This window comes from Lagopus leucura, unplaced genomic scaffold, assembly GCF_019238085.1.
Source record: "Lagopus leucura isolate 7727_CA_CO unplaced genomic scaffold, USGS_WTPT01 Super-Scaffold_741, whole genome shotgun sequence".
Classification (NCBI taxonomy): Eukaryota; Metazoa; Chordata; class Aves; order Galliformes; family Phasianidae; genus Lagopus; species Lagopus leucura.
In genome coordinates, this window is record NW_024962256.1 from 8273040 (window position 1) to 8395539 (window position 122500).

At 43.0% G+C, this 122500-nt stretch overlaps 8 protein-coding genes across 11 annotated transcripts in view; 6 read left to right on the plus strand and 2 right to left on the minus strand.

Annotated features, from left to right (window-relative positions):
• LOC122175697 (deleted in malignant brain tumors 1 protein-like) overlaps positions 1 to 7364 on the plus strand; it is an 11460-nt gene extending 4096 nt beyond the window's left edge. The window contains exons 3-14 of the mRNA XM_042863562.1: positions 25 to 220; positions 420 to 455; positions 913 to 1002; positions 1283 to 1594; positions 2229 to 2540; positions 2672 to 2701; positions 3644 to 3794; positions 4065 to 4276; positions 4535 to 4707; positions 5167 to 5555; positions 6122 to 6393; positions 7086 to 7364. Coding sequence (XP_042719496.1) covers positions 25 to 220; positions 420 to 455; positions 913 to 1002; positions 1283 to 1594; positions 2229 to 2540; positions 2672 to 2701; positions 3644 to 3794; positions 4065 to 4276; positions 4535 to 4707; positions 5167 to 5555; positions 6122 to 6393; positions 7086 to 7249 — 2337 coding nt within the window. The 3' untranslated portion in view covers positions 7250 to 7364. The remainder of the gene's footprint in view (positions 1 to 24; positions 221 to 419; positions 456 to 912; positions 1003 to 1282; positions 1595 to 2228; positions 2541 to 2671; positions 2702 to 3643; positions 3795 to 4064; positions 4277 to 4534; positions 4708 to 5166; positions 5556 to 6121; positions 6394 to 7085) is intronic.
• A 5261-nt stretch (positions 7365 to 12625) lies between these two features.
• Positions 12626 to 44176, plus strand: LOC122175698 (deleted in malignant brain tumors 1 protein-like). The gene is given in 30 exon segments (XM_042863563.1): positions 12626 to 12707; positions 13514 to 13825; positions 14860 to 15175; positions 17358 to 17758; positions 18686 to 18709; positions 19484 to 19795; positions 20003 to 20020; positions 20888 to 21199; positions 28473 to 28571; positions 28919 to 29236; positions 29967 to 29996; positions 30384 to 30482; positions 30910 to 30987; positions 31541 to 31600; positions 32121 to 32219; positions 32468 to 32542; positions 32862 to 32939; positions 36233 to 36560; positions 37418 to 37438; positions 37440 to 37759; positions 38209 to 38241; positions 38673 to 38705; positions 38851 to 38886; positions 39019 to 39060; positions 39545 to 39577; positions 39830 to 39904; positions 40567 to 40596; positions 40988 to 41163; positions 42048 to 42433; positions 43417 to 44176. Coding segments are annotated over 30 exon segments (4467 nt in total). The 3' UTR covers positions 43658 to 44176.
• Positions 44177 to 46669: 2493 nt separating this feature from the next.
• On the plus strand, positions 46670 to 54108 carry LOC122175699 (CUB and zona pellucida-like domain-containing protein 1). The gene is made up of 10 exons (XM_042863565.1): positions 46670 to 46751; positions 48176 to 48308; positions 48530 to 48611; positions 48649 to 48781; positions 49572 to 49722; positions 50278 to 50480; positions 51352 to 51524; positions 52143 to 52528; positions 52873 to 53141; positions 53942 to 54108. Exons 1-10 carry the CDS (start codon positions 46670 to 46672, stop codon positions 54106 to 54108), a joined length of 1779 nt encoding a protein of 592 aa, XP_042719499.1.
• Positions 54109 to 55723: 1615 nt separating this feature from the next.
• On the minus strand, positions 55724 to 59957 carry CUNH10orf88 (chromosome unknown C10orf88 homolog). Its single transcript, XM_042863566.1, has 7 exons — positions 59821 to 59957; positions 59506 to 59703; positions 58683 to 58755; positions 58128 to 58140; positions 57934 to 58040; positions 56883 to 57349; positions 55724 to 56268 (listed from the first exon to the last, which is right to left on the minus strand). Exons 1-7 carry the CDS (start codon positions 59955 to 59957, stop codon positions 56040 to 56042), a joined length of 1224 nt encoding a protein of 407 aa, XP_042719500.1. The 3' UTR covers positions 55724 to 56039.
• Positions 59958 to 61247: 1290 nt separating this feature from the next.
• On the plus strand, positions 61248 to 76615 carry LOC122175786 (disintegrin and metalloproteinase domain-containing protein 9-like). Of its 4 annotated transcripts, none has more exons than XM_042863731.1 (22): positions 61248 to 61432; positions 63757 to 63869; positions 65005 to 65081; positions 65676 to 65754; positions 66759 to 66835; positions 67540 to 67762; positions 68250 to 68315; positions 68397 to 68468; positions 69047 to 69219; positions 69611 to 69695; positions 69943 to 70064; positions 70512 to 70683; positions 71527 to 71616; positions 72168 to 72363; positions 72488 to 72593; positions 72808 to 72982; positions 73404 to 73484; positions 74016 to 74121; positions 75047 to 75179; positions 75763 to 75826; positions 76081 to 76133; positions 76237 to 76615. In XM_042863731.1, the coding sequence occupies exons 1-22, from the start codon at positions 61363 to 61365 to the stop codon at positions 76316 to 76318; spliced, it is 2415 nt and encodes an 804-aa protein (XP_042719665.1). In that variant the 5' UTR covers positions 61248 to 61362; the 3' UTR covers positions 76319 to 76615. The 4 variants fall into 4 exon arrangements, with proteins under 4 accessions (XP_042719665.1, XP_042719666.1, XP_042719667.1 ...); XM_042863732.1 differs by having other exon boundaries at positions 63772 to 63869; XM_042863733.1 differs by lacking the exons at positions 61248 to 61432; positions 63757 to 63869 and having other exon boundaries at positions 65009 to 65240.
• A 439-nt stretch (positions 76616 to 77054) lies between these two features.
• Positions 77055 to 83942, plus strand: PSTK (phosphoseryl-tRNA kinase). The gene is given in 8 exon segments (XM_042863718.1): positions 77055 to 77264; positions 77365 to 77620; positions 77889 to 77993; positions 77996 to 78287; positions 78692 to 78767; positions 79234 to 79327; positions 79553 to 79717; positions 79823 to 83942. Coding segments are annotated over 8 exon segments (1422 nt in total). The 3' UTR covers positions 80047 to 83942.
• Positions 80540 to 94422, minus strand: IKZF5 (IKAROS family zinc finger 5). The gene is made up of 5 exons (XM_042863717.1): positions 94382 to 94422; positions 92578 to 92646; positions 88108 to 88271; positions 87636 to 87818; positions 80540 to 85113 (listed from the first exon to the last, which is right to left on the minus strand). Exons 3-5 carry the CDS (start codon positions 88238 to 88240, stop codon positions 84164 to 84166), a joined length of 1266 nt encoding a protein of 421 aa, XP_042719651.1. The 5' UTR covers positions 88241 to 88271; positions 92578 to 92646; positions 94382 to 94422; the 3' UTR covers positions 80540 to 84163.
• A 74-nt stretch (positions 94423 to 94496) lies between these two features.
• On the plus strand, positions 94497 to 110729 carry ACADSB (acyl-CoA dehydrogenase short/branched chain). Its single transcript, XM_042863753.1, has 11 exons — positions 94497 to 94548; positions 96810 to 96972; positions 97882 to 97982; positions 98909 to 99115; positions 99560 to 99730; positions 101894 to 102019; positions 102401 to 102493; positions 104198 to 104287; positions 106294 to 106431; positions 106991 to 107090; positions 107598 to 110729. Exons 1-11 carry the CDS (start codon positions 94507 to 94509, stop codon positions 107666 to 107668), a joined length of 1302 nt encoding a protein of 433 aa, XP_042719687.1. The 5' UTR covers positions 94497 to 94506; the 3' UTR covers positions 107669 to 110729.
• Positions 110730 to 122500: the final 11771 nt, after the last annotated feature.

Consider the following 122500-nt stretch of genomic DNA (forward strand, 5'->3'; position numbering starts at 1 on the left):
CTCTGGGACCTCGCTGATGCCCAGGTTGTGTGCAGGCAGCTGGGATGTGGCCAGGCCATTGCAGCTCCGGGCAGTGCTTACTTTGGCCAAGGCTCAGGCAGCATCCTGCTGGACGACGTGCGGTGCCAGGGAAATGAGCTGGCCTTGCAGCACTGCAGTCACATTGGATGGGGGAGACACAACTGCCGCCACCATGAGGATGCTGGTGTTGTCTGTTCAGGTACTGCAACATTTTACTATTCCAAAGTGTTTTCGATAAATGGCCCCAATTTATGCGTTCAATTGATCTGAGTGTAGTGTTATTCAGTCATCCTTTCTCCATGACAGCAATATGACTTACCATGATATCTCTACTGCTGTATGGATGCAGTCTTTAGAGCTGTACCAAGTGACATGTTTTTCTTACCTGGCTCCTGTAGGTCCACTGAACACGACGGACTGGCCCCATTCAGTGGGTGAGTCATGCCTCCCTGGCCCTGCAGCACACTCTGCCCCAAGCAGCAAACAGCTGCTCCCACAAAGGAGCTGAGCTACTGCAGGAGAGTGGTGGTGATGGGGACAAGCCCTGCAGCTGCCCACAGTCCCACAGTCCCACAGTCCCACAGCTCCGGGACAGGAAGCTGTAGGGGAGAGCTCCAGCCTCAGCTGGCTCAAAATTTCCTGGGCCTTAGGGCAGGTGCTACAGCTGTGCCCTTCCCTGCCATCACCATCTCTAAATACCACTTTCAATTTAATGATGATTTCAAACAGGCTGTTACCCACCCCCATTCTCTCCATTATCTTCTGTCAAGGTGGAATGTAACAAAGGGTAATTAGACCCGATCCCATTCCTGAGGGGTCTGTAGCCTACATGAGACATGCCCATCATACAGACAATCCTGATGTGAGTGATTTTGTTCTCTCTGTTTGCAGGACTGAGTGCCACCATACCGGTCACCTCCGCAGTGGAGACAAGTGCCCCAGGTCCAGAGACGAGCTCCCCACTGGAGAACAGCGCAGCAGGTAACTGCCCAGCATCACTCACCAAGCACCTTCATGCCCTCAATCCAATTTCCTAAACTCAATTGCATTGGAGGATATCTCCCAGCCATGGGAAGAAAGAAAATATGGTCTCTTCTTCCACCATCATCTGTGTCCACACCAATGGCTAATACTAGGCCAGACAGGCACCCACGGGGAATGGTGGTATCCTGGGGCAGGAGGATGGGATAAGCAGCTTCTACAGGCCCTTCCCAGCTAACTCATCCAACTGTGTTTGTGCTCAACTCCCTCTCTCCCATAGGAACCGGTCTCCACCTGGTCAATGGGCAGCACAGATGTGAGGGCCGCGTAGAGCTGTATTATGAAGGCCGGCTGGGGACGGTTTGTGATGACTTCTGGGACCTCGCTGATGCCCAGGTTGTGTGCAGGCAGCTGGGATGTGGCCAGGCCATTGCAGCTCCGGGCAGTGCTTACTTTGGCCAAGGCTCAGGCAGCATCCTGCTGGACGACGTGTGGTGCCAGGGAAATGAGCTGGCCTTGCAGCACTGCAGTCACATTGGATGGGGGAGACACAACTGCCGCCACCATGAGGATGCTGGTGTTGTCTGTTCAGGTACTGCAACATTTTACTATTCCAAAGTGTTTTCTATAAATTGCACCCATTTTATGCATTTATAAATTAACTTCTGTCAAGACGGAATATTATGGAATAATAATTTGTCCTGATTTCATTCCTGACAGACTCTGTCTGTACCCTACATTGGGCATTTCCATCATTCCACCCATCCTCCTGTGGCTGATATTATCTTCTGTATTTGTAGCAGTGACTGCCACCACAGAGACAAGTTCCCCTGTTCCAGAAATATTGTTGAGAGAGACGAGCTTTCCTGTGGAATACAGCACTGCAGGTAAGTGTACCCATTGTCACCCACTGTGCTTCTTTGTGTCCCTGATGTCTCTTCCCATACCAGTTAGCAATGGAGATGATCTTCCTGCCCTGGACCTCTCATGTCATAGAATCACAGAATGGGGGCCAGGATCTATTGGGCAAGGAAACTGCTGGCAGCTGGGGACACTGCAGAAGAGGGTCATGGAGTGTGTGCCCCTTCAGTGGATAAATTTTTCCATAAGTATTTTGTGGAAATGCTCTGCATGATGAGCGTGCCGTGGAATGGGAGCTCCTTGGAGATGGGTTCTGCTGGGGAATTCTGACATACCCTGACTGTGTTCAATGTTCCACACCCCAGGCACCCGTGTGCGGCTGGCCAACGGCCGACATGCCTGCGAGGGCCGCGTGGAGATGCAGGACGGGCAGCGCTGGGGCACAGTGTGTGACGATTTTTGGAGCCTGAGGGACGCGCAGGTGGTGTGCCGTCAGCTGGGCTGTGGGCCTGCCATCGCCGCCCCGGGCAGCGCTCACTTTGGTGCTGGCACAGGCCGCATCCTGCTGGACAATGTGCAGTGTCGTGGGGATGAGACCTCCCTGCTGCGCTGCCGGCATGGCGGCTGGGCTGTGCACAACTGTGCGCACATGGAGGATGCCGGTGTCATCTGTGCAGGTAGGTGGGTGATGGGGATCCAGCTCCATGAGCACCTCGTTGTGCTCCATCCCTTCCGTCCAACGCCCCATCCTGGTGCTCCTTCATCTGAGCATCACAGCTCACCCGTGGCTCCTATTCTTCCCCCACAGCTGCTGTGAGCACCCCAGCACCAGATGCAGGTAAGACTCTCCCGTGGCTCTCATCTTTTGCATTTTGTTGAGCTCTTTGGTTGGACCAAACCATGGACTGGTATTGCCAAGGTGTTCACGTTGTTTTGTTCAGAGCTAACAAACCAAAGTGCACTGACATCAAGGCATGCCAACACCGCACGCACACTGCTACTCTACTGACATTAGTTGTGTGTGTAGTACCCTTTATTTAGTGTGATGATTTTTATGCAGTGCTCACATAGTATTTTTCAAATTGATACGGTTTTACTTGAAATGTTCACCATTTGCATTCACAGCTGCAGGCAGTTTATCAGTCAAGTGTTGCACATTGGGTCCTGTTTGGCTGTACAGCTGCCATAGCCTTCATCCTGCTCTTTCTGCAGTGAGAAGCAGAATTCAGAACTTGAGCATTCACAGAAAACAAAATGGAGAATTGCCTTTTGCATGTTGCATGCTGTAAGAATTAAGTTCAGAGCTTATGCCCACCTTCCTATAAGGAAGCTGTATGGCTTATCTGTGTGTTTTATGTAAGAACACATTCATGCTGGCATTTTGTAGCCACCCTCATGGGCAAAGCAAGAGATAATTCATTTAAGGCCTTGCCCAGCTGCTTGGAGTGCTTATTACCGTGTGAGGGGATGCTGTCTGTTCAGGAAGGTGTTTCCACGTTGATTCTCATGGCCCCTCCCAGAACCAGACCTTGACTGCAGGAAGAAGAGATCAGAGCAGCCTGAAGATGGTGATCTGACACCACAGATGTGACAACGAACCAGCAATGTGAAAGTAAACCTGCAGCAAAACCAAATATTTGTTTAGATTTGGAACATACTGAATATGACCTGAAGCCAGCAGGAGAGCTGCTTTTCAGCAGCTGTAGATTAGTTACGTAAAGCAAAAGTTCCGTTCTGTAAAGGTTACTGCGAGTAAATTCTCTTTCACTTCTTTTTGCAGCACCTTACTTTTGTGGTGGCTTAATTTCAAATTCCTCTGGGATGCTGCAGAGCCCAAACCACCCTGGAAATTATCCAAACAACGCTGACTGTGTGTGGGAAATACAAGTACAGAATAATTTCCGTGTTATGCTCACATTTAGAGATATTGAGTAAGTAAATCATTGATTCCCCAGGCAGATAACAAAGCCAAAACTTACTTGAAGAGTTTGAAAGTATATTTGAGACATTTTCCCAACTTGAAGAGTGTCTTCCAGCATTTGGAAGACTTGAACAGATTGGATCAGTGAGGTGTTTTCTGCTTGCAACTACATGCACAATGAATAAAATCTCTGCCCCAAAAACTTCAAGTGCTGAAGGCTTTCATCAGGTCAGCCTGAGCTTCTGGAACACTCTGACAGGTGCTGATGCTTGTTTCTCAGGATGCAGAGCAGCAGGTGCCAGTATGACTACATTGAAGTCTATGATGGGCCCCCACACTCTTCTCCTCTTCTTGGGAGAATTTGTGCCGGTTCCTTTCGCACGTACACGTCATCTTCAAACCTGATGAGCGTTCGCTTTCACAGCGATTCAAGATACACATCTAGAGGGTTTCAAGCCCACTACTCCTCCATTCCAGCAGATCACAACATCGGTAAGTTCTTGTTCAGAATAGAAACCGCTGCTCAATAGACAGGCCTGTAATAGATTCTTAAAATAAAACATGTCGTTTCGTAAAATAAACATGTGCATGTATTTAAAGATGTAAGGGAAAGGAAGTGATGTGTGCAAAATATTCTGGGTTCTACTGTGAGCTGCTTTAAGTAAAAATCAGCATTTGATTCAGTTGCGCCCTTTGATCATTAACCAGTTGCCTAATTCACAAATGTATCTTACCTTCTTCTTCCACCAGCCCTTACGTGCTTGCCAGACTACATGCACGCAGTGGTTAGCAGGGACTATCTCCAATCCCAGGGCTACAATGCAGAGGGGGTCACCCTGAATGACACTGGCTGTGAACCGATGCTCACATCACGCGAGGTTGTGTTCAACATTCCCTACAACAGTTGTGGGACGACAAGAGAGGTAAGCTTACAGCCCTGCACCTATCTGCAGGGCACACTGAAATGAGTCCTGAAAGGACCGCTGTGGTCCTCGGTGCTAAGAAGTGCAATGCAACCTGTAGGTTTAATTGCTTCAGCATTCCTTGCTTCATGGAATCTTCATGCTTAATAGAAATGACTTTTCAGGGAGGAAAATCATCGTTGTAACTGCCGTGCAGATTTGGGGTCATTGTGCATTTCATGGTCAGTGTACAGAAGTGCAACAAGTTGGCTCTGCTGTGAATTCAGAAGTTTTTCACCACTTATTTCTGCTTAATTAAATACCAGCAAGTTTATTTACATCTCAGCAGAAATAACCAACACCAAGCTTAGTTCAAAGAGCTTAAGATGAAACTACCCTTTTAATTGCATATTACTTTATCGAAGCTTAGAATACAGGATGTGTAAGAAATTCAATTCCTCTTTTTAAATTACATTACAGGAAAGCAATGATACAATCAACTATTCCAACGTGATCAAAGTTATCTCTTCTGGGCACATAATAAAGAGGAAAAAGGATCTTCTGTTACACATCAGTTGCAAAATGCTACAAAACACATGGATGCAAGTGATGTATGTTGCTGACGATACTGTGGATGTGAATGAAAATCAGTTTGGAAGATATGCTGTAAACATTACGTTTTATGATTCCTCATCATTCTTGCGGCCAGTGCGTGACTCTCCGTACTACATTGACCTGAACCAAAATTTGTACCTTCAAGCTTACCTTCACAGCTCTGACCCAAATCTGATGATGTTTGTGGACACATGTGTGGCATCACCCGATCCTCATGATTTTAACACTCTGGCCTACGATATAATCAAGGATGGGTAAGAGCTTTTGCAAGTCTTTAGATGTGTAGTAGTAATGTCCTTCCTGCATTTATTTTAAAAAAAGTGAGAACTGGTTTGGGTCTTCTTATCAATGGACTGTTAAAAGAGTTCTCTGATTTTTTTTTTAAATTATTTTTACAACCTAGGCCTAAGAAATGAAACTTAAACCTTACTAATATTTTGTTTGGCTGGCTTTGTCCTTGTCCTTATATGCAAAACTCAGTGAGCAGTGGGATGGATGGATGAGATGGTGAAAACTGGGAGCAGAAATCTATCGTCATAGGCATTCATATTTTAGTAAATCCAGCAGAACCACGTCAAGTGTCAGGCCCATTCGTTGTGCCTCACATAGAGCTGACATTGAGCAAGCAGCCCATTCTCCCCTCTTCACCACTTGGCATACTTCCCTCTCTATCTTCTTCACAGGACTTGGGTATACTTAGACACAGTCTAAAAGTTGCATTATTTTTGTTCTCAGCACCTGGCTGCCTTTTAATTTGCCGTATTTTTGAAGGAATCCACGTGTAAATCCACAAGGACTAATTCTCTTTATTTCTTTCTAGATGCATCAGAGATTCTTCCTATGCCTCGTACTACTCCCCCTACAGCCACTTTGCTCGCTTCAAGTTCAATGCCTTTGAGTTCATCCACCGCCACGCGTCGGTCTACCTGCAGTGCGAGCTGGCGGTGTGCCGGCTGGGCGACTACTCCTCCCGCTGCTACCAGGGCTGCCTGAGCCGCTCCAAGAGAGAGGCAAGTCCTGCCCACGAGAAAGTAGACGTCATTGTCGGACCGCTGAAGCTTCGAGAAGGAGATGCTCAGAGCAGGAATACTGGTAAAGTCGAATAAATTTATCTCGTTCTTATTTTAAGCCTACTTAGTTGCTCAAGTGAAAAAGCCATAGCTCTATTTGTTTCTGACATCTGTCCTTGAAATCTGCTTGTGTTAACTTCACTGTAAACAGGAAGGGATTATTTGGCTCGATTGTCATAGAATCATAGAATCATAGAATCACAGAATTGTAGAATCATAGAATGGGTTAGGTTGGAAAGGACATTGAAGATCATAAAGTTTCAATATCTCTGTGCAGGTAGAGTTGCCAGATATTAGGTCAAGAACATAGAACCCTGTCTTCAACATCCTTCTTCTTTCAACATCTTGCAAACTATTTTCATCTGCATGCATGAAAAATGATAGCTGCTTTGGCTGTCCCAAAACAGTAACCCAAGGTAGTGCCATAATTCCATTGGACTAATTAGCTCCAATCTGATGGTGTAAACTGACTGCCAGCTCTGCTTCCTGAGAATCACGTTCCCAGATCTATTCAGAAATGTTTAATTCCTTCAGTTGTCTTCTGCTCATGAAGCTTGCTTAGTTGTCGTCCTTGCTACCAAAACTCCTGTTCAAAGGGCAATGAAATTAGAACTCTTCTGGCTGTGATCTAGAAAGCATGCCTTTTAGCACAGCAGCTCTTTGTGCCCTGCTCCTTGACACCACAACACCAAACGCTCCTCTCTTCCCTCACAGGACTGGATGTTTCCGTGCCTCCTCCCAACACGGTTCCCACTGCGGGTAATGTGCTCGGGCCTCTCACTGCTGCTGTTGCTGTCCTGGCCATCGTTGTCTTCGTTCTTGCCGGCTTTCTTCTGAGGCCTGCAATGAAGAAACCACTTTTACAGAGGATAATGTGAAACAAAGGCCAATTACGAGACAATCTCATACTGTGAGCCACCAAAATGCTTCACTGACAGCAATCCCATACGTGTCATTTGTAAGAAGCCAAGATGGAGTGAATCCTAGCCTGCTGCAAGCTCCAAAATAACTTTGCAATCTTAACTCCTCTTAATTGATTTAAGAATAATTTCAACAATCATTGCACAATTTGCTCGGTGCAGTCATTTTATCATTTTTCTCCTCTTTAATTACCTCCTCACATTCTCCCGAGAACGTTCATCAGATACCTTAAAATAATGTCAGCTGGAGAAAAAATATGAATGAGGCAATAACAAATATTTCAAGGTTTATTGAAAGAGAGGAAGACTTAGTTCTGGGAGAAGAAATATGCCGTTTGGTGTTGTAGCTGTACCCTGTTCTAATTGTTGGAAGCATTGTTTTTAACACTGAAAATTTCACTGAAACAATAATAGATCTGTGCTTATTTATAAAATGCAGAGATTTTTAAGCTGAAATCTGTTGCACAAGGAGCGTCACCTAAAATCAAAGGAAGGAATGTTTACAAAGGAATAATTCACTCTTTTGGTTTCAAATTAATATCCATGCGATTAAAATACAAATGAATAATTTGTTGTGTTGAGGACTGTGGTCTGTTGGATAAAAAACTTGACAAGAACATGGAAGTTTACAGATAATTTCTGCCCTTAGGAAGCCAGAGAATAGGCTGGTGATGTCTGATGCAGAAATACCCTCTTTTGGTTTTCCAATACTTTCTCCTTCCTGAGTATCACACACAAACACTACATCATCCACGTTGTTCTGGGGCCTTGAGGGGAATTATCAGCCCTCATCCCAATGTTCCCTCCAAAGCAGATGGCTGATCTAGTCTTTGAGTATTACCCTCATCGTCACCACCCCAAAGTCTTCCTGACAGATTTTGCCCAAATCTTCCAAAACTCCATTTGGCCTAGGCAATCTCTCCTCTTGCTAAACAAGGCTCACACTTCAAACTGACATCACTGTGGAAAAGCTTTTCAAAATGCTTCCTCTCAATTTTCACTCTTGCTGTTCAAGCCCGTTTAGTTCTTGACCTCTCTTTCTTGGCCATGAGAATAAATTCTCTCACCTTTCTCTTTAAGTGCATTATGCTGATGCTTTTCCATTCCATTTTCTGTTCTCTGCATCAAAGAAATCCAAATTAAAAAACACTGAGCTGTTAAAGGTGTTGGCAACCTTTGAACTGCACAATCTGATCTAAAATCTTGTCAAATCGATTGGAAGCCTTCCCTCTGACTCAGTGGCTTTTGCATACAGCCTAAACCAAGCAAAACTGTAAATCTCATTCAAGAGATCGAACTTCAATCAGAGGTCTTTTAAGGTCTCACCAAAATGTCATTTCAACATCAAAAGAAATCTCACTCCTGTTTTCCAGAAGAAATAACCTTGTTCATTTTTTTAACACTTTTGGATGCCAATCAAACTACAAAAATATTTAACTTCTTTTTTTCCCCACAACTGTTTACTTTGTTTTTTGAGGAGTGTGACATCTCTGGACTTACCCAGCCCTTCTGAGTGTGTAGCACACATTCGTAAATCAGACTGAAACACGCTGAAACAGCCAAATCCTACATAAGCATTTACCACTGGTGCATGAAAACATGAAAAGAAAGGTTTGGGACTTTTGCCTTTTATGTCTTAGTTGAAAATACAAGGAATTAAAACCAAAATGCAAACTAAAACTGTTCATTTGACCTCTTTGGGGGTGTTGGTTGTCTGCTTTGTGTGGGTCAGTGCTACCACAGTCCAGCGCTGCCTTTGTTCAGATGAGCTCCCTGGAGATGGCAGTTTGCTCCTCCTTCAGAGAAGACCAACCAACCATCATTTGGCAGCCTTTTGCTCTGAATAACTGTCTGACTTTGGTATTTTTATTTTTTCCTTGTCTCTGTCACTCAATGGCATGTACTCAATCATGCAGTCTGTTCTCATTCACTCAACCAACAACCTCAGCACCATGTAAACATTTTTGCAGCACTGTGCTGAAATATGAGTGTCAACATCTGCAGTGTGATCTGAGCTGGGAGAAGGTAACGAATTACACCACGTAGGTACATCTCATGTCACTAGAAGTGCATGTAGACCTGATAAGCACATAACAACTCCCAAAGTGGTATTTCGTGGTATTTCATGGAGAGAGGATGGAGCCATAGCAATCTGGGTTCCTGCCAGTGTAATTTTCCCAGTGCAATCATGGAACCTATGTGACCAGTCGTGGGGTTAAAGCAAAGCCCAGGAACAAAACTCATTTGCTTGTTTGTATGCTAAATTTCCCGTACTTTGCTCTCCTGTTTATCTTTCTATTCTAATTTTGGAGTATGGAGAAGATAATACGACTCTGCAGGCCTTCTTCCCAGGAACGTATTATGAAAATATTTATAAAAGGGTATAAATAAATGCTGTTTTGTTTCTGGATCCCACAGCTAACAAACAGATCCATTTTCCAGTTGTTAGTAACAAATCCCCAAGTTCTGTAGATTGAGACTTAGGAGAGCTAGTTTGCTTTTGCAGGATATGGGTGAGAACCACAGTTTTCTTGTTTTTATTACTCTCTCCCCATGCCTCTCCACACAAGCCCACAGATACTATTGACACCAGCCTGAAATAAGCAATTAACCTTTATTTCGTGGTTCCAATCAGGTATTCTTTTAACACCCCAGATGGAACACTTACACTAAATTCCAATTAAATAACTAAATGAATACACTGCAGCAATCATTTCCACTTGACTGACTGTTTGAAACAACTCTAGCAGACGCCAACAGAGCTTTTTTAAGCAGGGTTATACTAGAATTTGCCCTGAGCTGGAGATCAGGCAGACAGCCACTGCTGCTGGGCTTCTCAGTCGCACACCACACTTCAAAAACTCAGAGAAAACAGTAAACGTGTTTCTTTAGACTCCCACTGCTACCCTTTCTGTGGTGAGTTCAGAATAAGAATTGCAGCCTTTTGCTGGTAAGCATCTCTGAATCCAAACAGGAATTTTTGCACAATTTCTGTCAAATATCTTCTGTTACAGGGATAGCCAGTTTTCCTGATTTATTCATTCTTTATTTCAATAAAAACTTGCTTTTACTTTGATTTATTTGGGCAGTTTATATCCAGCTGAAAAGAAACCCAGGCGGTACTGAAATTCTCACAGCAGTTTGTGTATTTTGGGAGACTTTCTATTTCAGGCTCAAGAACTATGACATGAAAAACATATTTTTACAAAATCATGCTAAACTGAGGAAGCCCAGTGAGGGCACTGGGAGTGACATCTGTTTTTCATTTTTTGGAATAACACTTGGATCGCTTCTTTTGCCTTGAACCATTTTGTACCCATCCAAACAGCTTTTTCCTTGTTCTTTTTCAAAGGAGTGAATTAGTCACAAGCTGTAAAGTAGGAATGAATTGCATTACCACTGTTCTGAAGAAGACAAGTTTGAACGGCTGTTGCCTTCTCTCTCTTGTTTATTCTTTCATTTTTCAGAAATTGTATCTTTGGAGAGAGTGCTTCTCCATTCCTTCTCTTTCTTTATGAGGGCTGGGTTGTAGAATCATAGAATACCCCAAGTAGAAAGGGATCCACAGTGAGCATTCAGCCCAACCCCTGGCTCCACACAGGACCACCCAAACCCTATATCTGACAGTGGTGTCTCAGTACTTTCTGGGCTCCAGCAGCTCGGGGCCATGCCCTGGGCAGTTGTTCCATGCCCACCGCCCTCTGGGGCAAAGCCTTTCCCCAACCCCCATCTTACACAGCAAAATTTAAACTCAATTACTTGGTCGCAATAGCCACAAGTTGTCACTTGTCCCATAAGAACCTTTCTGTTTACAAACCACAAATTCAGGGGGACAACTTTCCTAGTTAGCTCCCTCAGTATCTGTACCAAGAACTTATCATCAAGGAATTTTAGGAATCTCCTGGAAGCTCCATTACCACAGCTGTGTGGTAATTCCTGTTAACATCTGGCAAGTTGAGGTCACCAGCAAGGACAAGGGTGGCTGATCCAGAGGTATCCCTTTGCTCCTCAAAGAACAGTTCTTTGGTGCTGCCACCATGGCAGGGTGGCTACAGCAGACTCCCCCAGTGACGTCCTCTGGCTGTGTTGTCCTCAGATGTACTCACGCAAACTTGCCAAGTGTAAGGCAGTTTTATGTAGACGTGTAACTAATCAGAGCAGATAAAATATATATTTTTTAAGCAGCTGCAGTCAGATGAGTGCTGCCTGGTAGCCTCAGAGGCTGCACATAAGCCCATGTATCAGGTTGGGGTCTCTATATCAGTCCCTATATTTTCAGAAGATGTCCCATATGACTTTTTCCTTTCTTGCCTTTACCCTGTTCTCCATTCTTGAAAGCACTGCAGATAACTTTCTAATACCTGTCGAGATCTTGTTATTCCATATCTCCCCTGTCACTTCTGCTTGTTGCTTGCCACAGGCTCAGACATCTGACTGTGAAGCCCCAGATGCAGGAGGACAGCCAAACCTGCTGCTCCCCTTTCTCTTCGAGCTCCTGGGCAGCCTAGAAAGCGTGTTTTTGGAAGCTGCCCCAGCGTGTGTCAGGTAAACACTCGCTGTGAGCCGTGCCAGTGTGGAACAAGCCGCCTTTGTTTCGTAAGAGTTTGTTGGATGTCTGTAAGGAACGTGATGTGGAGGAAGACAAGTGCTCTTCTCTTTGCCAGGCCTGAAGTGTTTAATCCAGGAAACACATGAAGTGCTTCCCAAAGGCTGGGTAGGACGGAGGCTAGAGCAAAATGAAAATTAATAGCCAAAATGCCCATTAACTACTAAAATACAGTCTGAAGGGATGACTGACTGCATTTTAAAAGAAACCCTATTTTTTCCAGCAGATAATGCAGTTCACTGCTGTAGTAATGCAGACTGTAGGAGCATGGAGGGCACAGTCTCCATTGGTGCTCTGAGCAGAGCCACAGAGCTGTGGACATCTGGTGTAGATGTGAGAGGATGGGAACACAGCAGCCACCTGTCTCCACTTTGGGACAAGGGAAAAATGGAGACGTGAAGAAAATCTGCCAGCACTTTTTGCTTGGTTTCACTGATTTTCTCCCTGGCTGCACGAAGCTGGTTCCTCTTGAGCCATTGGGTCTGTGAAGGGGAGTGTTCAGCCAATATGTGCAGAGAAGGGATTGAAATGATAAGGTGATCGAAAAATCAAGCTACTATAAACAAAGTCCTGCCAAAAAAAATCAAGAGAATGTTTTTAAAAGTTAGAAGTATCCCTGTTGTATGAAAGCACTGATTTACTCTAATAAAATCAGGCTGGTCAAGCTGCAGAACACACCCCTTTAAATCTTCATGCTTATAAATTCTGAACCAGGTTTTATCAGCACGATGGGGATCCCAGACAAAATGGGTTGCACTCTGGCCATCGTGTGCATGCTACTTCTGCTTGGAGGGCATCTCCAGGGGTCAGGTACTGTGCCTAATGCTGTTCTACCCTACCTCCCTCTCTTGTGTTTTTCTTTAAAATCAATATTGCACATTTCGTAGCTTGTAGCAAAGCCCATTCTAACTGGTAGATCTCTTGAGAGTAGGACTGAAGGTCGGGTGATGCCATTCAAATATCTTGGGTGTGTATTTAATGCAATGTAAAAAGCATATACTGTGTTGTATTTTAATTACTGTTGGAAAAAATGCATAGAACAAATAATTATTCTTTTGCATTCCACTGGAAGGGCTTAAACAAAGTACAGTGCATTGAAAGAGGACACGAGCAAGCAGGTAGGAGCTTTGGTAAGCGCATGGTGCACACAGGTGGCAGTTTTGACACAGCCTGGGTCAAAATTATTGCTTTGGACACACGAGGGTTGACAGATCTGTTCCTTACAGTGAGGTGAAAAGTGAAATACTGTAGGCAGTGGCTTTCTGCTATTATATTCTGAGTATTGGCTTCCGTATTTAATTCACTGGTGGCCAGGAGAAACGCAATATGCTATGCTGGAGTCCTCACCAGATGATGATGTCTTTGTGTCAGTATAACTCTAATTGAATGTGACTGCCACAGGGACACTCGGATGCCTCATCCTTGGGTGATGCTTTAAAATCAGGTCTGTGATCTCAGGAACTCGAGACTGGTGAGCAGAAGAGAATGGAGCACACTTTCCTTGAGGACATGCTCCTTGGAAAGCTGCTGTAGAGCATTTCCTCTGGTTGCCTCATGGTCCCATAGAGATGGCAGCCACTCTAACAGTTGACCTAATTTCTTTCTGTCTTCCAAAGAACTGAGCCTGAGGCTAGTGGACGGGCAGAACAGATGCCAGGGCCGCGTTGAAATATTTTACAACGGAGCTTGGGGAACAGTTTGCGATGACTCCTGGGACATGGACGATGCCAACGTGGTCTGTGCTCAGCTCGGATGTGGCCAGGCCACTGGTGCCGTGGGGGCAGCCCAGTTTGGTGAGGGCACAGGAGACATCCTGCTGGATGAAGTGCAGTGCCGAGGGAATGAGGCTCTGCTCTGGCAGTGCTCCCATGATGGATGGCTCATCACCAACTGCCTTCATCAGGAAGATGCCGGTGTCATCTGTGCAGGTAACTGGAGATTTATTGGCATCAGTGATCAATAACAGTTACAAGTATAAGCCAGAATGAGGTCTGGGTGCTCAACAAATGGCAGCTGAACTACCAAACCATCACCAAGCTATACAGAACATCCCCAAACTATTCCTCTTCCTCATTTCAGCAAATACTTCTTAAGAGAGCACTCCAACCTACCCATTACCTTCCACGTTCAAAATCTTCACATAATTAGCTCAGGTAGACAGTTATGTTTCCTTCTTTCTGTAGAGTATTATGCCTTTCTGAGACTTGTCCATCTGGCCATTTCCATTGCTTCCTAACTAAAGGATGAATTCAGCAGATTATTCCTAAGAGCATTGAGAAAATAAGCAACGATTTCCACATGCAGTGTGAAATTGGGTCTTTCATGAGACATATTGCTTGATGTAAAAATACATGGCACCGTACATTTTAAAGCATAGATTGGCTTATATATACAAAATCCTAATGTGCTGAGAGTTGGTTTTGTGCTGTCTTTTATAGCCAAGTAAACAAAGAGGGATCTTTTCTGCTCACTTTGTTGAGTGCAAGTTTGTTAAAAAAGTGATCTTTCTCACTCTGCTTTTTATTTTATTTCAGGTTCTTTGATGTCTGAAATTCCTGGTAATTTTCATCTCATATATCTTCATCTTGTTTACTGACTAAGTCATTTTACCTAGTGTAGTCATTCAGTATATACAGTTTGTGAAGAAGAGTATTTGCCAATACCTTTGTCACGGTATGATTTTGATGCATTCCTATTGAACATTTCTGAATATGCATCCCCACAAGTTTTTAACCATATCATGTATTAACCACAACCTCTTGTGTTAGGAATATGCTGTATCTCCAAGTTTTCAGTGTGTTTGTATCAGTTAAATTCCACAATTCTTCATTACAAAAAAAAAAAAGTTGATAAATATTTTTGGCCAATCATCTGCCATCTTTGGGTAGGACTTACTGTTGTCTCAAACGTGTAACAACCTACTTAAAATCTAAATAACTCTCTCACTTTTGGCCTTCCAAAGACGTGTCCCTGAGGCTGGTGAATGGGAGGAACCGATGCGAGGGCCGTGTCGAAGTCCATTACCAGGGCAACTGGGGCACAGTCTGCGACGACTCCTGGGACCTGCAGGATGCCCAGGTGGTGTGCAGCCAGCTGGGCTGTGGCAGGGCTGTTTCTGCCCTAGGAAATGCCAATTTCAGCCAAGGCTCGGGAGAGATCCTCCTTGACGACGTGCAGTGCAGAGGGAACGAGGCCTACCTGTGGGAATGCCCCAGCAGAGGGTGGTCAGTTCATAACTGCGCGCACGTGGAAGATGCTGGTGTTGTTTGCTCAGGTGTGTTTTATGTATTTATGCAATGCTCCGTGCCGTGGCCAGTCACAGCATGAGGGACAGCCCTGTCCTGGCACCATGCTCCTCGCCAAGACTGCTTCCCAAAAAAACAGGCAGAACCTTCATGTTTGAAGCAATTTTTTTTCACCTGTAGCATTGGTTCTGTTTAATACTTGCTGTTCCTTACTCTTCAGCAGTGTATACTAGTGATTTCTACAGAAATTAACTACAAAAAATCTGTAATTAAATTGAAAAATTGTGCACTCCATAGATACGTCAGTCTAGGTTAGGTTTTTCAGTGAAAACGGGATAACAGCCCAAGAGAGCTACCAGGTGGAGTACAACCATTTGCCAACTGCTTCTGTCCATCTGCCGGTATGTCCTGCTCCTTCTGGGACCTGGATGTTCCTTCACTGTTGGGTAATGTGTAAACAGAAGGTCAGCAAGCAGAGCCATCCCATGGAAAAGCGCCAGAGCAGGCGCAGAGGACAGGTCCAGCCTGGTGCTGGTGGCACCTGGCACAGCTTGTCCCTGCAGACTTGAACACAAAGGTGTCATTGTGTTGGAGGTGGAACAAACAGTGGTCCTCATTGTCACAGTGAGTAATAGCCTGCTTGGACACTCATCAGCTGAACTCTGTGGCAATCTGTGCCCATTCTGTGCTAGCTCATAGTAATACTGCAGCACAGACTGCACTAAAATGCATGCTAGAAACAGGCCTACAGAATATTAGTACTACTAATATTCCAGAACAGATCTAGCTTCTGTTGTAGGCCTGTGTAACAGTCCCCACACAAAGAGAATTGTTCTGTATAGGACTGATTCAGCACTATTCTCAGCATAATGTCCAACGTGACACTTCATCTGTAGAATGAGATGCTACCACAGTGACTGAAAACTCCACCTAAAAATGAGCTATGTTTTTTTTCTCATTTGCAGCTTCCACAGGATCTGAAGTGACAGGTAAGTGTCTTAAATGCCTGTCATTCTCTTTAATGTCCACATGTTTTAGAACTGGATTTGTACAGCTAAAAACAATGATAGATTTTAATTGAAAAGCCAGGACTTTGCTCTCTGCCTGTTGAAAGGGACCTCCCTTTAAAATAACAGACCCCTTTAGCCATGTAACAAACAGGTGCTCAGCTTTCTTCTTCTGTTAGTGTTAAGCACAGAATAAAGTCAAGAACTCACCTCATTTATATCCATCAAAATGTTAAGTCTGGACAAACGAGGCTTGGCTTTGTTATATACAGAGTTACATGAAAGTCCACACCTAAAGTTTGTTCAGATCATCAGTACTGTGGATCCTGTGTTGCAGAGCTTGAGTTATTCAGGAACGTCTCTATCTTCAGGCTTAGTGGCTTAAGGAGCATGGCCCTGTCCCAGGGACTCTGAAAAACAGGAGTTTCTAGGTAGGTTGGAAATGCACATGCACACCTAACTAGTGAAATGAGCATGGCATGGAAATCTGTCTACCTATAGTGTATCACCTTAATTCCCCTTTAGCAAAAAATATCTTCAACGTTACATGTCAGCTAAGGTTATGGAGCGCAGCTTGCAAGCAGAGAGCCAGCTGTGTCAACCACAGCTTTGCAAGAAAGGATCTGGGCTTCCTGGTGGACGAGAAGTTGACTATGAGCCAGCACTGTGCCCTTTGAGTGCTGCCAGCAGGTCAAGGGAGGCAATTCTTATCCTGTACTAGCACTGGTGAGACACACCTGTAGCCTCAGGTCCAGTACAAGAGTGCAGCTTCCCTGTACAAGAGAGGTAGGGGCATCCTGGAGCATAGAATTATAGAATCATAGGATCATTAAGGTTGGAAAAGGCTGCTAAGATCATCTAGTTCAACTGTAAGCAAGCCCAGCAAAGGGTCATTAAGGGTCAGGGGGTAGGAGAATGAGGTGTGCAAGGAGTTGCTGAGGGAATAGGGTTTGCTCAGTCTTGAGATTATGAAGGGGAGATTTTGTTGCTATCTACAATAACCTGAGATTATAGAGAAGATGGTGCACAGCAATAGATGCTTGTCAGAATTGGAGAAATCCCACCTTGATAAAAAAGAATTATTTCTTTTCCATGACATGATCAAACACTACAACAGAGAACAAGAGAAGCAGTGGGGTCTCCATCCTTGGAGATACTCCACACTCTCCTAAACAGGACCCAGAATAGCCTGCCCTGGGCTAAACCAGGCATGTCTGGAAGTCCCTTCTGACCCACACGAGTCTCTGATTTTGTCTAACAACGAAGGTTCAGCAAAACTCTCTTTTTTCTTTCAAAGACATGTCAGTGAGGTTGGTGAATGGATGGAACCAGTGTGAAGGGCGTGTTGAAATCCTTTACAAAGGAGCCTGGGGGACCATTTGTGATGATTCCTGGGATATAAATGATGCAGACGTTGTCTGTAACCAGCAGGCTTGTGGACATGCTGTATCATCTTCAGGAAATGTCATCTTTTCTCACAGCCCGAGATATATTGTCATGGATGATGTGCAGTGCAGAGGGAATGAGAACTACCTGTGGGAATGTTCTCACAGGGGGTGGTGTAGAGAGGAGTGTGACAGCCGGCGCGATGCCAGCGTCGTTTGCTCAGGTACACACTGATCTATTTGCTTTACTGCGAAGAGAAATACGTGGTTTAATCTCACATTTTGTCAGATTGAAAATCGCTCCCCTGATCTTGAAGATTTTTCTCAGCAGAGTTGCGGTTCTGTTGCTGGAAAGATAACTCCCCTTCTTTTCTTACGTGATCAAAATTTGCTCTTGCAAACTTCCATCCAGATAAGCTTCGAAAACTTTTAGAGCATTTTAATCAGTGTCAGTTGTAAAGCATCCACAGCTTTTGTACTGCCATCACACCATTTTAATCACCTGTAATCCATATTAACCAGTTTGATCTGCTTGCTACCAGACTAGCAAGAAGCACCAGAAAATAATCCCGAGGCACATTCTGCCCTTAAAGAACCAACCAGCTTTCACAGAGGAGACTTCTCACAAGCTTAAGGTCCTAATCCCACACGCCTTTCTTTGACAAAGCTTCTATTGAGTGCTGCAGTCTATTTATTTGAGTGAGATAATCAGGGCCAAATCCAAAGGTGTAGAGTCATGACTCTTGCAATCCAGGCGCAGGAAACAAGGAGAAGGAACCAGGGCTTTGCTAGGTTCTCCTGAAGAAAGATATGCTAAGATTTTTGGCAGTTTTAGCTCCTTACCTAAATTTAACCTTGGAAACTTTCTGCTTCTGTTAGATGGCATAAGAAGCTCCAAAGTTCTATCCTAATCTCCATAGATTCTCAAGTTGCTGGCAAGGAAAGTCATGTTACAATTTCATGTCTCACCATTTTTGTTATCTTCAGAAGCAGATTATTTAACCAGTCATTGAACACTTTCTGAAATAAAAACAGACATTGTAAAGAAAGTTGAAGCACTAAAAGCTCTTAAAAGAAGCTCTTAAAAACTAATTACTTTTGGAAAAATTGATGACTGAAATGTGCATTTTATCTGTTTCTTCCCATCACAGCTTCTACAGGAACTGAAATACCTGGTAATTTCAATTTCATACTTACACAATATTTTCTATCCAGAGTTTTCTAAAGCATAAGCAATAAAATGACTACAAATCATGTTCTGACTTGGACTTTTGGAGCGTGAAAAATTGGACTAGGGTGCTTTAAGTCCATGGTTATCTAAAAGAAAAGCTATTGGATTAATCAGTATTTTAAACATTCCATCAGTTGGATGGAGCCACATCCACGCACCCACGCACACAAAAAGACCATTTTATTCCATGCTTTGATAAAACTCAGAACCCCTTAAGTGATATTAAAACACAAGGAGAAGAGACAACACAGTTATTAGGAAGCCATGGCCCCGTTGTGATGCTTTGGCTTGGTTAACCTCATCTCTTGGTCAACTCTGTTTCTGTGGGAAAACTTTGATTCTGTTCTACTAATTGTAATATACTGTCATTAATAAATTGATTGATAAATGCCCACTAGTGTTTATCTAATGCAGGTTATTTCTTTCGTTGCTATTAATCCCATCACAGGAATTGAACTGTTTAGGCAACTGTGAACACTGCCAAGCCCTAGCAGCAAGACTTGGTTCCAAGGGTGAACCAGGAAACAGCACATGATTGCAAAGACCCGAGGACAGCTGGCACTTATCAGTGCTGTCCTCGCCTTCCCTGGGGGTGAAAGGCCATGACAGAATACAATAGCCATAGGAACATGTTGAATCAGCTCCAGAACTAATCTAGGATTTTAACTTTGCAGTTCAGGAGCCTTCAGATTCTTATCTCCTCTCTTCTTTTTCACAGAGGTGTCCATGAGGCTGATAAATGGCAGAAACAGATGTGAAGGGCGCGTGGAAATCTACTATAAGGGAAGCTGGGGGACTGTATGTGATGATTTCTGGGACATAAATGATGCACAGGTCGTCTGCAGGCAGCTGGGATGTGGAAATGCTCTCTCTGCACTGGGAAAAGCACATTTCAATCCAGGGACAGGGGATATTTTCCTGGATGATGTGCAGTGCCATGGAAATGAATCCTACCTGTGGGAATGCTCTCACAGAGGATGGGCCACACATAACTGTGGGCACAGAGAAGATGCCAGTGTGCGTTGCTCAGGTACAAGTGGTTCTATTTATTTAAGTAAAACTCTGCATTGTGTAAATTGAGAATCTAATCATCAGCCTGCTGCAAGGGAAATAGCAATAAAGACAGTAGAGCTGTAATTAGAAGGATGGTGAGGCAGAAATCAAGCAATGAGCTGCCTCTGTTTCCCTCCATGTATCTTCTGGTCTGGGGTGCTCGGAAGATGCTCCTGGTGGTCAGTCAGTGACACTGGTGTGAGTGCAGAGAGAAGGAATGCTGTGTTCTATGCAGGATACCAGAGGAGGAAATACTTGGTGGCTTGGTTGACACTTCACACTTTGGGCTTCACAGACGTGGCACTCTCACAAGAATTTAATTTTAGAAGCCGTTCCTAAAGAATTAAATGTTACTCTATCTTTCCAACACAAGTTAAATGTTATCTTGATTAAGGTAATTAAAGATAGTACATAAAAAGTAACTTAGTTTTAGAACAAATCAGATAATATAAGAGACTCCCACCAGGAAAAGCAAAGTTTTGTTTAGTATTTGTTCTGCTGCTGTTAATGATTATTTCTTCTGAAATACAACTGAAGCTGCTGAAATTAAGTTTTTCATATTTATTCCCAAACCACAGCTTCCAAGGGAGCCAGAACACCTGGTAAGTCTTACCATTTCTTTTACTGATCATTCTAAAAATTGGGTACCTATTGTTAAACACAGTTTGCTTTTGTTTGGTGCAAAGCCTTGGGGAAAAAGATAACATTTGAGGAGGATGGCCAAGTTCCACACTGCAGCATTTCAGAGAATGGCTTGGATTGGAAGAGATCTCAAGGATCATGAATCTCCAACCCCCCTGCTACAGGCAGGGCCACAAACCTCCATATCTAATACTAGATCAGGCTGCCCAGGGCCCCATCCAACCTGGTCTTGGATACATTTCAAAAGATGTAGATGATTACGGAGAGCTCAAATGTTGGAAAGACACTTTGAAGAGGAATGTAAAGTGTGTATTTCATAACTTGTTACTGACTGAAAATCAACAAATCACACAGCAAGGAGGGAAAACCTTGGACTCACTTCTTCAGACATTCATCGTGACGTTTATTTCTGCTCTGTCTTTGGTAGAAGTAGCTCTGCGCCTGGAGAATGGCGGCAATCGATGCGAGGGACGTGTGGAAATGTTTTACAAAGGACAGTGGGGAACAGTGTGTGACGATTGGTGGGATATTGAAGATGCTCGGGTTGTCTGCAGACAGCTGGGCTGTGGGCAGCCCATCTCAGCACCAGGAGAGGCCCAGTTCGGGGAAGGCTCTGGGGTTATTTTCCTGGATGACGTGCAGTGCAGAGGGAACGAAGCTCACGTATGGGAATGCTCCCACAGCGGTTGGTCAAGACATAACTGTGGCCACAGTGAAGATGCCAGTGTTGTCTGCTCAGGTATGCTCTGCTTTGTTTTCTTCAAGAATCTCCCTTGATATAGATTTTGAAGTACAGCTGGAAATCATTAGGAGTCGAGCCCATGATAAAAACTATTCTTTCTCCGCTGCTGTGGACTATTAAAGACCTAACAAATATGAATCTCATTCCCATTTCCCAGCTCATTTGATCGCTTTTCTCTCTGCTTGTTCTTACAGGGCCTGCAGCATAAGCAGAGGAAATAAAGATGTGAATTACCTTTAAGGCTGGTAAACTGCTGAGGCATTTGCAAGAAATCTCAGCAGGCATTTTCATTGATCTGCAATCTCTATGAAAACCAGATTTCTCAATGAGGAATTATGAGCACACCTTCTTTCCAATCACTTTGATCTGTTATGAACTCAACATCTCAGTGATTTTGTCTGTTACCTATCTGATATTCCCATGGATGAGTACTTGTGACTCGTGTTTTTGAACTTTAGTTCATGTAGCAGAAATTAGAGCAAAGCTCGTCAAAAAAGTAGTGCCTGTGTTATCCTCCACTCCGTGCCTCTCAATCCTGAATTTGGAGAGAGAAAAATAGTTCAGTTCCCACCCATAACAGGCTGCTGGCTGCAGTCATAGAACCAGAACAATCTCAAATTGAATGCTCCTACACTTATACACTTTTTACATTTGCTAATGGTGCTGTTCATGTGGGACTTTAGAAAATATATTTGTATAATCCATCTTTGTCCTTGTGCTTTAATCCTCTCTCAGGCTTGTAAACATTCAGATATTCAAACCAACTGAAACTGAATCTGATTAAAAACTGATCCAGTAAAAACGTTTTCACAAATGGAGTCAGCATTTGGACTTAGGATAGTCAGAATTATTTCTCTTACATATATAAAGCAAACAAATTATGTGATTCTAAGCTATCACAAATAAGCAATAAACTCTTTCACTGCATGACGTTGCTTACAGCGCATCCTTCTTTTTTCCATGCCAAGACTCTGATTGCATTATTTGTCCAAAATGTCACAGTTAAACAGGATATCTGCTTTTCCACACAGTGTTTATGGAAAAGAGAGCCATCCCTTGCCAACCTCTCACCCAGCACAGCTCCTTGGGGCATGTGGGGCAGAAGGTGGCATTCCCAGATGTCCCACTCAAGCATTTATTGCAGATCCCTTAATAGGTCCTATGCCTATTTTAACTTTGTTAGGTTAGCTTTACATGTGCAAGCTTGCACTGTGGAAAAAAATAAAAAAGCAATCAGTTTACAAACAAAAACAATCTGTATAGCTGCTTTATGTGTGATTTTTCCTTTCCCGTCCCAGTCACTCATGCAGGAAGGAAAACTTTCCTAATTAATCAATGCCGTTAGCCTGATTGTTATTTTTTTTCCCCTATTTATTAATTAATCTTTTTTATTTTGTTAATTTCTTGTTTCGTTATCTTTAATTAGCAACTAATAAAGCAAAGTTAGAATCATAGAATCACCAAGGCTGGAAAAGACCTCCAAGATCCTCCAAAGGGGTGTTTCACCTCCATAGCTGATTCTCTATGTGATTCCTAACGATGGCACTTGCTGAAATGGAAGGGATTTTCTTTGAAGCTGAGAAAGATGTTGAGAAAACTGCCAGGAGAGTGTCTGGGAGAACTTTATATTATTATTAATAAAGTTTACCATGTAAACATCAAAAGAAGGAAAAACAGCAGGAATGTGGCACATGTCAAGATAAGTAACCCACGTTGACAAGGAGTGCTAGCCAATTAAATTATCTGGGTAACAGGATTAAATGACTTGTAGTTCTGCATGCAGAGCCAAGACCATTGGTACCCATTTACATTGGCACAGCCTCCATCTCTGACAAAGGTCTTCTCTCACAGGATTCACAAGCGTTGATAGGGGGCTTCCAGAGGCCAGATGGTAACAACTTTCTTTCAACACAACGCCTCTGGGAACTGGTAGCAGTACCCAGCACTCAGTACTCAGTTTTGTTTACAAAAGAGGGCTTCCCATGTAAAAGTTCCACTTTGCCTTATGAAGAAATTTGACATAAGTGTGGAGAACTTACTTGAAGGTTGTATTGTCAAGGATGTGATTTATTTCAACCTGGCCTTGCCATTTTCTCTAGACATTGTTAGTGCACAAAATGCACTTCAGTACTTGCTGGAGTTGAATTTAGCAGAATGGTTGGCAGAAAGGAAATGTGAAAAATGAAAGAATTGAAAATCTTTCCTTACATCTTTCCACAGAGTAATATGCAGCAAGACACAGCCAAGTTCTGGACACTTATCTGCTAAGTGCTTTCACCCTCAGCTAGGAGCAGCACCAACCCACAGGCTTACACAGCAGCCACATCCTTGGGCTGACTGAAGTCAAGGACCAGTACATGGCAATTGCTATGGCAGCATTCAAGTGGCAACACTGTGTGGCATTTCAGTAAATTCTGCCTGTTTCACTGCTGTTAATTTGTGAGTAATCTGCAATGACCTAAAAAATGTATTGACATGACCCAAAACAAAAGTAGACCCATGCATCATGCTGCGGGTTCACACATCAGGGTTTTCTTTATCAGGGAAGAAGATAATGCAATTAAATACTTGTACAAGAAACACATGGCTAGGAGAAACACAGACAGCGCTCGTTAATCTGTCACAGGCACCTCAATTAAATTCCTTGCAAATATTAGTTATGAGAGCTATGACGTGTTGTGGTTTACAACACCACTGAGATATAACGAATAAGGAGCTGAAAGGGAAGATGAAGCGGGTGCTGCCTCAGGAGGGCCAGATTCTCCAAAACTTTGTCAGACAAGGAATACAAACAACCAACCTGCAGTCTGTAGCTGTCTCATGCATCATTTATTTTGCCCTGTGCTTATTTGTTACGGTATTTGCTACTGTTAAGGCCTCCAGGGACCCTACAGAAGATCTGTGCCGTTAGGTCACATTGTCCCATAACACATTCACTCCTTAAGGACAGTGCCTCGCTGCCCTCCAGCGGTAGCAGCCTCACAGCCGTAGCTCTGCATTTTCTGGTTGCTCGTAGCCCCTCAAGCTCCATCTTTATGGAGTGTATAACACTACGGGTTTCCATGAGAATTGGATGTAGTTTGAAAAAGCTGGAAAAAGCTTTGCAGGGAGGAGTAGGTGCAGCAAAGCTCCAGCACTCTGCGAGGAGAGCTTAACACCCACCCTCCAGCGTAAAGCTCTTTCACTATGGACAAATACTCTTTGTTTTCGGAGTGAATTTTGATAGATTCCTTTAAGAAGATTTCCTGGGAAACGGCACTGCGACTCCAAGACCACAAAGGTCAGCCCTACTGTCATCACTGCTGCTTCCTGCCATGCAGGATTAGTTTGCTTGCTTAGCTTTGGACTGAAGACTCACCACCTCCTCTTTAACGGTGCCTTCGATGTCCGTGACAAGAGCTGCAGTGTTTAACGTGGAGGTTGGTCACTCTTTCTCACCAAACACTGCGGATTAGCTGTACAAATCTGCTGCCTTTGTTCACATCTATACTCACCACCACGACTCCTCAGATAGGGTACAAAACAGCCTGCAGTAGGACCCAGTTTTACCAGGCAAGAATGGGGATGTGGAGCCCTCGGCCCTAAGCATGTCTGCTGGGACCAATGTCTTCTTTGCAATCTGTTTTGTGAAGGAGATTGAGGAATGCTGAAAAAGAGAACCATGAGGTTCCTTCTATTTGTTTCCAAAATTATTTTCATTCAAAAGCGAGACGTGTTTGTATAAAATAGCTTAATTGCTGTTAGGAAAGAAAACTGTTATGTACTATACCAGACCCAGCTTACGGCTGTTTGGATAGAAAAATTGATAAGGATCTACTATAAACCCATTTAGTCACTTCAGGAAATGGCAGCAGTGTTCAAGTAATCCACACACACGGAACCGGGAGTTTAAACATTTGACATGACTGGTTTTGCTCAAGAAGGTATTAGGATGTCAGAACATGGATGTTTGGATAGCTACAGTATGTAATAGCGCGTTGAGAAAATAAGAAAAGATCTCATGGAACAAATGAATTTATGTTCATTTTGGTATCTGCTAAGAACCTTTAGTTTTGTTTAGTTTAGTCTCTTTAGCTGAGAGCCAGCTTCTCCCTGCTAGTGCCTATTGAGGCAGAGCTAGAGGCATCCTTTGGCCACAGTGTGTTGTCACCATCACCTCGTGCCAGGGAGAAATCTGTGTCTGAAGGGGTCGTGGTGGATTCATGGCTTTGTGAGATGCAAATCTTCTCCAGTTGTACGTCATGGCCCTTCCAGGTGGGATTTTTTCATGCAAAGCACCTTATCTAAAAAGATAGCTTGAAAGCTAATGGCAAACAATAACCTCCAGCACAATTTGTGGTATTTTTCCTCTTCACGATGATTTTTTTTCATGCTTTCTCAGTCCTTAAGTTTGGATTTCCACTAGCATTATCGTATCTTCTGCCTCTCCTCCTCTGATCTGCTATCTGTTACCAGCAGAATAAAAACTTGTTACTAGTTTCTCCCCTTCAGCTGACAATTGCTCTGTGCCTCAATTCTTTTGTGCAGTATCTCACAGATCCAAAAGCATGCCTCATATTTTGCAACACACAAAGGCTCCACTTCCATAGTTATGAAGGATGTACCACACAGGACTGTCAGATAGCATGTGTATTTGTCCTCTGAAGAGGAAAATTTCAGGCTAGTTTGTTCAGGAACAAACCAGCTGTGAAACTGGTAGATGGAGAATGGGGAGTAAGTTGTCAGTAGACTCTACTGGTCTTCCCAGTAGTCTTCCCATGCAGTGCATGGCAGCTGGTCATGCCACTCTGACTTTACATACAGATTCTTTGAGTTTTAGCTTAATTTAACCTTCTGGCCCTATCCTACTCCATTTCTTTGGCTGTTGTAGTTCAGCACTTGCCCTGCTAATTTATCCCCAAGAGAGTTTTTCCCACCCAATTATACCTTGGTTGATAACTCGTTTAGCTGTTTCGTTGCTCTGTAGGCTGCAAGTGAGAAAAGGACTGACTGCAGATGAGGGGAATGATGGAGGGATCTACTTTCAGGTTAAACAGGAGCCAGAGAGATATGAAAAAAGTGTAGAAATTCTTTTTTGTAGGAATAATGTCTAGAGAGCAGAGATAATTTGCTTGAGACTTTTCTGAAAATTTTTGGATGCTAATCTTCTGACACAAATCTCACCACTGTCTGTTTGGGCACAGCTGTATGTTGGAAACACAATTATGCATTGGAAACTGTCTTAACTGGTGGTACGAAAAACCTTACCAAACAGCCTAATCTCCAAACGTAAATCTTTGCTTCCTGGAAAAAAAAAGAAAAACCAACCCACACCAACGCACAGCTATTGAAGTGCCAGGGGAGTGTTTGGGAAGATGTTGGTAGGCAGCCCGGAACAGTGGTGTGATCGGGATCTGCTCATCCGGATGTGTGGATATACCCTGTAAAATGAAAATACTTGGTAAATCATTTCTTTGGCATGCATCTGGAATTTCAGGAAGAGAGATCAAATTGCAAAGCACACACCTTTGGTGGAGAACAGAACTCATTTAGTATAAATTCTCAATCCTCACAGATTGAGAGCAGATAACCACAATGAAAATGGACCTTCATGTGAGTCTCACTTGGATGCTTCTGCTAAGTACTTCTCTCCTATGTGAACCAGGTACAGTGAGTACATTTTTTCATGCTTATATGGAAATGTTACGGACAGAATTCATTACTAATATAGCCTGGCCTGCTGGAAAGTAGTGGCAGAGTCTTCTAACGTATTGCTGGCAAGCTTTGTTTGATGGAATTGTTGGTTTAATTTGTCTTCTTATTCAAATATTAGCCTTGTAACTCAAATATTCAGATCAAATTCACAGGTTAGATTTTAAAGCTGAGGAATATTTTCGTTGCTTCTCTTCTGTGAGGGGAATAGCTTGAAGAAGTCATTTTCTTTCTTCCTTCTAACATTCTTCTTCTAATTCTCTTATTTTGAATTTAAATTCTTCTACACGATACATTTAAAAATGTAGAAAAAGACATTAAAAGAATAAAAAAGCAGCTTGACTGACATGGGTGGAAATCTACTTTGCAGAGACTCGGGACTGCAGAAGTGCCATTGTCCTTCAGTCTTCAGAAAAGTCAGCCCAAACCTTCCTTATAATCTCACTGGTTTGAATGACGTGATCTTTATCCATGGGCACCATGAGCAAAGGCTCATCAGCCAGAAGGAGAAATAATTTCATAGAACATAGATTCAAGGGTTGGCTATATTGAATTATTTATAAAGCAAGAGCGAAGGCAAGTCAGACATAATAGGATGCAGCTGCCTTTCAAGAAGGTGGTAAAATCCCAGCACTGTAATCTCTTGTCAATAAGTTTGCTTTTGTCTTCAGTTTGACCTGGATTAATTTAGAATGGAAAAGTCTCTTTGGCTTTTGCCTTGTAAACTCCCAAATTTAGGATCACTGATCTATTTCCAGGAGCAAAAGTGTCTGATGAGCAAATGCTAGCTTGGGAAAAAAGAAAAAAACAGTCTCTAAAAGAAATTTCTCCTAAATTTCCTGATTGAATCAGGCATGGATCTTCAGAGCTTGCTAATTTTGAAAGAGCCTTCTTGCTTCTTTATGGGTATAAAGACAGAAAGATCACTGCTTGCTCTTTGCAATTTCTCTGCATAGAGGAAGCAAAGGATTGCCTATGAGTTTACAGAGATCTATCATTCCCTAAACTTGACAGAACTAGACTGGAAGAGCTGCTCTACAGATATGTAATGCCACAGTTTGGTTTAGTCAGTCCTTTAAGCAAGTATATATTACATTCCATGCTGCAGAATTAGGCGAAGTCTGGGCTCCCCAGGAAGACCTGAGCAGGCACTTGCAAAGAGAACAGTTGAGGCTGACATGTTGGGCTGTTGGCCAAAACAACCACCACACTCTGCACAAACAAATGATCCACAGCCTCCTCTGCTTTTGTGGTAATAACACGGCAAAGATAAGTAACTTCTCTACTGCCCCAGCAAGTTCTGGCAGAGCTCAGCTCCCAGAAGCCCGAGTCTCCATCCATTGAAGGATGTACATGAGGGCTCTTGTGCTGCTATGAAATAAGGTCCTCTACAATCATCTTCCGCTGAATTATGAGAGAAGAAGCACGTCCTTCCAGGCAAAGGGAGGATGGTTTTCACTTTGAAAATATGTCACATACCAGTAAATACTCTATCAAACTCTGTGTCAGCACAGGAAACCATAAAACTTATCTAGAACTGTGTTACATCAATGCTAATGTATCTATTAATTCTATACAGCAAATGGCTTCTGGTGGCAGTCAACAGAAGACAGTGAAGGTTCAGCCTCACCATGGGCCAAATTCTCAAAATGGCTTAAGAAGACATTTAAACCCAAAGGTAAGAGGGTGAGACGTAGACCTGAGAGTGAGCCTTCTGGGCATCCCTGTTAGGGTTAATGGACCCCCCCTGCGTGAGCTGGTTATCTCACCATGGCCCTTTAATGATAGAACAGGTCCTTGTGCAGCAGAGCCAAGTGAACTGGGCTGAATCAACAGCACTGATTTGGGCTCCACTGCTTTGCGCACTGCAGGCATTTCCCAGTCAGCCCCAGCAAGTGGAGACACAGAAGCACCACACAGCCCACCCCTGAGCAGATGGGGATGCAGCCTTAGATGTTAGAAGTTTAGATATCCTGGAATAAGCAAACTGATATGCTTACTTGCTCATTTTTGCTTTGGTTTTAGAAGAGACACCACAATTGCGACTGGCATCTGGTGGGGACAGATGTGCTGGAAGGGTTGAAGTTTACCACAACAGCGAGTGGGGGACAGTCTGTGATGATTTCTTTGATATGAACAGTGCCAGCGTTGCGTGCAGACAACTCAAATGTGGCCAAGTTGTTTCTGTCCTGGGCTGGGCTTACTTTGGCCCTGGAGAAGGAAGCATCCTTCTGGATGATGTGAAGTGTGCAGGAACCGAATCTCACATTTGGGACTGCTCACATGCCGGCTGGAACAAAAGTGACTGTGGACACAATGAGGATGTCAGTGTCGTCTGCTCAGGTAAAAAAAAATGAATTGTGCTGTTAAAAATTGATTTGGATTTTATCCTTGACCATAATAGCGAGAAACATCAGAGTAGGATTTGGAAATCAGATGGGAGCTGAGCTATGTGCATGCAGATGCTCCTTGTGCTTGGGCTGAACCAAGTGAGCAAGGAACACAAGGATGTCATGTGCAACATATCAAAATTGGCAGCAGTGGGCACTGAGTGTGAATATGGGGAGAAGTCATTTGAGACCATAGAATGGTTTGAGTCGGAAGGGACCTTTAAGATCACCTCGTTTCAACCCCCTGCCATAGACAGGGACACCTCTCACTAGCCCAGGTTGCTCACAGCCCCATCCAGCCTGGCCTTGAATGCTTCCAGGGAAGGGAACATCCACAGCCTCACTGGGCAACATTTTCCAATACCTCACCACCCTCACCGTAAAGAATTTCCTCCTAACATCCAATCTAAATCTACCCTCTTCCAATTTAAAACCATTTCCCCTCATCCTGTTGCTGATTCCAGACTTCCCAAGATAAGCCAGGCAACAAGTTCAGAGCAGACAGAAGCGCATCCAGCAGGTCTGAAATGTGTTGAATTGAGTCTGAATTGAAAATAAATATCAACACTTCTATCTTAGATGTCACTCAAAGCAATGATCACATAGCCTGAAGCCACCTATTTTGAAGCAATTTGATTAATGCCAAAGCTAATGGCAATTTTTGCTTTGTTCTGTGTTCACAGATGCAGAACAGTCCACGATTGCACCAACAGGTAAGGCAGGGTCTTTGCAATCTAAGTCCATTAGCACCTCACAGTATGCCTAAATGCTCAGAAACTGATTTTTAACTTGAAAATCATGCAATTACTGCTCTTTTCCAGACAGTATCATAGAAGAATGTGTGTTCCCAATTTTCCTCATTAATTCATTATTCTAATGACCTGGATGTTTGGATTATTTGTAGGAACTTTGATTGCCTTTCACTAACTAATAATTAGAGAAAGCATGTGGCAAGTCTCTACATTCCAGCTGTAGGCTTTAGACTCTTGGTTATTTCACCACTGCCACACAAAACCTGACACATACATTATTTTATCAGTGCCTCAGTTCTGATGACCATTCTTATAGTTCTCCAATAATGTATTTCCACTAACTTTCAGTATCCACAGAGAGGACCCAAACTACAATTTCATCAACCACGTTGGTCACAGACCGCTTTGTAACACCTACTACACAACTGGCGACTTCTACAGATAAAGGCAAGAGAAAAACCCAACCTGTAAATCTACAAAAAATAAATAAAATCCAGTAGTGTGCAATTTGGTTACAGCAGGCAGTAATACTTGGAATTCAGTCAAAGTGTTTCAGCACCTGTGTTTTTAACTCTGTGTGTGATCAGCCTTGGTTAGCCAATGGCCAACACCATCTTCATTTGTGGCCACTGCGTCTTTAGCAATGACTGCTGCATCTCCAGCAGTAGAAGAAGGCAGTCAGAAGTAACACCCAGATCTACTGCCATTAAATGTTAAATCCAGGTGAACGCCTCCTGTCAGTAAGAACAGAGGGCTGTGCATTCACTCACTTCCCTGAAAACCCATACCCACATGCTTGCATCAAGATTCACTCCTAACTGCTGCCATTCTCTCCTCCATTCTCTTTGTTCCCCCGACTTGCTTGTGACCCCAGAGCCATCTTCCACATCCACTGTTGTCACAGAGGGAAGTGCCACATCAGCTACTGAAATCCCAGGCACAACTTATGAAGGTAAGAGCAGCTGTTTTGCAAGCTGTTTTGCAATGCTGTTACTTGGGGGTCTAATACTGTTAACTGGGGGTTTGAGGCTGGATTAAGAAGATGTGACTGTGTGAATCTATGGAATATTCACAGCAGACAACAAGAAATTGAGCATTTGTGTGAAGGAACAAGGCCCTCTGTGACATCTTCATTTAAAAAAGGCTGTTGGGATGTATCAGCAATACATCCATTTAATGATGGATGTCCCTGAGCCTGCAGCTGTAGCATTACACGTGAAATTTTGTGTAGTAGTCCAGATCATTGTGTCAAGTGTCCAGATCATTGTGATTGGTGTGTCCAAGATTCATGACTGCTCCAGGACAATTAAAGAACAGTCAGGCATGTGAGATCATCTCCCTCATTTTGACCCCTGCCTCTCCAGTAATTTAGCAGACTAATTACACAGCTGTTTATCAAGCCTGAGATCTAAACTGAGTCTCTAATTCCTCAAAACACATCTGCTTTTAATTGCTGTTGGCAGACATTTAATTTCCCATCCTGAGAGCTTCTTCTGTTTGCTCAGGTTCCACCTCCACTACAGAGGAAGATGGGACATCAGAAATCCCCACCTTGTCATGGAAAGGTAAAAGGCATCTGCACAATGCAGCATGTTAGAAAACTGCTGTGTTTATCTATGTGACTGTAAGTTTTGTCTGGGGGAGGGGGATCAATGGACATGCTAAAAAAATCAGGTAAAGCCACCATCTCTCAGTGTAACCAACACAAATGAAATAAACTGAATTTGCTTGGTGCCAACCTGCTGGCTTTTTGGGAGCGTGGGCAGGCTGCCAGCAGCACCGTGTTGGGAAGTTACCTACCAACCACTGTTGTTGCCAAATGACAACATTCACTGCTAGTTTTGCTTCTCACGTTCCTTTTGCTTTTCTCGTTACTGAGAGAGAGGACTGAAACTTTCCTGATGCTTGTAATGCAAAGACACGAAGACTCATTTCTGAGCACTGAGAGTGGATAAAGGATGGCAGGGAATACATGGATTCTCTTTTCCACTAAGCTTGAAGCCAATTCAATGCATCAAGAACTGGGTTCAGCCATACTGCCTTATTGAATGCTGTCATGTTTTCTTATTTCTTGCTTCTTGTTAGACTCTGAAAGCTCAACAGAACCAACATCAACCATCCCACTTGCAGAAGGGAGTGTGACTGTGACCTCAACTCCAGAAATCCCTTCCACAGCTCCTAAAGGTAAAAAGAGGTTCTGTGTGATAAAATATAAGAACAGTATTTAAGCTTTTGATTAAATTAGATTATATAAACTAAATCATATCACCAAATATCAGCTCAAGTGTCTGTGACTGATTCATGCTTCACTCCAGTAATGCATCTCCTCAGCTCATTAGCAGTCCTTTTGACACCCCTGTATTTCTCCTTCGCATCCAGTTCAGGTGATTCTGTCTAATAACCTGTTTCCTCTCCCTTGACCCTCCCTGCAGCTTCCTCCTCTGCCCCCAGCACTGCAGCCACGCAGCCAACAGCTGTTCCAGAGATCCTGACCACCTCTGGGGAAGGTGAGGCACTCCTCTGCTGCAGGTACTCCCAAACACAACAAGGATCACATCCCTCACTGCCCCAACAGTGGCCACTGCGTCTTTAGCAATGACTGCTGCATCTCCAGCAGTAGAAGAAGGCAGGCAGATTTAACACCCAGATCTACTGCCATGAAATGTTAAATCAAGGTGAACGCCTCCTATCAGTAAGAACAGAGGGCTGTGCATTCACTCACTTCCCTGAAAGCCTATACCCACATGCTTGCATCAAGATTCACTCCTAACTGCTGCCATTCTCTCCTCCATTCTCTTTGTTCCCCCAACTTGCTTGTGACCCCAGAGCCATCTTCTACATCCACTGTTGTCACAGAGGGAAGTGCCACATCAGCTACTGAAATCCCAGGCACAACTTATGAAGGTAAGAGCAGCTGTTTTGCAAGCAATCTCTAAGACTAATGCTGTTACTTGGGGGTTTGAGGCTGGATTAAGATTGTAGAATATTCACAGCAGACAACAAGAAATTGAGCATTTGTGTGAAGGAACAAGGCCCTCTGTGACATCTTCATTCAAAAAAGGCTGTTGGGATGTATCAGCAACACATCCATTTAATGATGGATGTCCCCAGTCTTGTAGTTATGAAAGCATTCTGATGAGCTATTACTGTATATTTTTGTTTTAACCAAAGTAATCAGCTTTGGTTCCTATTCACATTTGAACACTGTTTTTCACTGTTCCTGTTTTCCTCCCCCAAAGATTCAACCAGAGATTTAGTCACAGAAATGGTTTAATGAGTCTATGAAATAATTACTTAAGTTTTGTAAATCTCAGAAGCATAGTTTCACCAGACAGGGCCATTTTGCATCAGCCAGGACAACTCATGGCCATCCAACCAGGATGCCATCTTTTTTTAGAGTCATCTTCAGGCTATTGAAAGTCTTCCCACAGCTCTTTACACCATTCCTCAGAGCTCGTGATTTTCAAGCCCATTGTGTTTCTTGAATCATCCATCCCAGCTCTCCTCATTATCTCTGCCTTTATTAAATATACATCATTGACCAAGCAGCTGAGGCCTCTTTAGTGCTGAGAAGAACAAGCAGCTCCTATGTACCACTGAGAGCAGGACTGAGCTTGGTCTGGCTCACTGCAGTGCCAATGTTACTGGCTTCCAGTTTTTCCACGGTCCTTCTGTGCCAGCTGAAAGGATGATTTAGCCTTTGTGCCTTGCTTTTCTCTTTCCAATGAGCATCCCATCGCACCTGTCAGTGTAGAAGTTCAACTTGCTGATTTTTGGCATTCATTCTGTTCATTCTGAATTCTCATTTTGTCCTCCAGAGAGCGCACAGGTCCAGCATTTCCTTCTGTCACTCTACCTATGTTCCAAAGTGTCGGAGTTAATGGCTGAGGATTTCATTACAGTACAGTAGTGGTGGCTGGTTATCTAACACCCGTGCCATCTGTTAGGTCAAGATGCTGCAGAATGTGGTAAACAATTACTAAGGCAACTGGTATTTCTTCTCTTTGTAACCTTTTCCAAACCTACTTGTCTTCAACAGCTTTATCGATGTTGTCAGAAGTTCAGAGCTGTGCCTCCATGCCCACGGCAGCAGTTGTAGGAAAGGTGGTACAAATTTGCTTACAGCTCCACCCATTAACCTGATTTTGAGCAGTATGTTCATATTTGAGCTCTAGGATCCACCCACCCTAGTTTCTTTAGATGTCTTGCAAATTAACAGACAAATGTTCAGCACAGATTTAAGTCAGTGTTTCTCTACCTTTTTACTGCCAGCCATCTCAATTTCAAAAGGACATAAATGAAAACTTTCCTACTTTAAAGGGTATTTAACAGAGCTTCGACCAGATTTTGCTGCCTGCCTTACTTATTCTGACTGGGATCTATTCCAACTGAATGAAAAGAAGTGGGCACTTCTCAGCACGCACCAGTGAAACTGAGAAATCCTTTGGGATTTACTTTTATTTTCTTGGCTTTCAGAAGTTTGAATGTGAATTTCTTCTTAAATGACAGCTCTATTGAGCACTGTGCAGGCTTATGGAACCTAATATGCAGTGTATTTGTGCTTTCCTAATACTGCCCTCACAACCGTGCAACTAAGTGCTTGTAACTATTAAGTGCTGTGCTTATGCCTATTCACCCATGTATTTGAGCCAACAATTTTATCTTATTTAGGCATACTGTGTGTAACAAGGGAAGCTGGTCAATGGTTAAAATGTTTAAAAAAAAAAAAAAAAAAAGGCTCCTTTATAGCTGTAATTATAGCAACTCGTTACTTTTACTGTGACAACTGTATGAAAACTGTTCTTTGGCTACAAAAGGCTAAGGAGAACTAATTGATTACTAATTGTTTTGAGTATTTTTTTTACACATAGCCATGTGCAAAGCACTGACTTCGAAGAAAAGTAAATATCAACAGTGGAGGTTGCCTCTCTCTCAATACTGGTATCTTTAATATCAGCTGAATCATGACACATTTATTCCTGCCTGTAATCTAACTCAGTATTTGGATCTGGATGCTTAATTTTTAATCTCCCTCCTTTCTCCCTTTCTCCTCCCTTTCTCCCACCTAGATACAGATAACTAATGAAATCTAGTTCTTAAACTTTTTATGTAACACCCTTCATTATTGCTGATGACTACTCAGCACCTGTTTAATACGTTATCTTTTGACTCAATTATTTTTCTCTCTCTGATATCGTGTTTGGAGCTCTCTCAGAAATTCAGGCCTTGATCTTGGGAAGTGAGCCAAGCACGCCGCTCCTGACATTTCTTTACAGCCAACTTTTGCAGAAGGAAATGATAAGCACGGTACTCAGATGGAAGGAGCTTTGATCATGGTCAGCAAAAAGGAATTAAGGGCAAAGAGAGTCCTTTGGAACATGGTACTCATTCTGAATGGATGTACATTAGTTGGTTACAAATGACTGCCAGGTGACAGCAAAATGTCCTGAAATGAAAACCTTGTAATCACAGACCTACCAAGGAGTAAGACAGGTGTGTATACTTGGTACAGTTTATGATGGCAACAAACTCAGAAGAACTCAATTATGTTGTCGGCAGAGTCTCTGATTTCTTTCTCTGAAAGAAAAATACACTCCAGACCCATAAAACTAATTTGGAACTTCAGATCTCTAAAAGCCTTTCCCTCTGAAAGTGAGATAAATGTGTGGATTATTCCATAAGTACCCAGCTCTCAGAAATGAGCCTGATCTGTAGAAATAGCTCTGCTACTATTCTGGGGAAATGATGCTGTGCCAACCATCTGTTATGCCAGAGTGAAAAGAAGACCAATCAGGTATTATTTAAAGAAGAAAAAAAACCATATTCCTTAGATTGCAGGTGTCCCAGGGAAAGGTTGGTTCTGGGTGCTCGTGTTCATCCTTTAGACAACGCTACCATATAGATGAGAAAGATGGTAAAGAAATGGTAAGAACCCTGTAAGGATGAGGGTTGTTTTCCCTGCATCAGTGCCTCATGGAAGAGGACTATGTCTGTGCCCGTTGGGTGCTGCATGATCAACCATTGGAAAGATGGCTTCAAGACTTCATAATATCAATCCTAAAACAGCACGTAAATTCAGAGGAGGATGCTTTCTCATATCCAACCACACCACAGGCTACCGGTCCCCGTCATCCCAATGATGCAGACAGTCTCTAGCACTGCCTTGGGTCACTGACTGTGGTGTTCTTTCTCCCCAGCAGATGCTCCAGCCCTGTCCCTGCGCCTTGCAGATGGTGACAGCAGGTGCTCAGGCCGTGTGGAGCTCTTTTACAACGGCAGCTGGGGAACAGTCTGCGATGATGCTTGGGATATGGGAGCTGCTGAGGTGGTGTGCCGGCAGCTGGGCTGTGGGGAGCCTATGTTGGCAGTGCCTGAAGCACAGTTCGGCCAGGGCTCTGGGAACATCCTCCTGGATGAGGTGCAGTGCAGAGGGGATGAGGACAGCCTGTGGGACTGCTCTCACCAAGGGATAGGTGTGCATAACTGTCAGCCAAAGGAAGACGCCGGCGTCATTTGCGCAGGTAGGTGAGCACATTTCAGTCCTGATTTCTCATCAGTTGTGAACTATGACCAGTTGTAATTAAAACGTCCTCTTCTTGTGTTTAACAGTAACTTCCTTGAGAATTCTTGCAAATCAGTTCCCAGTTTTCCAGCAATTTTGTGTTCTGAATGGAACACGGGAATGTAGGAAGGTGACACTTGGAAGAAGCAAAGGGAATAAATAGGAAGAAAAGATAGAGAATTTACTTCAAAATCACTCCAAAAGAACCGTTTGCCAACATGCACTGTTCATTTCCTGGCAAGAGGATGGCCATATGTCTGCTGGACTTTCCAAGAGAGATACTAAGGCACTGCCTATTTAACACTGCTGGAGCAGTCAGCCTTGGCAGTCCTACCCCACCTCCCTCTGGCAGAGCTGGAGCCCAGGTTGTGCAAATGTCTGAATTCTGGCCGTACTCAGACAAAGCAGAAAAGAGGCAGTTTCAAATATGTTTCTCTTGCTATCTCGAGCTCACCTTCCCCTCGCCCTGCAGTGCCAGAGATCTGCTGAACCCAAAATGACTGAGGTGAAATGGCTGAAATGGGCCTTCTCCTCTTTGAGTCCATGCTCCCAGAGATTAATGGGTTATGTCACTACTGCTTTTCTTTACCTGACATAGGAACTGAAGAATGTCATTAACCATCCGCTGTAGCAAGACCACAAGTTCACTTTTCTGTTTCCTTTTCCAGAGCCTGTTACTCCCCCAGTCCCAACTGAGCCTGTCCCAGCTGGTGAGTTCTCCATAGGCAGGTCTTGCAAAGTTTTCACATCTGATATTTTACATAGCAACTTGGTTTTTCCTCTTTGGTAAACACATCTGCCCATTGCTGGGACTGCTGAGCAATCACGTGTTTCCTTCTGTTTTTCCAAGAGCTGTCTCTGAGGCTGGTGAATGGAGACAACAAGTGCTCAGGGCGCCTGGAAGTTTTCTACAACGGCAGCTGGGGAACCATCTGCGATGATGACTGGGACATAAACAGTGCCAGGGTTGTGTGCAGGGAGCTGAGCTGCGGAGATGCCGTCTCAGCCAAAAAAAGTGCCTTTTTTGGGGAAGGCACGGGAGATATCCTCATGGATGATGTGAAATGCACAGGGGATGAGTCCTTCCTGGAGCAGTGCTCTCACAGGGAGCTGGGAACGCATGACTGTTTGCACAAGGAAGATGCTGGTGTTGTCTGCACAGGTACTCCTCTTCTACATTTTATTTAGTGTGAATGAGCCACACCTGCCTGGAGGCTTTAGCAAATGACAGAGCAAAATGCTTTCTTCCTGACTGACCTCAAGCTGCACCTAGGTTATTTTATTTAAAAGCAGTGCTGGTTGGCATATCATCCAGGATCTTGTTCACCTCAGCATACAGTGCAGAGGTGGTGCTGCTCTGCTGCCAGCAGCAATTCCTATTGCAATCTGGGTGAAGAGCTGGGATGGAATTGCTGTTCTCCCCACCACCTGCATCAACATCCCCTGCTGATAGACATCCTCAGTAGGGTGGCATTGGCTGCTCCAGGGCACCAGATAACATCTCCTAGGTCATGGTCTAGGGGATACCAGGCTGTGCTTCTGTTTATCTCTCTTTATAACCAATGATCTGGCTTTCATTTTTTTGATGGTGTTTATTTTCTCTGCCCACAGGGCCTGTGGATCTTACCACTCCTGGAACAACAGGTATGGAGCACTTCACCACTCAGTCACCTCAGATGTAGTCAAATATTATTTCTCCCATCATGGAGTGCTGATTCCCCTTGATTTCAGTAGTGCTATCTACGTTCTGGGAAGTGACAGCCCTGAACATATTGTTAGCTCCAAAAAATCACAGCGCTCACATGAATAGGCATGCATTAGGGTCATGATTAGTGGGCATGGTGTACGGGACTGTTGACTTATGGCCTGAGCCACTGATTGGGCACCTGGGGAAAGGATCTGGTCAGCCCTGGGAGCACAGGTGAAGGCAATTGCTACAATGGAACTGAAATGAGGGTCTGATTATATTGGTCTTAATTGCAGTTTAATGTCAGTTTGGCTTTGGTTGGATAGGTTTTGCTTTGCTCACATGATAATTTAAAGACTGCTAATGCTTGGCTCTTTCTTTCTTGCAGCCCCAACTGAATCCACCACAGCTGAAACTTCAGGTACTTATTTCTGCTCGCAGACCTTATGGATTTGCTCAGGATGCAGAAGCATCCCTAGGGGCTGTGCACACTCACTGTGGGTACATCCTGCCTGTCCTGCCCTGGGCAGCTCCTGATCCACACTTGTGCTCTCTCCCATGTCCAGCAACCCCTGCAGGCAGCACCACGTCTGAAGCACCAGGTATGCATCACTTTACACTTACTGCATTTGGTGTGGTGCTTAAGCTTGGCACAAAACCACTAATTTCCTCAACATCAGCAGTCCTTGCTTTGCTGTGGACAATAATTTGTTTCATTATTTTGCTTCTCACAGTAACCACCTCTCCCACTCCTGGACCAGCAGCCACTACCAGCTGTAAGTGATGCTCAGCGTTACACCCTCAGATCTCTGCCCAAGCTGTGACCAGGTGCTGGCTGGCTCCCAGTGCATGTAATCTCATGGATGCAGCCATTCATTCCCAGAGGTGATCCCAGTAACCTCTCTCTTGGCTCCCACACCTAGCCAGGGAGGAATGTGGGCTGGTGCTGGTACAGGACCAGTATAACCTGGGGTTAGCACTGGACCACGTGGCTCCTAGGGCAACCCCACATCACAGACAGTACTGGGATCTCTGTATCCCCCAGCATCCAAGCCATGGCACAGCTCTGGAGTTGGGGATGCTCCCTCATTACAGCAGATCCCAGCAGCACCAGCATAGGGCTGAGCATGGCTTCATCTCCTGGGGCTGTGCAGTCAGTGTGTGAGTGTGAGCCTGGGGCTCTCCTGCCCTGCACATGCATTACACCTGTCCTGCTCTGGGAAGCCTCTAACTTTTGTGTTCTCTCTCATGTCCCACCAGCTCCTGCAGGCAGCACCATGTCTGAAGCACCAGGTATGTGTTGCTTGACACTTACTGCAATTGGAGTCATGTTTAAGCTTAGCACAAAACTGCTGATTCCCTCAAGGAAAAAAAAAAACCTGATGCTCATGAACAGAGCTCAGAGCCCAGGGAAGTTCCCCAGGCAAGAAAGGCCACTAGGAATCCTTGGCCTAATTTGTGTGGGGTACACATTCATAATATGAGGGATGAACGTATTTAAGATTCAGACAATGTTTACTTCCATATTTTCTCTTCTCACAATAGGAGCCTCAACAACTCCATTGGTCTCCTCAACTCTACCAGTCTCTTCAACTCCTCAAAGCACAGAAATCAGCACTTGTAAGTAATGCAGTGTTATTCTGGTTTAAGCACTTGGTCAGCCCTCAGTGTTGTGATCCGATGACATGTTGACACAGCTCCCCATTTTACTCTGTTCTGGGAGTCAGCACCTTCCCAAGTTGAGGTCACTGTGAATTTCTGATATTTCCAATGGTATTTGGTTTGAACCTTAAAGTTCCCTGCAACAGGATTTAACTTTCTGAAAAAGCTTGAAGTTCAAGTTCTGCTCATACACTGCAAATATCACACCTCAAATTCTTGAAGGCAGAATAATGTCTTCTTTTAAAGTCTGGCCCTATTAGCTACACATTGACACTCCAGCCACACCAGAAAAACATCCATACTTGTGCTGGCAACATACAGGGATCTGACCTTGCAGCGCATGCATTTGAGCATGGAGTCATCTGACTACACAAAGGAATAAGCAGAATTAAGTCTTGTCCCCTTAGTGCTAGCCATATGCCATCATTCCAGTCTATACACTTCTCTTATCACTTTTGACAATTCCATTCCTCAGATCAGTTGATTCTACCTTTTCTAGTCAGACTGCATTCATTTGATTATCATTGTGTAAGCTGATCACACACAAGCACATATTTTTATCATTCACTCTCACTTACTCTGTTGTTTTTTTGTTTTGCTTTTTTTGTTCCCATTAAAAGCTTCTCCAAAGCCAGTACCTACAAGTCAAGGTAAGTTCTTTTCCTTTCTTCTTCTTTTTGATTACATTTCTTCCTAAGCCCCTCCTGTGCTGGGTAAGATGTGTGTTGGAGGAGGCTGGAAGTATACGGCAGAGGATGTCTGCTCAGCACCAGTGTAGCACTGAGGGACAGGCTGGCCTATGTCTGCTACATTTATGGGCATAGCACATCTGAAACATCTGCCAGCAGATTGCCAGGCTGTCAGCCAGGTGTGCCAGCGCACTCCAGAGGGACCTCATCACCAAAGAAACAGCTCAGGGGTTATTGCAGCCAGCTGTTATTGCCAGCAAAGCCCGCATTTGCATTCGTAATGGTATTTAACACATGCTGCATTATGCTGTGCAGTAAAACATGTTTTATTAACAAACTTCCTCTCCTCCAGCAACCCTTGCTTGTCTGCCTACTTACATGCGGGCAATCATCAGGAGATCCTACATCAACTCCCGAGGGTACCTTGCAAGTGACATCCACCTGAGGGACCCCAGGTGCAAGCCTGTGATCAGCAGCTACCATGTCATGTTCCGCATACCATACGATGGCTGTGGCACACAGAGGCTGGTGAGAACCTCAGGCTGTGAAACTATTGTGTGCCAAGACAGAGTCCAAGTTATTTGTGAGAGAAGCTCTCGAGCATTTCTAATGCTTGTTATGTGAGGATGCAGCCACACGACCTGGAGGAGTTGAGGTGGAGCACAAATATCAACAGTGTTATGTTAACAAAGCATTGAACACTATAATAAGACTACAACAAAATTATGCTTCTTGAAGTTCTTGATTCTAAGCTATACAGATTATTAGGAACCTTCCTCGTCTTTTTTTCCCCTTCCCTTTTGTAACGCTTGCTCTTCAGGTCACCTTGTTCTCACATGTAGCTGTGCACAAAGACTCTGCTAGTGGGTTTGGAAGAGGTTATATAAAGCAAACCCACACTTTGGTGAATACAACGTGCAGCACAAGTTAACTAGCTGGGTGTTTGCATGCTCACCACACCACTGAGACTCCCAGAGGGTCTTTGCTGGCAAGGTACCGTTCAGGAGAAGGTTCTTTTCCCATGGCTCCTTGGAGCATGTTTGTTGTGCTCAGCTGCCATTCCCTGCTGGCTCCTTGTTGTTTTCCATGTTGTGGTTTTCTTTTTTTTCCTCTAGGATTTTATACCTCTGTTTATACCTGTTTTCCCTCTCGAGTCCATGAGCTACTAATGATCTCAAATGAGCCATCCATCCAGCTGACCCATGTTAGCCCTTATCTCACCTGGCACTGTGCTGCACACCTTCTCACAGCCCTGCAGCTCTGAGGCCAGGCAGCAAGGCCATGGTGTTGGGTAGCAAGGCCATGGTGGCCTTGGCTATGCTTCTCCTCTGCCTGTGCCCCCAGTTCCAGTAGCATTTAGAAAATGTTTTCAGCATTCCTCTGCAACTCTTAACCTACTAATGTTTCAACAGATATCACGTGGAGCCATCACTTACTCCAACACAGTGGAAGGATCCATTTCTAGCAACTCCTACAGCAGAAATAGAAATCCTCTGCTAAACTTTGCCTGCAAAATATACGACGATGCTGGTGCCCAAACAATACCCAGCGTCATACGGCCCGCGTACCAGGAAACTCCATCTAGGCAATTTGTCGTCAAGTTTGCCTTTTATGACTCGCCATCCTTCTCCAATGTAGTGAAGGAAGCACCATACTATGTAATGCCGAGCCGGGATTTGTTTGTTCGTGCTACCCTGTACAGCACACAGCCAAACGTGATGCTGTTTGCAGACACCTGCGTGGTCTCTCCAAATCCCCATGACTTTGTGACTGTGGCATCTGATATCATACGAAACGGGTAAGGAAAATATCTCAGCAGCCATTTCAAAGCTATTCCTTGTGTGTGGTTGAGGCAATATGGGAAATAATAAATAGACACGCCAAAAAGCCATGGTTCTGTAACATATTAATATGTAACGTATCAGGACAAACAGGAATGGTTTTAAACTGAGATGGGTGGTTTAGGTTGGATATTAGGAGGAAGTTTTTTACCCAGAGGGTGGTGAGGCACTGGAACAGGTTGCCCAAGGAGGCTGTGGATGCCCCATCCCTGCAGGCATTCAAGGCCAGGCTGGATGTGGCTCTGGGCAGCCTGGGCTGCTGGTTGGTGACCCTGCACATAGAAAGGGTTGGAACTACATAATTTTTGAGATCCTTTTCAACCCAGGTCATTCTATGATTCTATGAAACATTTGAGTTATCCATTAGTAAGAAGCAGCTGGATGTTACATGAACTAGCTAACACCACAAGCACATCTTTTTAAGCTGTCGCAGTATGCTTAATTCACCATTGAATTCACCATTGCATTCTGCTAGGGGAGAGAAATCAGTACAAATCTTCAGAAGGCATTTCACACATTTTATTAGGGGAAAAAAAAAAAAAGCAAGAATGAACTAATTGACACTCATTTAAGTGTCTTTGTTTGATTTGGGATATGGGTTTGTTTCTGTGCAGTTTTTACAAAGCCAAAGGCTGAAGTGAAGATAACAGGGCTGCACAATAGCCCTTTCTCATATACTTGGAATTCCAACAGATGCTTTACTTTCATATATTTACATATATGTGTGGCAGTTATGTATGTTTCATTACATATACCATCCTACCCATATAATTTCTGTATTACTGCATCTGTGTTCAGGAGTTCAGGACTATAAGTTGTGATGAATCTCACAGATAAATAGAAAGAAAATTGCTGGTAAATAACGAAACAAATGACACAAAAACCACGTCACAGTTTCTGTGTGATAACTATTATCCTTTTCCCTTCTATCTTACCTCAGGTGTGTCAGAGACCCAACCTATAGGAGCTACTTTTCACCAGACAGCAGGATTGTCCAGTTCCGATTCAGAGCCCCCAGTTTTATCAGCAGATACTCATCCGTTTACCTACAGTGCAAGATGGCAGTGTGCAACAGATACGATTATTCCTCCCGCTGCTACCAGGGCTGCATAGCCAGAGGCAAAAGAAGCACAGGAGATGGCAGTGGAAATGTCATTATCGTTGTCTCCAGACTACAGTAGCCCCAATAACACTTCTTCTAATTCTAATATCACGCTGATCACTTATAAATGTGATCAGTAGGTTGCACACCTGCTCGTATTTTAATCTTAACTGTATTGTGTTCCTTAATTTCAAACTTTTGGATCTATATTCCAGATCTGTAAAAGCCTAAACTTCAGTAAAAACTCAGTGATAAACTGTAATGGATCAGCTTTTTGTTCTTCCCCACCAAGACTGTTTCCCTCTCTTGTACTGCATAACTCAAATACTTAGTATTCAAGAATAACTAACCTGCCTTGTAAAGCAGTGGTGTTGCTTTACAAGCTCAAGAAGAATAGGAACCCCTTGTAACCAATAACGTCTGAGCAATTATTTTAAATAGGAGCTCAACAGTTTTTGAAGAAATATTGTCCATGCCCAGAGCTGTAATCTCTCCAATACCTATGACCTATTCCCATTTTCCATGTCAGTTTTTATTGCTGGAGATTAGACCTGAAAAAAAAATATATATTTTCTTCATGATATACGTATTTGTTTCATCCCTTTACTTTCAATATCTGTTCCAACTGTATTACTTTGAGCCAGGAATGTGTTTAACTCAATATGTTAAATTGCCCTATTGGAATGACATAGTGAAAACAGGGAGAAGAGTAACTTTCAGTTTATAATAGAGAAAAGTGTCTTGAAAGTCACCACAGAACTCTACAGGAAAGAGATTTATTAAACTTTGGTAACGTGGTGAGCTTTGTTGGGATGAAAAAAGCATCTTGAAGGCCAGTACTCAGTTTCCATGCAGTGAATATCTGCAAATTGCTCAAACTCATAATGAGATGCTCTGTGTGATGCTTAGATCTGATCTGACCAGGTCTCTGTTGAGGTGGCTCTGCCCAGGGCTGCTCCACTTAATGCCAATCCTAAACCAGAGGGACTGTAATGCCTGGTAAGAAAATGGCTGAGATTTCAGTCCTGAGCTGGAGTATTTCCTAATTGCACTTCATTCACATAGAACTCCACTGTGCTGGTAACCCTGCTGTTCTGCTTCTCACAGGTAATGATTTAAAGTGCTTGAAGTCACATTTTCTCTGCTATTGCACTCCCAGCCACAGGCAGTGAGGAAAAGTGCCTTTAAATAACAGATCCACTGCAGCTGAATTCTTGTTCCTGTTTTCCAAAATGCACACTAATTTGTTCTAAGGATCAGCTGTTTTAAAATACCTTCCATACAGTCATCCTGTTCCCATTTTAGAGGACTTTCCTGAAGACCTCCCAGCCATTTTCTTTGGAGATGGAAGAGGGAACTCACAGCAGGTCATTAATATTTCAGCTCTGCCTGATCCGTGAGCACATTGCACCATCTGAACGTGGGCTTAACGTGCAGAATTTGTAAAAGTTTGAGAACTCAGACTTGGCACCAGGCTCGGGGCTCCAGATCCTTTAGAGCAAAATTAGGACAGGATTTCCCCATACGTAAAAACTCCCAAGAATTTGCCTACCAGCCTGTAGGTACCAGCACATAACAGCCACAGAGGGTTTTATTCCTAGTGCTGCTGGATGCAGCACTGACCAGGGCTGAGTTTTGTACACCAGTTCATGTTTTAAATGCACATAAAGTGGGTGTTAGCAGCTGAAAATTGCTTGCAAATATGTGTGTGGGTTCAAGAAATGAAAGGCTATAAAGGATAAATGTTAATTCGGTGTTTCTGGAATCAAAAGGTTCAAATATGAAATGTATTCCATACCTCTTGTATATGGGATGATGGTGGTGATGGGTTGATGATTGCATACATGATCTTAGTGGTCTTTTCCAACTTTAATGATTCTGTGATTCCATTCCACATTTAAAGTCAGTACAAATATCTTGTCCTGAGGAAGAGAGCTACATTCAGAATCCTTAAAGACAGTTAAAAATCACGGGGAGGACTGTTTTAAGGAAGGTTATGCTCTGAGACTAGAATGGAAGCGTAATTGCAGATGCAGTATTTCAATATTTGCATACAAAAGAAAGGAATTTTGTTTTATTCGAAAAAGAAATGGTTATAAATGAGAAGCACCTGGATGTGTTTCAAAGAGGTCTGCTCTGCAGTTTGCCTTTGCTAGGGAACATGAAAGAACATCTGTTTGCACAGCTGAACCTCTTCACATTGGAAAGATTCCCCCAGCAAGGCTCCCAATCTGCCCTGCTGGGCATATGCCAAACAAAAAGGCCGTCTGTGGCACTGTCAGCATCACAGCCTGTGGAAGCTTTAAACTCTGCAATTTGCTGCTGCAGTAGGAAATGCTCCACTTTAAAGAGCTTCAATTCTTCAGGAAAGACAAACCGCACAAGAGCCGTGGAGATGGACATGAGAGACGGTCAGTGGGCATGGGTTGGGCTTGAGGATCTTAGAGGGCTTTTCTAACCTTAATGAACCTATGATTCTAATTGGGGCTCTTGGAGCTTTTACACTGAAACCAAGTTTTACTCACAAAGCGTCTGCAGTGCAATTAATTCTGTTCAGTTAAATCCATGGCTGGCATTAACCTGGCCTTGTCCAGCCACCAATGCTTCAGCAACAGGAAATTACTACTCAGAACAACTCTGTTATGATATTTTACAAGCTGAGGAATCTCCAGTAAGGACACGCTGATTTGCCCAGGGCAGCCTACAGGGATATGTGCCAAAAGGAAGGTGGGAACAACGGAGCTATCTCTGATCAAAGGCTGGACGTGGCTGTCTGTCCCACTCAGCACATTGCTGTCCATGTCAGACTAACGTCAGCACACCTGAACAGATGCTCAACGAACCAACAGAAGAACATGTTTTGAAACCACGCGGAGCAGATGAAAGCACAGTTAAACAACTTCTACGCAGCACATGTGAGGAAGAAAAAAGGGCACATCTGTTGACTTTCCCATTTGTATCAGTTAAAAAGAAAAAGCAACGGAGATATTAAGATAGAGCTCTGGGATACCACACCGTACGAGATGATTAGGAAATAGCAGGAGGTATAAAAGGCAGAAAACCCTCGGCTGCTAACCCAGCTGCCATCAAAATGCGGGTGCTCAGACAGCTCCTCCTGCTGCCCCTCTTAGCTGCTCTGCCTTTTGCTGAAGACAACTCGATGGAATTCATGGGTATGGAACGTAACATTCTTTATTGTGGAATTTAATTATCTCTTGAATTATTTATTAGGCAACTGAAGAAAAAAATGTCAAATGTACATCCCAGTGCATCTTATTTTAGCATACTGCTGCGAAATATTGGCACACTCAGATGTTAGTAACTCCTAAAGACTGTAGTAACAACAGCAACAACAAAAAATGGCAAGAGTAGTTATGTCAAATTTTTAACTGAAGAACTCAATTTTGAAGAGATTTTGCTCCGGAATGGAAACATGCTTTTATAAATTGATATTGTATTGAACTAATGGCTGAAGTGACTTGGAAAGCATTGCTTTTTGAAACAGTTTTGGGCATTGTGGTGGCTGTGGGATGAAGTATTGGTACCAAGTCAGGCAAAGCAGACCTTGTAATGCTCTTACAGCTCAGAGGTTTCCTATGTGACACAAACGTTTGACCCTAAACCTTTCTTTCCCCTCTGGAGTTCAGCAGTAATTCCAACCTCTTCATCTGGGACCGTAGACGCTGTATAGGAAATGCTTCCTGCTGCTTTAAGCTGTCCTGACCAGAAGAGGAATTGCTCTTAGTGTTTGATAGTTACCAAAGACATTTTTTCTCAGAGTTTTAAGCTGTTTTGACGTTTAATTTTAAAATTCACATCAATCCACAGCAAAAATCCACATGCAAAAGCTGGGTTTTTTGCTTCGAAATCACAGCTTAGTGGTGCTTTTTTTTTTCAGGCCACTGAATTTTTATAGAGGAAGAGAACACCTCACCATGAATACAGACCTATGGCTCCTCTTTTCTGTCCTACATTGCTTTAAGGTGTTTATTTATTTCTTTCTTGTCCAGAAGTTTCTCTAAACCTTTGCTCACCTTCATTGCCACTTTTTGAAGCTTCTCCTCTTTAGCTGCCTCCTTTTGGAGATGGAGGACCAGAACTGTGAGCAGCACCAATCATACACACGGTCCTTCAGAAGCTCACATCTGAAGAGCTCTTTTGATTCCCTGGGTGTGGGTCCCCAGGTGCTTTCATGTAAAGGCTGAAACCCAGAACTAGATCCAAAGATCCTCAGGAGAAGAGCATAGGGGGAAGACAGGGCTTGAGGTGCTTGTAACCACCAACCTTGCCAATGAGAGCTGCCAAGGTGTCCCGTGTCATCTGGAATTCCCAGTTTTGCCTTTGGCTTCACCTGCATGTGTTTCCCTAGCTCCATTTTCTCTGCTATTCGTGAAAGTGAGGAGAAAAAAAATATTTTCTCATACTCTTTTCCTATTTGATTCTTCAAGTTTCATTGGCTACTACAGTAGAAACGAAAAATCAAAATGGTACAATGCTTTGCTTGCCTGCTCTGCGTGGACTGTCCCAGAGTTTGCACAGTGCAGGATGAGACCTTGTTGCAAGGCTGAGCTGGTTGCTGTCCTCTGTTCCCCAACAGATCTTCAATGCGGTGCTTCGCTCTCAGACATAAAGCAAGCATTAAAGATTGACCTCAATTCAAATGCAAACTGTGTCTGGCACATTCAGAGGAGTGATAATCAAACAATTAGGCTCATCTTCTCGTATTTCAAGTAAGTATCTCCTCCAGCTGTTCCGGTAGCATTTCGTTCCATCAAAACAGAGCACAGAAAAATATTGAAATGTATCAGGCTGAATATCTTAATTTCATCTCAAGACATTGTAACCTCCAAATATTTATCTGTATTTGCTTCAGTAAAATGCTTACTGAGTTTGTATACCCCAAGGAACCTGCATATTTATCTGTTCTGTTTGTGTTTGTTTTTTTAAATAGATTCAATCCTTCCTCAAGCTGTGAAACAGAAAATATTGAAGTCTATGATGGTGCCTCACCTAATTCACCTCTTCTTGGACAAGAAATGGAGGAGATGGATGTAAGTTGTAAGAGGAGTTGTATGTAACAACACTGACGCCGTCCCAGTGTTCCAGTCATCTTCAAACAGTCTGACTTTTCTCATTACAACAAACTCTGTGGATTTCACACGAAACTTCTTTGTCTTCTATTACTTCTTCTCACCAGAAACAGGTAAGCCGGAACTTAATGCAGTCATTAAACACCATTTAAGCTGTACCACTGAAGGAAAGCTTATAAGGCAAAGTTTCATCCAGTAAGTTCTCTGCATTTGTTCAATATATTCTTATTCTGAAGGAAAAATAATAATAACCAGCCCTAGCTCTCGATCAGTTCCTTTGTTCCTGTTGATCTGAGTGGCATGGTACCCAACACCTGAAAGCTTCAACTGGAGAGAGAACTTGTCACATCCTTGCTTACACTGCTCCAGTGTTTAATTAACTCTGCTACTGGAAAAACACACCCTATGTTTACAGCCTGTGTTTTCTTTTTGAGTTTTCCGCTGTCTTGATTTTATTCTGCCTTTGCCTATCAGTCAAACATGAAGACCTTGCACTTCCATGCAGACCATGACCAAGATTTCTCTAACCAAGTCACTCAGGGTTTCTTTTGGTTGGTGCAGTCTTCTCAGTATTCATTTTTCAAAGCACTAACTTACCCCCAAAGTGAATTCAATTCAGTTGTCCACAGTACCAAAGTCAACTCATCTACAGCCGTTTCAGTTTCCTTTACACGGCGCTTTGATGCACATGTGCTAACAGGCTCCATTTTATAATGAATTATGAGATGCCACCTGACCTGAAATTCCCTCAAATTTATAGAAATGTTATCTTTAGTGCCTTTATTCGTTTCTACAGGAATGGAATCCTAGAAAAGCAACCCTGCTGTACCTTTAGAATTTATTTTTTATGGCTCATTACACATACACCATTGTGTTAACCACTGTGTCTGCTCTTCCTTTCAGCAGTTGAAAACTGTGGGGGAAACTTGACTGGTCCCAGTGGGACATTTACCAGCCCCAACTACCCAGCAGCTTACCCTGAGTTTACCTATTGTGTCTGGCACATACAGACTACAGAAAACTCGAAGATAAGCTTAGAATTTCAGGATTTGTTGTGAGTAGATACTTACTACACGCTTACTATGCACCGTTACTCTTCTTTCATTGTGTTCAGAAGCATTACTTCAAATACAGCAAGCAAAAGTATTTGTAAGCTTATCTATAATATGTAAGATATTATCGTGTGTATAATATGTAATATCTATAATATTATCTAAGACATGTAAGAATATCTATACACCTTGAAAACAAATGTGATTTGCTGACTTTTATGTTCAGGTAATCGCAACACGTTCCAAATCCCTATGTGCTACCCCTTAGCTGTTGCAGAGTCAGGCAGCAAGACAGGCAAGCAAGAAGAGGTGACTCTCCATAAGCTATTGTGGTTGATCTGAATTTAAATTCAACAGTTTTAAGTCTTTTGCTACATAAAGGTCATGTTTTAAAACAGCATTTGTGGGTCATCCTGGCCCTCACTGCTTTTTATCAAGGTTGATCCCCTGTGTCAGTGGGATGGCAGCATCGATTGACATAATGCGTGGAGAAAAGCCTCAAGACTGAGGGAGTTTTCAGACTTCCCAGTACAATAATTATGTTTTTCTGTTTATAGCCTGGAACTAGATCAGCACTGCCAGTTTGATTTTCTGGCAGTCTACGACGGCCTCACCACTAACACTGGCCTAATTGGAAAAGTATGCGGTGTTTCTCGGCCCACGTTTGAATCTTCTTCAAATGTCATGACAGTCGTGCTGTCTACAGACTATGCCAACTCCTACAGAGGGTTTTCTGCTCGATATACCAGCATTCTGCCAAGTCTCCCAGAGCCTGACAGTAAGTGTATTTGCTATGAGTGAGAATTTGCTTCTCATTTTCACATACGAATCTTCCCCTCCATGATAAAAGTCAAAAAGATCTGACAGTTGATCCTGAGGATTTCAGCCTTTATTGTGGCAGTCATTAACTCTTTTAAAGTACAAAAAACCCACATTAGTTTCTCCGATAGACTATAAGTTATTCCCTGATCTATCTTCAAAACAAAGCATTTTGTTCAGTCCTTCTGGTCCTCCTTCTGGACATCTCCACAAAAAACATGATTTTTCTCCTTCTCTGGGACACAATAGGAAATGTTGCCCTTCCAGAGATCTAAAGATAAGCTTTTTTTGACTCACTATATGTTTTTGTTTCCCAAGATATTCAGGAAATGGTCCACACCAGTTGATAAAATGGGGGTTGAATGTTGCAATTTCCTTTACCCCGAGCTGGGAAATTTTCCTTATTGGTTCCTTATCGGTTGTTTGCATACCCATGTTCTCATTAACCAAGGTAGAAAGGGCAGCCTCTAAAACTTTGATGTCTGCCAGAAATCTGTTTCCTCTCCCCCATTCTGCAGTAGCACTTTGCTTCCTTTTCCCTTTTATAAATGCTGCAATTCATTGTGTTACTGTGCTTAAAATTAAATTTTCAGCATGAGTTTTACATGATTTCACTTGCCTAGCAAATTCTGGGAGCCAAGCATGAAATTCTAAGTGACCTCAGATGTGCGTAAGCCATTTCAGGGTCAGGTTCTGACAAATTGAGAACCATGCAACGGATTCAAGGGCAGGCCTTGAGCTGGACCAGGTGAGAAATAACTGCAGCACGCTTTGTGGTAATCTATTTTTTTTAATTTCTCTCTCAATGGCAGCATCCCTTACATGCTCTTCAGACAGAATGACAATTGTTCTGAGCAAGGCTTACCTGGACTCCCTTGGCTATAATGAAACTCACCTACAGCTCAATGACCCATCCTGCAGGCCGGTTACAACAGACCAAGTGATCTTTTCCTTTCCTTTAAGCAGCTGTGAAACAACTAAGGAGGTAAAGAGGGGGAAAAAAGGATGTGTACAAGCCAACACTAGCTTGGGAATGACAGGGACTCATCAGAACAGTTTATGGATAGGATGAGAATGAATTAACAGCAGATTTACTTTCACATTGCTCACCCAATTACACATTTCCCGTCTTGAAGATGAAAGATATTTTTCTCTGGTAGCACCTAACGATCAACGAGGCTTTCAAAGGAAACCCAGGGTAATCCAAACAAATTAATTCCCAACATTTTTGTATTATATTTCATTCCTGCACAATGCAGTTATTCAGAAGCAACACAGTGTTTGGTATGTGGCTCCATTCTCTGCAAGTGATACAAGTCATGAGGAAAAAGAAAAGCCCTGTGACAGCAAGATTCCTAAGAGCTAGTTAACAGCATTGCTTAGACAAGAGTGACTGAACTGTAGCTTTGTTATTTTCCTCAACTCATGGCACAAATGCATGGCACAAATAGGAGTGAGAAGGCTGAATGTGGTTGTTTTGATTGCAACATACCTCCTATTGCAAAGGTATCTTGAGCCTCTGATAAGTGCGGCTGGGACACTTCAACACATTTGCACCTCTCCAGTCATGAAAATTGAGCATTTCATATGATTTCTTCTACAGGAGGAAGATCAGAGCATCACTTACACCAACATCATAACTCTTTCTGAAAGTGGCAACATCATCACCCGCAAAAAGACCGTCCAGATCGTTGCAAAATGCATAATGGAAAAGAATTCAACCCTAGAAGTCATTTATGTAACAGAAAACAATGTAATCCAGAACACAACCTCTGTGGGAATATACAACGTTAGCATGTCATTCTATGATTCTGATTCATTCTCCAGCCCTGTACTTGAGTCCCCCTATTATGTAGACTTGAACCAAACTCTTTTTGTTCAAGTCAGCCTTCATTCCACTGACCCAGACCTTTTGGTGTTCATTGATACCTGCACAGCATCTCCACAGTCTGATTTTGGATCAATAACATATGACTTGATTAGAAGTGGGTAAGACCTTAAATTACTTTGATTGTCTCCTAGTACATGAGAAAATACAAACTGTATGTCAGCTGTAGTCCTTTTACCTTTGTCTCTTCTCCAACTGTTTTTAGCAGGCTGTGGTTGGAAGCTAAATTTGATAGAAAGTTAAAGGCAGTACATAAATGGAACCAGGAAAAACATGTGCCCCATTGCACTGGGAGGTGGGGGGGAAGCACATCGTTGTATGCCCACATACTGGGGAAAAAAAAATAATAGCCCTAGTGAAATGCTCTGGGTTAGAGCTAATAGTAGCTGGCAAGAGTGACTACTGGATGTGGTCCACTTTAACAGCTCTCTGAATTCTGTTGCAGCTGTAACAAAGATGACACTGTGGTAACATATCCACCCCTGGAGCACTATGGAAGATTCAGCTTTAATGCCTTCAGGTTCCTGAGGAGAGCTCCATCAGTTTATCTCCAGTGTGATGTTTTAATTTGTGACAGCAACAGCGTGAACTCTCGCTGTACCGAAGGCTGTGTCTCCAGGCGCAAGAGGGATACTTCTTCATTCACTTGGAAAACCAAGGCTGTAGTAGGTCCTATCCGCCTGAAACGAGACCGCAGGGCTGCTGAGCATCTAGGTAAGAAGGGCACGTGAATTAAGAACTAAGCTCTTCCTTTATGTAAATCCATTACCTTTCTTCCACAAGTGAGGTGAGTTGCAGCAGTTGAGATCTAGCATGGTATCAGAGCAATGGGATCAACGACTTTGCCTTTTGTGTGAATGTAGAAGCACTTTTCAAACTGCAAGCCCAATGGGCTTTTGCATTCAAGTCTTTAAAGCCAAAAAATAAGCACTTCTAGTTACAAAAGTAGCATGAGCAGGACTTTACTATGTATTTGTAAAGAGTTAGGAAATGAGATTTCAGACTTTCAAATTTTGTGTTTTTTTTTTAATGAAGTAAACCTTAAGGAATTCAGCTTATTTCTCCAAGTCACAAACTCACTTTAAAAAACAAATGCATCCCCAGGCGTGATCAGGCTTTGTTATAACCTTTGTATCTTGTCATAGAACTAACTTTGAGAAATCTCCTTCCACTCACTTTCACTTGATTGTTTATTAGTGCTACAGAAATGCTATGCCAGATGATGAACATAAGAGACAGTGCTAGAGTAAATATCTTCTCACTGTATGCATGGCCTACTGGGACAAAAAATGGAACGAATGGCAATGGAGCAAAAAAATCCTCAGCACAATGCTTTAAAATGAGAGCTACAAAACTTTAAGACAGCTGAGATTTCCTGCCCCAATCCAACAACCTTCAGCACCAGTGCAGGTCAACATCTCAAAAAAATACCTGAGAAAATGCTTACGGAGTGTTGTTGGGCACCACATCGTTTCAATGCTTTAAACACTCCACTTTATTTTCTCTCTGTACAGAATCCCTCACTAGGACAGATGCTGAAGAAGCCCCAAACCTACAAGACAGCTTCTACACTCTTTCATTTGTGGTTTTGATTTCAAACGTTATCACTGTGGTAGCTGTGGCACTAAAATGTCACAATAAATGCCTATCGAGATACAGCTACCAAAAAATCCAAAGTTGATATTAACTGCTCTACAACGTTGTGAATTGGTAACAAATTTCTATTCAGATTTATCACTCAAAGAGGGGAGAATGGGAAAAATGAAGCAAATTAACAGTCCTGCAATGCAACAATGCTTGGAAACACGCTTCAATCTTTTTAATTATTTGAAAAAAGAATACAGATGAAAAACAGACTCCTCAACCTAGGGCTGCATCTTAAATCAGCATCATCATCTTTCTTAAATCAGCATCATCATCTTTCTTAAATCAGCATCATCATCTAAATCAGCATCATCATCTTAAATGAGTTGGAAGAATGCTACTGCCTATTCTAGGGGGTTCAGAAAACATTTCAAAAACTAACTTTAGATGTAATGTTACTCATCTAAAGTAGGAGATGATTTAGGTCCTTATTAAAAAAGGAAAAAAAAAACACCCTGTTTTCAAGTCATTTTGAAACTGTACTTAGCATGAGTTAAACAGAGGGACAACCATGAGATAGCTGTTCTGCACAAACTATCCCATCTCTGCAATTGGCTTTTGTAGGTTGCTGATAGTTTTCAAGAGACATCAGTTTTCTTCTACGTGTCTACTATGTGCCCCTTGTCAACACTTGCTGCCCCCAGTTTTTGCTCAAAGCATCTAAGACACTGAATATAACAATATCTGTCCAAGGTAGGAAGTCCATATACAATCAAAGTTAAATGGTGCACCCCAGATTTTGAAGAGCAATAAGCAGAGTGAAGTACAAAGATTGACCTTTCAATAAAGATGGACTTTGTAATATTTCTACCTCTTTGAATGACAACAGATCAGATCCCAACAAGTTACAGTAAATACAAAGCAATAAGGCTACTTATAGTGGAAATGCTAAGTCATGGCCTGAAGCAGTGATGGAGCACCTGGTGGAAGGCAGGGCCAACCCAGGGCAGCTCAGGTGCATGCAATGCAGCTCAGTGACCAGAAGGGCTGGAGCCAGGATCCACCCTTTCCCAGACCTCATTTAAGGGCTGGCTGTAGAAGTGAGGGCATCTTCTGCCAGAGATCCCTGCCTAAATGAGGCCTTCTAAAGGTAAGCAGCTTTTTTTTTTTTTCCTTCATTTCTGCATCCATGGCTGCTGAATTTGGGCTCATTTTCATTTGCTGTAGACAAAGACTTTGCCATGCTGCTATTATCATCCTATTACAGCATTAGACTACTTCTTTAAGTGCCAAAATGTAGCAGATCCTACCCCAGCACATCCTACCTGGCAAGGAGATCCCTTGGAAAGGACCTGCATGGATCGTTCCTGCAGGGATCAATATCTTTAGGAAGAAAAGAGAGCAAAACAGTCTTGTTTTAGGGATCATTTGTGGAACCTACACTCCTAATGTGAGTGCCTGCAGAGCCAGCAAGGCTTTCAAAGGGCCCAGGCTGCAACTCCTCCCTCTCTGTGCCTGATTCTTATACAGCTTAAATTAAGCAGTGCAGGTGCTACCCTTCCTTTTACAAATGGAGAAATAAACAGCTTTATCAGGAGTCCCATTAAAATAAACCAAAACCACAAAGAAACCATGTCCCATTCTAGTGGGAACATGCTACATGTCATAAAGCAAGCCAGAAGCAAAGGGAATTAATTACACATACATAAAGATATGCTGTAACTCAGTTTATTTAGTGTACTTCATTTTTTTTCAACACTGGGAAGCCATGTTTTACATGGCTTTCAGCAAAGCTCCTTAAATAAATAAGCCACAAAAGGCATACAAAATTCTTTTTTTAGGAAAACCACTCATTCTTACGATCTTTCATAAAACTAACAACTGTGTACAACAGTGGAGAATTACAGTAACAAAATGCAAGTCATCAACACTGAGGTTCTCTGCAGTTATAACTCCATAAATATGAAGCTTTGTAAAGTGTAACTGCCCTTAAAAATACTTGCACTGGAGTTCCATATCTACGTATGTTTATCTCTCCCCATTAGAGAATCCCTCATTAGAGTCATAGTGTGCTTGTGAAATTTTGTTTTGCTTTGAGTTCTGAAGCAAGTCCATTAAGAGAACCATTCTATCATCTATGTGCGCCTGCAGAGCCTGGATTTGGCGATCGATGTAGTCTGTCAGTTTTTTCTCCATCAGATCCATGCTTTTGGAGATGATCTTCTCCAGATAGGAGCAAATAGGCTGCTGTTCTACTCTGTGAAAAGAGCAAGATAACAGTCAGTATAACCTTGTTTCTTGATGACAAGGAGCATGACAGTGATATGGATGCTGGAGTGTAAAATCTCATTTCTTAAGACAATGAAGGTTTGATGGGATTTTTACCATAAGCAAAAACCTTGTCTGTCACACTTTATGTGTGCAAATTTTATAATAAACAGAGGATGTAAATTCACCTTCTATTTTTTTTTTTTTTTTTGAAGACTCAATTATGCATTAGAAGACCTAGTTATAAATAAGGAAATCCATATAGCTCAACAGTATACACAAGAGCTCAAGTTTTGCCCACATGACAGGCTTTATTCTCTCCTAGCAAAGCATTTCCAGAGTTACACACACAGTACACAGTTCTTTATTTTTACGTGGTATTCTTTAAAAATACAGTACTGTCCCAGGACCTGGAGATATCCAGGCTTTATTAGAACCCTGCTTCTTAGGCAACACTCCTGCAGCTCAGTTTCTCCTGTTGTTCTTCGGGTATCTATCAAACTAGCTGCACTGTTGGTACAAACAGAATAAAATGCTCGTGTTCTCATTTAAACTTGCTAATACACACAAGCTGCTAGCTAAGCAAGCACAAAGTTAACTTACCCAACAGTTTGAATGCCTTCTTCTTTAGTGGCCACATTTTTATCAAGATGCTTCTCACCATCTTTTAGCCGAAGATGATTAACTTGACTACATAAGTTCTGAAGAAAAGGAAGAAGCATCTGTGGAGCAGCTACATTCTGGATTCTGTCTGTTTGCTCCTGCATAAGCAAAGATCCCATAGCTTTAAAATCATTTCTGAGGTCAACTGTACTCTGCTGTGTATTAAGTTCTGTAGAGTTAGAAGTATCCCTTCCTTCAGGAAGCTGTGCTTTCAGATCAGGATTTATGTTTTCACATCCTGTCTCACTTGTCGCAGGATTTCTGACAGACGAAGATTCACTGACTGACTGATGCAGTGATGTCTGAATGGCTGCACTGTGAAATCCATCCACTGGATGCTCGCTTCCAAAGTCTGAGCTCTTCCCAAATATCCAGCTAAGTTTGTCTCCAAGAGGTAAACTGTTCTGCTGGTAAGAAAAAAGATGCGTTTAAATATTAAGTACTTAAACATACTGAAAGTGATACTGGAACAGCACCCGTGCTATATATTTAATTCCAAGTGATTACAGCATTCTACTAGGGTGGTATAATGACTTTATAAGTAGTTGTGAATTATATTCATAGGGAAAAGCATAGAAAAACTTTCCTTGCATGTGCTATGTGTTCATTACTTCATGACATGCTTTTAATAACAATTAAGACAAACTAATCCATCTACTTACACCCCAAAGACAACAAGAAACGTGTCCATCACCTAAGAAATCACAAGAAGTGACAAGTGACATGGACAAAAGGACAACAGGGCAACAGTGAAGCTGAAAATGACGACAGTGATACAACATGCTTAACTCTGATCTTCACGTGACTCCTTGAGCACATGCTCTTAATCCATTACATGCATTTCAGGCTAGCAACAGATAAGCCAGGAAGGCTAGGTTAAAAACAACCAAAACTTTTTCCACCTAATCAGTTTAGAACATGCTTAACTGTCACAGAAGGCCAAGTCACAGAACAGCATTATTGATGTTTATGGAGCAGCACAGTCACTTACTTTCTGCTGATACCGGACCATGTCCATGAGTTGCTGAGCACCTGGAGACAACTTAGATCCCATAGATTCCATTATAGTTTGCACTCTGTCTAGATCTATGCTTGATCCTAGTGAAGGAAAATCAGTTGCTAGTTTTGCTGAAACTGTATTCAGTTGTACAATTATTTTACTGATGAGTACCCTTTGTTTCTCACCAATGGAGAGCAGCTAATGCAAGAAGGAAAAAAGGTATTTTGGTTAGGAAGAAAAAAAAAAAACCACAATTCAACATTTTCTTTGTATGAATATGTTGGGAAGTTGATTTCTTTCTGGTTGTTACTCTTAGAAGAATTCTGACTGAACAGAAGGTGCTTGCAGGATTGAAAAATCAATCAATACTCTTCTCAGTACTTAAATTCAGCAATAGCTGTATAGATTTTCCTAAGCTTATTTATCTGCATCACAGGGCTCCTATTACCAATGTACATATCTACAGTGGGGCTCATAGTTCTGACTATATAGTAACTGCAGATTGCCTATAATGTGTTTGATGTATGAAGGCTTTTCTCTATGAGGTTGCAACTTCATGAAAAGAAAATTGCGAAAGAAAACTACAAGAACTATTAAGATATACAACAACCAAATGATCTTAATTGGTTATGTGATTATGGTACAGAAATAACAGTAATCTGAGGAAGGATGATGCAATTTAGTCAATGAAATGATTAAAAAGACAATGAGAAGTTGTAGGTTTCCACCAAGCTCCCTACCTTAATCCTACAAGAGGTCGCTGGGCATTCCAATTTCAGATACTTTTCATATAAAGTCACAGTTTCAGTTTCACTGCAAAACGAAAGGAGAAATCTGTGACACCCAACCTATTTCCAAGGGAGTTTTAACTTGATATTCCATGTGTGGGCACACTACAGGTCAGTGCAGCTCTGGGGGTAGGATGTATCACTCACACCGCCCCTGAGGCTCTCAGTTGGATGTTTTCATTTAGCTAATTAAGCAGATGTGCCACACAACAGTTTAATGGGCACCTCAGTACAGAAAGGACATGGAGGTGCTGGAGCAGGTCCAAAGTTGGGCAACAAGGCTGGTGAAGGGCTTGGAGAATATGGCCTATGAAGTGAGATTGGGGGGACGGGCTGTTCACTCTGGGGAAAAGGAGGCTGAGGGGAGACCTTATTGTTGTCTTCCAACATCTGAAAGGTGCTTACAGCAGAGCGGGGTTGGTCTCTTCTCACTGGTGACAGGACAAGGGGTAATGGCCTCAAGCTGCGCCAGGGTTATTTGAGGTTGGATATCAGGAAAAACTTCTTTACAGGAAGGGTTGTTAAGCACTGGAATAGGCTGCACAGGGAGGTGGTTGAGTCACCATCCCTGGATGTGTTTAAAAACCGTTTGGATGTGGTGCTCAGTGATTTAGCAGACGGTTGTTAGGGTGGTACGGTTAAGTTGTGGTAGCGCTCGATGATCTCTAAGGTCTCTTCCAGCCCGAGTGACTCCGTGGTTCTACGACCAGCCCGCTCCCGGCTCAGGTTCCCGATGGACAGCCCGCAGCGCGCCGCTCCCCAGCCGCTCACTCACCCCGGTGGCTGCAGGATTCCGGCGCTCACCCCCCGCCCGGTTCCGCAGTACTCCTCGCCCACGTACACCTCCATGTGCCGGGCCTCGCTCACCACGCCGACTGCCGCCACCCGCTCGGCGCCCGCCCGGCACTCCAGCTGCAGCACGCACGCCGCGTCCCCGCCGCCCGCCCGCCGCTCCAGCGCCACGGTCTCGCCGCTGAGGAGGGAAGCGCCACAGCCGCGTTACCCCGCCACGCCGGCTCCCCACCCCGGCCCTCTGCCGCCCCTCGCGAGGAGCTGACGGGAGGCCCCCCTTCCCTTCCTCCTCCCTCACCTCGCCTCATCGTGGCTCGCCCCGCGCCGCAGGCACAGCGCCCGGTCCAGGCCGCCCGGTGGCGCGCAGGACCACGAGCAGCCCACGGTCACGCCGGGCGGGGCAGGCGCAGGGCAGGGCGCGCCGCCGCTCGCCATCACCGCGCGCGGAGTCTGCCGGCCTCAGAGCGGCTGCGCGGGGCGGGGTTGCGCGCATGCGCGGGGCGGCGCTGAGGGCTCCTCAGTGCTGCGGGAGTTAAGAGTCATGAAATCGCTCAAGTTGGAGACCTTAAAGGTCATCCAGTGCAACGGTACCACCCTAATTCCAACGACCCTCCGCTAAATCACGTCCCTGAGCACCACATCCAAACGGTTTTTAAACACATCCAGGGATGGTGACTCAACCACCCCCCTGCGCAGCCCATTCCAGTGCTTAACAACCCTTCCTGTGAAGTTTTTCCTGATACCCAATCTAAAATAACCACAGCAGAGCAGCGCTTGGAGCGATGCAGGCCCTGTATTCCAGGCGGCGTGCTAATAGTAGGAAGGAGAGCATAAATAAAAGATCGGGTTCATTTAATTTGCAGTAGGATCCTGGCTTCTGGAGTCAGGGAGCGTTTCTCTTTCCGCTGTGCTGTGGATGAGAGCCCAGGGAGCTCAGATATCGAGTTCTTGGTGCTTTGGCTGAGGGAATTAGGTCTGTTAATTAGGGAGATTTGCACAGGCTTTATCCAGGACAATATGACAGCGATGACATCTCTGATTTTTGTTTAGTTTTTGCACTTGAGCCTTTATTTTGTGTGACTGACCAGCGCTGGCTTCGCTCTGCTTTAATTCAAAATGAATTAAAATTAATTGCTCAATATAAATGTTTCAGTGTGAAAGCCTTGTTGTGTCAGTCTCCTGTTTGGGTTCCTAAAGGTGCTCAGCGCTTCCAAATTGCACTGCCTTCATCTTTGGGAGCGTTCACTGTCTGCTCTTGGTGACGATGCTGTCGCTCCGTGCCTTGGGAGATGATTCTGATCCTGGAAGAGTGATGGAGTCCTCAACATTACAGACTTTTGGTGAGGAGAATTATCCTGTGTTCCATACAGCTGTAGGATTTCCATCTGTTGATAAGCACTGCATTTTTCATATTAGTAGAGATAAAATAAAGGAAAACAACAAGCTGAAATTCCAGAGAGTACATTTTGCTCAGCTAGCAGCGACCAGTACAAATATCTCAAATATCAGATCCGTTGCTAGCAAGACTGGATGTTTTGAATCTCATATAACCTCACTGTGGTAACACTCAAAGTCCTTCAGAAGAAACCAGCTTGGTCCTGGCATGATGTGGCTGTCTGCCTCCAATCAGCATTTCAGAGAGCTGCTTTTTGTTTGCCTTAAGCTGCCTAACCAGTTTTCTTGCAAGCCTAATGGATGAACTTTTACTTCCCGTTTCCTTAGCAGAGATGAAGTATCAGAGCTTTTTCTGTTGTTTACCTCCAGAGCAGACGGTGCTCGTTCTTCTCCTTCCGTGCAGAGCGGCTGAGAGCCAGGTACCGTGTCTGCAGGAAATCTAGTCATGCTAAGGCACGGCCTGTTTCTCCTCACTTTTGGACTGTCTTTAACTGGAAACTCTTGTTGGATGAAAGGTAAGCTTTTCATTTCTGTTACGTATTCGGAAAGTTTACCCAGGAATTCTTGTACTCTCCAATTCCAACCAGAAACGTGCAGACCTTTCAAACCAAGGCATGACTGTCCTTAGGCATTAGGCTGTTAGCAGATCTCCTATCCAAGAAGCTCTGGCTTAGGGAAAATCCTGCAATTTGAAGCTTCTTATAGCTTAGTTCTTTGTGGTTTTTTTCCCCCATGACATAGTAGGTGTTTAAAAACATCTCCTTCCCCACATGACACCAGTTGTGATAACTGGCAGCTGGTGTCACTGATGGACAGTAAAAAGTGGAGAAAAAGATTTGAAATGGAATTGAAGAATTGAAATTCCAGCAATGTTTTGTTTGATGTCCACATTAACTTCTTTACATTGATGATTAGGATTCCGATTTTAGAAGTAGACGTAATGCCTGAAATATTTCTTAGAAAGTTGTATGTTTATGACCAATTTTACAGGTGCTTTCATGCTTTTCTTATAGAGTCATTATAGAATTATTTGAGTTGTAAGGGACCTTTTGGTGACTCTGGGGTCATCTGGCCCAACTTCCCTGCAGTGAATGGGGACACCCACAGCTCCATTGGATGCTCAGAGCCCCCTCCAGCCTGACCTTGGGGGTCTGCAGGGATGGAGCGCCACCACCCCTCTTGGCAACCTCTGCCAGTGCCTCACCGCCATCATTGTAAAAAAGCTTCCTTTCAGATGTCAACATTTGAATTGTGAGAACCGTACTTCTGCCCTTATCTCTACATGCACTTACAAAACAGAACAGATTTTATGATTTAGTTAACAAAGTTATTATTTCAGATAAAAAGACAAAAGTAAAGAGGGAGCGCCAATATTATCTACAAGCCTGTTTTGCTATTAGCAGCTTCCACATTTTGATGGTAATGGCAGTATTTAATGTTAATGATAGTCTACCTGCACCTAGTTTTCAAAACTCCTGATGTTATCTAATAGGTAGAGATCATCATTACACTGAGGAGTCCTTCTCCTTGCTTTGAATTGGTGATTCATGATTGCCATGTGGCTTCTTTGCAATTAGTTTCCTTTCACAGAAACCGGAGAGGCTGGGGTTAACTTTGTCCTACTACGAATGAGCAGGAATCTCTTTGTTTCCTCACAGGGAACAATTTAAGAAGTAGGTTGTTAAAGCTCACGTTATTGTTGACTCTGTAACCTGTATAAAAGCAACGGTTGTGTCTTTGTTGACCAAAAGAAACACTAAAACCACTTTAATGAACAGGCAGAAAAAAAGGGGAGGAGAAGTTCTCCCAATTTTCCAAAAGGTCACTGGAGATGGTTTTTGCCTGTAACTGAAACTGGACGCTCAACTGACTCCTTAGCTTTAGCTTCCTGAGTTGGGATGGTGTTCTGAAGACAACTCATAGTGTGTAAAACCTTTCACCAAAAAATACAGGAGAAACGTGAGCGTAACTGAGCAAGTATCCATCAGCCACTCCTAGAGAGCACTGCTGCCAGCAGACACATCAGCACATTGCACATCCAGCAAGGTGATTTCACAAAACCTGAAGGAACTGAATGGTATTTGAGATGTCAAAATCTCACGCACGGTTAATTTTAACTGGCCAGCTGCCTTAAAACTTCCTAGAAGAGGGCAGATGGGTGGACAGAGAGGATAGATACTGACTTTTTCTGCAGTACTTCAGGTTGAAAGCATCCGTCATGGGAAAAGAAAGTGTTTCAAAAAGGACAGACAAAGTTAATAGGTAAGGGTTAGAATATGGGAGATTTAGCTAATTTGGTAGCTTTTTTTATGTCCTCTGGAAGACTGCAGCTGAAACCAGATTTTACCTCCTTTTGCATCAGTCTGACCATTCCTGAGCTATTTATTCAAGGCATGCTCTGAATACAGGAGCTTTTTGTTTTGGTCAGATTTTTAGATTTTCTTTTACTCGGGATTTGTGTGATGTTACAGCTGTGGGATTTTATTTTTTTTTCATACAATCATTTGTTTTCATAATGACTATATGAAAGAATGACCAAAACTTGAGTTACCATTTCAGTCTGTAATGTAAGTAACCAAGATACAGTTAGTTTATACACCCAGGAACGCAGAATACTTTGGCCATGAATGAAAACATTGATTTCTTTGACTTTCTCAGCATAACCCCAGAACTCAGGCAGAGATGGAACAAACCAAACGCAGCACAGGCAGTTTTGGTTTGGGTTCCATGCTGGTGAAACTCCTTTTCTCCATTTATTGTCTGCTCAGAATTATTTTTCAGCTATCATCTCTGTCCTGATGCCAACACCAGACATCACTTACCCTTTCTGATTCCTTAGGAATTTCATTTTTAGGTGCATATTCTGAAGAGGCATCCAGACTTTCTGCATTCGAAATCATTATTCCTCAAAGGTTGACAGGCAGAGATAAACATCACCCATTTCTTCATGAGGTTTGTTGTTACTTTTGTTTCTAACATTGCTGGTCTCGATGAGGTCCCTTCCAACCCCTACAATTCATGCATGCATACATACTTTATGTTTATGTTGATATAGATTAGATTCTTAAGTTTTCTTGAGTAGTTTTGAGTGAATTTGTTCCCAAAGAGATCTAGGACTGCACTAGTCCTGCCTTATGAGACAGAAGTAGGAAGGAGAATGGGGAATATTTCATTCTCCTCCAAGTCAGATTAGACACTGAACTTGAGCTAATGTCCATGCTGTGTATATTCTGTTGTACTCGGTACACAGTCTTTGAGAAAACATGAGATTTCAATCATGTAGCACCTGAAGGGCAGATGCTCCCTTGGTACAAGTGGTCCCATACAATCCTACAGGTAAATGAATGAGTTAGAGAGATCTGAACCTTAGTTCTTCCGCTCCGAGGTCATTTACCTTTACACCAGATACGGAGTTCAATTATTGAAATAACTGATAATGAAATGGTTAGTCATCCCTGTGCAAACTGATTACCTAAGGAAGTGTTTGCATGTTGTTCAGCTGGCTGATGGTGATTTACATAAGGAGTGTCACAAAACTTGACGTGATAGTTCAGCAGAGTGCATACATGGGCTGTGCCTTCCTTGGAAACTACCTCTGGCCACCTTCGTCTGGTCTGTGCCTATATCCTCTCCACTACATCCTCAGGAGCATCTGAGGATGCTGAGGTTCCTGAGACTGTAAAGCTATACAATGGACGCCTATTTTTAGCTTAATTAACACTTATTTTTTAGTTATTAATACCACAAATGGTAATTATTGACCTTTTTGTAGACAGCGTATCTTCATTCCTTCTGCAGATCTCTAAAGGCAGACATAATCTTCTGTGTAGTTTGTATGATTTTTCATTATGTCTTCTGTATGATTATTTATAGCCTAGCAGAATTTAAACTTTCCATAGGAAAGAATGTAGAGTGTGGTGCTGAATCTTTTAAGTGCAGAAAGTGCAAGGGGGAGGAAATGTGTGTTTTGTGAATCAAGTGAATACGTCACACATACGTGGTAGTTGGAGCTCTGTTATCAAAGAGAGCATGGAACTGGCACACCCAGGTAAAAATTGACTGAATGATATTTCTCTTCTGTTTTCAGGAGCATTCAGATGACAATCTTTCTTACTCCATTAAAACCAGAAATGGAACATACCTCCTAACACTGAAGAAAAATAAGTATGTTACAGAGTGCTCTAGGATATCATTCCATGTTTGAATGTGGTTGCATGCAGCCAAGTATTGTTACACAGAAGAAATCACTTTGAGGGCAGACTGCCATAATCACAAAATATGTTCTATAGTGTCTCTGTTATGGTGCTGCCTCACAAGCACAAGGTAATATTTTTCTGTGCACAACTTGATTTCAATGAATTTATTATTAGCACCACACAGCAGTAGATTTCAGAAAATCCTGGAAAAGTAGAATTCATATCCATTTTTGGCAGGGAGGGTTGTTAGTAATGTTGGAGTTAAGATAAATTTGTCTGTTGTTCTTCGTTGTTTCTGAGTCAGTAACAGTCCAGGCCTCCAGGCCCTGATATAACATAGTCTGCTCAGGTCCTACTTTGTGGATATTTTAGTTAAACTACTTCAAAACAACACATTTTCCAAATAGCTCAGCTCATTCTGGAGGTATCTCTTTCATGTCTATGCAGTTTAGTAATAATATAAGAGGAGTATGCTGCTAACAATGTAGTACTTACTAGGATTTTTGTTTTATTTCTTGCTTTATAGACCCTTAAAAGAGCAGTAGTTTGTTTTTGTTTGCAGAGACCTTGTTAGCAAAGACTTTATGCTATATACCTATGGGAAAAATGGGAAACTGGAGGCAACACAATCAAAAAACAAGGTATTGTACATCTTAAATTTCCCCTTTCGGGTAAGAGCTTCCTCAAAGCAGAGAACCCAAGCTTTTTGAACTGAAGGCCTTATTAACAATTCGATAGAACTGAGAGCAGCAGCCAGGATATAGGTGCATCTGTATGCATTTCAAAAGCAAAAGTGAATGTGTGTGACCATTCATTCTGAGTGTCTTTGTGTCTGTACAGCAGAACAATAAAAACTGTTTACATTTTTGGCAGTGGAAAGGGAAATGCAGGCATGCCAATGAAGGGCACCCATAGGAAAAAGAACTATATGCTGGGAGAGAGATTTTGTCAAGGTTTTCTACTTATAGCATTAATGTTTATGTGATATAGAACAGAAGGTTTCATGTTTTATGAGGGAGCAGTCGTGTCCTCATACTTTTTCTGATGATACAGCATCACTATTTTGTAAGGTGAGAAAGGAGGCACAGGAAATTATGCCAAGATTGAATTTGAGCTACCCAACTAGGTCACCTTTGCATAGTACACTGCTAAATGTACAATGTACATTTATGTACATTGAAATGTACATTGAAATGAAATGTACAATGGCAGCATCAAAGCTCTGTAGTTTTGAGCAAACCTTCAGAATGCTTTTATGTTTAATTTTGGCCTTTACCTGCATGCTGGCTCAGTGAGACTGCTTTGTGCATGCAGAGCTTCTTGGATCAGCCTTGGAGAGGATTCTATGTGAGAACAAGATAAGCAATAGAGACACAAAGATCTCATGAAAAGATGGTGACAGGTTAAATAAAAAAGCTCTTTATTTTCTAGAACCAGGGGACCAGATTCTGTAGAAGTTACTACTCATGTCAAGTAATATTTTACTCCCAAGAAATTTGGGATTGTTTTAGAATATGGAACACTTTCAATTTGCAAAAGTCAGCTATAACATCCTGCAAATAATAAGGCTGGTTACCAAATACGTTTGAATTTGAACACAGCAACCTTATTTTGCCATTAATTATGGGGTCTTGTTGCATTTCAGACACACTGTTATTACCATGGTGCTGTTGAAGGAATGGCTGACTCAGTGCTTGCTCTTAGCACGTGCGATGGCCTGAGGTATGACCTCTTGCTTTTTGCTTGGAGATAATTAACTGTACAGCACCACCAGTAAAAACAAAACAAAAGCCTTAATATCCATCTTACTCACGGAAAGAAGCACCATCCTGTCTTGCAAAGATTTTTTACGTTTCACATCTTGATGGAGCTGAAACTCTATACAGGTTTTATTCTTTGTCTCCACTACTATTTATCACTTATCTGAAATTCCTTCGGGGAGAAAGACAACACAAGGGAGAGCGTGATCTAAATACATGTAGAACACAGGCATGAGCAAAGGCCTGTAATCCTAGATACAAGTGCACAGAATATCCTGTCCATGGAAGGGACCCACAGGGATCACTGAGTCCAACTCCTGGCTCCATGCAGAGCAATCTAAGAGCTCAACTATATATCTAAGAGTGCTGTTTGTTGCCAGGGAAGCCTGTTCCAGTGCTTGACCATCCACAACAGTTATGCTTTCCCAGTAATTGATTCAAGGAGCATATATTTCCATAAGATCAATATCTTCAATGAGTACTGTTTTTTCTTTTGAGATCCTGTTGGGCTTCTGAATTCACTCCCTATACTGAGATAATTTGAGATAATAATTTATGTTAAGATAGTGGCAAGAATAATTATGCTTTGAAGTGTTTATCTACTGTTCACTGCCCTAGTCATAATCACGAGAGAGAAATAATTCTTCATTCTTTTATGCTCATTAGAGGAATTATCTACATGGCTGGCAAATGGTATGGAATGGAGCCACTCCACACATCCAGAACGTTTGAACACAGGTTTTACCAGTTAGAAGACATGCAGCATATTCCTTTCCATTGTGGTGTGCTGAATGACAGCCTTCATCATGAGATGCAGATGTTTGTGAAGCAGTCTGTGAAATATGCATTTTCACTAAACAGTACCTCTAGTAGGGAAGAGCTTTTGAGGGTAAATACATTCCTGTTTCTCTCCCGAGGGCTACAGTCCAAACTATTTCCTCAGTCTGTCCCAGTAGCAAAGGGTCTGCAGAGCCTTGCTTTGGCATGGTATCACTGCAGGTGGGTTTGGCTGAGCACCTCCTGTTGCTCACGTTTTCGTGGACCCCAAACTGTTGGGACTTCTGATAAATTCTGAAAGAGAAGAATAGCACAATGGGAATCTAACATAACTTGAAGCAGTCCTTTAGCAGAGCTCAGCCCATGGGTGTATGGAAGGCATGAAGCTGCCATTCAGCTCATGCATCTCAAGGTCTGACCAAAAGTAAAGTGCTAACATACTGATACTGGCGTGGAAATCTAAAGCTAACTTACATTTGAGGCCAGTTTAAAAATGCAAATTTCTTTGTAAGTACATTAAATGAAAAAGATGAGAAGGATGAGTTAAAAACCTTGAATCCACTAGGCAGCATTAACTTACTGTGCTTTCTAATTTGCAGAAGAAGCGAGCTGTCCTGCCACAGAAAAGCTATGTGGAATTATTTGTGGTTGTGGATAATCACAGGGTAATGACTCTGTAGAATGCTAAATGCCTTATGTTAAAATATTAACACTTTTCACTGACGTTTGCATGTGGCATCTTACAGTTTTTGCAGAAGAACTCTGATCCTGCTGCAGTGCAAAAGGAAACCGTTGAGCTGATTAATTATGTTGATGGGGTAGGTCTGTTCAGTTACCTATGTTCAGTAGCTTTTATATGTCTTAGTTTTCAAAAGAGAAAATAATTCAGTAAATCTGTGCAGCTGTGTCCTGAGAGTGTATTTGGAAGTTATGTGGCAATTTGTGATATTAAGGCATGCTGCGTATCTGTGCACAGAACTTGTAGAGGTGCAGACCACAAACCTGAGGTCTGCAGCACTTTTTATGTTTCCAGGAAGAGTATTTGACTTGTTTGCAATTGTTTTTTCCCTAAGCAAACTGTCAGCATTGTGAATAATTCCATAAGGAATGCAATGACATGCTCACAGTTTCTCCTCAACGCAGTTAGCTAAGAAAATGAATGAACATTATCTTTCCAATGTCACCTGAAAGATCTCTTTAAGCATATTCATGAGGTAGATTGCCTTCAGTCATGTATTTCTTAATATTAAACTAGATTGTAACTATTCAAAGAAACTAAACTTACGTCTCAGTCACTGTTTGGCTTCATGTTAATGAAGCAGTAACGAAGAAATCCTTCATAACTCACTTGAACCTGACTGATGGATAGTCATCACCTTTTTTTCCCCCTTTCCAGATGTACAGTGCATTGAATATCCAGATTGTTTTGGTTGGATTAGAGATCTGGACAGATAAAAACCAAATCTCTGTAATGGAGGGTTCAGCTGGAGATGTACTGAGTAGATTTGTTTCTTGGAGACAGAAAGATCTTCTTAAGCGATCCAGAAATGATGTCAGCCATCTCATAATGTAAGTTTTTATTTAGTGGCAGAACTGGCCACGCTGCCAGAGTTGCTAATATATGTGGGTTTTGTTTCACATCTGAATGAAAACATAACTGGAAAACAATTCCCTCAACTTCCAAACAGCTTTAACCTGGCAAAAAAGAAATCAAGAGAATGTAATGAATGTAGTTTGATCTTAGAGGCACTGATACAGCAGGCTTTGGTGACTGATCATTATTTCCAACCAGTGTTATCCCAGTATTATTAGTTGAGACCATGGTATCGTGCAACTTTCTTCTTGTCTTCAAGAAGACCAAATTATGCTTTGCAGTATTTGTTTCATCAGCGCCTTTTAGAAGCAACCTTAAACGTTCAGCTCCTCTTTCAACACCGCCTTCAAATTGCTTCTGTCACAGAGGGAGAGACTCTTACAGCGGATCCATCGGAATGGCTTTTGTGGGTACTGTCTGCTCACAGGTGCAGGGAGGGTCGATCAGCACTGTGAGTACATTCCATGGCTGACTGTGTTACTGTCACACTATGATCCTGTTAGAAGGAACAGAAAGGGCAGCAGAATTTAGCCCTGCCTGAAAATAAACAGTGGCAAACTGCCATTTCTTGCTGGTTTTGCTTTGCAACACAATTTTGTGTTTTTGTGGCCTCTAAGAAACCTGTGGCTTGAATAAGTGGGCAGGTAGAAACGTAGTACTTTACTTTCATAATTTTTAACACTGATTCTCTTTATTAGTTGAATCATAACAATGTGTTACGTCATGCTACAGTAGTTGCACATGAACTGGGACATAACCTTGGAATGAAACATGATGATAACAGGTGTCCTGCATCCTACATTATGTACAGCACAGATAAGTAAGATTTCCATTTAATTTAATGACTGTTATGTATCTGCACTGCCTATGTCTTGTAAACTGAGAAGATTCCACGAGCACCAAGGAACTTTTGTGAATGAGAAGTCGTTTGAAGATTTTGATCATGGAGTGAATGTTTGGGCTTGATTTCATTTGCATTTGTTTGAATCGTTGCCTATTTTCTGACCTGGTCAGAAGATATTGCAATCAGGCATTTTTGGACTCAGCACAAATGAGGGATTTTGGAAGCCTATTTTCTATAAGAATGTATAATCTGATGGGTCTTTTTTGCTTCTGAAAAAAGGAAAATCTCGTTTTATTTCTAAAAGTAATACAAAACAAAGCAAAAAGAGAATATTTCAAGATCTCTAACATCTGGAAAAGTGACAGTATTTTACTGAATTGTCTTTTTGCAAGGAAAATCTAATGAAAACATTGTGCTTTCCAGGGGATCCAGGAATTTCAGTTCCTGCAGTGCTGATGATTTTGAGAACCTTGTTCTAAATGGAGGAGGAAACTGCCTCAGAAATCCACCCAAAACAAGTAATGTTTACAAAGAGCCTGTCTGTGGTAACAACGTGATTGATAGCAATGAAGAATGTGACTGTGGAAAGCCACAGGTAATGGAATTCAGCTGTGTACTTGTGTGTTACACTTGCACACCTGATTTGTGTTAACATCTGGGGAGCCTTTCTTTCAGTTCACATTTTTGCAAGCTGTATAAAGGTAAATGTTAGAAAAAGCCTAAAATGATACAATCAGTTTTGGTAGGAACTCAGTTAAGGGCTACTGGACTTGACAGAGCTTTGAGTCATTGCCTAACAGAGAAGTGCATTTCAGTGCACAGCATGTGAAAATGCCATTGGTTTTTGTGCTGGTTTTAGCAAGGTAAGAGATTTATGCAACAGAAAAGTGATCACTAGTTTGTGTAGCACTTACATGTTTCCTAACTGTAGCCCTCAAAATTAGCCCAAAGCACAATTACTTTGGTCATATTCACACTGTGAAAGTGTCTTTCTAAGAATGGGGCATATTGGGTCATTCTTTGGTGTCTCCAGAAAGACACCAATAAATAAAAAGGCTGCCAGTAACCCCATTGCATAGGTCTTCTTCTAAGCCAAGAAAAGATATCAGCATTTCCCTACATCAAACTGCCAGTGTAGTGGGAAAATGAGACAGGGTGGGATAAGTAGTGTTATTTTAAAAACAAACTGGCCTGCCCAAAGTGGAAACCCATCTTATATTCCTATGGCATAGCCCATCAAAATAGGTGTTTTTCTGATGACTTGTAAAAAAAACCACAGCCAGACTATGTTGCTTTCTGTGAGAGGCTACCAGTCTCAGCATATGCAAGACAGGCAGTGTATGCAATGCTTGGTTTGTCCATGCACTTGGCTTGACCAGCTACATTCCTAGCTACACAAGGTAGAAAGATGGTGTTCCCTTCTTTCTGACTTTCTCAGGAATGCACCAACCCTTGCTGCAATGCTGCCACCTGCAAACTTACGTCTGGATCGCAGTGTGCACAGGGACTGTGCTGCAAAAACTGCAAGGTAGGCTTTGTTTGATTAAGCTGAACTGATATTCATTACTAGGCTGGCTTTCTTAGGAGGTGTTGGAAAAGAATCCCATAGAATCTCTTGACATAGTTCTACATCAAACTACATTCACCAGCAGAGAGCATGGAGGTAGAGAATTTGTCTCTTGATGAGTTCTGAAGCTTAGAAATGGAATCTCATCTCTGTGTCATCCCTCACAGGAGGAAGAAGTAATCAGGGGATTCAGCAATAGTCATCTCCATTATGCAACTCCAGGCATCTGCACAGTCCCTGATTGTTGGCTACTTTTTAATTTGTGCTTGTGTGTGCATTTGTACGACCTACCCAACTCTTCTGCAAACTCAGCTCAAAAGCTTTGTAGCTGTGCCCTATGAACCTGAGGGAAGTTTGGGACTTTTTCTTAGATGTTAATCAAAAAAAAAACCCACCCTATTTTATTTTCTTTGAAACCTTCTTTAAAAACAGATTCTCAGCTGTCATTGTTTCATGTTTGAAGTCGTGCCGTTACGAAATAAAAGTGAGGCAGCATTCTTCTCCTGTTCCAGTTTAAAGCAGCAGGAACAGAATGCAGATCAAAAATGGATTTCTGTGATCTCCCTGAATACTGCAATGGAAGCTATGCCTACTGTCCAGATGATGTTTACATCATGAATGGTTACCCATGCAACAACATGGAAGCATATTGCTACTACGGAGTGTGTCAGAGCTTTGATTCGCAGTGTGAAGCTATATATGGAAAAGGTAAGTTTATAATTTAATGTAAAAAGACTTGTAGGCTTCTAGAGACGTTTCATTGCTTGCTTTTTCTTTCTCATGTTTTTAAGACAGCATGATGGCTTGCTAAGAATCTCTGTTTTTCATACAGGGGCACGAAAAGCACCTGATCTGTGCTTTGAAAAAGCCAATATTAAAGGAGATAGATTTGGAAACTGTGGAATGACAGGTGGAGTGTACAAGAAGTGTTCTGTTCAGTAAGTCAGTACTAAACAAAAGCCACCCCTAAGATCTCCAGTGTAAAATACACATTCCGTTATGTACTTGTAGAGCACAGAGGTTTAAGACAAGAGTATTTGTTTAAAATGCAGCCTACATTTGACTGGCTGGTGTATTTGCATTTATATTGGGGGTTTTTGTGTGTTTTTTTTGCTGTTCATCTTCTCTCCAAGTGCCATTTGTTCACTACAGGCACAGTCTGTGTGGCAAGCTCCAGTGCACTTCTGTTAGCCTTCAGAATCTTCCTGCTTGGAGTGTTGTCAATAATGCCTCTGGGGTTTTATGCTGGTCCTCTGATTTTGACTTAGGATCAGATATCCCTGATCCTGCTCAAGTTCATGATGGAACAGCATGTGGAGAAAAGAAGGTAAGACAAATGTCAGCATATGTACACAATATATTGCACCAGCTGGAAAGCTCTTAACTTTCAAAAGCATTCAATGGTTCACTTATGTATCTACCATAATGTCATTAGAAATCTGCTTGTTCAGATATATGCACACAATTAATTAGCTCTTAAAAACAACCTGTGGTGCTACAAATCAGTGAGCAATCTTATCAGTTACTCAAACTGCTTCCATCAAGCTGCATCCATAGATTTAAGAAAATGTGAGATAAATACAGCTATAAGGCTGTTAAGGACTCAGTGTTCTGTATGCCAAGGCAAAGGGCTGATAAGCAAAAGCTGTAGACTTGAAAATGTATATTATTATATAGTATATGTATAAAATGGATCGGATTTGGGGGGAATGTTGCGTTTAAAAGCCATTTCTTAAATACTTTCCCAGGCCTGTGTAGCTTTTGAGTGTGTGGATGCAAGTCATCTGGGCTACAGCTGCGATGTAAAGCAGAAGTGTAATGGCAATGGGGTGAGTAGATGGTGTTTTCATGCTCTACATCTTGAAGATAGCTGCAGAATGCCTCTGTAAAAGCAACAGCCTGACAGATGGCTTTGCTTTATTCTGCTCTGTACTGAAAGTTTTAATCCATAATTCACGTTAGCAGTACACTGTAAACACCTTAGCACTAACATTGCAAGACACTTCTAAACATTTCTTCTAATTTTCCCTCGGGACTATTTGAATATTTCTGAGTTGTCAAACTGTAAGAGGAGAGTATTCCTCTGAGGAGGACAGGCTGGTGATTCAGGATGCAGATATTTCTCTGTGAAGAATGAAAATGGAGTCGGACAGTTTCAGAACTGAAGTTCTTCCACTCAGTGTTCTGGAACGTTGTGGAAGCAGTGAGCTTATGCTTCCTATGCTTCTGTGCAATACTATGCAATATTTCTTGTTCCCACCTGCAGTTCTTAATGTGTAACTTAAGATATACATCAGAGGTTGAAAGTGGCTGCTTCCAAAAAGCCTTTCCTTGACTAAACCCCTTTGCATTGGCTGCAGGTGTGTAACAACAATGGCAACTGCCACTGCAATTCTGGATGGGCGCCTCCGTTCTGTAACCAGTCAGGCTACGGTGGCAGCACTGACAGTGGTCCAGCTCACATGGGTATGATTCTGAAACTGCTTTCTTACTGCCATTACTGCCATTACATTACCATTTAATTAATCTACTCATACAGGGTGGTTTTCTGTCTCTTTTCTAAGGCTTTTTTTCTTTTTTCTCTACTGCTCATTTGTGACTGCCTTGGAGATTGAACAGCATCTGATTTGTGATGTCTGCAGACCTACACAAGTTGGTCCGAGGGAGAAGCTCCATTTTAGTTTTATCTGAGATAAAAAACAATACACTCATTACTTAGAATTACTTGTACATTTTAAAACAGTTAGATGTTCTCAAATATTTAATTCCTAATTATCTTGAACCTGATAAAACACATATCAGCACTGGAACAGGCTGCCCAGGGAGGTGGTGGAGTCTCCTTCTCTGGAGATGTTCAAGACCTGCCTGGATGCCTACCTGTGTGACCTGCTGTAGGGAACCTGCTTTGGCAGGGGGTTGGACACGATGATCCCTGGAGGTCCCTTCCAACCCCTACAATTCTGTGATTCTGTGATTCTGTGATATAGTAAGGCTACAGCTTGAGTATGAAACCAGCAGCCTTTACATATGGAAAAGGTGTCACTGCAATGAGAGGGATGAAGGAGGTTCGTGCTGCACCATCACTGCTCAGCTGAGAGCCATGAAATTATGCAAAGGGAAGAAGGAGTGAATTTTTCTGACATTTACACTGAGAGACCAGGGAAAGCCTTTTACACCTGTGACTAAAAGGAGAATGTTGTATATCATACAGCACAGGCTGAGTAAGGACAATTTGTGATTATGGAAATGCAAATCCTAATTATTAGTTTTGCTTGATAGCAATTTAAAGATGGCAATTCTTACCTCAGAAAGGTATTTTTAACTGTAAAATGCTTTCATATGAGGTGAAACAAGACAGCTGTCTTACACGATTGCTGTTATTTTTCTCCAGGTTCATCACTTCAGGACGGCCTGCTTATTTTTTTCTTCGTTGTGCTGCCAGTACTGATTGTGACTGTAATAGCAGTAATTAAGCGTGGCGCAATAAAGAGGAAGTTTTGCAGGAAAAGTAGAAGACATCACAGGTATGATCCTTATTACAAATGCATTTCAATGGTTGTGAAGGTGCTCTAAATCAATTTAGCAATCTAGTTAGACGCTCTATGTAAAAAATACTACATAGCCCCCCAAAGAGAAAGACTGTCCTGGTATTGGTAAACGTGAGTACTTTCATACAGATGCTCTGATCGTGAGTTCTCAAGCATTTTTTTTTTCTTAAAATGCACTGCACCGTTCTCATTGGTACTTGTAATTGTGTTCATGGGCACAGGGGCATGGAGCATGGGTGGTGAGGCACTGGAACAGGTTGCCCAAGGAGGCTGTGGATGCCCTATCCCTGCAGGCATTCAAGGCCAGGCTGGATGTGGCTCTGGGCAGCATGGCCTGGTGGTTGGCGACCTGCACACAGCAGGGGGTTGGAAGCAGATGATCTTTGAGGTCTTTTTCAACCCAGGCCATTCCATGATGATGAACATGGAAATTATTTGCCACATCCAGGAAGGAGTGAAGTCAGAAACATGAGATCTGTAACTGGGTCCCTTTGTAAGCATTCATCCCTTCATGCTGTCAATCCAGATGGGGATTTTCCTGATGGTGTTTTCCTTTCAGGGATAACAATGCACAGCAACCAAAGCAAAGCAACAGACCAACCCATACCACAAGAAATGATCAGGTAAGGCAGATGCATAGCTGTATTACTTCGTGCTGAGTAATCCCAGTCATACAGTGCCTTCACCTAAGGCCCTTTGATGATGAGGCCCTGATTACGTTGTGGTTTTATTGATACACGAAAGCCATCTAACAGAGGGTGTTGGACAGGACAAAACACCCTGTCTGAAAGTTGCATAGCATTAGTTCTGTTGAGAATAGTGAGCTACGATTTGAAATGTGTTGCGCTAACCTGATTATCTGTGCCATCTCTCCTAGCCCACCACAGCAAGCCCTGATATTTTCACCATATCGCATTTTCCCGGTCCGAGGTTTGTATGACTTAAACGTTTGCTACAGGGGGCAAAATTCCTGCTCAGAAGTACGGTTTGTCTCGGTGCCGAAGCACTTCTCAAAGCTGTTCCCCCCCTCCAGGCAGGCAGGACAAACGCGGTTTCCCGCGGTTCCTTCAGGACCTCATCGCCCTGCTGTCCCATCACCCCGACCCGCTGTGTGAGCAACTTCCTGGGCCACAACTGCTGCCAGGAACTGATAAGGAGAAGCACGAGGGCTGGCATCTCGCAGCCCTCCACGTGTGCATCCTTCCAGCAGCACGTACCGCTGGGAAAGACTCGGTGCCGAGAGACCCTGAGCACAGCCTTTGTATCACTGCCTTACTGTATTATTGCCTAAGAGCTGCTGGCTGCGTTTGTGCCTCTTCTACCTCACCCTTCTTTTTGTTTTTATTTCTTTCACGGAAATCCTGAAGTCCAGCTGTGGTTGCTTTAAACCTATGGCAGAACGGGGCTTCTCAGCGCGCAGCCTCAGCTGCAGGGGAGGAGAAGCGGATGGGGGTCATTTAACAGCCGTCCAGTTCCGTCCTGCGCGGGCAGCCCGCAGCTCCTTCGGGCCCCTTCGCCCCCTCCTGTAGGCGGAAACCCGCGGGGCAAAGCGCGTCCTGCAAGCAACGAGCTCCCTCGGGAGTCCTCAGATGGCAGAATCGCACTAATGCGATGACTTAACGTACATCACCGGCACGATCTTGATTTCATGGCCTTGGAACGCAGCCCGCTGCCGTCGGGCGCCCGGCAGCTGCCGCACCGTTCGTCACCCTCCACGTACTTCCCGAACCGCCGCTGCCTCGAGGACCGCCGCTCCGCCAGGGGGCGCTCTCGCCGCACGCCCGCTCTTCCATTGCGCCTGCGCAGGGCCGCCCCCTCGGGGAAGCGGCGTCTGAGCGCAGTGCGGCGGCGATGGAGCGGGCGGACGTCGGGCGCGTGGTGCTGTGCGTGCTGTGCGTGCTGTGCGGGCTGCCGGCCTCCGGCAAGTCTACGCTGGCCCGCGCTCTGCACCGCCAACTGCCGCTCCGCCAGGGCTGGGACTGCGCGCTGCTCGTCTACGACGACCTCATCCCGGAGGAGGCCCGGGGGCGGGGCGAGCCTCCGGACGGGGAGCCCCCATTGGTCAGTGCCGCTCTCCTTCCCGCCTTCCCATTGGCCGCGTCGCTCGGCCGCCGTTGCCGGGCGGCGAGGCGCAAACCCCGCTCGTCGCTCCGCCCCGCAGGACTCCGCCTGGAAGCGGCGGCGGCGGGAAGTGCTGCGGCTCCTGGAGCGCTTCCTGCGGGCGCTGCGCTCCGGCTCCCCCCCGCCCGGCCCCGCCCCGCCCGCCTGGGGCCGCTTCCTGAGCTGCTGCGCCGAGCAGGGGCCGCTCCCGGGGCGGGACGGAGGCGGTGCCGGGGTCCGCCCGCTGTGCGTCGTCCTGGATGACAACTTCTACTACCGCAGCATGCGATACGAGGTGTTCCAGCTGGCTCGCGAGTGTAATTCGTGCTCCGCTCCTCCTGCCGGGCGTGGGTCGAGCGGGGCGTCCTGCTTCGTGTCGGCCGGTGGCAGCGGGGTGGCGCTGGGGGGATGGCAGGAGGGTTGGACCTTCCCGGCAGGGCAGCCTTTGCCGCCCGTCTACACGTGTACCGGTTCAGCGCACGGGCTCTCGTTGGTCTCAGAGCTGACGGTGGCTGCGTTGAAAAAACACTGTTTTGTAGCCGAGAGTTTGCTCTGTCAGTGTTGTGCCCTTTGTACCTGTTGTAGTTTCCGTGGGAATAAACAGGAGGCGCTACTTTTGGAGCGAGCAGCATAGGAGCTGCTGGGTCTCACGCTGCCGTTCTCGGTGTGTCGCCCTCAGAACTGGGCTCCTTCATCCAGAGGATCAGCACTCGTGCACGGCCTCGTCCAGACAACTGTCCATTGCATCCCTGCAGATTGCCTGGGCTTCTGCCAGCTCTTCCTGGAATGCCCCCTGGAGCTGTGCCTGCAGAGGAACCGCCTGCGGGGCAGCCCGGTGCCCGAGGGGACGATCTGTCGTATGGCACAGAGAATGGAGCTGCCAGAGCCTGAGAAGAACCCCTGGGAGCAGAACAGCCTCATCCTGAGCTGCTCTGCGTGCACCCTGGAGGAGCAGTGTGATGCCAGGCTGATGGAGGCTTTCCAGTGAGTTCTGTTTGCACATACGGGCAGTTGAAGCTTGTCATCGTTTCATATCATTAAGCTCTTTATTGTGAGAGTGGTGAGGTGCTGGAACCGCCACCTGTGGATGCCCCATCCCTGGAGGTGCTCAAGGCCAGGTTGGATGGGGCCCTGGGCAGCCTGGTCTGGGATTAAATGTGGAGGTTGGTGGCCCTGCATGTGACAGAGGGTTGGAGCTTGATGATCCTTGAGGTCCCATCTAAAGCCATTCTATGATCTGACTTCTCTGTAACTATTATCTCACTGACTGTCTCATAAATTTAACTGGAAATGGGGGTTTTCTGTCATGAGCTATCATGACAAAATGAAAGATACATTTCTGTTGAGACTGTTGGATTAATGCATTTCTCTATTCTTTGTTTCCTTAGCGTGCAGATAATTAATTTGCTGGGCGCTGCGTTGCAAAATCCCGTGAAGCAAAACAAGGAAGACACTGAGCAGAAGGTAGAGTGCTGTGTTTTAAAATCCATAGCTCTTTCAGATGATAGGGAATTAATTTCTTCTGGAATTGTGCTCACAACACCGCAGTGACAAAAATTCAAAGAGTTCTATTGCAGTTCTGGGTGGCAAAAGCATGCACACGGAGGCTGAGCCTATTTGAAACAGGTACTTTTGTCACCTTATTAAACGAAGCCAACAGACAACCTGCTGCAATTAGCAGCAGTAAAGAATGCCTTTTGGAGCTGATCACAGTGAAGGAGATAATGCTCGCTTCTTCATGTCGTGTGTACGTGTCTGGCAGTCGCCCTCTGTCTCAGAAGAGAAGGAGCAGACGTGCGCTGCGCTGGGCACTGAGGTGGTGCTCACATTTCTCCCCGCTGGAGAATGAGTACTTCAAAGGCTGATCATAATGTGAACGAATTCTCATTTGTTTGCATGTTTCTCCCTGTCTGTTGGTCCTTTTGGATAGGAAGCAGATCGAGCGATCTGTGCAGCCAGTGCTGTCCATCAAGCTGATCAGACGTGCAGACGAATCATCTCTCAAACTATGAAGGAGGCAAAAGGTACGTGAGGCACAGCTGAGGTGGAGCACAGCCAAGGTGTTAGCTGGCACCGTAAGGTTAACCTGTGGAATCCCTCAGGATTAATTGGATTCCCAACCCTGCAGCTGTGACCAAGGCAATATCCTTCAGAAGCCTTGCCAGAATTATTGAACAACACGAGCCAAAGTTATGGTAAATGTTAGTTTCTAAAATGAGTATAAAATGACAACTTGAATTGTCTTTAAGATAAGAACATGCTCCCAAGTGAGATGAAAAGCCTGGCAGAAGAACTCAACAAACTCAAGGCAGAATTTTTGGAAGATCTGCGGCATGGAAGTCATGTGGGAAATGAATCTGGCCAACAAAATCCCACTACTGACCCTGGTACCAGTGTGCTTTCTTCATTCCAACTTGAGGCAACCAATATAGTTAATAAATACATTTTAAAGTAATAATACAGAGAATGTTGGGTTGCTTTGAAGAGTAGAGAGTGTTAAAAACGTAATGCTGCTTTAGCAGTACTGCTGAAAACACCTGAGAGTGACAGCTTCCTTCTCAGGGCTCAGCCACCTCTAATTCCTGCTCCTGGTTTATGGAACAGGGATGGTGTAGAGCACAGCAGCCTGGGAGGAATGCCTGGAAGTCATCAAGTTCCACTTCTCTCTTGCAGTGGGACCAACATCGGGCTGGCCTGGCTTTCCCAGAACCTCATGCAGCTGAGGTTTCAAAGAGCACCTTGAATGGCAGCCTGCTCAGCTCTGTTCCCAACAGGTAGCTGAGCATTTCCACAGCTCTTTTGTGCCTGACAGGGTGTAAAAGCAGTGAGATGGCATTTAGCATGTTGAGTGATAGGTTGACAATAAATGAACTGCAGCATCCAAAGTCAGGATACAGACAGTTATGCTCCATTCAACTGGCAGTCCAATTTTTAGGTCAGGCTCTCGGCCTCTCTACAGCAACACCGTAAAGGAAAAGATTTGAAACACCTTAAATTGAGATTCAGAGCTGCAGGCACACATGAATGCAGGTTGGAATAACTTGGATGTCCAAAGGAGCTTAAAAGTTGGTGCTGCCTTCAAAGCTGTTACAAGACATTCATTTCCATGCATAGGGACATCCAGCTTAGGGTGACCAAAGCCTTGATCTCACCTTCCACACCTTACCTAAAGCACACCTAGGCATGAGCAGTTCACCAGCTGATCCACATGCAATTGAAAGATGAATCACGTAGGCTTAATTAGAAAGTATTATTTTATTCTTACCTTACAAAAGCAAAGCTCCACAACATGAACTACACTAGATATAGTTATTTCAGAATTAACCCTGTCTTCTGAGAACATCCACTACACAGTAAAATTTAGTTTACAGTTCTAATGGATTTCATTTTTGCATACAAAATATGCTCTTTACATTGAAATACGTATTATTAACAAAGCAGGTACTTAGAAGCACATACACAAAGATTGCTCAATGAAAAATGCTTCAGCAGGGTATATATTTTCCTGCACCAAAACATCCATTTGCTGTAGATTCTCAAAGAAGTTGAAAACTAACAGAAAACTTGCCAGTGAAAACTTCTAAATTACATTCCCATCGTCCAAAGAAACAAAAAGCAAAGAAGCAAACCCCAAAAACATCCTGGAACAGAAATACAACGGATCATTTTGCTAGGAAACAGTGGCACGCACCTTTATGTTAAAATGCCAATTAAAGTTTGATGTCAAAATTAACTTTATCTAAACGTTGTATCTGTGACAAACCAACTATTGCTACTCTCTGTTGGCTGTTTTACAGTTGGCTTAAGCGTTAACTGAGATGATCTACCAAGATCTTCACGCTCGCTGGAATACCTCTCAAAGCACTGAGTCTGTATGAAGAGTGCTGTAAATAATGCATGCTCAGATCATCAACAAACGTGTAAAATAATCTATCACAATACAAACAAACCAAACAAAACCATTAACTTAATGTTTTGCAACTACAGAAGTTACCAGAGTCAAGGTATGGGGGAAAAAATAGATCAGCTTGTTCCCAAACTTCCCTGTAATACGAGGTCAGATGCTCATTACCACCTTGCAGTACAAAGGTTTGTTTTCATAAAGAAAAGCCAGTGCAGCCCATGGAGAAGCCAATGTGGAAAGGCTCACTAGCCAAGATCTTGATCCCGTGGTTCCATAAGGGAATCCCTCGCTGGCTGAACAAGTGAGGCCTGCTTGTGCATGGCAACTGTCAGGATCATCATCCATCTTCCAGAATTAGTTCTGGTCTTTAAATTATAGTAAACAATATGTACAACAAAACCAACAGGAAAACACGCCTTCCAAAGCTACTCAGTAGTCAGAAGGAGCTAGTTATAGTCAGGGAACTGTTTGGCACAACAGAACACAGCATTACATAGGGCCCCTTTCAGTGAGGTCACACAGACTCCCTCTTGCTACCAGCTGCTTCTCATAGCAACCTTACTGCTCTGCCTGCAGTTACATGCAGGGCAATTATGGTTCAGAAGTCACTGCACTTGATAGGAAGTCCATACTGCTTATAGGCACTGCTGAAGAAACAATATAAAGACAGAACACAACCACAGCAATCCCTCTGGTGTCAAAGACTGGAGCCACAAACCAAACTCAGCTGTTGTAACCTAGTAACTCACAGCTGGAGGGTATTCCTTACAGCAGTGCAATCCTGGAAGTCTCCTTGCAGCAGCCAGAGCCTAGCAATTAAAGCCTGCACCGTGTACCAAAAGGTAAGAAAAAGATTAGTAATTGTAATGGTCTTTAATATTTGTGGTTCTAATAGTGTGTAATTTAGCCACCTCTGTGTGTCACCTCGGTACTGTTCTGTGACTGGCAAGGCCACATCACACAGCCTGTACAGGAGCAATGCCTTCCACGTGGATTCCAGTTCAGTCAACTTCACCATAGCCTTCAAAATACACAAGGACACACAGGTGGGTGGCTCCAGGTCCTCTGCACGCAGTTCATGCAAAGAGCTGCTGTTTTGCTTCTGAAACTTTATAAAGTGAGAAAGGGATATCAGAGGATTATAAAGAGTGCCATATGAAAAATGGAAATGATATTCTCAGTTATACCAACTCACTAAAATGCATTTGAAACCAAGCCTGAAACCAAAACAGTGGATGAATTGGGTAAGTGTATTCAGTTCCTAGATTTCCAATTCGTTCAAGTGAAAATCACCTCTGGTGCCAAAATTGTCAGGTTCTTTTTCCCTGCGTATTCTTCTTAAACAGAAGTCCTTGTAAGCTTTAGCTCCCATGGCAATACAGATCTGAATAACCAAACAGTCACTGTTCAGATTGCAGACACTGATTTCCAGAACACAAAATCTTCCTACTTTTGACAAAACATTTTCTGCCATATTTTGCTGACAGGAAAGAGGGAATACATATAAAAGAAGCTTTAATTTGTCTCCAGTAAGACAAACTAAGATAAAAGTGCACATCTAAGTATGGTAAAAGTAATGGTTCTTCAATTTCTGAAGCATTACAAATTCCTGTGTAACATATCAAGAGCTTTTATTAGTTCTACTAGGATGTTTCATATAAGTTCCTATTAAAGTGCCTGTCCATTAGTCTAGGTGCTTCTAAAGTAACATGTAAAGGATTAAATAAACATGTGCAATGGACTTCATGTACATCTTTGTGTACGTATGCTATTCATCACAATGAATTAAATGTAGCCAGCCAGTGCTTCGTGGCCTGCCTACTACATGAATACTTAAAAAACCCAACAAAACAAACCCGACCCCACCACAAACACACCCTCAGCTCTTCTCTGTACTTCCAGCACAACAAATGTTGGGGATGGATGCCAGACAAACTGGCTTCCAAGTTAGCCAAAGCTTACAATAACATGATTACACAGCTTTCAAACAGAAAGGCAACCTACCAGCTGTCGCCCGGCCCAAGATAAAACTGAGTATCAGATTCAGCTCATAAACCTCTCCTTTCCATTAGAACTTCCATCAGCCAGACAGAAGTCTAGTTGTGCAAATTTTAAAGATGTGTACAAATTGATTTAAGGCAGTTAACACTGATCTGTGCTAGTACTACAAGAATTGCCTCCTTTTAACATGGATACAATTTTGCTAAGTGTACTTTGCAGTTTCAAATAAGGTGTCAAGTTTATTCCTTCTTTTTATAGGCAGTGAATGATTGGCTCTTAACTTTATTTTCCTACCAGAGTTTCACTCACAATCATCTTTCATCTTCTAGTTTCACGGTGAATCTTAACAATAATAGTTAAATTAGTGTTTTGAGTTTGGGTTACAGTAAGCAAAAACATCATAATCTCATCAGATTAAAGTGAGCTTTAAAGTCAAATTCAATTTGTATGTGAAAGTTGCTTCTGTCTGTGTTTTAACCTTGATAGTAGCTGTTTTTAAGGATAAGTCTCCAAAGCAACCACATCTGTCTGTGCAGTAACCTTTCATAGTTTATGCCTAACATATTTTATCCTATCTAACAAATCTGATGACTGTATTCTACGTGTCAGGACACTCTGTTTCTGCATCTGTAATATTTATGGGGATTTTAAGAGCAAGCGACTGAAATTTTGCAACCAAAACATCTTAATAAATTCCAATTGTTATAATACTTTCAGTGGGTTGATTTCTCTTTTTTCTTTTCTTTTTTCCCCTCCTTTTAAAGGCTACATATAAAACAACCACCACACCTTATACAAAATTTCCCTGGCAAGTTTCATGACAACACAGAAATAAATTTGCCTTCTTTGTCCAATAGTTCAATGCAAACTTTCCTTATGGGAATGTGCAAGCTTTCCTTCAGGAAGTATGAAAAATATATTGCAATATGTTAAAAAACTAAAAGAAAGCACGTTCTCAATGTTGGCTATGTTGACCTCTCGCAAAATGGCAAGCAAAGTCATACTTGTTTTTACACTTGCACCCACATATGTTGCACTGAAAAGGATTCTCAAACCCATGACATCCCATGTGAATGGTGTAAAGGATATTGTCCGCAAAATACATGTCACAGTGCTGGCAGTGATGCAGAAGCTGGGGGTCCTGAACAGGAAGGGTGGGAGCTGGAGTGCTTGGCTGGCTGTTACTTATGCTGGGAGTACTGGTGTGGGCGCTGCGGTCGCTGCTCGGCCCCGCCACCGGGCTGTAGTTCCTTTGGTTGTGTGCAGGCCGAGGATCCGGGCTGGTTGGAGATGAACTCTGAGCAATGCTTGCTGACACAGAAGAAACTACAGCGGGCGTAGCAGGCTGCTGCATCATGAAAGGCTTTTCGTCTTGGCAGGTAACAACATCAGGAGAGCATCCTCTCTCATTTTGGTTTTCGGGTGGCAAGCTGGACAACTGTCCAGCTAACGTAGAGAGCTGGTTTAAAGGATTATCAACCATGAGGTCTTGTGGATCTCTTGGCAACCCACCGGTCTGGGATGACTTAGTCATGTTCTCATAAGCTTCAGTCTGGATATTTGGGATTTCATGAGTGAAATCATTCAGGTAGTCTGGTTTGTGAACCACCATAGAAGGTGGGCTCAAATTAATTAACGCTCTTCTGCTGTACCCCAAGTTGCTGGTCTTCTTCTGCAGAACCCCCCACATTTTCTTGCTACTCAGGGAAGACCTCGTACCCTTGATAGGCACCATTTTATGTTTACGCCTCCGGTGGTGAGATAAGTTGCTTCTGTCACTGCAGCGGAAGGAACACAACTCACATTTGTATGGTTTCTCACCAGTATGGGATCGCATGTGAGCTTCCAGATGACGTTCGTAAGCGGACGCAAAGGGACACAAATGGCATCTGTGTGGCTTCTCACCTGGAAAATTAAAAAAGATACTGTGGCATCTCACAGGAAAAGTCTTTTCATGGAAATAGCTGTGTGCTGCTCACCAAAGGGCTCAAATTCAGCTTCAGAGTTGTTGCTAGTCTTGAGATTAGCTGGATGTTTGGTGGAATAGCGGAGTAAAGTTACACATGTCTGCCTCTCCTAAGTGAGTGAGCATCAGAAACAACGTGAGCACAACTAGCACAGCCAATAGCCTGAGAATTGCAGCAATGATGCCAAGAACCAAATGCAGTGATGTCCGTGCGGTGCTCTCATTAGATCCAAAATCTACCTCCTCTCTAAAGCATGCAACCAGTTGGCTGCAGTAATGTCTCACTGCTCTTTTAACATCGAGGAAAGGCATTCTTTTGACATCTTCTGCACAATTCTCACTTTTAAACATCTTGGAATTATTATCCAAGTAACTCATGCACACATACATGTACTCGAGAACTGAATTTTCAAGAAGAATTCTGTGGCTAAAGAGTTACTGAAGAAAACTAAATCCAGCAAACCACCAGACAACTGCTGTCTCAGACATGGTAGTCAGGTACTGTCCTTTCTGACAGCTTGAACTTCATTCTTCTACTAGATGACATTTCCCACTAACGCTTCTGTAGTTGTGTTTTCAAACACAACTCTCTGAAAGCTTTCAAACAACTCCATGTGTTACCTGTGTAACATCGTACTGGGGTTCTCAATCCTCCTTTCCCAGATTGATATCTTAGGAGTTTTTGCATTCTATGTGTGGATGGTTAGAAATGCCTTTGGTGTGATTTGATGCATGTCCAGGTGCTGACATGCCACATTCCTTACCTTCCACATGCTTACCTTCCTACCTAGAATGATATGCCAATTTCTAAACTGCTTTTGAGCAACTTCTGTTGCAAAATGTTTTGCAAACTGCAAAACAGAAGAGTGTGATCCTTCTCTTCAGCCTTTAAGTTCTTTTGAAGCATTCTCTATCGCTGTGAGAACAGGCCAACAGAACTGCTTTGTGGCTTTCAAAATCCATTATCTACAACAACAACAAAAACCAGATGTCTGAATGCAGTCAGGGCTACTGATAATGTGCAAGCACTGCACAGGACACACAAGGTGTCACATGACTAATGGTCACACAGCCCTTCCCATGGCAAAGTTAATGCAGTTCTTATTTCAGTCTAAACTGGTGACACAGAAAAAGATCTGTGTGTCGTGTTGCAAACCCTTAAACACAGCACAGCCAGTAAACCACTGACAGCACTGCTATTAAGACCCAGTATGAATTTTATGCAGAGTAAATTGCACTTAATAATAGTCGTATGGTCATGCCTGTGCCATAATTGCTTTGGTAGATACTTGCTGCACTTGCACATTATCCAGGACACATCATCTGTTTGCTTACATCTCTCTGAGCTACAGGTCAGCTCCCAGATCCCTATTGCAATGCTGGCTCACTCTGAGCTTTCATAGTCATGCAATCCATGTCTTAGCCCTTTGCCACGCTTCCTCCCCATGCTTCTGAGCACAATAAAACAGAGGCCTTGGATCAATTTGCCTTTAAGTAGGACAGTTTCCTTGATCAAACGAGTCATGCATTTACTCTCCAGTTCTGGCAACATTTGCAAATGCACTGAGAACAGTCACCTGTCACATAAAGCTCTGCTCTTCCAGCATTTCCCAAAACTTGAAGACAGAGCAAAGATTTTATTTGAAACAAAGAAGGCATATGAAGAACTGATGGTTCTATGTGTTGTGGGCAACTTACCATCCTGAAGTTCAGGTCTGGGGTGATGCTGACAATATTACATGCTACAGCCATGAGAAACAAGTCTGAATGTTAGCCAAGGCACAAACCCTAAGTGTCACACTTCTCCCCAGAGAGGACCTTCCTGTTTGCAGATGGTACACAGTCCTCAGAAGGCTTGGTTTTGAATAATTACCAGTGGGTCAGAAGTTTTGATGACGTTTTCTCAGCACTTCAGCTTTCAAATGGAATTCATCTTGTTTTTGTATACTACAGCTATACTGAAAAGGTCATGATCTATAGCAGATATTGTTTTGCTAGCTCAAGCCACCAAATGACTTCTGTTCCATAAAGCAGCAGCAGGATAAGGCATTTGGAGAACACAAAAGGGCTGTTAGGATCTAAGAGTATAGGAGAACATAGACAACTTTCTATAGTAAGGGAAGGAATACTGACACTGTACTGTTACCCACGTTCTCACACTTGAAGAAGTAAAGCTTCATTTTTGCTTTGTGGTACAAGAAGGATTTACAACATTTGATATTAAGTAACAATACATTGTTCCAGCCATTCTCTTTGAGGCTCCCCATGCACACAAAGCCAAAGACATCTCAGGAATCAGCAAACAAACAATACCAACAACAACAACAAAAAAGCAGGTTATCTGCCGAGTAACTCAAAGAAATATCACACTGCTTGAAGATGACAGCTGCTCATATGCAAAACGTAACACTGAGTGCACACCACAGTGCCTCACTGTGAAGTACTGTAGAATATTTCATACCTGTATGAATTCTGATATGCTCTATCAGCCTTGCTGTGCCTTTGCTGGCATAGTTGCAGTAGCGACACTTCAATTTTCCATCAAATGTCCTTTCAAATCCATCCACTAACATTCCTGAGTTTTCATCCAGTGAAACTTCAACAGAAGGATGATCCAGCCCATTCTGATCACCTTCAGTCCCAGCTGTGAAGAATGCAACAGGCATTTCAATAGACAATCTCTGAGATAACAGCTGTTGTGCTGTGAGATACGCCAAGTATCTCTGCTTCCGTACGCCCTTGCTCATTAAACACACAGAACTATCAGAACAAACCCTAATAAAGATAAGGGTACACATACATCCTCTGTGATGTAAAAACTACTACTAGAGGTGCTTCCACATAATGGGAGTAGAGTGCATAATTATCCAGAATGTAGACTGTGCAGTCATTTCCCAGGATCCAAAATGCTGATAGGACTGAAGTTAGCTTACCTCCCTGAAGAGTCTCTGCTTCCTTGTCTCCACTAACAGATCCAGAAATCATATTCACATGGTGAGTCTGCTGTGTAAGGTATTCCTGAAAATCTTTTACAAAGTCCAAAGGTTCTGGCTTCTTTTCACCCATATTCCCTCTTTAAGTTTACAACCCCTTGTGCCTAGAAGGAAAAATATGTTCAAATCACAAGTTCCACTGCATTTAAAAGCATTCATAAAACCAAGCTTTTTATAGGGAGGGACTATTTTTATCGTGTATCATGTCTAAATACATGAACTGACACCATAATTTCAGGATCTTAATAATCAAGATCATTAAGTATTAGTATGAAAATCATCTGCAGAAACAGGAAAATAAGGACTACATAAGAGCAGGTGAAATGACATAATCAAAATCATCAAGAGACTGCAGGTCCCAGCTCGGCGACACAAGCAACTCCCATCACAACCTACCTCAGTTTAATCATTATTAACCATCTTGATGAGGGGATTGAGTGCACCATCAGTAAGTTTGCAGACTGCACCAAGTTGGGAGGGAGTGCTGATCTGCCTGAGGGGAGAAAGGCACTACAGAGGGACCTGGATAGACTGGATCGATGGGCCAAGGTTAACTGTGTGAGTTTCAATAGGGCCAAGTGTTGGGGCCTGCATTTTGGTGCAACAACCTGGGAAACAATACAGGCTTGGGGGGGAGTGGCTGGAGAGCTGCCTGACAGAAAGGGACCTTGGTGTGCTGATGGACAGCACTGAGTATGAGCCCAGGCGGCCGAGAAGGCCAATGGCATCCTGGCTTGGATCAGAAATGCTGTGGTGAGCAGGACTAGGGAAGTAATCAGCACTGGTGAGGCCTCACCTCGAGTGCTGTGTTCATTTTTGGGCACCTCAGTACAGAAAGGACATGGAGGTGCTGGAGCAGGTCCAAAGTTGGGCAACAAGGCTGGTGAAGGGCTTGGAGAATATGGCCTATGGGGAGAGACAGGAGGGACTGGGGCTGTTCAGTCTGGGGAAAAGGAGGCTGAGGGGAGACCTTACGGCTGTCTTCCAATATCTGAAAGGTGCCTACAGTGAGAGTGGGGTTGGTCTCTTCTCACTGGTGACAGGACGAGGGGAAATGGCCTCAAGTTGCACCAGGGTAAGTTTAGGTTGGATATCAGGAAAAGCTTCTTTACAGAAAGGGTTGTTAAGCACTGGAATGGGCTGCACAGGGAGGTGGTTGAGTCACCATCCCTGGATGTGTTTAAAAACCGTTTGGATGTGGTGCTCAGTGATTTAGCAGAGGGTTGCTAGAGTTAGGGTGGTGTGGTTAGGTTGTAGTTGGACTGGATGATCTTTAAGATCTTTTCCAACCTGAGCAATTCTATGATTCTATGGGGTGGTTTATTCAGCACCTGGCCTAATGGCTGCTGATGGGTATCACCTGTCTCGAAGGGGGAAACGATCCTTGCCCAGGAGCTAGCAGGGCTTGTAGAGAGGGCTTTAAATATGAAGAGGGAATGCATGGGATTGGGGGTTCAGCTGAAGTGCATCTACACCAGTGCATGCAGCACAGGCAACAAACAGGAGCTGGAAGCCATTGTACAGCAGGCAAGTTATGAGTGAATTGCTGTTACAGAAATGTGGTGGGATTGCTCATGTGGCTGGAGTACTGGAATGAATGGCTACAAGCCCTTCAGAAAGGAAATGCAAGGAAGGAGGTGTGATGGCATGGCTCTCTATGTTAGAGAGTGTTTTGATGTTACTGGGCTTGTGTCGGGGCAGGCATCCTGGTGGGGGTCTTTTAAAGATCACCTAACCAGGATGAAGAGACAGATGAGGTGCTCTATGAGCAGCTGGCAGGAGTTGTGTGATCACCAGCCCTTGTTCTTATGGGGAACTTCAACTTCCCTGATCTATGCTGGGAATACAACACAGCACAGAAGAAGCAGTCTGTTAAGTTTTTAGAGTGTATGGAAGATAACTTCCTTCTGCAGCTAGTGAGAGAGCCCATCAGGGGAGGTGCCCTGCTAGACCTGCTGTTCACAGAGAAGGTCTGGTAGGAGATGTGGAGGTCTGGAGCTGTCTTGGACAGAGTGACCATGAAGCGGTAGAGTTCTCAATTCTTGGTGGAGCCACGGGAGGGGACAGCAAAACCTTGGGATTCCAGAGGGAAGATTTCAAATTGTTCAGACTAGTACAGAGGGTCCCTTGGGATTCAGTCTTGGTGGGTAAAGGGGTCCAGGAAGGCTGGTTGCTCCTCAAGAAAGAAGTCTTAAAGGCACAGGAACAGTCTATCTATCCCCCTGAGCCACAACATGAGCCAGCAAGGAAGAAGACTGGTGTGGATGGACAGGGAGCTTTTCCTGAGGCTCCAGGAGAAGAAGAGAATCTACCTCCCATGGAAGAAGGGAGAAGCTGGCAGCCCACGGCTTGGACAGGTACACGCTTTGCTGGGTAAGGAGCTGGCTGGAGGGCTGAGAGTGGTGCTGAATGGAGTCAAATCCAGTTGTGACCAGTCACGAGTGGTATTTCCCAGAGATCAGTGTTGAGGCCTGTCCTCTTCAGTATCTTTATTGATGACCTGGATGAGGGCATTGAAATGCACCCTCAGCAAGTCTGCAGATGACACCAACTTGGCAGAGTGTCAATCTGCCTGGAGGTAGCAAGGCCCTACAGAGGGATCTGGACAGGCTGGATGACTGAGCTGAAGCCAATGGGACAAGGTTCAAGAAGACAACGTACCAGGTCCTTCACTTTAGCCACCGCAACCCTAGGCAATGCTACAGGGTTGGGGCAGAGTGGCTGGAAGACTGTGTAGAGGAAATGGACCTAGGGGTATTGGTTGATGCTTGGCTGAACGTGAGCCAGCAGTGAGCCCAGGTGGCCAAGAAGGCCCATGGCATCCTGGCTTGTATCAGAAATAGTGTTGCTAGCAGGAGCAGGAAAGCAATTGTCCCTTTGTACTCAGCACTAATGAGGCTGCAGCTCAAGTACTGTGCTCAGTTTTGGATCCTTCTCTGCAAGAAAGACATCAAGGAGAGTAGGGCAACTATGCTGTGAGAGGTCTAGAGCACAGGTTTTATGAGGAGCAGCTGAAGGAGCTGGGAATGTTCAGTCTGCAGAAGAGCAGGCTCAAGGGAGATCTTACTGCTCTCTGTAACTACCTGAAGGGAGGTTGTAGTGAGCTGGGGGTCGGCCTCTTCTCTCATGTAACTGGTGATAGGACCAGAGGGAATGGCCTCAAGCTGCATCAGGGGAAGTTCAGGCTGGTTGTGAGGAAATATTACTTCTCTGAAAGAGTGGTCAAGTGCTGGAATGGGCTGCCAGGGGAGGTGGTGGAGTCACCGACTGGAGGTGTTCAAGGGATGTTTGGATGTTGTGTAGAGGGATGTGGTTTAGTGAGATCTATTGCTGATAGGTGGATGGTTGGACTGGATGATCTTGTAGGCCTTTTCCAACCTTGGTGATTCTATGACTCTATTTATTTATTTATTTATTTTCCTAATGGATTGTACCTGAACTTTAGTTTCCTACTGAATAGCGAGCATGCCCAAAAATGTACTCCTGTTATGTCAGACAAAACAAAGAGCAGAGATACCCCACCTCCCTGAAGGGGGAAAAAAAGAAGAGAAGGAAGAAATCCATTATTCTTCCCAACCTCTGTGAGTTACAACAATGTAGGGAACTCTGTGAGTTTCCTACAATGTAGGAAAGAAACTTGAAAAAATTGTATATGTTTTGGAGAACAAATTCTAATATTCTAGTGCTGTACACTTTATTAGAATTCAGCATTGCCAGTAAAAGCATTACAAAGTTTCATCTGCTTCATCTATCCCACCAGAGGACAATGCTATGTACCTGATAGTTTGTTTCCAGGGAAGAAATGGTTCCAAAGAAACCAGAGATTGATAATTCTGCCATAGCATCTGTTCTGCTGTCTCATGTTGGGAATGACTACAGAATTAGCAAGGACAGAAAAAAGCCTTGGAGAAAACAGTGTTTCTTTCATCTCAAAATCTTAGCTTCCTGTTCTGCAGTGGTCTTAATTCACTTATTTATTATGCATTGAAATAATAAAAATATTCACCAGAAGTCACTTGTCATGCTTTTTTTCTGGGACTGTAAGTGACAAATCTTTAAGGTCTTAATTTGCAATGAATTTGTGAATACAGAAGTCAGGCTCAAGTGGAAAGAGGAAGATGGGCCTGTCACATTACTGTTCCTGCAGATTGTAATCAGCATCATTTACTGCTACTTCTCCCATAAGAACATCACTGTTTTCCAGTAGTTACTACACAAAACACGAGGTAAGCTGTGAAAACTCAAGTTATGAATTCAAAACCATATTCAACAACAAACATCCTCCTCCCTCTTTAAAATTATTTGCAAGCATTAATTCACTTTTTGTATCCACATCACACCTATGTAACTGTTGTCATTAACACTGTTCAATTAGTTTTGACCACGTTGTCACATGTTAATTTTGCATACCTTTTTTTTGGGGATGTCACCAGCCTGATGTAAGCTTAGGTCAATTTGTGTTCCATTTGTTGGTGTCTCCTGCAATGAGAAAAAAAAAACAAGGACATCAAGACATGAATTATAGATATGAAAGGGGTATACAGGACAATGTAGTACAGTGATGACCAGGCTTCCTTCTTGCAAGTTAAGAAATTAGACTGGGAAAATATAATGTTTTGGGGGGTTCTCCTTTCTCTATGTCACCAACTCAATTTGCAGATGCCCACCACTCTTTTTCATTTTAGCATAGATAAATTGCCCCAATTTGACAACAACCCTCTACATCTGCATGCACAAAAGAACCTTATCTGACAGAGTCTGTTTTACAGCAGAGACACACCTTACAGCTCTCCCTTCCAGGGAAGAATGATAGTAGGTCAGACTACCGCATACTAGTAAATGCAACTTTAATTATTAGAACCTGAGCAGAGCAGCTCACATTTCATGTACTCGAATGAACTGAGCACACTGGGCACTTTCTCTGCTCTCCCTGTAAAGATTTTCACAGGCAACCACACCTTCTATAGCTCTGAGCAGAACGTGGATTATTGGCTTACTACACAGTTGTTCCACATAGCATTGGTTGCAGTGCTACATGCCAGGCTTATGGTGGACAAAGTGCTGTAGGACACGAACCCTCTTCACAGAATCACAGAACGGACAGGGTTGGAAGGGACCTCAAGGATCACAAATCTCCAACCTGCTGCCACATGCAGGGCCACCAGCCTCCACGTTTAATACCAGCCCAAGCTGCCCAGGACCCCATCCAACCTGGCCTTGAACACCTCCAGGGACGGGGCATCCACAGCCTCTCTGGGCAGCTGTTCCACTACCTCCCCACTCTCATAGTAAAGAACTTCCCCCTGACATCCAACCTAAATCTTCCCTCCCTCAACTTCAAACTGTTTCCCATTGTCCTGCTGTTATCTACCCTTTCAAAGAGTTACCTACACCTGTGTCCCAATCTCTAGACATTAAATTTTCATCCAAGCAAAATACATTTCAGTGGAAGGCACAGAGCTTTGGGACACCACAGCTCCATCAGGTGCTCAGATCCCATCCCCTGACCTTGGGTGTCTGCATGATGGGGCAACACCACTTCTTGGGCCGCCTGAGCAGTGCCTCACCAACCTTACAGTGAACATTATATCCAGCCTGAATCTCCCCTTCCTTGGTCTGACACCATTTCCCCAAGGGGTGCTGCAGCAAACCCGCTGTCTGTGTGTGGCACAGCCCTGTAGGCTGCTCCCAGCTCTCCCCCAGCCCTCAACCACACGACTCTGCCATGAGAAACCATTCAGACACCACAAAATCATCAGTAAATTGTATGTAGTTAAAAAAACAAAATGCACCAACACATCAGACTTCAGGAATTGCGGCTGCAGGAGAACAGCGTGACAGGACTAACAGCACACATCCGCGTCCCACTTACTTTTAAGGAATCAGAAAGGAAAAGGGAAAAAAAAAAAAGGGGTGTGGCAGAAGAGCCGCCTGTCACAACCTCATCTTCTCCCGTATAAAACGAACGAGGCAGAAGGCCCCGAGCTGGCAGCTTCCACAGAGCGGGAGAGAGTGGGGCTCCATCTCCGCAGCACCGCCGTCTCAGCGCCAAACGGCCCGGGACGCGTCCGCCTCAACCGCCGCCTGCCCCGCGTGAGGTGGCCGCGCCGCTTCACCCCTCTGCCCGCCTCTCAGCCGCGCGGCTCGGCGGCCCTCAGCGAGCGGCCCGGCGGGAGCCCGCCTCACGGCCGCGGAGCCCGCAGCCCCTACTCACCGCCGCCGCCCCGCGCCGCGGCCGCCCCCTTCCGCCGCCGCCGCCATGTTTGTTGTGCCGCCCGGCGGCCCCCCCCTCTCCGAAGTCTCGCGAGACAGCGCGGAGGGGGCGGGCAGCGGGCTGGCATGGCGGCGGCGGCGGGAGCTTGGCTGAGGAGCGGCGCTAAGGTGATGTGCGGGCCGCGGGCTGAGGGCCGCCCGCCTTGTGGTGGTGAGGGAGAGGACTGAGCGTTCCCTTGTTCGGAGCGGATCTGTGTGCGGGTTGCCACGCGGGCTCCATCTCAGGGCGGTGCTGGGGAGGGGAAGCAGCCCTGTTGTGTTGGAGTGGCGGGGAGGGGAGCAGAGCTCGGGGCTGCTGCTTTGAGCGCTGGCTTTCACCGAACCTCTGGCGCAGTTGCCGGGAGCTGCTGCAGCACAGCGATGGACGCTGAGCTGCTGGCTGTGCGGAGCTGCTTCCTTGAGCAGCGCTTTGCTTGTCCTTGCTGGGCTGCTGATCGGCCGAGCTCACCCAGCTGCCTGTCGTCGTTTGAGAAGAGTCTTTGTGTTTTTCTCTCTGGTCGATAAATATCAACTTCCCTCTGTGCGTGGGGCAGAGAGCTCCGTGTGCATCCAGTGATGTGTTCACTGTGCGGTCAGTAAGTCTGCATCCCAGTGCTGAGAGCCCCCAAGGGAAGTGTGGGTGACACCCAGAGTATTACTAGATATTGTTTCAGCAGTACTGGCTCTGTACCCACTGTCAGCCTCAGGATCGTGCTTAGCTTGGATTCTTTTCTCTATTAAAGCAGCTCTCAGTTTGCTTTCCTGTGAAGAACTGTGGCAGCTCCAGTGACTTAATCGTAGTTTGAAAGTGTTGCAGTTGTTGCTGCTCATCTAAATACAGTATTCCTGAATCAGTCACAGTCAGTGTTTGTTTTGTGACCTGTGGTGTTGCATACGAACAAATAGCAGTGTCTGTTTTCTGCATTGCAACTCCTTTTATTTTCTTGTGGTTGTACATGGCTGTTTGGAGTAACGTGCCTTGCTTGTGATAGGCTTGGGCATCTTGTTGCTAAGACAAAAGGAGTCCACAGATCTGTTTTACAGCAGTTCTTCAGTGTGGTGACAGGTATTGAAAGTCAGCATGGAAGAGTAAGTATTGGAAAGATCAAAGGAATTTTTAATTCCCAACCTCAAAGTTTCTGCTGGTTTTTGAGAAATGCTGCTATCATAATGTGCACTGCCAACTTGTCCTGCTTTTTGTAAGCTGGCAGCACTCTGCTTACAGCACAGTCTGTCATCAGTTCACTGTGAGGTTAAGAGAGCATGCTAGCAAAAACATATGTTGGCAGGAGGGCTGCTCATATATACATTATTCTTATGGCACAGCTGTGTCTCTGCTAGGGGTTTCTGTCACCAGCTGTCTTGATAAGAAATGAATGCCTGCATTTCCGTCTGGCAGCAACAGTGACAGAAACCTGTAGCAAAGATCTGATGGGACAACAGCCACAGAGTGCGTTGGGTTCAGGGAGCTGTGAGGGCAAAGCCTCCTTCTGTCTCATCTCTTTTGAGCTCAGTTGATTGGACTGTTCTTTTTTGAATGCTGCTTTTGAATAGCACAAAATACATTTTGCAGCAGGTTCCATACATTAACCTGTTGCTTTTTGAGCCAGCTCGCATTTGCTATGTTAATTCCATTACCTACCTGAGCAATTCTTTGAGCAGAAAGTAGTTCATAGCTCCCCAAGATGCAAAACTCGTTCTGTCACATTGTCTCTGTTTGCTCAGCTGATGATCCCTGTGTGCAGCTTGCTCCCAACAGCCACGCTGTGTATGCTATTCATTTTGGTGACTTCCTGGATTTTACCATGCATGCTTAACACAGTTCCCCCTGCAGTAAAATGCTGTGTAATACCTCTACTCTCTCGGGTGGATACACACTGCTTCTAGATGTCATTTGAGATTGTTCTGTGTTATGGATGAATGGAGAGACGCTTCTTAGAGGGGTGAGGTTAATCATTCAAGTTTAGTACTCCTGTGCTTTTTAAAGAAATCAACCAAGACACGTTAATAATTAGTTACAGAGTACTATCAATATACTAGCTGTAGGATTTAAACCATATAGGAAGTTTCAAATACCTCGTGCTTAGATTGTGAAATGTTTGCTCTGAAAATCAGCCAGTGATAAGTAAGATTTGGATTGGAACAGAAAAATCCACAGTGCTGTTGAAGTCATGCCCTTTCACAACAAGATAATCAGAGAAAGGGCTGTCATTGCTTTGAAAGTGAAAGTTGCTGGTCCCTAGAAAATCAGAGAAGTTAAGTCTGTTATTAAAGTTGAGTGGAATTGTGGGGGGGGAAAAAAAAACCACGTTGTTTTACATGAATATTTAAGAAGTCTACAGACATGAATTCTGCTAACCGTTCTGATGTTCTGTATTTATTGTCAACAGCTGAAAAGAAATGTGCCAGCATACTTGGCAGCCTCTTGGAGGGCTTCTCAGTGCGTCTATAGATCCTTCAAATCAGAACTTAAGCCAAATGTGACAACTGAGGGACTCGTCTGTGCTCCGCTTCAAACATTCACTGAAGAGGAGACGATGCTGAAAGATATGGGTACCTATTTTCTGTGTGGTTAAAATTCAGAAATGCCTAGCTATAAGGGAAATCTTACCTTAAAAATACTTTTTTTTGTCATTTAATAGCAGTTAAATCTCTAGTTGAGATAGTTCTGTTGAATTTTGCTTAATTTTTAAATTGCTGTCGATCACAAGAGAAGAATGCAGTGCTGTTTTGGTCCTTCTTCCATGTTACCAGAGCACAAGTGCGCATACCAGAGTGCAGTTTACTCTGCTTGAGTAAATATTAGCTGTTTGAAACTGTTGCTGTCCCAGCAGTGAAGTTGCCTGGTGTTGTCTCATGCCCTTTCAGAAATGCTTGGTTCAGCTGTGGGTCACTGCTCCAGCTGCTTGTCAGAGGTTTCACCTGTCCCCAGATGGGGCCAGATGTGATGTGTGCCTGCAATGTAGTCAGGCCTGCATGAGGAAGACTGAGGCACAGAGGACTCAGAGTGAGAACCTGCACATCTAGCAGAGATCTCTAAGGCTCATCTTGAACAGGAAGAGTCTTGCTTATCATCTCATGCACTCAACATGTGTTAAAGCCTTAAGACTGCCCAAGTGAGAAGCTGAATTTGTAAAGAAGATACAGCTAACAAAATAAGGGGCGTATTGGGAATATTTCCCCTGCCCCCCCCTTTATTTTTTGCCAGATAATTGCATGTAAGTGTCTTTGAGTTGTTTTTTGAAGTTTCTAAATCTACAGAAAGTGTTTGGTTCAGTTCACAAGCTTGTGATGTGAATGATAGCGGAGTATTGTGGCACATTACTTTGTTTCACTTCTTGTCTTTTTAAATTGTCAGGGAGTGTCAGAATAGAGGCATAACCTGTCAGAAGTGTGACATTTTAGTGATCCTCAAGTACAGTGTTAGGATACTTACATGCTTGCTTTCTTCTTTCATTACAGTGAAAAGATTTGCTCAGGAACGAGTTGCACCTCTGGTACAAAAAATGGATGAGAATTCGAAAATGGAAGACTCTGTAATAAAGGGATTGTTTGAACAAGGGGTCTGCACATTTTTACTTGATTATTTAGTCCAAAAGCAACACCAGTAATACGAGTTTCTAACTGTCCACTTTTCAGATTTTTAGATTAAAAGATTGTGAGAGAGAATTCATTTGAGCTAACGCATGTTGGAAAATTTGGGGTTTATCCACAGAAGGGCAGTTTAGTTTTGTAATTTCTCTCCATCTTTTACTGTGATATTCTCTCCATCTGTCCCACTCTTATACTGCATTCTTCAAATTATCTTTGAGTTCTTTCTTTACCAACTTTTTGGTTTTTTTTCTTGGACAAGAATAATTGCATGGAATACTAGAACCAGCATAACTGTAAGTGTCTCTGGAAGAGGGCATTGAGAGTCTTCCATATCCATATCAGGCAGCCACAGGAGCTTGAGTTTATCATTCCTGCATTCAGTTGTAACCTTTCCTGCTATTAGACCTAACGCTCATCTATGATGAAAACATCACTTTGTACAAAGACTACTCTAAATGATGGACTTACACTGAAATTGCAGCGATCATAGAATCATTGAATGGCCTGGGGTGAAAAGGACCACAATGACCATCTAGTTTCAACCCCCCCTGCTATGTTCAGGGTCGCCAACCACCAGACCAGGCTGCCCAGAGCCACGTCCAGCCTGGCCTTGGTGATGTTTGGCCTGTATTCTGCTTTTGTGAATTATTTCTTGCACGGGTTGACTCTTGATAATTTGATCATGTTATTTATCAAAATTTGATCATTGATATATAATCAAAAATGATAATTTGATAATTTTTTTAGTTTGTAGAGGGTATTAAAAGGAACTTCAAGAAAGGACCTGGAAATGCTTACATGTTGTAGTTTTTATTTTAGCCTTTTAAGTTTTTGGCTAACAGGGTGATGAGAACTCATGAGAAAGGCTGATATATTTGCATCTTTTCTATTTCAGCTGATGAGTATTGAACTTGGGGAAGAGTATGGAGGAACTGGAGCTTCGTTTTTTTCTGTCATATTGGCAGTAGAAGAATTGGCCAAAGTTGATCCAACTGTAGCTTTAGTGTGTGAACTCCAAAATACCCTGACAAATAGGTTATTTACCACATATGGAACAGAAGAACAAAAGAAAACCTACTTGCCTAAAGTGTCTAAAGATACAGTGAGTCAGCATCTCATGTTACTACAACATAGGACAGTTTTCAGAAGTCACATAGCAGTAGTGGTTGGGTGTCTTTTTCCCACTAACTAAATGGGTGACTGCAGCAGTGGAAAACATCTTTGTATGTGAAGTTTGAAACACTTGTTAGAGCTGAGAGCTGTGGTGGTAGAGATGTATCCTGTCATCAGTAGATGAGAGGTAAAAGAGGAAAGGATCTCAGTTCCTCAGTTCCATTGAAATTTAACTTACTGTGGAAAAGAAATCACTGAAGCAGTTGACTGCAAGAGACATGGAATTACATGGTGTTTGTTGTTAACCTCCATACCTGAAACTTAGTTACTTTGAGGTGATAGGTTAAAAGGTTTGAATTCAAGAGGCTTGTGCTTGCCAATAACTATTTTTGTTGCAGAATTCCTAAAAAGAATTTTTCCCTTCCATTGGCAGATAGGCAGTTTTTGCCTGTCAGAGGCTGGATCTGGCAGTGATGCTTTCTCTTTGAAGACTCGTGCTGAAAAGAAAGGAGACTACTATATTATCAATGGCTCAAAGATGTGGATTACCTTAGCAGAACATGCAGGGGTTTTCTTTGTGATGGCAAATACAGATCCTGCCTCAGTAAGTTGCTAAAGAATAATGTTATTTTCAATGTCAGATGATGATATGAGTCTGTGCATTTTATATTAATAATCTGATGTTAAAGGCTAATATTCTTTGCACCTTTTCCTAGCTGAGAACAAACCTTTCAAGTGTTTTCCAACAAAAATAGAGAACTTGCTGAGCAATTTAATAAATTCCTCCCACCAGGGAAAATAAAAATGTCAGAGTCATAATTACTTGATGACAAGCACAGCATGCATTGGTCTTATTCTGAGTAACAGAAGAACAGATTGTTTGTGACACTTCTGGCCCAACTGACAAGTTGCTGTTTTGCAAGGCAAAACAGAGCTTAGGCTACATGTACCAAATAATTAACAAGGACACATTAGTAAAGTTCAGGTAAAAGAAAAAGAAAACCAAACCCATATCTGAATATGCATGTTTCAAGTTTTGTCATTTACTAATTTGGACATTGGTGGTAAAGACCCAGAAAAATCAAGTGCAAGCTTTAAAGTATGCTGTACCACAAAGCAGAGAGAGAATCCAATACAAAAATATCTTGTTTCCTTTCATTGGGCAGAACATTGAGCATCGTGTTGCTTTCTGAAATGTTGTTCATTTCATCACAGTCTGGTGGGTGATTTGAGTACTTCATAACCTGAAAATGCATTTGATAAGTGACTTCCATATTTGTTAACTGCTGTCCCTTGCTTATAGTCTGGAGTTGTTACTGTGTGTAGCATTTTGACAGCATATGTTTTGTCCTGTTGAAGTTAGAAATTTGATTTTTCCGTTAATATTCAAGGAGACTGAAAGCCATTGATTTTCAAAGACTAGCTAACAGTTAACAACAGTATATATAAAAGAACAGACCAGTGTAGATCTGTGTACTACTAACTCTTTAACTTGCAGTGCACTACATGATGTTATGATGTGGAATACTGATAGCAGAAATCATAAAACCACAGCAGAGAGGAAATACTGTCTCCTCTTTAATAAGGGTACGACTCTTTCACAAGGACCACAATGCTTTTCCTGCTTCACTGTGCCGTCCTCTTAATGGGAAGAAGTGCTGTGGGTGGTTGGTTTGGAAAGAGATGAGAGCTTGGCCTTGAAGGACTTTGCACTTCTCTCCTGGGCCTTGTAGAATGGGGTGTGAGAGACTGCTGTGGTTCTGGCAGGAGGAAATGCTGAGAAAGCATGAATGAGTGGGGGAAAGGAGAGAGAACTGGAAATAGGAATAAGTTACAGAGAGGAAGGGAAAGTGACAGTCATCAGGAATTACTGCTGTACTTCAGGATTCTAAGATTTCAGCTGTGTGAAAACTGCAGTCCTGTGCATAGAGGTGCCAGAATTCAGACTGACTGTACAGTTTATGTATTGTCACATGCATTATTGAGTGTCCTGTCCGGATTGTGATCTGAATATGTACAACAACCATCACAATGATCTCAGAGTACTCCATAAAATATGTTCCCACTACTTTTTGGAAATGAAAAGGCAGTGGTATTCATGTTCTGCAGACTGGAATCATAAGATGAATGTGCCTACAATCCTGGATGTCCATTCAGGGCTTTTATAGTACTTATACTGAACTCTGAATATTCAGACACAGTTCCCAGTGATAACAGTCTCCTTAATGAGCATTCTTACTTTGGACAACCTTAGAAGGAAGTGATTAATTGCAGCCTTCCTTTGGGAGCATAGCTGGAGAGATTGAGCTTAACTGAAAACTTGCATACTGCAGAATATTCTGACAGGTGGGTTTAGAGCTGCTATTCATTTGTCCACTCGAGCCTAAACACACTCTGTCTGGCAGCTCACTGTTTAACATGTGCCATGTTCCAACACAGCATAACCTTGCTTTCCCAGTGATTTCCAGTACAGACAGGCACTGTGATCCTGTTCCATTGGCATAATACTGGTTTGCTGTCCTCTCAAGACAACTTCCAAAATTATTCTGTCTTTCATGTGGAATGTCTTAATAGTAGTGTTTGCTTTGGCCTGTGTTGAGCTATAATTAGTAGATATGGGGAGCAGATGACAGTGCCAGCTGCTTATTTAGTAACATATGGAGCAGGTATGAAACATCAGCTTTGGAATGTGATATTTATATAAGCATTTGGTAATAATACTAGTATAAAAGAACAGTTACTGATTATTTTTTTTAATTTGTCCTAGGGATACAAGGGAATTACATGCTTCATAGTAGATCGTGACACAGAGGGACTACATGTAGGCAAGAAGGAGGATAAGCTTGGAATCAGAGCATCTTCTACCTGCCCAGTAACATTTGAAAACGTTAAGGTATTGTAGGCTCTTTAGCTACTGAAGCATAACTTGTGTATGATTTGAGCTTGGTCACACAGAAGGAAAGAAGGTTAACTACATTTCCATTTCTTTCTCCCTGTTTCCCCTTCGTTGCTTGTTACAGTCATCCCTATTTCTCAGAAATACTCAGGATGATTGAGTTTTAAGTTCTAAATTTTGATACCGTTTTTCCTAATTGAATTTATAATCAGAGAATGTTCTAATTGGATCTTCTAATACGCAGATGGTTGGTTTATGTTTTATGCCCTCCTTTTCAGGGCAAATTAAACAAGATGCATACATTGATTCACCTGTGAACACTTCTAGCAGTTGCAAAGCAGAATGGAACAGAAACAACTGAGTGATTTTATTCCTTAGGTTCCTGAGACAAATATCCTTGGGCAGATCGGACAGGGCTACAAGTATGCGATTGGGATGCTGAATGGTGGCAGAATAGGGATTGCTGCACAGGTGGGTAACATTGTTTAATGCTGAATGCAACCATGATGTAACTTTGAATTTGCATTGGACATTACAAAGTATTGGGGGCTAGTAAAGATAAACAATTGAGGAGATGCTTTATTAAAAACTACATTGCCACTAGGTGTCACTGTCCCTGTGTCTAAAGTAATATACCAGCAATATACCAAAACAACTGCGAATGATTAAATCCTTGCTGTGACATAAGCAATGCATTTAAGCACATTAAATACCAATTAGCTTGTCTTTGGTGGTGAACTTATGGCTTCAGAAATATTTCAACACTTCTGTCTCTCATTGTGTAAATTTATTTTTTGAAGACTAGATCTGTGGATAATGTACTGAAATGTCTGATGTGAATGTTTCTCATCGTGATGGGATTGCCAAATGTGACCTTGGGCTAACTAGTGTTTCCTCAGTAGCCTTTTTGTTAATAGTTAACTTATTTTTGAAATGAGTATGATGTTTTCTGTAGCAGAAGTGTCCTCGTTCAGTGTTGAGTTTGAAAATTGTATCTTAATGGCATCTTCAAGAACTCAGTTGCTCATCTTGGAGTTTCTTCCAAGTGCTGCATTTTGTTGTAAACTCACTTTAGATCCCAGACTGCTGGTGACTTCAGTGGAAATCAGATACAGCCTTATAATAAAACAGCTTATGGCAAGTTTTCTCTGTATTTTCAAATTTACTTCCTAATAAGTAATGTTTCCTTGGTATTTTGTTGTGAATGTAGCTATGCTGTGTAGGGTGCCATGCATCTGTACTGCTGATCCTCCCTAACCTTTTCCTCCAGCTTGCAGACAGACCTCTGAATGATCACACCAGGAGTAGTGGTCCTTCTAAAACTTAGGCTTTTCACATGGCAGTACACTGTGTTGCTAAATGCATTGGCTTTGCCATCATTTCTAAAAATCGTCTGTGATTAAACCTGTCCACATATGGCATTTAAAAACGAGAGCCATGGGCCCTGCTATTCCCAGAGATATAAATAATATAGATGCTCTGGCAGTAAAATACATGGTCTAGAATTTAACTTAATTACTTCAAGTTACACTTATAGCCTAATTAAAAGTTAAGGTCAGGTAGTTGTTATATCTCAGTTACTACTGTTTTGGTAAATGGTGAGAAATATACTTGAATGACCAAGAAGAGCAGTGTTAAAGCCCTGTAGTATTGAATTTAGTTTTGCAGTGTGGTGGGTTTAAAAGATAATTAAAATTAAGTAAAAATATAATTATGGCTGTGAAAACAGTTTCAGACAGTTTAAGGGCAAGGTAGCTGTATATATTGGTAGAGGTGCTGAAGCTGATGTACTTAGCTCATTCACATGAGTTTATTTGAGACAACAATAAATATGCCAGTGCAGCTAATGAGCCAAGTACTGCATTATTTTCTTATGTTCTTTTCTTAGATACCCTTTTTTGTAGGCATTGTGGTTTTTTTAATCAGGAATCTTAATTGAATAAAAAGTAAATGTCTGAAATCTGAGTAACTGTAAAACTCTCTCTTCCGATTCTGTATAGAACATAATATTTGGGATTTGTTTTAGCACTCATTAGGTAGGAAGAAAATTTTTTCTCCTAAACACCAGGCTTTTTACAAAGGTGAACTCACTGACCAAAGACTCTCTGCTCTGATCTCTGTAAGGTGCATTCATTAGCTGAGTTTTACTGAATACATGCCTTGTCTTTTTTACAGATGTTAGGACTGGCACAGGGGTGTTTTGACCACGCAGTTCCATACACAAAGGAGAGAGTCCAGTTTGGGAAACGCGTATTTGATTTCCAGGTACTTGTTAACAGGCTCATGAGAGATTTTCTCCAAGGCAGTAGCAGTGATCACAGTAGATAAAGTTCATAAAGTGAGTTCCCTGATTTTCATAATTTGTTCTTGATTCTTCTGCCATAACTCCATATTTGAGAAGAAATTTTCAGAAGAATTTCAGACAAGCATTCGTCTGCCATTTGAAATCACAGAATCACAGAAATGCTCAGGTTGGGAGGGACCTTAAAGATCATTGAGTCCAACCACAACCTAACCATACCACCCTAACTACAACAGCCCTCCACTAAATCACGTCCCTGAGCACCACATCCAAATGGTTTTTAAACACATCCAGGGACGGTGACTCAACCACCTGCCTGGGAACTATAGCAATTCAGTGTTGTTTTTACTCAAATGGCATGTAAATCATTCATAATTTTAAAACAGTGGTGCTGTAACTCGTTTTGCTTGCTATTACATTCACTGCCTTGAAAAATACACCCTGATTTTAGTCTCACAGTATGTTGAGCACATCCCAGTTTTTATACGCTCACATGAGGTGTAGGGGAAGGCCTTTTCCTGGAGACACTGAAAAACGTAGGAAGATGAGGAAAACTGATTAAATTATCCTATTTCCTGTGTTATATGAAGACATTGAGTTTTCCTGATAATATCTGTATCTTAAACTGAAAGACTCTTTGTTGCAAAAATGAGGTATAGTTTAATAAGGAAGATGTATAATTGTAATTACTGTAGTAATTTTCTTGTTAAAAGAAACCTACATCTCAGCTGAAGGGAAGGAACATTAATGCTTCTGGTAATTTGTACAAATTTTAGGAAGCACCCAGAGATATTTAGCAAATTATTGGAACTGTGTCTTTCAAATGGGAAATTGAATTTCATAATTGCCAAATTATTCTGTTATTTTGACCTGCCTTTATATTTCTGCTGTATGTTTCTGCAAATTTTAAGGAGCAGTGTTAATGTTCTAGTAAGATGAAAGATTTCATTGTGTTTTAGGTGCGTTAGACTATTAAATATTCATTTTCAATCATCATAATGTTTGTATCTATTTCAGTAATCCTATTCTTCTTTAATATCTGCCATTTAGAGGTGAATTCCATCACCACTTTCCATCCTGTTGAATCCATTCATCAGTCACATCCTCTATGCTTCTTTCTAAGCCACCCATGGCTTTTGTCTCATGAATATTGTGCATGGGAAGAGGTAGTTGTTGCACTGGTAGTTCTCCATTCTTATCTAAGAAGTTTTTTTCGTGTCTTTTTCAGTTAAACTTCATGGGAGAACTAGATGTGTTGATGTACAACTGTTTCAGTAGATAGCTGCCAAGTAAATGTAGCACTTTGACCAACTCTTGTCACTGCACTGCTGAGCAGAACGTTGCCAGTTGGCTGAGGTTTCTTTGGTATTCATGGGTTCAAATAGTTGACTCTTTCCAGTCTGGCAAGAAGTTCCTCTGTACTTCTGAATTCAAGAAGAGGAAAGGAATCACAGAATCGCAGATCACAGAATCACAAAATCACCCAGGTTGGAAGGGACCCCAAGGATCATGTAGTTCCAACCCCCCTGCCTAGCAGGGCCACCAAACATACACATTCAGATCAGGTTGCCCAGGACCCCGTCCAACCTGGCCTTAAACACGTCCAAGGACGGGGCATCCACAACCTCCCTGGGCAGCCTGTTCCAGGGCCTAACCACTCTCCTTGTAAAGAACTTCCCCCTAACATCCAACCTAAATCTTCCCTCCTTCAACTTGGATCCATTTCCCCTAGTCCTGCTATTATAGGAAAGGAGAGAGTGCAATTCCTCAGAGGACTTCAGTGGCTCAGATTTCTCGAATTTGTTGTCGCAAATGCAGAGCCATGAAGAATTGCTGGTCTATCTGGATTACTTTTTTATTCTGTTTTTGAGTGTAGATATGTCCTTTTGTGGAGAAAGGGATTCTTGCTAGAAATGTCACGTGAGTACTAAATATTAGTTCTGTCTGACTTGTGACATGCTTATTACAGGCCATGCAGCATCAGATAGCTCAGGTGGCCACACAGTTGGAGGCTGCAAGGCTGTTGACCTACAATGCAGCCCGTCTTGCAGAAACAGGAAAGCCTTACATAAAGGAGGCTAGCATGGCCAAATACTATGCTGCAGAGGTAATGTACACTTTTCAATTTAATGTTCATTTCACTGCTGTTTGAAAGTTTCTTCTGTTACTGAACGTGCAATTGTTAAGTCATGTTTTGCTGTGAAATCTGTAGCTGTATTTCTATATTCTGTCATTAAAAGAGAAAGTGAATTTGTATTTTGACTTACGTAGAGAGATTTCATTCTCTTGGAATTCTTTTTGTGGCTGGAGAAATAAATGATTCAACTTAGCTGGTCCACAACTGTGATGCTTAATGTGATTCAGAACTGCATTGCTTCTGATTCTTTTTAATTGCTGTTTTGCGTATTTTCCCTAATCTGTTTCATAGGGTGTCATGTGAACCCTTGCAGTAATAGTGAATTCTTAATGTTCTCTGGTGTGGAAGAATGTTCATGCATCAAGTAACTTGCATAAGATGAATACAAAAATATCAATCTGTCATTTTTCCCCTTATACTAGTTATTGTTGTAATTACTATTTTGCCTTCACTTTTAATAACCATAAAGTGGAGCGTTGCCTACAAGATGTTGAATGCTGAAATAGTAACAGTGAAACTATTTTCACAGGTTGCAACGCTAACAACCAGTAAATGCATTGAATGGATGGGTGGTGTTGGATTCACAAAGAATTACCCAATAGAAAAGTACTACCGTGACTGCAAAATAGGTGAGTGGTAGCCTCTAAACAGGTGTTTTTTGTGGCATTGATGTTGTTATACTTTGGACATGAATGACTAGCTAATTTGTAAAGAGATTTTTTTTCCCTGAGAACTGTCATCAACACTGATTAAAATGTATCTTTGTATGTAGTTGTTTGGATTAAAGATCTGAATGTATGTAGAATTTCACGGAGGTTTCCTTGTTTACCAGTGTAACTGCTGAACCTAAGGGTTTGACATTGCTGCCAATTGCTGACATCTTGTGTTGATGGTTAGCCTTCTATTGGTTATCTAGGAATTGGTTTTCATGGAAATTGTTGTATCAAAAGAAGAGCATTTTGATTGTCACAGATAAGATGTGAACACCTACACGAATATTAACTCTAGAACTTATTTGGTAAAGCTTCTGTTTGTAATCATCAGTGTTCTAGCTGGACTGTTCGGATAATATCTTGATCTCTTGGAGTACTCACCATGATTTTATTGTCTCCTAACTCTTTCTGTTCTGATTTCAGGCACAATATATGAAGGAACTTCAAACATCCAGTTGAGCACCATTGCAAAAAGCTTAGCACAGGAGTACTGAAAGTTTAAGAACTTTGTGACTGTTAACAGCAACAACTTCACTGAGCGTTAATCACTAATCCCGAGTTCTTTGTGTTTATACAAAATCAGAAGTGATATCAAAATAAGAATACATTATCAGAGACAAAATCACAAGCAAAACGGTGGATTCCGCATTTCAGGACAGTGAATGTATAAATCATGCTAAATCTTGAGTTAAAAGCAATCTCTTGGCTGAAATTTTGTTGCTTTTGATTATACAAGCAGTGTGTCCGAACTTCAAGATTTCAGACTGAAACAAAAGAAATGTTGCCTGATGTAAAAGCTTCTGTTAAGCTGCCTGTGGGAAAGGTCTCTTCGTGTGCAGCCCAGCTGCTGCACAGTGTAACGCTTCAGTTTGTTCTTCATGCCTTTTTTAGCGTGGGGTATGAGGAGAGCTGCTTGGAAATAGGTAAAAGGGATGGTTTTCCTCTTTTGGGGATTGATGTCTGTGGAGCTGCTTTAATTGGAGTAATTTTGTTTATTTTTTTTTTTTTTTTTTTTTTTGCAGCCTTTAGTGTGTTCTTAAGTATATCTTGGTAATTAAGCCCTTCCAGCCCCACTCTGTAGTACTGAAAGGTAGATAATGCCTGCCTCCCTTTCCAGCATTCACAGATGTTAAGGGTTTAAATCTAAGAGGCTATTTATAGATATCCTTTTATAAAAGGTTGAGTTGAAATCTTTGTGAAATGGGGTTAAAAAGCTCTACTGGTTCTTGAGAAGGACAGAGGAATAAGCTAGATAATAGGAATGCTGTGATGCTACCTCACAGCGGCCTTCCCGTGTTCAGTGTGTGTTACCAACTTCAGTCCTCAGAACCTTCCTGAGAGTTAGGGAGAGATGATTGATTTGTGGAGGGGAAGGAAATCATGGAAGTCAGTGGTTTCTCTGTAACCACTAAGAGCCAGTTATCTTCACTGGGGAGAGAGGGAGATAATTGTCTGGATGTATTTGCTGTTTTGTCCCTCTCTGTTTACTTTAAAATTAGACATTTCATTTACTTGTGAGGACTCTTCAGTGTAGGAGAACTAATTAACTTAGAGTCGAGAGACTGGAAGTTTATATAATTATATAATTGCTGTAACTGGCAATTTGTTTCAAGTGTTTTGGGTAGGGAAAGATTGGTTTTCTGTTTTGGCCAACTTAGAAGGATCTCATTTTTAAAGCTTCCTAGTCACTTATGTGTAACATTGAGTGGAGTATAGAAAGTTCCAGTCTGAGACTCCCAGAGGATTTTCTGGCCAACTGTGGAAAAGGGCCCTCAATAAGTATATTTTGACAAGCACACTGCAGTGCCTTATACAGAGAAACAAGCAAGAAGAAAAGCATCAGTTCTTACACGTGCTTTCAGCCTCAAAGGGAAGTAACTATTTTAGTGAGTGACTTTCCCCACATACCCTCTTTGCCTTGTTGACAGGCAAAGAACTAATGTGATAACTATGCCAAATAAAAAAGCACTTTCCATGTGAGTTTGTTCAAAAGAATTCCTGAAAGTTTCTTCCTCATATATTGTTAAAACACATTTCAGGTTGTTTGCAGACTTTCTTTCAGATTCTAGACTACAGTTAAGACTATGAACACTACAATGAGTAACAGCAGTTACTCTGCTCAAAATAGGCAGCTGTGAGACTAGGCTGATTGTAATCTTACTATAAATACTTGAGTGTCCTTGATTGCTATGATGCAATGTGCTAATGTGAGAGGCTGTCCTCAGCTGCTCCAGCCTGCTTTGCTAACACGAGTATCAGCAGAGATCAGGTTTTGATCCGTACTGTTTAATGGGTCTCGTAGTGCAAGGCAATATCTTAGCTTGGCTTCTTTAGATTTGTGTGAGGCTACAAAGTGAGTGATGGTACTTAAGTGACTTAATGTAGTGCTAAAAGCAAACCCTTTATTAAGGAAAGTGCAGAGCTCCTTGAAGGACTGCTTAGGGCTGGATATTCAGCCTCGTGTAAAAGGACTGTCTGTTTGTGTGGAGCTGGGTCAGGTGTCTATTTAAAATAGGGGGGAAAAAAAAAGGAAAAGACTCACAATAATGTGATTTCTTGCAGTCTGAACTTGGCTGCTGTACTTCAAAAAACTGCCTGGACAGCTTCATCAGCAACTCAACAGTTCTTCTTAGAAAGGCAAAGTCAGTCTTTTAGCTAGTATTATGACTGTGAGTGTTTCATGTCTCTCCATTCCATGTGCTGTCCGAATTCTTTCTTTTGAACAAAATGAATGCATTCTATTCCTGTCTACAACATTTTGTGGAGGAATATGCGCACAAGTAAATGTGAATCACCGGGTTTCTTCCCAGATTCCACTTTTCCTTAAAGAAGGAACATGCCCACTGTGTCAGCATTGGCTGTTCTGGCCATTTACTCTGGGCAGAATTTGACCCTCTTAAGCCTGCTTCCATGGCTGCATTGATGCAGTTGTTAGTTTAGTAATAGGGTGTGCTCTGTTGTCAGGAGTTGTTAAGAGCTGCCTGTGGCCCCCACCCCGATTGGGTTTGGACACGTGTCATAAATTGCACTTTTGCCCTTGGCAGTGTTAAGCATAGAACTGTTAATGGTGGTTGGACCAGTAGGTGTGGGGCAGCAGAGCTGGCATGGTGAGTGTCACAAGGCTTTCTGTGATGAGAGTAGGACTTAAAGCTGCTTCATGCACAATATGTATTTATATTAGTGAGTTTTTCTGTATATGTCCTTAGTCATTTCAGTCAGTGGTCTATTACCTTGGAACAACATCTTCAGTACTCATATGCTACATCTGCACTGGTTAGAAGAAAAAAAAACCTTTGAGAATGCATTAAAAAGTGCCTGAATTTGATATCTGACTAGATACAATGCTAATCTTGTGTATCAGCTGATGGTTCTCTAGTAATCTGTCATTTTAATTTTTAAATTGCAGTTTTTGTACTGAGACAGAATGAATATGTCTTCTGTTGTATTGCTTTCACGTTACTCCGGTTTGTGATAAAGCTGATGCAGGTATCCACAGAAAGGTTTAATTGTTATCTGGAAAATGCTCAAATATAACCTTTTATATGATGTTTCTGATGCTGTTGTTCTTTCTTTCGTGTTTTCTTTTCCCTATGTGAAGATTGTGTTAGAAAAGGATGGTGTGAAATACAGAGTAATTGTTCCACAGGAGCTTTTCACTCTGTAAAGAATTTTCTAATTAACGTGATATTACTTTTCCATTTGGAAATCTTTTGGTGAGAGACCTATTTCAAGTTCTTCATACCACAATAAACTCGATTTGAAGCACCGTCCGGTTCAGAAGCAGCTGTCTGACTTCTTGGGCTTACTGAATACATGAAAACTGAAGAAACATTTTTCCTTGGCCCCTGAATGTTTTCACTGTACCAATGTGATAAATGTTCTCCAAAGAGAATAATGTAAGAGTGGCTAAGAGCTGCCAGAAATACTTCATGAATATTTACCTGTTATGTTATCACTGTGCAAACTGTTGCAGGAGGCACAAATCAAGCGAGAGCTGATGAGACAGGTGAAGATGTGCAGCACGATTCCAAAGGAGTTTTCACAGTTTGTTGTACTGGAATGTAGCAGTTGCAGAGCATCTGACAAGGAGTTGTCCTCTTTGAAATGTAACTCCATAGTCCAAGTGGAAGGGAATGGTTGGAAAGCTTTCTCTTTGGACTTGGTTGCCCGGAGCTCCATGGCATGGCCAGCTGTACACAAAGGGTGAGAGAGAGTGTGAGTGCCTGCTTGGTTCCCCTCTGAGCACTCCTCCTGAGTCTGTGCCAAGGTCACACATCAGTGTGGCTAATCCTGAGCTGTGGGCTAACAAATAGGAGTGACAATAATTATTTTGGTTAAACATGGCAGTTGTAACATCAGTCGCTGTAATGAACAAAGTCCAACTTAGAGCAGTGGAGGGAATTTCTCATTGGCTGATATGACAGGTATGATTAAGCTTTGAAATCTTGGTGTTTATTTTCCCCTGTAAGTATTCTGTTTGTGTGCAGTAACATGGTAGGCAACTAAAATTAGCTAGTGTGTTTCCCACTGGCTTGTTTCATAGATCAGTGTTCCCATGTTGATTCATACTGGTATGTTAGTTAGTTCAGAAGGATGCACAGTGTGACATTTTTTCTGACAAAATACATTTCAATATAAATCAAAAAGATAGACAATTTCAACAGGCAGCAATAGCATTGTGTATATTGTTCTGTCATTTGAAATCATGTGGATTTACATCCTTTTGGAGCTAATCTTCCCCTGCGTGTCTCATTAGTGTACAGTGACTAATGCTGAAGGACTGTACATATGAAAAAAGAATATATTACAAGACAACTTCACTAAATAACCTTAAGAAAAAGCACTCCCCACCTGATGGAGGAGTGAATGATGATAGCCAAGTAACCAGTGCTTTCAGATCTCAGTGCAATACATGCAATCAGGAGTTCTGAACATGCAGAGAAATAAGTTCATCAAATACTTTGCAGCGATCTCTGGAGAAAGGGAAGCTATTGCAAGCTGGAACTACTCTCTTACATAATACTTGGATGGAAAAAAAAGTCTGATAGAAACAGGAAAACCTAAAATACAGTAATAAGTCCCCAACACCACATTGCTAGCTTGGTTATTAGCGGGTCACCTCAGCAGGAAATTAGCGCGTGAGAGCTGAGGAGTGATTTCTGCTCTCTTCCCAGCAGAGCTGAAGAGCTGCTAACTGAAGTGTTATACAAATAGTTGTCGCAATCTGTGACAGTTTTAAAAGCATCTGTAGTAAATCAGTGCATATGGCAGGGCTGGACTGCTCCTGGTGTGTTTAAAGAAGGCCATGTGTATGCATTAGCAGGGCTTGCAGCTGGCTCTGTCTGTAAAGGTGAGCAGTGTGGGAAAGCACTCATTGGTGTGAAGAGCTGCAATGGCATTGCTTGCTTGTTTTAGAGCACAGTGCAAGTTGGCAGATTGAGAAATGTCTTATTTTTTCCAGTTATGACACAACTTGCTTTCCCAGTGCGGATAGAATGAGCTGAGCTGCAGTGTGATCTGTTCATGCTGAATTTGTACCTCATGTCTGCGAGGTTCGATTGTTTTGGGTTTGAAAACTTTGCATTTTGAGGCCTGCATAAGAAACTGTGGTTGGGTCTCTGCTTCACAGGAAGCAAGAAGCTCTGATACACGTATCCAGAACTGTTGTTTTTCTGGTCGAAGAGGTGCTTCCTCCCTTCTCTTGAAAGAATTCAGCCAGGGTTTTTGGATGCTGAGTGACCCATCAGATGACCAGGATAGCTTTCAGATCATCCTTTCCATCAGTTCAGTTTCCTAAAGGAAAAAAAAGCCATCTTTGTGTTCACCTTTGTATGATTTCAAAGTTCTATGTTTTTTTTTTTTTGCATTTTATCTCATTCAGAAGTTAAAGATTCTGGAAATGTGCTCGAATACTGAGAAGCTCCATATGATTTGTCTTGTTAGTTGAGCTGATGGTGTGTTGGTACACAGCAAATGTCTGTTGTTTTTTTAGTGTCAAAGCCAAAGCTGTTTGTTCTAGGAAGGAAAATGTTAGGTGTTCTTTCCTGAGGTGGAAGATGTTGGCGCACCAAATGCAGCATTCGCTCCGACTGTTCCCATAAGAATTGACACAAAGCACTTTTTCAGCTAAGGTACTTTTTGAACTTTGAAAATGTTTTCTGACTCCCCTGGATGTACTGGAAGATTGGTATCCGATGTACTTACATTCACAGTCTTGTTTTCCCTGTGTTCAGTGAAAAACTCCTTATGCTCCATTCCATGATTTTTACCAAATGCAAACTGTTGAGCTCCTTCCTTAAGATACCAGATTTCTTTTGTCTTCACAGCATCGGTCCAGTCAAACTTCAGAAAGGAAATAATTGTCCCAGTTTAATTGAGGTAAGGTCTCCAATTGATTGCTGTGGCAGGTTATTATTGCTTGAAGAATAAAAGCTGGATTCGGTTGAGCTACTTGTAAAACGTATGTAACTATCATGCAGCAATCACAGTTTCTGAGGTCCAAAGCAAGGTGCAGCGATAGTTCTTCCATTCCATATCACAAATATTCTAGCTCTTCTGTACTTTGACTTCAGCGATTCAATTTGCAGAGAGAAACAATTCTCTGGAGGTAATGCAGCTACTCATGATTTAATCATTATTTAGGATCTAAGAATCTGGTTCACGTGGTTCACATCCTTCAGGGTGCTGACATGGCACCAGGTTAAGACACCCAGTGACTCAGGCTACTGTAATTGGATTGCCAACCTTTTCTATACTCTTATTTCTATTTAGAAGTGTACAAAATTCTTTTTTCTTTTGGTACTGTAAAAGCCTTCTGGCACTGAATTACATCAATCTCTTGACTGAAACATATCTGCTCTATGCTAACATCATTATCCAGGAATGATTTCTAGAAGAGGAAGTGAAGAATAATTAAATCATTCCTAACTGAAGGAAATGTTTTGCAGAACTATGCAAATTCCAATTTGTCCAAGATGCTGTGGTTTCATATTCTATTTCTGGGAAGGGCAGAAGGAGAAGCAGTTATTTTGGGAGCCGCAGCCAGGCAGGTTCTGGCTCTAATCTTTCTCTCTTTCCTCAAGATGACAGCGTGCTGGGACATCCTTGTTCAGGCAGGAGCACAGCACTGCCATGGTCAGCATCTCAGTTCCTGCTCTGCTGTAAATGCTTGTAAGTTAGCCTTGCCCCACTTGATGAAAGGGTTGTTTGCCAGGGAGCATCTTGGCTGCACCCCTAATTTGCTGTGCCTTCTGCCCGGTGAGTAGGACAGCAGTGTGCTGCCCTGGCTGTGTGAAGGTATGAGGGGATGTACCCCGCTCCCCCCTGCTTCTCAGCCTGCTGTACAGAGCCTGGAAGACAGCAGAATGACATTTTGGAACTCCAGAATGGGATTTCTGTATGCTCCATCAGCAGGAGTGCTTGCTGGCAGCCCGCAGACAGGACGCAGCCCTCCTGCTGCTCCACGGCTCACCTTTAGGTTTTCATGTTTTCCCATCTGCAAATCTCACCGGGCTTTAGGCAAAAAGTAGCGGTGCTGGGTGAACTGTCTACTTCTAATGTTTGCACGTCCATTAGCGATGTCTAATTGAATTATTAACTGGAAAAAATATAATCGGAGCGCTGGAAGAATGGCTCCACAACTTGTGCCATTCAGGGAATCAAATTGCTAAAATGAGCTATGCATTGAAATCCGTTTAGAATTAATAACAGATGTCCGACTTTTACAGCTTTCCCTTTAAAAGTTACATTATAGTAATGAAGTGTAAATAGCCGACTTGGGTGATTTGCAAAAGGTACCAGCCTCACGTCTCTTCTAAACCGGTTGATTTATGTGCTGTTTGCCGTTTTTGAGAACACAAAACAATTAATTTATGTGTGAAAAGAACAGTGAATTAATCCTAGAGAGCCCTGGAGCCTTTAAAGACCCGAATCATATGTTGAGCTCGTTTAAAACTTGCATAAGAAATTAATGCAGAATAAAGCCCTTTAATTTGCAAAGTGCATCTATAGTAGGTGTTCCTAGGATATCTTCTGGATCATTATTCAGAAAGGTTAAGGAGGACTTTATTTTTTTCTTCCTTTCTTTTTTTTTTTTATATCCAGCATGTATTTTCCAGTTGCAGCTCAACATGGTGCATTTCAACTTATAAAGAGATGGAGATTTCAAAAAGAAACAGGGAGCTTTTTATTCACCTTCCACTTAATTTCCTCGCTGCCTTGCCAGTCCCAGCTTAATGAATGTAATTGCTACCTTTGATGAAAATACTATTATCAAGATCACACATTACATTGGAAAACAGTTTTTCTTTAAACACAGCTACTGCAGTCTCTAATTATGCATGTAACAAGTGGCTCCTGAACAAAAGAGCATGTTGTCTACAATTGCTAGGAATTGGAGCAAGGCAAATTTGAACAAAGAACAGATTAGATTTGCTCCATGCTCCACAAAGCCCATTCCCCTGATTAATTTCCTGCAAAAACTAAAACAATTCTCTCTTAAAAGAAACTAACCCTCGTCCCCAGAATGATCCATATGCCGTTTGTGTCAATCTATATGATGATAATGGCCACGGATTTGAATTATTAACTATTAGATGTGGTAAAATAGGAAAGCTCTTTTATAAACTCACCTTTTCATATGTAAATAAGCAGTACAAGGACTTAAGGAACAAGGAACAAAACCCTGACTTTCCTGTGGAAACAGGGAGCCGGGAAGCACCCAGTAACCGAAAGTCTGAATTGTGTGTGTGCATAATCCAATTATTTTGCCCGTTTACTCAGCGCTGCCTATGGTGCGGTGGCTGCAGCAGGAGCATCGCGTCTCCTCAGGTTGTGTTGGTTTGCCAGGAATGGATGCTTGAGGGCTGCTTCCTCTGCGTGCACGGATGTGCCTCGAGGAGAGGCCTTCTGAAAACGACTTCAGAAGCCAAAACCCGAATTGGAAATGCATTTTGCTGTTCTTCCGTGGAACGGCCTGTAGACTCCATGAAGATCTTGAATTGTTAATCGGCCACTGATAAAAATCCTGCAAGTATGGATGGAATTGTTGTTCTGTATGACTACTACGTGCAATCAGTCCTAGTAATTTAGAACACTGCATTATTTTTCATTTTTATTTGTATTGATCTTCCAGCTACTTCTTCTGCCCATCTTCCATGGGCAACAGCCCATGGTACAAGATTCGTATAAACCCAGTTATGTGGCTGAAAGAAGTTTTACTTCAAAGCATTTCCAAGCTGAGTTGGGATCAGGTATGGGCAAAGCTAAACATTTTCTGTGTCATAAGCCTATCAAATATATGAGGTGTTGAGGCTTCTACATACTCAAATAGTGAAATAGATCTTAGCAGGGTTGGGTTATGATCTTGAAGCTTAGAGATTTTGAAGATAGTGCTGAGAAACATCCAAGCTTTGCAGCTGGTGTGAAGCTCTGCACTCCCCATTCTTTCACATAGAGAAACTTCTCTTCATCTGCAGTGCGTTTTCATGCATTGCCAATGTGTGTCAGCTCCACTCCTGCGCTGTTAGATAGTTTAGAGCACTTCAGGCCTGCTTAAAATAGGTGGTACTTCCTAGGCTGAGATGACTGTATTACACAGTGTGACATGGGACCATGGGATGCAGTATGAGAGAAATGATTGTGGTACTACGTGCCATGTCCAATAACAGGTTCTTTTCTTGAAGCTATTTCACATGAGACAATAATGGGGAGGAGAAGAGAAACCAGTTTTATTTTTCAATCCTCATTGTGAGGATTTTCTCCTGTATATGGGTATTCACAGCCTTTTCTCTTCCTGGAAGGTCCTGCAGTGTTTTGTTCTCGTTGAAGCCACATGAGGTTGAAGAGCACATGGAAGTCTCCAGGCACAAATTTGTGAGTGCCTCCTTTCAGGGCAGACTTTGTCATGGTGGGGAATTCAATACTGCAGTGCAGTGAACCTGCGTGTGCAAGAAGAAGGCACTTCCTGCAGCCTGCACGACTTTTCACACTTCTCCTAGGGGCTCTGGCAGAGCTCAGGAGAGCAGCTTGTACTTATTTGTGGTTAGGAAAGAAAACTTTTTCTAGAATACCTGCTAACCATCAAACAGCAGTGCTACCAGCCAGAGTGAGAGAATTACAGTGGTCTTCTAGAAGCCTGCAAGTGTCCAAGAGTAAGAGCCTGTCATCTGAAAGGTGAGTAACATCTCTTGGGGCGTGCATCCGGCTGCTGTGGGACTGTGGCTCACACAGCAAGTTGTAAGAACTTCTCTCCAAGAGGGAAAGACAGTAAAGGACATGATGTATAGGGTAGAAGTAGAAGGTGGAAGGTGGCAGAGGGCTGTTAGGAGTTGGCAGCCTACAGCAGCTTCCAGGTCTTTGTATTCTCATTAATCAGTGCAGAGATCAGGGATACAATCTTGATACACCAATCATTCATCCCATCACAGTCACTACCACAGTTCTTCTCAGTTTGCATTGCTTGCGCTTCATACCAAGCCTTTAAAAAGCACTTTGCAGGAAGAAAAAAAAAGCAACAAAAGGACTTGTAATTTTACTTGTAATTTTCAATGTGGATAGAATTAATCAAGATGTTATTATGATGCCAAATGAAATTACTTAGAACATCATAAAAAAATCCTGTTCATCTCAATGTCAATATCTTTCAGAAACGGAATAAAAGAAAGGATTAAGTTCTTTCTGTGGAAGCAGAAGTCATTTCTGCTTGTAGACACCCTTTAGCATTTAATACAGCGCCCTGTAAAAGGTGTGCATGGAGAGGAGACGTGGCACTTGGGCAGTGTGAATACTTATCATCCCTTTGTCCCACCACCTCTGTGTCTGTCTCAGCCTGTTCCAGGTTAGCACAGCCTCTGGTGTCACCTTAGCTGCAAGTGTTCTTCCAGGTGGTTTCACGTGGCACCAAATAATGCACTTTTTAGCACAGATGTTGTCTGGAATAAGCATTAGTTCACAGGTGGCCTCATAGTTTGTGCTGGGGGGTTTCGGGAGGCGTTTCTCCAGGAGCACCACGCATATGTTGATTGCTGAGGAGGAGCTCAGACCTTGTACCTGTCAGTATGGGCTATTCTGTATAGGCAGATCAAAGCAGGAGCTTGCAAACTCAAGTCCTGCAGTCTGCCCGTGGTGCCAGGAGGAGTAAAAAGCCAACAGCCTGACTCCTGGGTAGAAGATGGGGATGAGAGATCTTTCCATGTAGAAGCGACGGGGATGCAAGGTGCTGTCTAGTGAGCTTGGTTAAGTTCTCAGCGTAGAGGAGGGGGACAAACCTTGCATCTGCTCTTAGATGATCACATTCCATTTGGTGCAAATGGAAAAGGCAAAGAGACTGGTTCGTACTGCAGTGCTGCTCAAGCCTCACCTCTGCACAGCTCGTGCAGCTGAGCACCAGCCAGCTCAGCACACCTCCTGCGTGCGTTGCTCATTTGTTCCACGCTCCTCTCTATCTAGATGTATGACACAGGGAGGAGGAAAAAGGAGTTCAGGTTTAAACTCTTATCACTAAAGTGAGTCTCCCTCTGCATTAAAAAACTATCCAGACAGTGTAACAGGAATGGGTTCAGTTCTTATGTCATAAATTTGTGTGTGTAGAAAAAAGACTTATTGGTGAATTTAGCAGTATTTTTCGTTGAACTGGCAGTTGCTAACCATTACACCAGTATTTATTTGATTCTTAAAGAGCACAAAAGCATGGACTACAAATAAAGAAGATGGAGTAATAGCTTTTGACTGGACCACTAGCTTTAAACTTGAAATGAAGTGTCCAGTTTTGAGTTACTGTGTCCAAATGCCATTTGTACAGTTTGAAAAGTGGGGGCATTTTTCCAGCTTGTCACTGTTAGCTGTAGTTCATTCCAGTGAATGATATCACTGAAGGAGCAGTTGTTCTGCTATAAGTACTTCACTCATGACTGGAATGTATTAAATGTATTAATCTGTGCCTCAGAGCGTAATTTAGGGAAGCCCTACATTTGACACATTCTTGTACATCCTTATTTTATTGCCTTATCCTGCAGGTAACAATGTCTCAAAAGCAAAGAGACTGGATGAAGTTAAAATTACATGTCACAAAATATTATATGCACTTTTGTTGCTCATTTTGCTGTCAGAATTACGGATTTTCAACAACATTAGTTTAAATATGTTTATGACTTGATTTACGCCTCCGATGTCGAAATAAAACCCAAGGCAGGGATCCGAGGCTTCAAATGATGCTGGAGACAGAATGAAGCTGTGAGAGGAACGTCCCCATCCTCACAGCTACATCTGTAACGACAGAGCTCTGTCACCAGCAGCACCTGGGCCAGCCAGGGATAACAAGTGAGGGCTGAGCGAAGCTGCAGAGTATTTGTCAAGCCTGCTTTAAGTCAGCAGGATAAAAATGTATTTTTGAGGCAAGGTTAAACCTTATGTCAACGAAGTGAACTCATAAAGCATTTATAGCCACCTCGTGACTATTACGTATCATAAATTTGAAACAGTCTTAATCCATAAGTGTGTAATTTTAAGGTACTTCAAGACACGCTCCCTGCCTTACGCTTTCAACGTAGCGACCATCCGCCTTGCTGTTAGCAATTAAACAAACTTTAGCAGCAGCGATAAATATCATTTTCAGGCCTGAATTGTGACTTGCACCCTCAAAAAGAAACACATGTATGCCCGTCCGCAGGGATGTGCCACGGCTGTGGCAGGGAGGATGCAGGCCGTGAGATGCTGGGTCGGGTTATCAGCCCCAGGCGGCTGACTGTTGCAGCCGTTTACCTTAAGGAACGTTCGTGACTGAGTGCTTGCCTCTGATTTCTCTGTGTTATGAGGAAAGCATTTAATGACTGCAGCATCCCTTATTTATGTTTAGTCAGAATCTCTCTGTAACGGCTGCAACCCGTGGGAGCCGGGTTTGCCCTCAGATCGTGCCAGCGCCTCACTGCCAGCCCGTGCTGTTTACTATAAACACACCGGGCTTTTCTTTTATTGAATTCCACGTCTTCCCTCATATACATTTCAAAACAATATCCAGAGCTACCCGCAGATTCTCCTATGGGCCCGGAGAGCTCCTGCCACGGAGCGAGGCAATTCATAAGGGTGGAAGGGGCCCCGCTCCACCTGCAGGCATCGTTAGCTGGCCATGATGGGGATGATAGAGGAGATGGGAACAGTGACTGAACTCCGACCTTATCGATCCAGCCACCTCCACCCAGCTGAGTTGCTGCGGCCCAGTCAGCTGAAAAGGAATTTAGAGGGCAGTCGTCTCCCCTGCTCAGCCCTGCTGTCATTAATAACGTTTTCACCCGCGACAGTGATAAACACGCGGTACTTGAGGAGAGTTTATTAAGGTCAGTCCATAAATAAAAATTAAAATTTAAAAAAATGGGTTTACACAGGTGAACAGATGGATGGATAAAGTGATTGGTAAAACAATAAATATGAAAATAGACAGACGGATGGAGGACCTGGCAGCGGTTCTCTAAAAGCCCCATGCCTCAAATACCTCCAACGTTGTGCCAGGCCCTTCTCTCCCATCTGATAAAAGCAGATTTAATGAAGCTCCTTCAAAACTTATAGGTTTTGTGGATCTATGGCCTGGCTAATATTTTGTCATTTAATGCCTATTCTCCAGCCTGATAAAAAGGATTGCAGCCATTTCTCTATGTCAGGTGTATAACTGAGTGCTACTAAAATTTAAATGTCTTATCTGGCCTTGGATTTAAATGCGGATGGCCTTAAACTTTGGAGTTTCTCTCAGTGCAAGATGGTGTACAATGCGATGGCTGACTTCTTTTTATCATTCTCAAAGAGATGGGGATTTGTATCTCTAGTGGATTCAGGCTGCCAGCAAGCAAATATTCATTTCCAAAATCTGAACTTCCATCTGAAAAACAGACCCCAGAATCCCAATAACACTTCAGCTCCATCATCTCCTGAATGCTGGCAGGTCTCTGTGGTGTAAAATTACATATATGTATAAAACAAAACAAAACAAGTCCGCTTGATCCAAAATTTCCTTGGGCAGAACGTGACAGGTTGCTGTCATGCAAACTAAATTCTTGATTTTATCCTCATTTTAGCATTGTTTGAAAGCAAAGCAAACCTTGGGAAGGAGAAAAATTCATTGCATTTTTGTGTAATTTTCACAGTATTTGATTCTGTGCAGGCTGTAGGTGGCAGAGTGTGAACAGGAGGGGAGCACTGCTTAGAGACTTGTACATTCATTAAGGGTAAGCACTTGAATGAGATTCAAGACCGTAGGCCTTAAGTTTGCAACATCTCAAAGAGCCTTAATTGTTGCCTTTGGTTAAATATTTCAAAACCGTTACTTAGATCATTACAATTATTGATCCTTTATTATGCCTTCATTCCTTGATGGCCAGGCAGCAACATTAACTTGCATTAAGCAGGCCAGCATCATGTGCATCATTGTTTGCTGCAAATGAAGATTTTGAATGCTGAATCCGAACGTCAGCTTGGGACTCTTCCAGCCTGAGCATGCCATCAATTTCCATGAGAAGCAGCTGCCTAAGTGAAATGGATGAGAAGAGGGTGCCCAGCGCCTCGCAGGAGCAGCAAGGCTCTTTGCATCATTTGGTCCTTAGGAAGCAATTCAGTCCAGTAATGAAGAGGTGATGGGGCACAAAACTACTGTTAGTTAAATCCAAGTTTAACTGGAAGAAGCCAAGAGGATTGCAGGTCCCTAATGAACAATCAAAAAGGTGGTTAGGATTCCGCAGAGCAGCTGTATTACTTAAAAATAAGCAACAGTTAGGAGAATAATGGCTTTCAGCCAGTCGTCAAGTAGATTACCCCTGGAAAGCTGAATGGCAGGAAGGAAGCAGAGATCTTTCCATCATCTGGAGGGGCTCCGTGAGCAAAAAAAACCCCAAATTTGCTGCCAACCTACGCAGGGTGAGGTCCCCGAGAGCAAGTGTGGATGCAATTTGTACAACTGCTGGTGGGTGTTAAATGTTAAAACATCTTAAAGCAGGGGCTTGCATTGTTTGGATTATGTTACGGATGGCGTTATGCTCAGCAAAGTGGGAAATAAGGGTGTGAAGATAAATGTGGAAATAAGAAGGATGCTTCTGAGGCTCTCTCTTGTGATGTGTCTTCAGTTCCTCTTAAGACTCCTGGAATATTTCAGGAAGATTCCTCCAAAACTGTGGCTGCACCTGAGGACTTGGGGGAGACTTGCTGGGTGCTGCCATTGGCTTGGTGAACCCAGGGCAGCTCCTGCTCCCTCCTCTCTGCCTTCTTCTCCATGTGTTCACGTGCAGATGGCTGCTAATTGCATTTGGTGACTATCTCTGCCACTGACCAATGCTGGGACGTCACTC

Bases quoted from the DNA above. Each gene is read 5' to 3' on its own strand.
- LOC122175786 (XM_042863731.1), top strand. From the start codon at position 61,363: ATGCTAAGGCACGGCCTGTTTCTCCTCACTTTTGGACTGTCTTTAACT. The intron at 68,469-69,046 runs GTAGGTCTGTTC...CCCCCTTTCCAG, and splicing joins TGATTAATTATGTTGATGGG to ATGTACAGTGCATTGAATAT. The intron at 70,065-70,511 runs GTAAGATTTCCA...TGTGCTTTCCAG, and splicing joins ATTATGTACAGCACAGATAA to GGGATCCAGGAATTTCAGTT.
- LOC122175699 (XM_042863565.1), top strand. From the start codon at position 46,670: ATGCGGGTGCTCAGACAGCTCCTCCTGCTGCCCCTCTTAGCTGCTCTG. The intron at 48,309-48,529 runs GTAAGTATCTCC...TTTTTTAAATAG, and splicing joins CTCATCTTCTCGTATTTCAA to ATTCAATCCTTCCTCAAGCT. The intron at 48,782-49,571 runs GTAAGCCGGAAC...TCTTCCTTTCAG, and splicing joins CTTCTTCTCACCAGAAACAG to CAGTTGAAAACTGTGGGGGA.
- CUNH10orf88 (XM_042863566.1), bottom strand. From the start codon at position 59,957: ATGGCGAGCGGCGGCGCGCCCTGCCCTGCGCCTGCCCCGCCCGGCGTG. The intron at 57,350-57,933 runs GTAAGTGACTGT...TTTTCTTACCAG, and splicing joins TGGTCCGGTATCAGCAGAAA to CAGAACAGTTTACCTCTTGG. The intron at 56,269-56,882 runs GTAAGTTAACTT...CTCTTTTCACAG, and splicing joins GAAGGCATTCAAACTGTTGG to AGTAGAACAGCAGCCTATTT.
- ACADSB (XM_042863753.1), top strand. From the start codon at position 94,507: ATGGCGGCGGCGGCGGGAGCTTGGCTGAGGAGCGGCGCTAAG. The intron at 94,549-96,809 runs GTGATGTGCGGG...TATTGTCAACAG, and splicing joins GGCTGAGGAGCGGCGCTAAG to CTGAAAAGAAATGTGCCAGC. The intron at 104,288-106,293 runs GTACTTGTTAAC...TGCTTATTACAG, and splicing joins AACGCGTATTTGATTTCCAG to GCCATGCAGCATCAGATAGC.
- IKZF5 (XM_042863717.1), bottom strand. From the start codon at position 88,240: ATGGGTGAAAAGAAGCCAGAACCTTTGGACTTTGTAAAAGATTTTCAG. The intron at 87,819-88,107 runs GTAAGCTAACTT...CATTCTTCACAG, and splicing joins AGCAGAGACTCTTCAGGGAG to CTGGGACTGAAGGTGATCAG. The intron at 85,114-87,635 runs GTATGAAATATT...TTAATTTTCCAG, and splicing joins GCATATCAGAATTCATACAG to GTGAGAAGCCACACAGATGC.